General features: G+C 45.4%; 1 long non-coding RNA gene across 2 annotated transcripts; it reads right to left on the bottom strand.

The window, feature by feature from the left end:
* Nucleotides 1-35,570: 35,570 nt before the first annotated feature.
* On the bottom strand, nt 35,571-126,897 carry LOC121282744. 2 transcript variants are annotated; one of them, XR_005944133.1, is made up of 3 exons: nt 126,817-126,897; nt 52,810-52,943; nt 35,571-36,098 (listed from the first exon to the last, which is right to left on the bottom strand). It is a non-coding gene; the product is annotated as an uncharacterized LOC121282744 (long non-coding RNA). The 2 variants fall into 2 exon arrangements; XR_005944135.1 differs by lacking the exon at nt 35,571-36,098 and adding an exon at nt 46,519-46,730.
* Nucleotides 126,898-144,179: the final 17,282 nt, after the last annotated feature.

Raw genomic sequence — 144,179 nt, 5'->3', positions numbered from 1 at the left:
GTTTCTAAACTACCAGCTGAATAATATGGTAGGGTGCTGATAGTGGGTTCCACACCCGGAAGTCAGCAGCATACAGATATCGGGTCCGCCATCAGAGTGCACCTGATAATACATTAATTGCTGCCGATTAATGGCAAGGGTGGGTAATAGGCCTTCATCCCGATGAGTGCTGGAGGATGAGATATCCAGTCTCAGAGGTAGCAGGCCATGGCCCCTGGCATGTCAGAGGACCCAGCAGATGAGCAATCTTGCGGATTCATTGTACAGACAGGAGACTTGTGCAGCTTCCAGTCTTACAAGCTAAGTGCATTTAAATTTTAGTTAATCACTGCAAACCTTGTCACTGTTCGGAGGTGGCATCATTTTTAATTTCTGCAAGTCTCCCACCTTTTGGCTTTGGGGAGTTGTAGATTTGTTGCATGTTTTACATACGTATGAACACATGAATTAGGAGCAGGAGTAGGAGTAGGCCACTTGGCCCTTCAAGCCTGCTCTGCCATTCAATAAAATCATGGCTGATCCGATGTATCCTCCCATCTACCCCTGATAACCCTTTACCCCCTTGTTTATCAACAATTTATCTCCCTCTGCCTTGAAAACATTCAAAGACTCTGCTTCCACTGCCTTTTGGGGAAGAGAGTTCCAAAGACTTCTCATCTGTCGTAAATGGGTGATTAAATAAAGGGACCAATACTGTACACAGTACTCCAGATGTGACCTCACCGGTGTCCTATACAACTGAAGCATAACCTCCCCACTTACATTCAATTCCCCTCGCAGTAAACAATAACATTCTATTAGCTTTCCTAATCACTTGCTGTACTTGCATATTAGCCTTTTGAGATTCATGCACCAAGACACCAGATCTCTCTGAAGCTCAGCTTTGCAATCTCACTATTTAGATAATAAGTTTCTTTTTATTCTTCTTGCCAAAATGGACAATTTCACATTTTCCCAGGTTATATTCCATTTGCCAGATCTTTGCCCACTCAATTAATCTATCTTTGTCCTCTTATAGTCACCTTATTTCCTCTTCACAACCTACTTTCCTAACCATCTTTTGTCATCAGCATGTTTAGCAACCTATCTTTGTGTCATCAGCAAATCCAAGTCATTTATATAAATTGTAAAATGTTGAGGCCCCAGCACTGATCCCTGTGGCACACCACTCATTACATCCCACCAACCAGAAAAAAACCCATTTATGGCTACCCTCTGGTTCCTGTTAGCTAGCCAATCTTCTATCCAGGCCAATATTTTACCCCCTACACCATGAGCTTTTATTTCTGCAATAACCTTTGATGTAGTACCTTTTCTGGGGAAGTGGTGGCATAGTGGTATCGTCCCTGGACTCATATTGCAGAGACCCAGGGTAATTCTTTGGAACTGGGGTTCGAATCCCACCGTGGCAGATGGTGAAATTTGAATTCAATAAAAAATCTGGAATTAAAAGTCTAATGATGACCACAAAACCATTGTCTATTGTCATAAAAATCCATCTGGTTCACTAATGCCCTTTGGGAAGGAAATCTGCCCTCCTCACATGGCCTGGCCTACATGATCCACAGCAATGTTGTGGACTCTTAAATTAGGATGGGCAATAAATGCTGGCCTAGCCAGCGACACCCATATCCCATGAATGAAGAAACCAAATGCCTTCTGGAAATCTAAGTACAATACATCCACTAGTTCCCTTGTATCCACAGCACATCTTCAAAGAACCCTAATAAATTGGGTAAACGTGATTTCCATTTCACAAAAGCCATGCTGACTCTACCTGAGCACCTCGAATATTTCCAAGTGCCCTGCCATAAAATCTTTAATAATAGCTTCTATCATTTTCCCTATGACAGATGTTGAGCTAACTGGCCTGTAGTTTCCTGCTTTCTGTCTCCCTCCCTTTTTGAATAATGTTACATTTGCTGTTTTCTAATCTAATGGCACATTCCCCAAATCCAGGGAATTTTGGAAAATTAAAACCAATGCATCAACTATCTCACTAGCCATTTCTTTTAAGTCCCTAGGATGAAGTCCACCAGGACCTGGGGATTTGTCAGCCTGCAGCTCCAACAGTTTGCGAAGTACTACCTCCCTGGCGATTGTAATTTTCCCTCCCTTCCAGTTCCTAATTTAGATCTATTTTTGGGATGTTATTTGTATCCTCTATAGTGAAGATCAATGTAAAATACCAATTCAAATAATCTGCCATCTCTTTATTTTCCATTATTAATTCCCCAGACTAATTTTCTATAGGACCAACACTTACTTTGTTCACTCTTTTCTTGTTTAAAATTTCTATAGAAAATTATCAGTCTTTATATTTCTAGCTAGCTTTCTCTCGTACACCTAATTTTTCAGTGCTTAGTATTTTTTTGTTATCATTCTTTGCTGTTCTTTATATTCCGTTCAATCTTCTGACCTGCCAGCTCTTTGTGCAATTATACGCTTTTTCTTTAAGATTGCTATTCAACTTTTTTAGTTAACCACCCCTTGGAATTTTTCCTTTCTTCTTGGAATGTATTCATTCTGTGTTTTCTGAAATGTCCCTTTAAGTATTGACCCATCCCTGAACTTCATTTGCCAATTCACTTTAGCTAGCTCTGCTTTCATTACCACATAATTGCCCTTATTTAAGTTTAAAATACTAGCCTTGGAGCTAATCGTATCCCTCAAACTGAATGTAAAATTCAATCATATTGTGATTGTTGCTACCCAGGGACACCTTCACTATAAGATCATCAATTAATCCTATCTCGTTGCACAATACCAGGTCTAGTATAGCCTGCCATCTGGTTGATTCCAGAATGTCCTGTTCTAAGAAACTATCCTGAAAATATTTTATGAATTCCTCACCTAGGATGCTTTTGCCCATCTGATTTTTTTAGTCTATGTAGATTAAAATACCCATGATTATAGCCATACCTTTCTGACAAGCTCTCATTATCACTTCCTTTATACTCTGCCCTACCATTTAGTTACAGTTAGGAGGCCTGTACACCACCTCCACAAGTGACTTCTTTATCATTTCTCATCTCAACCCATACCACTTCTACATCCTGGTTTCCTGAATTTAGGTATCTCTCCCTAATATACTAATGCCATCATTAATTAGCTTCCTGTTCTTCCTGAAAGTCATGTACCCTTCAATATTCAGGTCTCAATCTGTCATGCTGCAGCCATGTCTCTGTAATGACTATCAGATCATATTTATTTCTATTTGCACTATCAGTTCATCTGTTTTGTTTTGAATGCTACATGCATCCAGGGTCAAAACCTGTAGTTTTGTCCTTTTATTATTTTTGTAACCTCTAGCCTTGACTGCTGTTTTACTCTTAGATTTGTATTCTCTATCCCTTCCTGTCACACTCTGTTTATCCTTTCCCATATTAATACCTTTCTCACTTCCCTTATCTTTATTCCCTAGTTTACCAGATCTTCCCAAATTTGATCCCTTGCCCCACTAATTAGTTTAAAATCTTCTCTACTTTCCGAGTTATGCAGTTTGCTAGAACTCCAGTCTCAGCATGGTTCAGGTGTAGACCATCCCAACGATACAGATCCCACTTTCCTCAATACTGGTGCCTGTGCTCATGAACAGGAATCCGCTTCTCCCACACCAGTCTTTGAGCTATGCATTCATTTCTCCAATCTAATTTGCCCTATGCCAATTTGCATGTGGCTCAGGTAATAACCCAGAGAATATTGGCCTCAAGGTTCTGCTTTTCAATTTAGTGCCTAGCTCCTCATACTCTCTGTGCAGAACCTCTTTCCTAGTTTTTGGTAACTACATGGTCCATGACAACTTGATCCTCCCAATGCAAGTTCCCTTCCAACCCTGAGTAAATGTCCTGAACCTGGCACTGGGCAAACACAGACTTCTGGACTTTTGCTCTTTGCTGCAGAGAACAATGTCAATCCCCCTCACTAAATTGTCCCCTATGACCATTATATTCCTTTTTGCTCCCCCCACTTGAATAGCTTCCTGTACCACGGTGCCATGGTCAGTTTGCTCATCCACCCTGCAGCCCCCACCCTCATCCAAACAAACTGAGAGAACTTCAAACCAATTGGACAATTGCAAAGGCTGAGGCTCCTGCACTCCTGCCATCTGGGTCCCCTTACCTGCCTTACTAACAGTCGCACCCTCCTGTCCCTGATGAAATCAGAAGACCCTGTCTTAAATGGTGTTACCGCCTCCTGGTACAAGGCATCCAGGTAACTTTCCTGCTCCCTATGGGGAAAATTTTCCTGTTGGTGTGCGGGGACAGGCCCTGCATGCCGATACATAAAATGACGCATGTGACATTGGGTGTCCGTCCTGATGTCACCGCGTGCCATTATGATATTTCGGAAGGCGGGCACGCTATAAGTTCGGAGGCACGCCCGCCATCAATTAACGGACCAGTTAAGGCCCTTGAGGCAGCAGTTCGATTTTTTGCAGCCCACCTGATCTTCAGGATGTCGCATGGGCGCAGTGGGCAGGCGGGTAGGAGACATTTGTATAAACCTCATTCACGGGTAGTATAAGAAGGGTGAGTGGAGTTGCGAATATGACCTTCCAGGCATTTAAGTGTGAAAGTTACTTAAACTTGCCTGTGTGAGCAGGAAGACTTCAAAACTCATACCAGCTGCTTAGACAAGACTCTACAGTAAAGATCATTTTTGGGGCCTGCAGCTTTCAGGATGCCTTCCCTTAGCCTGGGGATGGAAGTCGTGCTCTCCAATGGAGGCACCTCCTCTGAGGAGGAAGGGAGGGCCAGAAGGGGGAGGAGGCCAGGAGTCCACATTCTGCCTCCAGGGGAGCCACCTTTGGGAGGAGAGGGTCAGGCACAAGCCAACAGGAAGTGCAAGGCAGAAGGGGCCGCAGTAGACGCCAGTATCCCGCTGCCAAGGTATACAGGCAGTGAAGCAGTTACCTCAGTATGTCTATGGCCCAGTGCCAAAGGAGTATCTGCCTCTCAAGGGAAACAGTCACCTCTATCTGTCAGATGATAGGCCTTGAGATCTCCGCAAACTGTGTGGGTGGGCACCCCATGCCAGTGGTTTTAAAGATCACAGCGGCCCTCAACTTCTATGCCTCTGGCTCCTTCCAGGGGTTGGTGGGTGATCTTTGCGGTGTTTCCCAATCAGCTGTCCACACTGTCAAGCAGGTGACAGACGCTTTATTCAGGTGCACATTGACTTTCATCCACTACTGCTAGGATAATGCCAGCCACACAGAACAAACCAGAGGCTTTGCGGCAATTGCTGACTTACCCCCCGTCCAGGGTGCAATAGACTGTACACATGTGGCCATCAAGGTGCCAGCAGGTGAGCCCGGTGCCTTCGTCAACAGGAAGGGCTTCCACTCCATGAACGTGCAGATAGTGTGTGATCACAGGATGCTGATTCTACAAATCTGTGCAAGGCTCCCACGACACCTACACCCTCAGACATTCCCAGGGGCCGGGGCTCTTCATTGCTTCAGCCCGGCTGGATGGATGGCTGCTGGGTGACAAGGGCTATCCCCTCAAAAGGTGGCTGAAGATGCCTCTCCACCATCCAAGAACTGGCTGAGCAGTGGTACAATAGCAGCAATACCTCCACAAGGGCTGTGGTGGAGAGAACCATCTGTCTTCTCAAGATGCACTTCCGATGCCTGGACTGCTCGGGGGCGCATTCCAATATCCGCCAGATCGTGTGTCACTGATAGTGGTTACATGCTGCACTTTCCACAATCTGGGGTTGGAAAGGGGCGACGCAGTTGATGAGGAAGACATAGACTCAGTTGCTCCAGATGCACACGATGAGTCCAGCAGCGAGTCCAAGGATGAGCGTGCACAGGAGAACACTGAGGGGGTAGACGCTGACCTGGCATCCTCGAGGGAGGCAGGGACACCCAAGAGGCTTTAATCCAAAGAAACTTTAGCTAGCCCACCACAGATGGACCTTCAACACACACCATGGCTGCAGGCTCCACACACAATACCTGAGTGCTAAATCAGCTCGGATACTAATATTAACTAAGGCCTTTGTCAATAAAGCTCAATGTCAAGCAACTCACTCATAACATCATGGCTTCCCATCCACTTGCAGAAGTAAGGAAGCTCCCTGAGGTCTGGCAACATGTCAAAATTTATTGAGTGAACAAAGGAAACTTCATAAAGCAAAAAAAATGGTGTTGGACATCACACCAAGTCTTCCAGAAAGTACTATGGGCCAACATAAAAGCACCAGTGAGAAACCTATGGTGTGCCTAAGGTGCCTTAAATTTACGCTTACAGGTACTATGTCTAGGTGCTGTCCCCTCGCTGACACTGGCACCTGAGACAGCCTGCTCACTGTGCTGTCCTGTTGGCCTTAATGACCTTGGTGGACATCTTCTGACCGGTGGAGCTTTTCATGGCCCTGCCTGGGAGGGAGCGGCCAGTTCCACAGCTGGCTTCTCCCCAGTCGCTGCAGCCTCATTGAATGCCACAGTCACTGGCAGAGGTGCGGAGGAGCTGCTGCCCTCAACCAATGCGCCCTGAGAGGAGCCCACAGAGACGACAGGCAGCTTGTGCGTTCACGTGAGGTCGCTTCAGACCTCCCTGCTCATTGTAGGTGGATGGGCATCAAGCTGGGAAACTTGGTGCCGCAACCATCTCCCACACTGGCACTGACAAGCTGAGGTCAATGCCACTGTGAGGGCTTGCAGGTCCGAGCGCAACCCCAGGAGGCCCTGATTGGTCTCCTGGAGGAGCCTCTCCACAAGAGTCACCACTCCATGGAGGAAGCATGGTGCTCAGCCATGAGGCTCATTGCATCGGTGATGCTCCACGTGGACTTCTGAAGCACAGGCACCATGCCATGCATAGACTCATGTATCTCCGCCAGATCCTCCTGCACACCCTGGACAACTCCAGAGGCACATCATCAGCCATCGGCCGAGCATGTACCTGGTCCCCAGCAGTCTTCCAACTGGCAGCGCCCTGGGCACTCTCTGTCTCTGCCTGCACCTCAAGCGAGTATGAAGTGCCCTCACCTCCGTTCCCCGGGACACTAGCCGAATATCTAATTCCCACCAAGGTGCTAGTATCTGCACTGGTGCTTGTCTGGCTGAGATGGTGTGATGCTGGTGAGTGGATTTGTTCTGAGGCTTCAGGGGTGAGAGGTGGGCCCTCTGCCTCCACCTTCCGGCCCTGCTCCAGTGATGCTGAAAGGAAGATAAAGGACATTTGATTAATTATTGTGCAGACAATGTCAACTTGCATGCCGCTCTCCCAGATCATTATGCGCTCATCCTTCTATAATCAATGGTAAACCTGTGTTGCTAACTTCAATCATGGAGCATTCAGCAGTGCCATGGCTTCTGTGACACACATGGTGACCTGAATGCTCACCAAACATACCTCCCCGTGGCACCCCAGCCTCACCACCACCAGTGGACTTGGGGGCATGGTGCCTCTCTAGATCCATGGCCTGCTGCTCGTAAGCTGTTGAGATGGCCAACTGGGCCTGCCTCCGCCAGTCCGCATTTGTTCAGAGGCATTGTGCGCAGTCTTTTCCTGAAAAGGGGAGCGGAGTGTTGATTAGTCCAGCCTGCACCTGAATTCCCATCGCATCCCTGCCACCCCAGCCAGAGTGGGACATTGCAGGACTCCAGTTCTTCGTCACCCTGCAGCTGCCTCACACTCACCCAAACAAGCCAGGGCTGATCCCCACCCCCACCCCCACCCCCACCATTGCCCAAGTGCTGCCTCCTTCACATGTGGCACCACAAGGTGTCACTTTGCTAAGCAAGGAGGCACAAGCACCTGGAGCACAAAGACCAGCAGATGGATTGGTGCCCTGCCAACTGGAAGCTCCCCTCCCAGCATGTTAGCACCCTGACTTTGACATGCTTTGCAGTTCCAGCACTCTGCCTAGGTGCAGATCCTTGCCTTTCAACCCCATTCTATACTCTGGGTGCCAGTGTGACACATGCTGCAGACGCAGAACATATCCTAGCTCAACCCTCTCAGGGGGAACTGGACATGGGAAATATCTGCTGTCACACCCAGTGAGGGATCCATTCCGTGCTGTCATCATACGCAGAGTTGCTGGGGGGCGGGGGGGTGGTGGGGGTGGTGTGGTTTGGGGGGAAAGGGTGACGGCTGCGATAAGTGACTTGAGGCAACAGGGTACTCACCCTTCCCGAGCGCAGGAGATTATTGAACCTTTTGCACTGGACCCATGTGTGCCGCGCCACATCATGGGAGCAAACGCTCTCAGCCACCTCCTACAAGGCATGTTTGGTCAGGTGGGGGGGCCTCCGCCTCCCGTCCCTCAGAAGAAGGACCTCCCGCCACGATGCCACCTCCTCCAGGAAGGCAGCTAGGCACTCGTCGGAGAAGCGAGGACCTACCCTCTGGCCTGGCCTGCCCCAATGGCCTACCTTCTGGACTTGCGTCAGGAACATTGCCCCTCTGGTGTGCTGTTCTCCCAGCCATTGTGAGCAGCCTTGCAAAGGCTATCCACGGGAGTTGTGAACTATGCTGGGCTGGCCTTAATTGGCTCGCCCGCATAAAACGGCAGCGCGGACCCGATCGCGGGCAGTGATCGGGTCCACGTCCGCTCCTGCACGGCCCTCCCAACTTGAGGAAAATTCTCCCCTATGTGTCACAGAATCTTAGCCTCCAGTTCAATGACATGTCAGTTTTGGACTGATGTGAGCAGCTCATGCCAACCTCTGGCAAGAGGAGAAAGCCCACCCAGAAACTGGCTACATGGGACGAGGTGGTCAACAGCATGGGCACTGTGAGAAGGCCTTGATCCTAATGCCAGAAAAGGCTCAATGACCTAATGAGGTCAGCCAGGGTGAGCATAGCCTCAGTCTGAGCAATCTTGGTCCAGTGTGCTACAGGTCTCGCTAGTGAAGCAGGAGGTAATTGAGTCTTGGTGCTCCTCAAAGGCAGCATGATTCTACAAGGACATAGCTGTCCTAGACCAGGCCATTGTGCATTCCATGCAATGGTCTAGTTATATAGCAGCTGATTTGCAAGATGACCTTACGACGCATGAGCATAGGCTCCAGGCTGGTGCACACTGAACTGATAATGGGGTGGAAGCATATTATATGATTGTTTGACATTTTTGATGAATGCTCTGTGTCAAATCTTTTCAGGAGAAATGAGCCCACCATGCCCATGAAAGCACGCATAGGTGGAGGTATTCCAAATCTTGAAGTCCTGACTCCTTTTTAAGAGGAAATACTGGCACTTTTTGGACCTGACTCCTCTAGGAGAATAGGCAGAGGTGAGATTGGAGGAAGGCCTGGGTCTGGTGAGATGGCAAAAGGCTGATTGATTGAAAAGGAGAGATGGCTACTGAAGGTTTAATGGAGGGTAGATATTATCTAATGTGGCTGCTGAATAGAGTTCACACATTGGAACCTTGACAAGCTTCATCATCTGACGCTTCACACCATTGTTGAAGGGTACATTGTGTCAGTAGAGTGTAATCACTCATGTCAGACGGTGAAACGGTAGCTGTGCATCATGTGATAGGGCTGATGTTGCAAGGTTTTTGATACCTGATTACCCCCTTACTGATGTCTCTCTGTTACGGGAGAAGCCTCTTCAACACAAACTGCCAGACGCTATGCAGCAACCTCCCCCCTGAGGATGAGGAGGAACCCTCAGAGGATGCAGTGTCACATCCTCTCACAGCACCCAGCACCATCGCGGATACTGGCACGTTGGTAGGAAAGGTTGCATCGGAAAGCGGTCATGCACACACTAGTAAAGGCACCACATTTGCATATGCAGCTGTCAGAGAGTGTGGTGGAACAGGCCTTGGGCAGTCGGAGGACTGTCCGGGGAGATCTGGAGACTGGTTCTGTGTTGGATGATGAGCCTCTGGAGTCATCCATAAGGCAGCAGATGCTAGATGTCCAGTGCGAGGTCCTTGAATTTTTGGCTGGTACACCAGAAGAGTTGCGTGCTCTGGCCCAAACTGTGGAGGTGTCTGTCCAGGCCATGTGCACTGCGATCACCCACTGTTTGAAGCATCAGGCTTCCTCCATGAACAGACTGGCGACTGTCCTGGGGGAGCAAACCAAGCGCATTGCAGACACAATCGTCAGGATGCATGTCGATCTGCACATTGTCGTCCTGGCTCTGAGCTCACGGGCGCTGAGCCAGGGTGACAGGGGAACTGGGAGCATGGTCGCACACTCACCTGCTGAAACCTCACCAGTTGGCAGGGAGGACCAGCCAGTCATAGTGAGGAAGGGTGAGCAGCAGCTGCCTCTATCTGGAAGTTCCTCTCATGGCACTTCTGATGTGGGCAGCATCTCTTCCATCTATCAGCCATTGACACAGGCCTTGACCATTGCCACGATGACTGAAGACTTGCATGCGTGACAGCAAGAGCCTCCTGGAGTGGCAAGCTGCTCAAGGCCACAGCCACACAAAGCCACACAACGGCCGCTGAGGTCATCCAGGGCAAGGGAGGTGGCAGATCAGCCGCCTCTCTCCAGTGCAGCCGCAAGCAGGGGGCTTACTAAATATCCACATTAGTCACAAAGAGGGGCACGTGGGTGAGCTGATTATTTATTGATTTATTAGCTCGTTGAAGTTTGTGGTTAACTCACATCTCACATACCCTCATGCTGATGTTGTTATTAAGTGCTGTGTAACTGGTGTCTGGAGGTTCAGGGAAGCACTAAAAGGTTGAGGGAGGATGGGAGGAATTTTGTTCTCCTGTATGGTGACGGCTAGTGTGTGGATGTAAGGATGACAGGAGCATGGGAAAAGGAGTGCCAAGATTTCCCCAAACCACTTCTGTTGCAGCGCAAGACATACTATTCAAACCTCTGGCGTATTAAGGCATCCCAGGTGTCACAGCCATCCATGCGATCACAGTCAGGGCCACCAAGAGGAGCATCACCATGGTCCATCAACTCTTTGTCACCCTCGTCCTCAGAGGATTCGCCTCCATCTGGTGTGCCCTCACCCTCCAGGGTATCTCCTCTTTGGATGGCAATGCACAGCAAACCATGACCATCAGGGACACATGAGGGGGAGATCTGTAATGCTCCTCCAGATCTGCCCAAGCATTGAAATCTCATCTTCAGGAGACTAATGGCATGCTCCACAATGTCCCTGGTGGTGCCGTTGCTCTCATTGTACCTCCTTTCCGCCTCAGATCTGGGCATTCTCACAGTGCGTCATGAGCTATCTTTTCAACGGATAGCTCTTGTCACCTATTAGCTATCCCTCCAAGGAATCAGGGCCGGTGAAAAGGCCTGGAACCTGTGAGTTCCAAAGAATGTAGAAGCCGTGCCTGCAGATCTGGTACCTGGTGCACATCTGCATGAGTCGCCGATTATGGTCACACACCAGCTGGATTTGACTGAGTGGAAGCCCTTTCTGTTTATGAAGATGCAAGGCTGTCCCACAGGAGCCTTTATGGCAATATGAGTGCAATCAGTGGCTCTCTGCGCTATGGGGAAACCTGCAATTGCTGCAAATCCTTGGGCTGTATACATTTGACTCTGGACATCCTGTGTGAAGGAGATGTAACTCCCAGCCCTTTGGAACAGTGCATCTGTGAAAACTTTTATCCAGTGGTGTGCAGCAGGCTGTATAATGCCATTAAGGCCTCCAAAGGCTGCCTGAAATAAGCCAGTTGCGAAGAAGTTCAGCATGATAGTGACCTACAATGCGACAGGCATCGGGTGGCCCCCTACGCAGTTGGATGATCTCCCCCCTTGAGCATCTCACAGAGTGATGTTACCATGGCTCTTGAAAGCCTGAGTCTTTGCCTGCATTGAATCTCGGTCAGTTGCATGTAGCTAAATCTCTGCCTATAGACTCTAGAGATTGCATTAAACTGTCTACGCTGCCACAGAGGATCTCTGAGTTCCTTCTGACCCTCAGGGTCGAGCGCTGCTCTGTCCCCTCCATGCAACACCACAGCATCCCGAGCCTCCATGTGTTCTCTTCTTCCTCTCACCCTGCTCCTCCTCTTTATCCTTCTATCCTCCTCACTGGAGACAACCGAGACCACAATGACATTTGTCTCAGAGACTTTATACCTCTGGGAAATGGCTTGGAAAAAAATCAAGCACTGAAGAGCCCTCCAAATCAGAAGAGAGTCCTCCGCTCAAATAATCTCTAATTGGATAATCTGCTCATTCACATGAGCACTCTCTGCAGTCACTGAAGGGTTAACTGCAAAGCGGAGACTCCAGTCTCAGCTGCAGTGTATAAACCCGCCCAAACAAGCTTGGCTATTAAAAAAACAGATTCTCATGTGGCGTGATTCTCACCCTGATGGCGTATTATTGCTCTCAGTTGGGTCATTAACGACCATACACCGAATGACCTAATTTCTGCTCCTATGTCTTATGGTCTCATTAGGTTCTTGATTAGTAAGGGCATCAAAGGTTACAGGGAGAAGGCGGGAGAATGGGGTTGAGAAACTTATCAGCCATGATTGAATGGCGGAGCAGACTCGATGGGCCGAATGGCCTAATTTCTGCTCCTATGTCTTATACTGAATTTCCAAATAAACATTTAAATAATACAGGTGGGTTTACGGCTTTTAGCCCTGCCTGTATTATGTATTATCGCAAATTAACATGATGACATTGGAAAGCCACTCACTGTTCTCACGCCCCGTGTATGTTCAGCGCAGTGGGGAATGATCCCGATCTGGAAGCGCGTTATTCAGGCCTACAACAAGGACTACACTTCAAAAAACATTATTGGCTGTTATGTGCTTTGAGACACCCGATGATCATGAAAGGTGCTATATAAATGCAAGTCTTTCTTTTATTAGTACTTCATGGAGTGGGAGGAAGTGAACTCACCCCCTTCTCCCCTTGCTTACCAATAACTCTTATCATTAATATTTTCCTGCTCATAAAATGGACGATTTTAGCTGAGGCACAAGGACAAAAAGAAGGCAAGGGACTACCAAGAAGATGCCACCTTGACCTGCTAGCTAGCTGCAGTGTGCTGTTGAAACCGGCCTGAGACCAAACTGCTGCCTTGTCTTTTTGGCCTGGGAGGATGTAGATACTTGAAGAGGGAAGGAAATAATGTTAAAAATAGCAGTGGTGCTGGGAACCAGGTGGAATGTTAATATTTTGACACAGGAGAATTTTCTCAGTAAAACAGATTAAATGGTCAATTATCTTATTGCCTTTTGTAGGACCTTGGTCTACCACATTGCCTACAACAGTGACTGCACTTCAAATGACTTTGTTAGCTGTGAAATATTTAGCGACATACCGAAGGTGCGAAAAGTGCTTATAAATGCAAGTCCTTCACTGAATGATAGAACACAGCTTTGCCAGCCTTGGAAGCACCATCACCAGATACTGAGCCGAAAGCAAAGACATTTGCTGGACTAAAAGGAAGGAGAAAATCAGTGAGCAAGTCAGTCTGTCATCCTTTCAGATTCAGATTGGCAGAAGCCTACATGCAAGTCACTTGGCCATGTTTGGGTCAAGGAGTGGTGCAGGGAAACTTAAAATAGAATCAATTACCACCAACAAAATGATCATAGGTCCACCACACACCTTGTAGACCTACTCAAAATAAAAGTTCTTTAACTGTTCATGTTGGTTGCACTACAAACATAAGTTGTTAAATTTTGGATTCATTCATACATGTGTCCTCTGCCCGAAGGCTCGTTGGCCAAGATTTTACAGCCTCGCCACGGCGTGTCTCCCCCCTGGTGGATGTGGCGAGCCATTTAAATGTCTATTCAGTTCAGCGGGACCATAATATCCTGCCGAGTGGGAGGGGCTGTAAAATCCTGGTCACTGTCTGCTGATGTTTCATACTGAGCCACTTTCTAGGCAATTTTTGTCAGTGGTGGTTTGCCATTGCCTTCCACTCTCAGGGGCAGGGTGGGGAGGCAGGCCCCAAGTCTAACTCAGCCAGTATGGAAATAAAATTTGCGCTGTTGCCTTAACTCTGAACCACACACCAGCCATCTAGCCAACTGAGCCAGAGGATGGCACAGGTAGACCAAACAGCCTCAGCAAACAGGCTTGGTTTGAGATTGCCAAGGAGTATAGTGCAGAGGGCGTGGAACAAGTGTCATAAAAGTTTCAATGACCACCTGAGGTCCAGCAATTCTCAGCTGGCAGCCATCACTCTCTCACCTCCTTAACAATCTTCAGCACAGAGATTCACTGAACCTCATGCTTTGCTGCCACACATTCCTTTCTCCCCAGGCTCCTCTTCAAGCCTCCATTTCAACAGGCAACACTAATACTCACCCATAAAATGGTGCCTTTTTGCTCCCCAGCCCACAGTCACCTCAAATGTCTCCCTCCATCCTCAGCAATCACTTACCTGCTCAGATTCCTAACTGTTTGCCTTTCTCATTGCAGAAGGAGAGAGCCCAGAACTATCAGGAAGAACAAAGAAACGTGGGTGGATCTGCATCCATGGGCATCCTGACTGCAATGGAGGAGGAACCCCTAGAGATTGACAGGGCGGCTGCTGTACATGCAGTTGCTGATAGAAAGATGGGGATGGCCCAGAGACTGGGAGACAATATTAGATATCACACTGCTACTCAGCACTGAAGTGTCACTGATTGTTGAATCGATGTCATGATCTACGCTATGGCAAGTTGAAATCCAATTTCACCCACGTGTAGCACTAATGCCTGTCTCTCATTTCCTGGAGGTGCATTGCCAGAGCCACAACAGGAGATGAGGGAGGAGGTAGTGCAGTGCTCAGAGGAGAAGCATCACATGACTTTTCACACCTTCCACCACTGCAGATATAGATCCCTTGGTGGGCCAAGCATCACAGATAGAAAGGGTGGCACAAGGTGAAGAGCACATCATGTGAGCAGGAGCCAATGCTGGAGGCAGAAATAGCAGTGGAGAGGCCCTGCTCAGCTGGACGCAGCTGCTGAGCCTTAGGGATCATATACTAGACATGTTCTTGTGGAGCAGCAATGGGAAATGTGAGGGCATCTGTCAGAATTTCCAGAGGCAGTGCACACCCTCATGCAGAGGATGGAGGATTTTAATGGGGATGGAGCTAAGATAATCAGCAATTTAACATTAATGGTGAGGGACCTTGTAGAGGAGTGTAAACTGTTCAAGCTAGTTATAGCATGGCATACATAATTACAGAAAGCACTCACCTTTATAATGGGATAAGCCATAGATGCACCCTTACAATGGTCCATGTTTTCAGCACATTCAGGTCCTTTGTGTCCTCATTCTGCAACATTTGATGTGGGAACCAGGAGGTAACAGTAGAGAAGAATACCAAGGTGCACAGAATTCTGGGAGTGATAGCTAGCATCAGAGTAGGAAATAGTAAGGCAGTAGGTGAGTTCAAAGTAAGGGGGGAAGTAATAAAGTCTAAATTAAGGTTACTGTACATGTATGTGAATGCACAGTGTGAGGTAAATAAGAATAGTGAATTGCATGCGCAGACAGCCATGTGGAATTACGGTGTTGTGGCCACAACAGAGACCTGGCTCAAAGAAGGACAGGACTGAGTACTAAGTATTCCTGGGTACAAAATGTTCAGGAAAGATAGGAAAGGGAGAGGAGTAACAGTATTGGTTAGGGAGAACATTGCAGTGCTGGAGAGAGAGGATGTTCCAGAGGGATTAAGGAAAGAATCTATTTGGCTAGAGCCAAGGAACAAAAGAGGTGTGATTACATTGCTCAGTGTCGGCCACTGAATGGTGGGAAAGCTGTAGAGGAACAAATTTGCAAGGAAATTACAGAGGTGCACAAGGATTATAAAGTAGTTTTCATGGGGGACCTTTAATTACCTGAATATAGATGAGGATAGTAGTGGTGTAAAGGGCAGAGAGGGGCAAGATTTCCTGGACTGTGTTCAACAGAATTTTCTACAGCTGTGTGTTTCCAATCCAATGAAAAAGAGCACATTGCTAGACCCGGTTCTTGGGAATGAAATGGGACAAGTGGATCAAGTGTCAGAAGGGGAATATTTCGGGGACAGTGATCATTGTACCATAAGATTTAGATTGTCTATGGAAAAGGACAAGGAACAAATGGAGTAAGAATAACTAATTAGAAGAAAGCCAACAACAATGGGGTAAGAATGGATTTGACCCAGATAAATTGGAATCAAAGGTTGGAAGGCAAGAGGCCACCATTAAAGAAGAGATAGTTCAGGCACAGTCAAAGTATATTCCCACGAAGGGGAAAGGTAGGGCAAACAAGTGTTGAACTGCCTGGCTGACAAAAGAGATAGAGATTAAGATGAAACGGAAAAAGTGTGCTTATGACAGATGTCAGGTGGATAATACAACCAAGAACCGGGCTGAATATAGAAGGTTCCAAGGGGAATTGATAAAGCAAATAAGAGAAACAAAGCGAGAGTATGAGAAGAGACTAACAGCAAACATAAAAGGGAATCAAAAAGTCTTCTATAGGCATATATATAGCAAAAGGTTGGTAAGAGGAGGACTAAAAAGGGATTTATGCATGGAGGCAGAAGGCATGGCTGAAGTATTAAATGAATACTTTCCATCTCTCTTTACCAAGGAAGAAGATGCTCTCCAGGTCATGTTGAAAGAAGTAGTTCAGACACTTGAAGGGTTTAAAATTGATAAGGGGGAGGTATTGGACAAGTTGTCTGTACTTAAAGTTGATAAGGTGCCAGGACTGGATGAGATGCATCCAAGGATACTTAGGGCAGTGAGAGTCAAAATTGCAGAGGCACTGGTCATAATTTTCCAATTTTCTTTAGACTCGGGGTGGTGCCAGAGGACTGGAGAATGGTAAATGTTATACCCTTGCACAAAAAAAGGGTGCAAAGCAAAGCACAGCAATGACAATTCGAAAATTTAACCTTGGTAGTAGGGAAGCTTCTAGACATGATAATTCAAGACAAAATGAATAGGCCCTTGGACAAATGCATGTTAATTAAGGAAAAGCCAGGACAAGGACAAATCATGTCAAACTGAATTGCTTGAGTTTTTTGATGTGGTGACAGAGAGGGTTGATGAGTATAATGCTGTCGATGTGATGTACACGGACTTTCAAAAGGCATTTGATAAAATTCTGCACAAAAGCCTTGTGAGAAAAACTAAAGCTCATGGAATAAGAGGGACAATAGCAACGTGAATGCAAAATAGGCTGAGTAACAGGGAACAGAGAGTAGTGGTCAGCTGCTGTTTTTCGGACTGGAGGAAGGTTTATAGTGGAGTTCCCCAGGGGCCGGCATTAGGAACCCCTGCTCTTCCAGATATATATTAATGATCCAAACCCTGGTGTACAGGCACAATTTCAAAACTTGGAGATGATACAAAACTTGGAAGTATTGTTCAAATGGACATGGGCAGGGAGGTGAAATGGGTTGATGAAAAGTTTAATGCAGAGAAGCATGAAGTGATTCATTTTAGTAGGTAAAAGGTAGGAAAACAATATGAAATAAAGGGTACAATTTTAATGTGGGTGCAGATGCAGAGGAATCTGGGTGTATATGTGCATAAGTCAGTGAAGGTGGCAGGACAGGTTGGGAGAGCAGTTAAAGTATAACGGCATCCTGGGCTTTATAAGAACAAAAGAAATAGGAGCAAAAGTAGGTTATTTGGCCTCTTGAGCTTGCACCACCATTCAGTAAGAACATGGCTGATCTAATTGTGGCATTAACTCCATTTGCCTGCATCCCACCACCCACCCCCCGTCCCCAAGCCCTTGACTCCCTTGTCAATTAAAAGTCTGTCTAACTCAGCCTACAGAGACATAGAGTACAAAAGCAAGGAGGTTATATTAAACTTATATAAAACACTGGTTCAGCCTCAACTGGAGTATTGTGTCCTGTTCTGGGCACCACACTGTAGGAAGGATGAGAAGGCATTAGAGAGGATTCAGAAAAGATTCATGAGAATGGTTCTAGGGATGAGTAACTTCAGTTACATTGATACATTGGAGAAGTTGGGACCATTCTCCTTGGAGAAAAGAAGGTTGAGAGGAGATTTGAGGTCTGGACAGTGTAGATAGAGACAAACTATTTCCATTGGTGGGAGTATTGAGAACCAGAGGGCACAGATTTAAGCTAATTGGCAAAAGAAATTATAGCATCATGAGGAAGAGCTTTTCATGCAGTGAGTGATCAGGATCAGGACTGCACTGTCTGAGAGTGTGGTGGAGGCAGGTTTATTCAACGAATTCTAAAGGGAATCAAATTGTTATCCGAAAAGGAAATATGTGCAGGGTTATGGAGAGAAAGCAGGGGAGTGGCACTAGATGAATTGCTTCTTCAGGGAACCAGCGCAGACTTTCTGAATGACTTTCTTCTGTGTTTGTAACCATTCTATGATTCTATATATTGACATCTTCTCAGGTGGAACAACAATAATGCTAATCCCTGAAAGCTACCCCATTTCCAACTGCCCCGTACCGAACAATGGCACTCAGTACCAAGACCTCTTTAAAATAGAAAGAAGAAAATTGGATGTGGGGGAGGAGGGGGTGGGGTGGCGCAATAGGGATTATAAGATCAAAATGATCAATCTGCCCGCAGAGAATTCAGATGTCATATTTACTGGCCATTTGCGCTGTGCACACAGAGTTAGTGCCTAAGGTAATGTTAGAGAAAATCAGGCACTGAGAAAACCACTTTCATGAGTTCTAAGGACACATAAATCTCTCTAACTCAATCAAAGGAAGAATCTGAATAACACTATTACCTCTGAGGATACTTTTATTTTGATACTTGAGCACTATTGATGATTAAGTGTTCTCTGACCTGAGCACTGTAAAATGTTGTTGGGATCACAATAACCTTTCAGTTAACCACACCATATACTCATATTCAGTTAAGTAAGGATGACAAAAAATGTGTGTTCAACATTACAAGTGCATATGGTCCAAATGCAATTGAGTTACAAGGAGCAGCACTGAGTGGAGTCAGGCACCTAGATAAGACAGGAAAGGAGTCGAGGCAACAGTTCCACCTTGGTCCACACTGCAGCACCCAGCATCACCTGGTGAAAGACTGGCATTGGAGGAGTCTGTGAAAAAGCTTAAAATTGCTTGCCCATCTCTCAAGAGTCTAGAAAGCATAAATTGGAAGGCTGTAAATTGTGGGGAGAGAGAGGGCTTGGATCGGGGCATAAGAGTTTGCTTTCCTCTTCTAATACAGTTAAAGAATGGCATTAATTCTGTCAGAGTGGTAATGTGTTACCAGCAGTCAAGTTTCCCGAGTCAATTCATTACCATCTTTATTCATAATCCGGGTGTAGCAAGTAAACAATCACACTACCGTAGGAGAGGAAATACGTATTAAGGGATGGGGACAGTTAAAGGAAAGGGCCACAATGTAAGGACAAATTTTTTGAAAACCTTTAGAGAAATGCAAAAGTATCTCAACCCACTATCAGACTTTGCCAAGGCTGAAGGGTGGCAGACTCAGAATGACACCAACAAATGAAGAGAAAGGAAGCTCCAAGTACACATATTTAGAATGACTGTAGAAATGACATAGATGATGGAAACAGCGATGGGAGGTATAAGAATGGCACTCCTGCATCGTTTAAATATTATAATGAAGCAGGTGCTGCTTTAAGCAAAGAGGGTCAGAATCTTCCCTGGGCTATCAGAAATGGACATCAAACACAAATGGGCCAAAGGAATAGAGCTATAGGTTTCCACCCATTTTTGTATATTTTATTGCCTCATAACGTAGTGCATGTCGGGCATTGGAATGGAGAAAATCATCCCTGCAAATTTGATTAAACCTGTAAAAGCTGCTCCAAATTTAGCAAAGTTTAAGCAATTCCAGAAAACGCAGATTTAATAAGACCACAAGAAATAGGAGCAGGAGTAGTCCATTCGGCCCATCAAGACTGTTCCACCTGTCAATAAGATGGCTGATCTGATTGTGGCTTAATATCACTCCCTTGCCTACCAACCACTATCCCGGCCCCCCTTACTCTTTGATTCCCATGTCAGTCAAAAATATTCTATGACTCATTGTTCTCTGTAGAAGAGGATTCAGTAGACTAACAACTCTCTAAGAGAAGAAATTCCTCATCTCCATCTTAACTGGGAGACCCCTTTTTTTAAAACTGTGACCCCTAGTTCTGGACTCGCCACAAGAGAAAATATCCTCTTCACATCTACCCTGTCAAGCCCCCCAGAATCTTAGATATTTCAGTAAGATCACCTCTCATTCTTTTAAACTGCAATGAGTACAGGCCCAACCTGCTCAACTTTTCCTCATAAGACAACCCCTTCATCCCAAGAATCAGTCCAGTGAACCTTCTCTGAACCGCTTCCAATGTAAATATATCTCTCCAGGTAAGGAGACCAAAACTGTACACAATACTCCAGGTGCGATCTCACCAATGACAAAAGTTGTAGCAAGACTTCCCTACTTTTATACTCCATCCCAATTGCAAAAAAGGTCATTTGCCTTGTTAATTGCTTGCTGCACCTGCATGCTAAATTTTGTGATTACTGTACAAGGAAACCCAGATCCCTCTGTACTGCAGCATTATGTGGTTTCTCTGCATTTAAATAATATTCTGCTTTTCTAGTCTTCCTAACAAAGTGGACAACCAATTTTTTTTCTCCACTCACTTAACATATCTATATTCCATTGCAGATTTTTTGTATCCTCTTCAAAATTTGCTTTCCTACCTATCTTTATATCATCTGCAAATTTGGCTACAGCACAGTTGGTTCCTTCATCCAAGTCAATAATATAGATTATAAATAGTTGAGGCCCCAGCAGTGATCTCTGCGGTATTCCACTAGTTACAGTTTGCCAACCTGAAAATGACCCATTTATTCTGAATCCCTGTTTCTTGTTGGTTAGTCAGTCATCTATCCATGGTAATATCGCCCCAACAACATAAGCTCTTGTGCAGTAACCTTTTATATTGCATTTGATTGAATGCCTTTGGAAATCCAAATACACTACATTTACTGGTTCCCCTTTATCCACCCTGCTTGTTACATTCTCAAAGAACTCTAATAAATTTGTCAAACATGATTTCTGTTTCACAATACCACGTTGATTTTGCCTAATTGCATTCTGATTTTCTAAATGTCCTGCTGCGATTTCCTCTAATGGATTCTAGCATTTTCTCAATGACAGGTGTTAGACTAAGTAGCCTATAGTTTCCTGTTCTCTGTCTCCTTTCTTGAATGGTGAATTTACAAAACAGGAAATGGAAAACTCATGTATAGTACAGCATGCATTTCTTACAATCCCTTAGTAACAATGGGTGGAATTGTCTGGTCCCGTTGGTGGCAGGCAGATGTGAGTGGACAATGTGGCGAGAAGGCCAAAAATCGGTTTCATGCCATCGTGAAACCAGTTTGCAATCATCTGCTCTGCCCATCAATGGTGGGCCACATTTCCCACCATCCAATGTTGGGAACTTAATTTTAATGCATTTGTATCTCATTATTGTGCCCTCATACCAGAATCATCCCCCCATGTCAAATTTACTGCCAATGTCGCTGCGACTTCAGAATGGCGTGCTTCATGACTACCTTTAAAAGGTGTGCATCTAGCGACCTGAACACTTCAAGGTGAACTCTGAGGTCAGTGCACACAACGTTGCGCAGCATTCACAACCATTGCCTGTAGGACATCAAGGACAAGGTGTCACGCATTCAGGGTGGGTACACAGAAGTCACTTTTTCCCAGCTGGCTTTCAGTGTGGTGCTGGGACAAGGGTTCCAGAGCAGTTGAGGCTGTGGGTGGGAGGATGCGGTGGAGGCAAGGCAGCACAGACTGAAGGAAGTACACAAACGTATGCTGCAGAGAAGGAGGTTGAGGGAAATGGTCATGCACTTGGAGAAGCTTGTCAAAAGTGAGCATTCTCCCACAGCTGAGACCATTCAGCAGCAGTTCCATTGACATGCTTGGAGTTGGTTCACTAAAGCTTTTCTGCCCACTCAAGCAATGTGAAAGCATGAAAGTGCCACCAAATGCTCCAGAACTGTTCAGCCCTCAGGTGCAGACTGCAAATTTATGTGCATTTTAGGAGGCAGCAAAACAATTGGCCAACTGGGCAAGTTATAGAATCCCCTTGTGAAAGGTGGCCATGGTGCAGTCACAAATGGAGGAGCTCACACCCCCTTGCAATGTCTTTATTCAGGTTTGGACTAGTATCCTTGATTGTTCAAGCTAACAGTGCAGCCTAGCTGTACGGGTTAGGAGAATGCCTGCGTCTGAGCTGAGAACACAGCATGCAGTTCAGTGGCCGAAGCCGCTGCCAATCGGTCAAGTGGAGTGGGGCGGAGGTGGCTGGGGTTTCAGACAGCCAATGAGCGCACTATACACTGGCCACCCAAGTGGTGGCCAGCACTCTCCTGCATGCATGAAGCAGCCTTCAGACTTAACCAAGAAAGGTTCTTAGGACAAAAGCAGAAAGTGCTGGAAAAACTCAGCAGGTCTGACAGTATCTGTGGAGAGAGAAACAGAGTTGATGTTTCAAGTCCGTATGACTTCTTCAGAGTCACAGAGAGGTAAAAATGCAATGAAATTTATCCTGTTTGAGGGGGATGGAGCAGGTAAGCTGGATAGGAGGCCAGCGATAGGTGGGGCAAAGGAGAGATTGACAAAGATGTCATGAACAAAAGGACAAAGGGAGTGTTAATGATAGTGGTAAGGGCTAAAATGTTGTTGATAATGTCATAAAGGTAAGAAAGCAGAAGGTGATAACAGCAGGACAAGGGTAAGCACTCTGGAAAGAACAACATGAACAAGTAACAGATGGCCCTTGTGGGGGTGGGGTGGGGGGAAAAATGGGATCGAGAATGAGCTAAAAAGGGATTAATAAAGGGGATAAAACAATGAATAAATGAATGAAAATAAAAATGAATAAAAGTAAGTGAATAAAAAATAAAAATTAATTTTGAAAAAAGGGATAAAAAGGTCTGTAGATAGAGGAGAGAGTTCATGATCTGAAGTTGTTGAACTCAATGTTAAGTCTGGAAGGCTGTAAAGTGTCTAATCGGAAGATGAGGTGCTGTTCCTCCAGTTTGCGTTGGGCTTCACTGGAACATTGCTGCAGGCCAAGGACGGACATGTGGGCATGAGAGCAGGATGGTGTGTTGAAATCGCAAGCGACAGGAAGGTCTGGGTCATGCTTGTGGACAAACCGAAGGTGTTCCGCAAAGCGGTCACCCAGTCTGCATTTGGTCTCCCCAGTGTAGAGGAGACCGCATTGCTAGCAGAGAATACAGTAGACCATTTGCCGATACCTTTTTTTCCCCACCACCACCGCCCTTCCCCCATCTCACCCCACAAGTGCCATCTGTTACTTGTTCATGTTGTTCTTTTCAGAGTGCTTACACTTGTCCTGCTATTATCACCTTCTGCTTTCTTACCTTTATGCCACTATCAAAACCTTTTTTAGCCCTTACCACTACCATTAACACTCCCTTTGTCCTTTTGTTCATGACATCTTTGTCAATCTCTCCTTTGCCCACACCCATTGCTGGCTTTCTATCCAGCTTCACCTGCTCTACCCCCCATAAACAGTATAAATTTCATCACATTTCTACTCTATAGTTCTGAAGAAGAGCCAGACGGACTTGAAACATCAACTCTGTTTTTCTCTCCACAGATGCTGACAGACCTGCTGAAATTTTCCAGCATTTTCTGTTTTTCAGATTTCCAGCATCCGCAGTATTTTGCTTTCATCAAAGTTCTTAGGACATATATACTAATCCATGGTCTCTCTCTTTGATCTTGCAGGAGGAGAACATCAGGATCATGGAGCCTGGTGATTTAACGGTTTGCCTCATGGCTTACAGGGAGCAGAGAAGAAAAAGAGTGCGGCAGAGACACCTGGCTCAGCAAAGAGAGGAGCACCTCCCTCAAGATGAAGGGGCAGCAGGGCCTGCTGCGCATACAGCTGAAGATCCACAATGAGCTGTTGCTCATAGGCACCTCACCACCCAGGGACTATAGACGGCACCCGTCATTCCTGCAGGTGACTGAGAACCAGTGTCACCGAAGACTGCGCATGTCTAGGGGAGTGGTCAGTCACATATGCCATCTGCTGCAGGATTTGGTGCCACAGGAAAATGGTGCACATCCACTGCCGGCCATGAAAGTGACAGTGACGCTCAAGTTTTACGCCAGTGGCTCCCTCCAGGTCTCTACAGGTAACCTGTGTGGGATCTCGCAAGCCTCCATGCACAAGTGTACCAACAAGGTCAGATGCATTTAAAGGTTCATGGCTGCGAAAGACACAGAACTTTGTGCATTTCGCCCGAAATCAGGAAAGCCAGGAAACAAGAGGGAAGGGATTTGTGCAGATTTCTAGTTTTCCACAGGTGTAGGGTGCAATTGATTGCACTCATGGGGCACTTAGATCTGCGTGGCTACAAGCAGTCAACTACGCCAACTGCAAGGGCATCACTCGCTGAATGTTCAGTTGGTCTGCGATGACCACAAATGCATCCTACAGGTCTGCAGGATTTCCAGGGACTGTCCATGACTCCTACATCTTTAGCAGGTCTCAGATCCCTGACATCTTCCAGAGTCCAGAGAGGCTGTAGGGTTGGCTCCTCAGGGACAAGGGCTACCCAGGGAGGATGTGGCTGATGACACTCGTGTGGTGGCCTCAGACTGCAGCAGAGCGACGATACAACGAGGCTCATGCTGCGACCTGGACTTTAGTGGAGCAAACGATAGACTTCTTGAAAATGAGGTTCCAGTGCCTCTGTGGGTTTGGTGGAGCACTGCAATATAGTCCTCGGAAGGAATCGCGGATCATTGTAACTTGCTGTGCACAACACAACCTGGCACTGCAACATGGGGAGGACCTGGCTGAGGAGGAGATGGAAGAGCTGCTCGTCTCCTCTGATGAGGAGCACGTGAAAGGGGATGATGGTGATGAGGTCCTCGAAGTTGAGGATAGCCAGACAGAGCAGGCAGGGTCGGGAAGACCCCCTAGCGGCAAGATTTGTGGAGGATGATGACGAAATGCAGTGAGGATAGATCTGACATCCTCACTTTACATCTGTGAACATTTGACTCCTGTGTGGCTGATGACAGCGCACATACCCTCAGTGCTCAGGCTCATGTTATGGAGACGCAGCGGAGGCCCTAATAGTCGCTAGATTCCAGGAGCATGATGACGACACACAGTGAGGATAATCCATAGATCTTCACATAACCTCTGAGAATGTCAGACTCCTCTATGGCCGAGGGCAGCTCCCTTGTGCTCTGTGAACAGGGTCATATCATGGAGACGCAGCCATGAACCTTTAAATGCATCTGATCCTTTGTCAGCCTTCAGCACCTGCACCCGTCACCGGACACAAATGCCGAAGAGATGGGGGGCCCCACTTCCAAGAGCACACAGAGTGAATGATGGAAATATGTGACTCCTGCCCACGACATTCTGGCAGCAATGACAAGCACCATCGAGGTGCAGGCATAGCGATGTGTCCAGTGAGTGTGAAGCCAGACCATCACTTTGCTCTGAATGTTACACACTGCATAGGAAAGAGGACCTGGACTAAGACACCTGCCTTTATCTTGTGCAGGAACCAAGTTTCACATCTGAGTGACATGATCACTGCTCACCAGAACAAGGAGCCATAGGCAAGGAGACATTCTTGGGGGTTCATTTACAATAATGAACATTATGTACAAGTGATTAACAGCTGTTCCCATGCTGTGCAACTATGTCCTCTTAACCTTCCTAACCCTGCTGCCACGTCTTGGTGCTCCCCCTCTATCCATAGCAGAGGCGGAGACAGCCGGCTGACTACAATGGCCTGTCTGTGTTGATTTCGGCGGGTGTCCTCTGGAGGGCTGAGACCTGGAGTGTTCTGGCCTACTTTGGGTGTCCTGCTGTGAGCCAACTGCACCCTCCTCGGCTTGTGGAGCTGCAGCTGCCGGGTCACAGGAAGAGGGGATTTGGATCTGCTGGAGATTCCTGGAGTCACTGGGTGGATGACCCCGGGGTGCCGAGCAATTGGTCCTCTTCCCAATGGGTGCCTGACAGCTCCTGGCTGACTGTTTGAGGAGAAGGGAAAGCTGGAGTGAAATTGAGCTGCCCTGCACCCCTCTTGTGTTGACGCTGTTGGAGGGCAACTGTGGCATTAGCAATGGAGTGCAGCGCACATAGTAGTGCAGGACCAATGTCCTGGGCCAAGGTCTCCATGGCGGTTGTCATCCTGACAGCGTTGACCTTGGCATCGGCATTCAAGTGCTATCACCTCAGATTGAAGGCGGACAGACTTCTCCATCGTCTGTTGCAATCTGAGGAGTGCACCAGACAAGCTTTCCTGATATTTCTGTGATTGTCTTTACAGCTCCGCCAACTGATTGGGGACCAAATCCAGAGTCTCATCATCTAATTTGGACTCAGCAGGTTCCTTGCCTCCAGCAGTCCTCCGAGTACTGGTGACCAAGGCTATCCCTGCCTCCGCCTGCTGTGGAACAGATTGTGCGCTGTGGTCACCAGATTGTGATCCCGAGGCTACTCTACATCTAGGTCCCACCGAGGTGTGTGTCACTGCGCTGGTGGAGGGTGTGGGTGAGCGCCACGACGGGTCTTCAACGGCGCTGCCCTCAGGGTTCTCATCCAAGGTGCTCTTGGCACTGGGATCGCGGTCAAGGTTGCCTGACGGTGACATGTCAAATGTGCCTCAGACAGGAAGTGGAGATTATTAGTGCTTGGCAGCCACATTACACAAAGAATAGTGGACTCAGAGTAGTGTTGAGAAAGAGATGACCTAGTGCAGGATCCTCATGTGGATGCTTGCCGCTAACCTCATCATCACTGCAGGAATGGTCCACGTCCTCTCCGGCCAGCTCCAGTGCGTGGCTCTCGAATGGAATGAGGACTTTGATGTCTGGCACTCTACCCCAGTTTGGAACCTCTCCTGGTGATTGCGCGCAATATTATCCTGCAGAAAGACAGATGGAGAGAGTGTGAGTAAGGCCCATACCAGGCCAAATGAGAAGGATGCCAGACATGTGTGTGTTCTGAGTGGAGCCATGGACAGGCTGAGGAGGTGATCTCCAGAGGAGATGAGACCAGATGGAGGTGTGAAGGTGTGTGTGAGAAAGTGAATGTGATGTGCCTTGAGAAGGCAGTGAGTGAGTGGGTGAGTTCAGGTGATGAGATGGTTCACTCACCCTGGCTGCACAAATGAGATCATTCATCCTTTTTCTGTACTGGATGGCCAGCCTCTTGTGTGCAGTGTTGGCACTGACCAACTCTGCCACCACCTCCCAAGCTGGACTGGTGAGACTGATGGGCCTCCTGAGACCAGAGCAGGGTTAATAGACATTGCGGCCAGCCTCCACTGCATCCAGAGGGCGGCCCAGGGATGTGTCACTGAATTGGGGGGGGGCTTCACTCTTTTTGGCTTTTGGGGCGATGTCTTCACTGGTGCAGTCCCAGGCTGCAAGCATTGAGAAGTGTGTGCGCGGCTGCAGTTTAAATAAGATGGCCATCGTGAGAAAGCAGCAAGGTAATGGCGTGGTGGGGCAGCTGGAGGCTGCCGCCAGTGATCCAGCGTGTTTCTCGTGACTGCATAATTTATGAGGCAGGTAAAACATCTTTTTCACGCCCACTACCGCACTTAGTGCAAATCTGGGGTGATTCTGCCCAGTGCCTCCCTTCATTGCTTCCTCTGGAACATCATTGCCCAAGGAAGAAAATGAGCAGTTCCCTGTCAGTGTTGTTTGTAACCAGCCACTAGGAGGTGTGATAGGAAAGTATTGGAATGAAAATGTTGAGTTCCCTTCTGATTTTCCCTCTCTGGTGGATGTAGAAGGGAGTTAGGCTCCCTCTATTCTGAGGGCTATCTTTTTGGGGAGCTGCAGCTATTGCTACAAACTCATGTTAAACCCACTGTTTGACTCAGCACATTGCTGCACCATGAACAAAGGGGAGGAGTGAAGAGAATGTTCTTCTGAAGTTCGGCATAGGCATGGCATTAAGTTAAGCATACAGGTGGATGCGCTACAGATGCCTCAGACCCTGTTGTTGATCTATTCTGATCTAATCTGGAGGTGCTATGATTCTCAACTCTAGCAAAATGATGATCTATTCTCATTTCCAGTATGGTCATTGCTATACTGAACAATATATAAAACTGTTTATTAACTGTTGTGACCCATTTCTCGAATATATAATGTACTTATTGTGTGGTAGAGACTCATGAAATAGGCTTTGGAAGATATATTTTTCTCCACTCTTTCCTAAAAGCATTGATTCATCTTTCCATGGACACTGATAGCTGTCTTATTTCCCAAGTGGTCATTCTTCATGTTCATGTAGAACAAAGAGTAAAGGGAGATTTTACACATTTGTCACCCTGGCAAGGACACCTCATGTGCCAGGACCAAAGATCAAAAATTTGTTTGTGGGGAGGATGAGTGGGTGACACTGAATATTCTGTCCATAGTGGGCATTAAATCCTATGGAAACCACTATTCTCCCTATTCTAATTCACAATATGCATTCCAAGCACACTGAGTTGGAAGCACAAATCTGTAAAATCTATCTTTAAATCAGGAAACTACTTGACTGTGGGGCAGCAGTTATCACAGTTAAGTTCTTTCCTGACCTCACCCATACTTGCACCTTTTCCATGAGGTATCACTGGATTCCAATCTGGAGCAGGAACTCTGGTTGATTTCATAACACCCCACACACCCCCACTACCTTCACCCCCCGCCCTTGCCCCCCACCAGTTAAAACCCACTAAACATTGGACCAATTGCAGTGCTCCTCCACAAGAGAATAAGAACTAATACAGCCCAGGCCACAAAGACGAAAATTCAGACCCTCTTGGCTTGAATCTGGCTCTTGCTGGATCTGGTTCTAGTGAATGAGGTGGGTCAAGTCAATCAAATGTCAGTCAGGCTTTTAAAGAATATTGATTATAGTATCATAAGGTACAGGTTAGCCATAGTAAACTGAAATCAAAGATTAGTAGGCTAAATTGTAACACAACAGGGGCTGCCTTTAAAGAGGAGATAGTCGAGGTACTTTCCCATGAAGCAGAAAGGAAGGGCAAGCAAAGTCAGAATTCCCTGGATGACAAAAGAGATAGAGATTGAAATGTAGCAGAAGAGGGATGTTTGACAATGTCAGTACAAGTGAGAACCAGGCTGAAAATAGAAAGTTCAGAGAGGAAGTGATAAAGAAAATCAGAGCGGCAAAAAGAGAGTATGGGAAGAGACTGACGGCTAGCCTAAAAGGGAATCTAGAAGTCTTCTATAAGCATTTTAATAGTATAAGGGTAGTAAGAGGAGGGGTGGGCTAAAGATGATCTGCACATGGAGGGCATGGTAGAGGTACTAAATAACCGCTTTGCATCTGTCTTTACCAAGGCAGAAGAGGTTGCCAAAAACATTGTGTGGAAGAGAAGGTAGTTAAGACACTAGATGGGCTAAAAATTGATAAAAGAGGAACTATTGGAAAGGTTATCTGTACTAAAGGTTGACACATCACCAGGACCAGATCACAGACATCCAGGGACACTAGAGGAAGTAAAGGTGGAAATTATGGATTCCAAACTATAATCTTCCAATCCCCCTTAGATACAGGGGTGATGCCAAAGGACTGGAGAATTGCAAATGTTACTCTCTTGTTCAAAACAGGTTTAAGGATAAACCCAGTACTACAGGCTAGTCAACTTAATCTCGATGGTGGGAAAACCTTTAGAGATGTTAATCCAGGACAAAATTAACCGTCTTTTGGATAAGTGCAGACTAATGAGGGAAAGCTCTTATTAAAGGTAAATTGTGATTAACTAACTTGATTGAGTTTTTTTGATGAGGTAACAGTAAGGGTTGATGAGGATAATGCAGTTGATGTGGTGTACATGGGCTTCCAAAAGGCATTTAATAAAATGCCACATAACAGACTTGTCATGGAATAAAGTCATATTGGCAGCATGGATACAAACTTGGCTGAGTGACAGGAAACAGAGAGTGCTTGTGAGCGGTTGTTTTTTGGACTAGAGGAAGGTATACACTGGAGTTCCCCAAGGGTTGTTACTATGCTAGGCCCATTGCTTTTCCTAATGATCTAATTTTGGGTATGCAGAGCATAATTTCAAAATTTGCACATTGCACAAAACTTGAAGTTATAGTGGACTATGAGGAGAATAGTAATAAACTTCAAGAGGACATAGACAGACTGGTGGAATGGGCAGGCACAGGCAAATGAAATATAATGCAAAGATGTGTCAACAGGTACATTTTGGTAGAAAGAATGAGAAAAGGCAATATAAAGCAAAGCTTACAATTCTAAACAGGGTGTAGGAACAGAGAGACCTGGGGGTATATGTGCACAAATTGTTGAAGATTGCAGGGCAGCTTGAGAAAGTGGTGAAAAAGGTTTATGGGATCCTGGGCTTTATAAATAGAGGCATAGAGTACAAAGCGAGGAAGTTATGATGAATCTTTATAAAACTCTGGTTCAGCCTTAACTGGGGTATTACGCCCAATTCTGGGCACTCCACTTTAGAAAGGAAGTGAAGGCTTTAAAGAGGGTGCAGAAAGATATGGGACTGTAACTTCCGACCAGAATTGGAAAGCGCTGGCCCTCAGAAATTAGAAGAAATAACTGCACACTTCCTGGCCTTGAAAATGACACTGACACTTCCATTTGCCAGAGCTGTTTCGGACCTGCATCGAAAGACTCCTGACAGGCCCCAGCGAAGTCCAGCTCCTGCATACTCAAGGAGGCCATGCCCCTTTTGTATAGCACTAGCTGCCGTAAAGCAAGTAAGTTTAAAGGGCCAAAGAAATTGACAGGCCAGGGAGAAGGTAAGTGTCTAAGGTAAGTGGACAGGATTTGGGGGGTGGAGGTGTCCAGAGGTTGGTGTCGGGGGTGGGGGTTCTGGAGGTCAGGAGGGGTTGGGGGGTGGAGGATTGGGGTTCTGGATGTCAGGAGGAGTTGGGGGGTGGAGGGTTGGGATTCTGGAGGTCAGGAGGGGTCGGGGGGGTGAAGGGTTGGGGGTGTCCAGAGATCAGGTTGTGGTGTCCAGAGTTTGCGGGGTTGGGGTGCCCGGAGGTCGGGGTGGGGGGGTGGGGGGGGGTCTGAAGTTGTGGGGGGAGGTTAAGGTTGGTGTGGGGGTGAGGGGTTGTCAGAGGCCAGTGGGGGAAATGGAGGTGTTCGTGGGGTGGGTCTGGGTCTTTACAATAGTTACCCAAAAGTTAGAAGAGGTTTTAATTTTTCTAACTTTTCCTGGGTAACTGTTGGTATAACCCCAGTGGAACCAACCAAAGTTTGCAACTTAAATCACATTTTTGGATGGTTCCCAGCACAGCGCAATTGTCCAGAGGAAGTTAGCACTTCTGGGCAATTGCTGTGCAGATCCTTGCCTGGGAACTTGCCAGAGGGATTCCCCAGTGCATCTTTAGGATATCCCCCAAATCCGACACTGGGGAGCGCAGAGGTTATAGGCCATGAATGGTTACAGGGATAAGGAACTTCAGTTATGTGGATAGACTAAGAAGCTGGGCTTGTTCTCCTTGGAGAAGAGAAGGTTGGGAGGAAATTTGATAGAGTGTTCAAAATCATGATGGATCTAAACAGAGTAGATAGAGAGAAACTGTTCCTATTGGCAGAAAGGTCAAGAACCAGAGCACCCCGATTTAAGGTGATTGGATAAATAACCAACATCGACTTAAGAAAAAACTTAACTTACCAGTGAGTGATTAGAATCTGGAATGCACTGCCTAAACGTGGTGGAGGCAGATACAATCAGGGCTTTCAAAATTAGATAAGCACCTGAAGAGAAAAAGAAAAAATTTCAGGGCCCCGAGGAAAAGGCTGGGCATTGGAAGGGTTGCTCTTGCAGAGAGCCGGCGCCAATACAACAGACCAAATAGCCTCCTTCTGTGCTGTAATCACTCTATGATTCTTTGAATGGCTGAGAACCACATTGGACAGGGAACTGAATATTTGAGTGAGCTAATAGGCTGAATGTTATGCCTAAATTGAATGTTGGCATCCTTTCTGTGTCATCTGCCTCACATTGACTGGGATCAGTGACTCACTGTGAAACTGTCAAATTCATAGTCACAACTGTAAAAGAATTCTGTCATCAGTGCTCCATAATTCCAGTTGGCTATTGAGGAAGAGGTAGCCTTGTGTGATGTATACATTTAGGCAGCTAATTCCTCTCAGGATACCTTGGCCTGAATTTTCAGCTTGGCAGATGGGCACAATCGGCGGGCATGGGATTGGCTGGGAAACGGACCGCTGACCATGATCGGCCCCCCCAACCGCGATTTCACACTGGCTGGCCAAGTAGCGGTCTGCCAGCGTGAAACGCACACTGCAAAGCTCAGCGCTGCCGAGGTGGGGCGGGGAGAGGGCAGGCAATGACGCCAATGTGGGCATGGGCCAGCGCTGAGAGAAAGCTCCCTGAAAGCAGAGAACTGCCTCAGGGAGCTGAAGACATGAAACAGCAAAAGTAAAGGTTTCAAAAATTGAGAAAAAGTGTCCATGCGTCATAATCAATCACCTGAAAATTTAGCTAATGAAAAGGCTGTCCACAAAAATTTATTTATATTTCATCACGGAAATCTCATCCTGCCCATGGATGAGGTTTGATGAAAAATGCAAAGGCCGCCTGGCCGATTTGCCCGTCCGCCAACCGTAAGGTTGGACCGCCTACGTAAAATGACAGACAATTGCACCGTTAATGGGTTTAATTGCCCTCTTCTTCTGACTTTTGCATGCGCCTGCCGACCAAAATATCACGCGAACACGGGATAACATCGGGACGCTGGCCCAATGCCATCTTGTGCGATTTCACACCCAATCAGGTCGGGTGTGTGCCCGCCCGATCAGCATAAAATTCATCTCCTTGATGTTTTTGAAAAAAAAATAGTGATGTCTGATCCATTTAACCAAAAGCATTGCTTTTTTGTCTTTATTTTGTTTAGATATCTTGCCAATAATCCACAGAAGAGTGGGATATTTTGTGGTGCCTTAACTGTTTCAGGCATTTTAAAATAATAAGGTTGGCTTTCCACAAGATTGTTAAGAACTACTTCTTCCTACACAGTACATTGCAAAATAGGGCACAGTGACAAGGGAACAGGCAGAACAATCAAGATTGTTTTCTGCTTTAGTGATACTTAATGTTTTGTCTGGTATCTGCTTTCAGTATACAGCAATCCAAGGTTAGTACAGAACAAACCTTCCTCTGCCCTGTCCCTGCTTCAGAAAAGTACCTACTTCTATTTTTTTTCAATCCTACCCTAGCTCTTGGATTGACATGCCAGAAGATTGTTAACAACTGCTTCTTCCCCTACAGAGCATTGCACTACACATTAAGTGCAGTTTATTTTGTGGCCCCGTGCCCACTACAAATTGAATTTAAAAACTACCAATTGTGACGCATATTGGTGGTGTTATCTAGATAGCTCGGGAGGTTGGGGAGGGTAAGGGGGGGCTGTTGTGGGTGGGAAGTTGCGAAGTAGGTGTGGGTGGGGGGTTGGGGGTGTGGGGGGGATGGTGGGGTGGTGCGGGTGTGGGTGGTGGTGGTGGCTAACCTTAGGTCACTTTCTGCCAACATTCTTTCTCCTTTTATCCTGGTTCTGGAATTCCAACCTTCTAGTGATTTAGCCCACTCTGTTGGCAATGATTCAGTTGGAGATGGCTTGGCAGATTCTAGATATGCCACCAGTTCTGCTTAATTTATGGCTAATGGTAATGGAAGTACTTCTGAACGAAGCGGTTGTTATTGCCATACAATAACTGTAATTGGGGCCCTCAAGGCCACATCTCAATCAATCTGTGAGACATTTGCAGCCAACATTGAACTCCAGAAAAATAAATGGACTTTCAGCCCCTTTGGACAGACCTTGTTGGGCTTGCACAGTGCCATTCTGGAATTTTGGTCCTCTTGTGGGACAGCAGCACTGTAAGATTTGGGATGGGGCATTGCTAGGACAGACCAGGTTCCACGATTCCACACTCACAATGGTGCAACTTCTGACCAGAACATTTTGGGCTAAAATATGCAAACTTATTTCATGTAGGGCATTAACACCAGCAGAGAGAACATTTTCATTCCACCCTGGCTGGATTCAAACCTACACCCTGGATGATGGAAGTTCATGACCTAACTCACTGCACCACCCATTTCCCCCTTCTGGGCCCTTTAAAAAAATCCCTTCTTGTGTATGTGTCTTCTCTGCATAACTTTCCAGTTTGACAGACTGTGACCAGGCTTGACATGCAGAGTACAATAATCCAGTGTAGCTGTGCACAAAGCATCACAAACTGGACAACATATTCTTAAAGATCATTTTTTTTTTCCTCCTATTTCCATTATTTTTAAATATTTTTAAATCTTTTATGCACCCCCCACCCCCACTAGAGCTATACCTTGAGTGCCGTACCATCCATTCTTAATTAGCACATTCGGTTAGATAATATCACCAACTTCGACACTTATGTGTTCTTTTGTTCTGCCACCTGTGACATCTTTTGATGATCTGCTTCTATCACTGCTTTTGCCTACAACCACACCACTCCCCTCCAATTCTCTCCCCCCCCCCCCCCCCCCAACCCCCCGCCACCCCCCCCCCCCCCCCCCCAAACCACCACCACCTTAAACCAGCTTATATTTCAACCCTTCCTGGGATTCACCTAGTTCTGTCGAAGGGTCATGAGGACTCGAAACGTCAACTCTTTTCTTCTCCGCCGATGCTGTCAGACCTGCTGAGTTTTTCCAGGTAATTCTGTTTTTGTTTTGTATTCTTAAACATCTGTTTTGATATCAGCTTACATTATTCAGTTGGAAACCGAAAATCTCTGTTGTTATTTACTCATAGAAATAATCCCAGGTGAGGCCTGTGGTAATGTTGTTACATTAGAAAAAAATGACTACCAGATCAGAATTTTCTATTTTATTTGGTTTGCTATGAAAAAAGGCATTTTTTACATGTGCATCCTTTGCTTTCGTTGAGTTCAGTAAAATTCAGCATGCTGCAGTTTTCCAGTTCAAGCATAAATATCATTGCAAAAATGTAAACCTGGGATCAAAGTTCAGGCATCAGACTTCAGAGGAACATATAATGGCAGTGGTAAATTATATTTTCCACTAGATTAGAGAAACAGTTTGGATTGTTAGTAACGTCTGTCCCACCACTGTAATTTTATAAAGAGGGGGATAGTGTACAAAAGTAAAGAAATGATGAGACATTTCTACAAAACTTTGATTCAGAAACAGTTCAGAGTACTAACTGCATTTTTGGACACCCTTTATAGAAAAGGCATTAAGGGTTAGAGAATGCACAATGTATTCCACCAGGATGATACCAGGAATGGGAAACTATAGTTCTGAGGAGAGATTTGAAATGCTGGGACTACTTCCACCAGAACAGAGTAAGGCTTTACAGAAGATTTAATCGAAGTTTTTAAAAGTTGAAGGGTTTTGATAGAGCATATAGGCAAAAACCATTTCGGTATTTAACAGCCATTCGTTTAACATTATTATACAAGAAACTAAAGAGAGAGCTTAGGAGAATGTTACACAAGAGGGTTGTTGGAGCACAGAATGCTTTCCACAGTGCAAGATTGAGGGAGAGATCATTGCACCATTTAAGGAAAGATTGGATAAATATTTGAAGCAGAGAATGATACGAGGTTATGGTAAGAGAGCAGGGCAGTGTGATTAGTTTAGCATTGTTCCAGCAAAGAGCCAACATAGACAAAATAGTGGGCAAAATATCCCCCTTTTGCAATATTTTGGAATTTAATGATTCCGCACAGATATTATTCAGACTGGGTTTTGGTGAGATTGTCACAGCACAGTGTTATTACCTTTTTGTGTGTTTTATGTTATTTTAAGACTCTTATCACCGATAAAGCAGCCCAATAACAACAAACCCACTTATTTGTTTTTAAAATAGAAAACATTAAAATCAACCCTCAGGAGAATATCTTCAACAACACTTTAGGAAAAGATCTTATTTGTAAAATGTCCAGGTGATTTACCCGCACAGAAGAAGGTGGAACTTTCCATGTCCGCTGGTGTCGAGCGTATTCGGCAGTGTGAGCGGTCAATATGGCGAGAATGCCAAAATTCAGTTTCATGATGTTGCGAAACCAGTTGGTGGTCGTCTGCTCCGTCCATCAATAGCGGGCCGAGTTTCCTGCTGTTGGACATTTGGAACTTCATTGTAATAAATCTGCAGATCATTATGAGCCCAACCCACCAGAATCATCCGTCCGCATGGATTGTCCGAGCACATCAGCATGATTGCACGCTGATGTGTTTGACAAAAGCATATATAAGGTGTGCAATTGGTGGGCTGCACTTTGAGGGGAACTCGGAGGTGAGTGCACAGTAAGGTTGCACAGCACTCGCCAGGATCACCTGTTGGATTTGGGGGCAACAAGGGTTGCACTGCGGTTAGGGCAACTTCTGGGGGGACAAGGGGGGGACAAGGGCTGCCCTGCAATTGAGGTGAGTTGTAGGGGGGAATGGCTGCCTGTGGCTGAGGTGATTTGGTGGGGGGCAAGGGCTAGCCTGCAGTTGAGTTAGTGGGGAGGCAAGGGCTGCCCTATGGCTGAGGCGGGTTGGGGGCTGAGGGGGGAAAAGGCTTCCCTGCAGATGAGACAAGTTGGGGGGTGGTGTGGGGAAAGGTTGCCCTGCAGTTGATGGTAGTGCACAAGCATACGCGGGGTTGGTGGGGAGGGAAGTTGGGGGTGGGGAGGGGGGTGAAGGTGGGGGAGGGAAGCAGCCAGACATCAGGCAAACCTTGTATAAAGTGACCATTCCTCCACAGCTGAGACAGTTCAGATGCAATTACATTTACACACTTGGAGTCAGGCCTCTAGCTTATCTGCCCACTCAAGTAATGCAGAGGCATGAAAGTGCCTCCAAGTGCTCACCCAGGAGCACCAACTGCAAACTAATGAGCAATTTGGTGGACTGCAGAACAGTTGGACGACTGTGCACATTGTACAATCTCCTTTCAAAAGCTAACAGGACGCTTACAGCCCCTTGCAAAGTCATCATTCCAGTTTGGATCAGAGTCTCCCTTGGTTTCAAGCTAACAGTGCAGCCTTGCAGTGTGGGTTAGGAGAATGCCTGCATCTGAGTTGAGGGCACAGCATGCATTCCAGTAGGCAAAGCTGCTGCCAGTCATTCAGGAGGACTGGGGCAGGACGTGTGTGGGGTTTCGGCAGCCATGCAGCGCACTAAACTCCGGCCTTCCAATTGGTGGCCAGTAATCTCTGGGATGCGTTAGGGGGCCTTCGGACTTAACCAAGAGAGGTTCTTAGAGCACCAAAGCTAACCCACACATATCTCTCTTTTATCCTGCAGGAGAGCATGGAGCCTGGTGAACTAGCTGTGTGCATCATGGCTTACATGGATTGGAGACGATGGAGAAGAGACTGACTGAGGCATCTGGCTGGGCAGAGAGAGGAGCAGCAACCTCAGGAAGAAGAGGCGGCTGGGGCACCTGCACTCATTGCTGAAGAGCCACAATGAACCGTCGCTGGTCAGCGCCTAGCTAGACCCACCTTTCTTTCTTGCAGACGACTGAAAACCAGTGTTGCCAAAGACTGCGCATGTCTAGGGAACAGACCGCTCACATCTACCACCTGCTGCAGGATTTGGTGCCACAGGGACATGGAGGGCATCCACTGCCAGTGACCATGAAAGTGATCAACTTTTGCGCCAGTGGCTCCTTTCGGGGTTCCACAGGTGACCTCTGTGGGATATCACAAGCCTTCACCCACAAATGCATCCATGAGGTCATGGTTGCCATCTTCGCAAGGGCATTTCGCCCGGGACCAGGACAGCCAGGTTGCAAGAACGATTGGATTTGTCCAAAACTCAGATTTCCCACATGTGCAACTGCACTCATGTGGCACTCAGATCTCCATCGCAACAGGCGGTCAACTATGTCAACTACAAGGACTTCCATTCACTGAATGTGCAACTGATGTGTGACCACCACAAAAACATCCTGCAGGTCTGTGCTTGGTTTCCAGGGAGTGTCCATGACTCCGACATTCTCACTGACATATATCCCTGACATCTTCCAGGATCCACAGAGGCTGCAGAGATGGCTCCTTGGGGACAACGGCTACCTACAGAGGACGTGGCTGATGACACCTGTGTGGCAGCTTCAGACTGCAGCAGAGGGAAGTTATAATGAGGCTCATGCTGCAACTCGTAACTTGGTGGAGCAAACATCAGGATACTGAGAATGAGGATCCGGTGCCTGGACCAGTCTGGTGGAGCCTGGCAATATAGTCCACAGAGTCACACATCGTCATTGTCTTCTGCACTCTTTATAACCTGGCACCACAACAGTGTGAGGAGCTGGCTGAGGAGGAGGTGGAGGTCTCCTCTGATGAGGAGTCATTAATGGGGGTGGGGATGAGGATGTCCTCGAAGGTGATGATGAAAGTGATGAGGCCATCGCAATGGCCAGGTGAGATAGGCCCTCGGGAGGCCCTCATAGCTGCTAGATTTGTGGAGGATGATGATGAAATGCAGTGAGGAGACACCATAGATCCTCATATTGCATCTGTGAATGTTTGACTCCGTTCTGGCTGACGGCAGCACACATACCCTCTGTGATAAGGGTCCTGTCATGAAGGCGCAGCAGAGGCACTACTAATTGCTCGATTCCAGGAGGATGATGACAGTGCAATGAGGACACTCCATAGATCTTCACATCACCTCTGTGAACGTCTGACTCCTGTCAGAGAGATCATTCATCCTTTTTCGGCACTGAAAAAGTGGCTGTCCTCTTTTGCAGGGCATTGGCATTGACCACTGCTGCCACCGCCTGCCAAGCCGGAATAGTGATGTTGCTAGCCCTCCTGCGGCCAGAGCTGGTTTAGAGTCATCACAGCAAGCCTCCTCGGCATCCAAAAGGCTGAGGGCAACTCTCTTGCGCTTTGTGATCAGGGTCATATCTTGGAGACTCAGCTGTGAGAATCTAAATGCGCCTGATCCTTTGTCAGCCTTCAGCACCTGACCCCTCAGGAGCACAGCGTCACTGGTCACAGATGCTGAAGAGATGGGGTCCAGCCCCACCCCAAAGGTGCTGAGAGCACACAGAGAGAATGACAGTAGTCTGTGACGCTTGCCCACAACTTTCTGGCAGCAATGACAAGCACCATCGAGATGCAGGCATCACTAGTGAGTCCAGGGAGTGTGAGACCGGGCAGTCACTTTGGTCTGAAGGCTGCACAAAGCACAGGGAAGAGGCCTTGAACTGAGACACCTGCCCTTATCTTGTGCAAGAACCAAGGTTTCACACCTGAGTGACACGAACACTTTTCATCAGAAGTGATGAAGCCATAGGCAGGGAAACAATCTTGGGAGTTTATTTAAAATAGTGAACAGTATGTACAAGTGATTAATACCTGTGCCCAGGCTGTATGACTACCTCTTCTTAATGTTCCTAGCCCTGCCACTATGTCTCGGTGCTCCCCGGACATCCACAGTGGAGGTGGAGGCAGCCTGCTCACTGCTACACTCTGCCTGTGATTACCTTGGCATACATCCTCTGGAGGGCCTAGACCTGTAGGGCCCTGGCCTGCTGTGTGGCGGTGGCACCCTCCTCAGCCTGTGGAGCTGAAGCTGTTGGGGTAACATGAAGAGGGGATTCAGATGGGCCAGGCACTTCCAGAGTCACCATGGCCCTGGGCTGTGCACCTACTGATCCTTCTCCCTATGGGTGCTCGAGGGCATTGGCTGACTCCTTGAGGAGAAGGGGCAGCTGGAGTGAGATTGAGCTGCCTCACACCCCTCTCATGTTGACACCGTTGGAGGCCAACTATGGCATCAGCAATGGAGTTCATCCCACACAGCAAGACCAATGTCCTGGACCAAGGTCTCCATGGCGGCAGCCATCCTATCAGTGTTGACCTCGGTGCGTTGGCATGCTGGCGCTGTCACCTCAGACTGAAGGCAGATAGATTCCTCCCTCATGCCTTGCAATCTGAGGAGCGCAGCGGGCATCCCTTCCTGATATTCCCAAGCTTGCCTTTGCTGTTCCAGCAACTGAGGTATGAGTCCAGAGGCTGGTCATCTGATTTGGACTCAGCAGATTTCTGGCTTAGACCATAAGACCATAAGACAAAGGACCATAAATTAGGCCATTTGGCCCATCGAGTCTGTTCCGCATTCAATCCTGGCTGATAAGTTTCTCAACCCCCTTCTCCCACCTTCTCCCCATAAACTTCTAGCTTCTAGCAGCCCTCCAAGTGCTGGAGACCTGGGAAGTCCCTGCCGCTGCCTGCTTTGGATCAGACAGTGTGATGTCCTCACCAGATTGTGATTCCAAGGCTACTCTGAAGCTAGGTCCCACCAAGGTATGTGTCTCGGCACTAGTGGAGGGTGTGGGTGAGCGCTGTGACAGGTCTTCAATGTAGGTGTCTTCAGATTCCTCTTCAGAAGTTTCTTCGGGGCTTGAGCTGAGGACCTGGGTTGTGGACCCCCTCAGCTGTTTCCCAGATGTGTCTGCAAAAGCAAGGAGGGATAATTAGCACATGGCAGCATCCTGTAACATCACTCACAGCATGGTTGTCTAATGGATGTTGCACTGCTGGATCCTCACTTGGTAGAGCAGCGCCAACCTCACTGTCAGCACAGGAACAGTCCAGATCCTCGCCAGCCAGCTGGATGGCTCTGTTTTCAAAGTCCATGAGGACATCGATTTCAGGCATTCCTCCACCAGCCTGTGACCTCTCCCTCTTGCTTTGTGCCAGCTTCTCCTGAATGAATAGAAATGGAGAAAGTAAAAGCAGGACGCCGGCCAGGCCAGATGATAAGAATGCCTGGCACGTGTGGGTGGTCAGTGGTGCCATGGACAGAATGAAGACGATGAAGGTTTGCGTGAGAGAGTGAATGATGATGTCCCTTGAACTGGCAGTGAGTGAGATCCCTGTGGATGTGTGATGGGTTTGTAAGTGTGTGAGTTGCGAGTGATGAGAAGAGTGACTTACCCTGGCAGAACAGAGGAGATCATTCATCCTCTTTTGGCACTGGGTGGCTGTCCTCTTTTGCAGGGCATTGGCACTGACCACTGCTGCCACTGCCTTCCAAGCCAGAATGGTAATGTTGCTGGCCCTCCTGCGGCCAGAGCAGGGGTAAAGGACATCACAGCTGGCCTCCAGGGCATCCAAAAGGCGCTCGAGGGATGCATCACTAAACTGGGGGGGGCAGCAGTCTTCTTGCCTTTCGGGGCCATGTCTTCTGTGCAGCAGTCCTGGGCTGCCAACATTGAAAGGTGAGCATGCTTTAAATTTGGCACACAGCATGAGGAATGGGTGATGTGATGGTATGGCAGGCGAATGAGAACCCACCCACCATGGAAACGGCGTTTTTCCCCAGGAATGCATAATTAATGCGGCAGGTTTGGGACGATACGGCATGAGAAGCTGCCATTGCAGCTGGCAGGTAAAATTTCATTTTTCCCGCCCGCTTCCGCACTTAGTGCAAATCTAGGATGATTCCGCCCAGAGTCTTAATAAACTCAAGCTCTAGTTGGAGTTAAGGATACGACATTGCAGTCACACTAGTTGGAGTTAAGGATATGACACTGCAGTCCCAATTCTATGAACTCTGCTTACATTGAGTGAAGTTCCTTGTCGCACCTTCTGTGTAAAATTGTGCTGTAATTGTTCTTTCTACACACCTGTGTTTATAATGTTGCTAGAAAAACCAAATCCAAGAAATCCAGGAATACCAGCACCACAACTGCCACCTGACCTGAGATCTCTCAACTCTGAACTGATCAAACATTGATATCTTCCTAGTTATGTTTGCTTAAAACTTCTCAACATTAGAACATTTAATAATACAATGTTAATTTCTTAATGAGGAGGGGACTTTGTACCAGGATCAATAAGAGGGGACTTACTTTGATAGTTCAGTAGGTACATGAACTATCTGTGTGATACTGATTTATAAAGACCAGTAATATACCAGGTTTAATTTCTGAACTCTGCAGACAAATATATTGAACCCAAACAATTAAAGCTTTTGTACTGAAAGCAATGTGAATGTGTGCAGCAGTGTGCTGAAAGGTTATGCAAACTGAAGATTACATTGTAAGAAACATGTTACATGTCCTTGTCTGGCTTAATGTATTGAAAGTTAGAAATTATATAAAAAGACCAAAGTATCTTTCATATCTTCAGGTTGCTATACCATTTTGGCTATTTAGGCAGGAGTGGGGTGGGACACTATTCTTGTTAAAGTTAGAGAAATCTAAGTAGTGGAAAACATTAAAACTTTATGAGCAATACTCTATAGTATCCCCTGAATATATTGAAACAAAAATGGGACCTTGTCCAAATAGCAGAAAAGTAGCATTTCTTAATAACCCTACAATTGAGGATTGACCTCATAATTATAACTTCAATAATTGTCAAATGGCTTCTGAGGACTAATTTTTTTTATAGGGGGAATTATTTCTGAACTTCACCACCTGGGCAGTAGTTTGGCAGAATGAATTGTCTGCCCATTGCAGAACCTGGTTAATAATCTTCTTATTAATTAAGAAATGAGTAACAAAGGGGACTGGACCAGCACCCCACAACTTTCAAGACATTAAGCCAGACAAGGACATGTAACGTGTTTCTTACAGTGTAATCTTTAGTCTGCATAACCTTTCAGCACACTGCTGCACATATTCACATTGCTTTCAGTACAAAAGCTTTAATTGTCTGGGTTCAATATATTTGTCTGCAGAATTCAGAAATTAAACCTGGTACATTATTGGTCTGTATAAACCAGTATCACACAGATAGCTCATGTACCTACTGAACTATCAAAGTAAGTCCCCTCAGATTGATCCTGGTACAAGGTCCTCTTCATAGAAAGAGATCAAAATTATATTACATTTTTTAACATTTGAGATGTTTTAAGCAAAAATAGCTAGGATGATATCGATGTTTGACCAATGCATTGGTCCAACCTTTAGTTTAAGTCAAATCTCTACGGCCAATGTCTGATAAATGTGTTGACTGCTGATTACCATCTGGTGATGAAGGTGAAAACAACCCCCAAGATGTTTGGATTTCAACAATCACCCTTACGCTGAAATTTGCATAAGAGTAGATGAAATCATTTAAGGTTTGTGAGGAAGAGGTGATGAGGCATTTAATGGATACATTTCAGTGGTATGATATTGAGAGCAGTCTGGGGATGACCTCATCAACTTGGTAGTGATAAAACTGGAAGACTGGAAGATGTGGCAGAAGGTAATTTATCTAATCAATCAATTAATTCTGCACTAATGCAGCATTAATTCAATGTATACTTGTAAGATAAGCAAATTTCAATTGCTGGTCACTTTCACACCAAATAAAAACACTTCTACATTAGGTTAACATATTGAATAATGAGAGGAAAACACAGGTGATAATTGTGAATTAGAGGTGATCCCATGTTCAATAACAGGTATATTTTGATGAGATTTGAATCATTGAGGGTAATTCTCCCATTCCACCTGCTGAGGGGTTTTGTGGCAAATGGGAGCAGAGAATCCAGCGAGGTAAAAAAATCAGAAATCAGCCATCGTGAAAACAAGTCACAATTCTCCTGTTGGTGTGTTCATGGCATTTTGGTTATCCCGCCAACTGGTTGCGCGAATTCCATTAGCATGTCATGAATACTCATTAAAACAGCTGCTCACCGGAATCTTGCCACCCCTTCCAATCTTCCATCCTGCCAGTGGGAAATTACATCAGTGTCAAACCCTTTTGAAAAGAGTGACTGCACAAGCTGGACCTCAGCTTGCTGGTTACTTCAAGGTGAGTGAAACATATCTGCCATAGCGCTGCGCTGGTCTTGTTGCAATGAATGCCACTCTGTTGGGGCTGTAGGCTTGGACAGCTCCTTCTCTTTGCTTTCATTGTCCCCAGGAACACCATTATGCTGCGGTACTCATGCAGGCCTCCCACTTTCAGAGACTAGCACTTCAACCGGAGGCGAGGGTGGGGCTGATGAACACAAGGAGGGCAATGGGGAGGAAAGGCTGTGGAATGCCAGTGAGAGAGAAGGGTGAACATGAAGGAGTCATTGTGGATTGAAGGCTGTGGAATGGCAGTCAGGGGGAAGGGTGAACATGAGGGGGACAACAGGGAGCGAAGGCTGTGGAATGGAAGTCACATCAAATCTGTGCCACATCAGAGATTGGAGCACAGGGCTGGGTTGGGTCAATCATCTCATTTAAACTTCAGCATCCCATGCAGGGCTCAAGATGTTACATTTCTGCAATGCCATCTTGGTCACCTTGATGTGTGTGCTAGTGTCTCAGGGACAAGGTGGCATCAGCCACCAAGCAAGTAGGGCAGGAAAAGCTATGGACCCTTACAGTCTCCAAATGTATCATCCCCTGAGCTTCACTTTCTTGCCCCTTGAATCATTAATGTCTTCAATGTTTCCTTTCAGAGAGAAGGTAAAAACAGATATGGATCCAGGGCTCAATGCTGCCTTTGTCAGGATCCAAATACCATGGACGAGGCGAAAGAGCAGGAGGCAACTCCACAGGCAGTTCCAGCAGGAGGGACATGGTCAAGCATGAACAAGAGGGTCAGGAGGAGAGACCCAGATAACCAGGGTGATTCACCAGACCTAGGGTTTATCATCCAAGAGTCTCCTATCTACAAATGAGTGAGAGGCAATGGCATGCATGCCTGTGCCTGTCCTGAGATCTGATACATCACATATGGCTTTGAAGATGACCGCTGCACTCAATTTCTTGGCCTCTGGATCTTTCCAAGGTTCAACAGGTGACCTGTGTGGCATCTCTAAGTCCGCAACAAATCGATGCACAAAGGAGGTCACAGATGCCCTTTACAGGAAGGCCCATCATTATGTCAGGTTTGCCCTGGGTGAAGATAGCCAGGCTGTAAGATTCACCTGCTTTGTTACCATCTCAGGCTTCCCAAGAGTACAGGATGCAATAGAATGCACCCATGTGGCTAAATGGGCTCCATGGCAGCAGACCCTAATGTTTATAAACAACAATGGCTATCATTCCATCAATGTACAACTGACATGTGATCTCCGGAAGCACATAATGCATGTTTATGCATGGTAGCCTGGGACTTGCCATGACTCCTACCTCCTGAGTCACTCCTAGATGCCTGAGATTCTCGAGGGGCCATTATGTCTGCAGGGAAGGCTGCTTGGGGATAAGGGGTACCCACTGAAATGCTGGCTGATCACACCAGTGTGTCACCCTCAGAATTGTTCCAAGGAGAGGTACAACACTGCTCACAGTTCCACATGCTCCCTTATAGAGCAGATCATAGGACTTCTGAAGATGCATTTCAGATGCTTGGACTGCTCAGGAGGCTCACTTCGATACACTCCCGACAGGGGTTCCCCGCATCATTGCAGTGTGTTGCGCCCTTCACAATCTGGCAATGCAAAGAGGTGAACCCTTGCCAGAGGAAAACAAAAACAGAATTACCTGGAAAAACTCAGCAGGTCTGGCAGCATTGGCGGAGAAGAAAAGAGTTGACGTTTTGAGTCCTCTTGTGGAGGAGAATGAGAGCTCATCAGAGGATGAAGATCCAGAGGCCCAGGGACATCAGGAGGCTGCTGAGGGTCAGTATGAGCACGATTATGCCATGGAGGAAGGAAGATGTGGGAGACATGCCTGTGATAAGTTAATCGCTGACAAGTTCCAGGAAGAATAAAGTTATGTGAAGGAATATGGCTACGTCTCTCCTAGCCCTCATTTACATTTTCTTTCCAAGTGGGCAGAGATATCCACCCACTTGCAGCGAAAATAAGTCCTGCATTCATGCGCCTAACGAATCACCAGCCCATGATCTGTGGCTTTGGTCCATGGGGCCCTGTAAGTGAGCTCACTCTAGGAAATGAGAGCCCACTTAGGAACAAAATCAATAAGAGAGAAGATTTGAAGGCTTTGCCACCATCTAATGATGCCAACACTGCTGTGACTAAAACAAAAACAGAATTACCTGGAAAAACTCAGCAGGTCTGGCAGCATCGGCAGAGAAGAAAAGAGTTGACACTTTGAGTCCTCATGACCCTTCAACAGAACTGAGTGAATATTAGGAGAGGGGTGAAATATAAGCTGGTTTAAGGTGGGGGGGGGGCGGGTGTGTGGTGGGAGGAGAGAAGTGGGGGTTGGGGGACGTGGTGTGGTTGTATGGACAAGCAAGCATTGATAGGAGCAGATAATCAAAAGATGTCACAGACAGAAGAACAAAGAGGTGTTGAAGGTGGTGATATTATCTAAACGAATGTGCTAATTAGGAATGGTTGGCAGGACACTCAAGATACAGCTCCATTAGGGGTGGGGTGGAAAGGCTAATAGGGCATAAAAGATATAGATTTAAAAATAATGGAAATAGGTGGGAAAAGAAAAATCTATATAAATAATTGGAAAAAACAAAAGGAAGGGGGAAGAAACAGAAAGGGGGTGGGGATGGAGGAGGGAGTTCAAGATCTAAAGTTGTTGAATTCAATATTTAGTCCGGAAGGCTGTAAAGTGCCCAGTCGGCAGTTTACTGCTGTGACTAAGATGTGAACATGCCTAGGGATCTCCGCCTCCCATGCATGTCTTTTCTTCTGCCACTACGACTGAAGTGATGGAGCTGTGATCCATACTAGGCTGGTTGGAAAGGCCAATCTCCCCTTCCCCATAGGAGCGATCCCTGTCATCTCCAGCCAGGTTGGCTCCAGCTTCCTCGAATTCACTGAGGGCGAGGATGTTGAACGTCCTTTCCCTGGTCTACACTCTCTCATACCTATTGGGCACCAGCTTGGCCTGTATGAAGAAGAAAGAAAAGCATGTAATGAGAAGGGATGGAGCAGAGGTTGGATGAGATGCATGTCCCCTGTGTGTGGTGAGCCCTCCCCAGAAGGGCCAGAGGATGGAGTGTGAGCAACATGATAGATAGGATGGTGGTGATGTGAACATCTTGGTGAGAGAACGAATATTGATATGTGTCCTCCGCTAATGGTTGCATGAGACCCCTGTAGAGAGTAGCTGTTTGAGTGCATGATGCCATGATGAGAGTTTTATACTGGAGGGTGTTGATGGATGATTTACCTTGGCAGAGCAGATGAGATCATTCATCCTCTTCCTGCACTCGGTGGCACTTTGGACACGGGTGTCAGCCACACTGACCTGTTTCACTATGGTGTCCCAGTTCTGAGAGATGAGGCTGCTTCAGCCATCCGTGGGGTACAGCACATGCCATTGTTCCTACAGCCTTCTGATCAAGGCTTGGAATGCCTGGTGGGTGAAGTGGGGTGCAAACTTCATCCCGAGGCTCTTGGCCTTTCTCTTATGGGTTGCAGGCATCTCTGGTAGGCTGGAGAGATTAAGATTGTGTGTTGGACTGGTGTATAAATATGTTACCCGGACCTTCAAACCCAGCAGCTGACAGTGAGTGGACGAATCAGCTCCTGACGCACCAGGTGATCTGGACTGAAATGCGCCCCTGCATAATGAATGAGGCTCCAAATGCAGAATCGAGCGCAAGTTGCTGCTATTATGGACAGCGAGCTGGGCATTGTTGAAACCGCCCGCTACCGCACTTAGTTTCATTTTGAGATATTTCATAGATTCATAGACATTTACAGCACAGAAGGAGGCCATTCGGCTCATTGTGTCCACGCCCATTATTTCAAATTACAATTCATGATGTTCTTGTATGAACAATTAATATGCTGGTGCCAAATTCTTCTCTATCCTTTTTTATCATAGTGTTTATTCATTCAATGTAATTACTTGTGAGTACTGTCCTATGCATTACTGGACTCTTGGTTTAAAAATGTACTTCTTTGCACAAACCCCTAGGATAATGACCTGATTATTGCTCTGAAAAACATCCAGTTTTATAGAGGTAATTATTTCTTGCCGTTTTACCCTTTTATGCAAGTAATTTAATTGCATAAAGATCACAGGGTACAATATTAAATTAAAGGAATATGGTGAGGGTTATGTAAGATATTAATAATGTAATCTAAACATTAGATAGATTATTTTCATCGTCTGATAAATTAAAGACAAGTGACCACAAACCCTAGATCAGTTTAAATAGCAATTAAAATAAAATTGCATGCATTTGGAATGGGGAATGTCACAAGTAGTGATTGATGCTAAATAAATTACAGCACTTAAACACACTGATTAATTACTTAAAGAAGAATACAAAAGGGCACTGGAGATAAATGGGATTGGTACAAAACCAATACAGATATGAAGAACAAAACGACCTGTTTCTGTGCTAAAAATGTCATTGGTTTATTGTTCATTATGATAGGCCTCACAAATTGACTGGGTTCTCCAAATGCCCTGAGAACAAATCATTGTTTTCCTTGGTCCTTAGAGCAAGTGCACTTGGCAAGGAATTGTATACTGTCTTCAACTAAATATTAATACAAATTTAACAAAAATAATTTTATGTGTTGGATTATTTATGAGATTAAATACACAGGATGGTGTTTTAGTATGTCTCTAACTGGGTACACCCATAATCTGTAAACATCACCAGACAGGTTATGATGTCATCTGTCACGTGACAGAGTTGGAATGTGTTAGTTGACCAAGCAAGACGTACTAGTAAGAGCTCTCCAGCAACATATATATATTATTGTCATCTTCAAATAAAGATCTCACAATATAGTTTATTAGATTTATCTGAGTGACTGGTGAGTTTGTGTTTGGGGGATAGAAGGAAACACAACAGATGGGATTCTCTAAAGGTGACAAATAGTTACAGTGTATACCATCATATTTATTATCTGACAGCTTGTACTGAGCACTGAGATCTGTCAGCAAAAGTTCAACCTGTTTTGTTTCAATACATAATAGTAAATGATGCCAAAGCCTCAATAGAAAAGTTTCTTCTGTGTCCAATATCCAGTCCAAATACTGTTTATTTTTTGTTCTAGTTTTCTAAATGAGGGCTATAGGGTCTAACAATCAAGATTACAGCTGGGACGATGCCCCAGTAAAGGGAGGTGGGCTTCTAGCCTGCCGGTTAATTACTTAAAGGAGAATATAAGAAGGCACTGGAGATAAATGGGATTGGTACAAAATCAATGCAGACAAAAATAACCAAATGAGGTGAGAGTGACTGCCCTTGACATCAAGGCCGCACCTGACAGAGTGTGACTTCAGGAGCCCGGGCATAACTGGAGTCAGTGGGAATCGGGGGAAAACTGTCTGCTGGTTCGAGTCTTACCTAGCACAAAGGAAGATGGTTATGGTTGTTGGAGGTCAGTCATCTCAACTCCAGGACATCACTGCAGGCGTTCCTCAGGTTAGTGTCCTAGGCCCAACCATCTTCAGCTGCCTCATCAATGACCTTCCTTCCATCATAAGGTCAGAAGTAGGTATGTTCACTGATGATTGCACGATGTTCAGCATCATTTGCAAATCCTCAGATACTGAAGCAGTACATGCCGAAATGCAGCAAGACCTGGACAATATCCAGGCTTAGGCTGACAAGTGGCAGTAACATTCGCGCCACACAAGTGCCAGGCAATGACCATCTCCAACAAGAGAAAATCTAACCATCGCCCCTTGACGTTCAATGGCATTACTATCACTGAATCCCCCATTATCAACTTCCTGGGGGTCACGATTCACCAGAAGCTGAACTGGACTAGCCATATAAATATTGCGGCTGCAAGAGCAGGCCAGAGGCTAGGAATCCTGTGATGAGTAACTCACCTCGCATCACATCCACAAACATTCACTCCCTCCACCACCAACACACAGTAGCAGCAGTGTGTACCATCAACAAGACGCAAAGCAGGAATTCACCAAGGCTCCTTAGACAGCACCATCCAAACCCATGACCACTACCATCTAGAAGGGCAAGGGCAGCAGATAGATGGGAACACCACCACCTGGAAGTTCCCCTCCAAATCACTCACCATCCTGACTTGGAAGTATATCGCCGTTTCTTCACTGTCGCTGGGTCAAAATCCTGGAACTCCCTTCCTAACAGCACTGTGGGTGTACCCACAGCACATGGAGTGCAGCAGTTCAAGAAGGCAGCTCACCACCACCTTTTCAAGGGCAACTAGGGATGGGCAATAAATGCTGACCCAGCCAGTGAAGCCCATATGCCATAAATGGATAAAAAAAAATCCAGCATCATCCATTGCCACCTCGGGCCTGCCTTCAGAGGCAGTGAGCCCAATGCCATTCTGCCCCTGCCTCCTGGAACAAAGACATGGTGGGCGGGGGCCTTATTAACAGAGACGGGTTTGCAGAATCAAGAACGGTCCCAAATCCTGCTTCCTGTCTCCTTCAGGAAAATCTGGCCCATAGACAAGGTCCACTCGGGTGAAATACCAGGATGGAACAAGGAATTGGCCATTCAGCCTCTCAAACTGGTTTCGCCATTCGATGAGATCCTGGCTGATTTGTATCCTAACTCCATACCTCCATGTTGGCTCCATACCCCTTAACAACCATGATGAACAAAAATCCTTCAATCTCAGACAAAATTATTAATTCACTTAGCAGCTGCAGATTTTTGTGGGAGACAGTTCCACATTTCTTCCACATTTTGGGCAGAATTTTATGCTTACCATTGCTCCAGCTCCTGCAGAAAACGGGCATCATGACGTCAGGTCTGCTCCCTGATGCTTTGACGCCCGACTGCAATAATACGGAAGGCAAGTGGGGCACAAGCTCAGAAGCCCGCCTGCTTTCAGATAAAGGTCAATTAAATGATATTTGAGGCAAATAAATTGCCAATACAACATCCTCTGATTTTTCTCTCTATGAGCAATTTTATGTTGGTCGCATGGGCTGCATGGTAGATAGGAAAACACAGCAGGGTTGACCCAGCAGCACAAAGACAGGATTCTAAGGGCCGATGAGAGTCTCACAATGAGCAGTTGGAGGCTGCAATTGAGACTGCATGAGAGGTGAGAGAATTGTACTTAGTTAACTTCGAGCATACTTTTGAAGGGAAGCCGCTGAAGGTTTCACCTGAATGGAGTCATATTGAAGAGGGGCTGCAGCCATGGAGGGCCCACTACAGGGCAGGCTGATGCAGAGGAATCAAAGGGAACTTGGGCTGATTACTGTGTGTCTGAGGGAGGGGAGAGGGGCTGATTATTGTATGTGGGGAGGAGAACGGAGAGGGGCTGATTACTATGTGTGGGGGAGCCGGGGGTGAGGAAGAGGGGCTTCACTGAGTCTTCTGTCACTGGAGAATATGGAGAGTTTGGCTGAAACCTACATGAGTACATAAAATAATAACATTTGAACCAAGTACTATAAAAAAGACTTTAATATTTATATGATGTATTATTATATGTTGATCTATAAATGCAAACTTTAATAGTTGTATACTGAATGTTACTCTGTTGCAGTTTGTTTTTGCTGTCATGTGGGGTCACTTTAATTTTCAAGTGTTAAAATGGGGTGACTTTGGAAAATAGTTTGGGAAACACTGGAATATGCTGCCAGCATTCTAAAGGCCTGCATCCAACATGTTCCTCTTCGAGAGAGCATCTGACACCCATCAAAAGCGGCCATGGGCTTGCTGCTGTTATCACTATCATGTAGCCATAAGCCCCCTCACAAAGGTGACACCATCATAATAGGGGACAATCATTTAATAGTGTGCATCAGAACAACTTAATACTCAGCCTAACACATTGAATGAGCACATGTGATGCCCATGTGTATCTACTGTGATTTCTTTATTTGCTTACTTGTCCTGCACTGTCGTGCTCCCCTTTCACTGCCAGCCATGCTGGAGGCTGACTGCTCGCCTTGATGCGCTATTGTGCTGGATGACCTTGGCAGGCATCCTCTGACCTGAGACAGCGAGGACCCTGGTATTGTAAGCAAATCCTGCCCAGTGGCAGAAGTCTCCTCTGTCATCACGGCACCCTGAGGTGCTGGTGTCACTGGCAGAGAGTGGAGGAGTTGCTTCACTATCAGGAGCGCATGAGAGAAGCCCGCAGATGCAGACAGCTGCTGTCGCGAGATCTTTGCTTACCTGAGAAGGACGAGGACCTTCTGGACACTCTAGGCACCTCATCCCCACACTTGCATTGCAGCCTGCTTGAGCTTACTGATAATGCAGTGGCTTGCAGGTCTGCATATATACGCCAGCATACCCTGAATGTGCTAATGGTTCTGGCTCTCCATGAGAGTTACTAATCTCTCGATGGAGGAAGCCACACGTACAGATGAGAGGGTGATAGCAGCTCTCATGACCAGGATGGATTCCTCCACTATCCTTGCCAGAGCGTGTATACCCTCTGGAACCACTGCCAGAGCTTCATGTACCTCCCATTGAACATCCTTCATCTGCTGCCTCACTGACAGTGGCTTGTCATCTGCCTGGAGCTAAGCATTGAGCTGCACTCCCACACTCCTCCAAGAAGCAAAGGCCGGGAATGTCACAGCTTCCGACAGCTGGTCCAGTGCTGAAAGGGGGAGATGGTGGCGTAATGGTAATGTAACTGGACTTGTAACCCGGGGCCCTGACGAGTTCAAATCCCACCATGACAGCTGGTAAATTCAAATTCAATTAATAAATCCGGAATATAAAGCTAGTTTCTGTAATGGTAATCATGACAATGATAATTGATTCTTGTAAAAACCCATCTGGCTCACTAATGTCCTGTAGGAAGGAATTCTGTGGTCCTTACCTGAACACGTGTACATGTGACTCCAGATGCGCAGCAATGTAGTTGACTCTGAGCTGCCCACTGAAATAGTCTAGTAAACCACTTGTTCAAAGGCAATTAGGGATGGACAACAAATGTTGGCCTTGCCAGTGATGCCCATATCTCATGACAGAATTAAGGAAAAAAACAGTTGCTGTTGTCAGTCTAGCCAACACACACATACCCACCAAGGTGTAAGTATCTGAACAGATGAAAGAAGCAGAGCAAGGACAGGATGGCGCACCCTCTGAGGTCCCCTCTTCTCCCTCAGAGCTCAACGCTTGTCCCTTGGGGCTGGTAGCTGCTGGGGCTGATGACTGACCTGTTGAAGAAAGCACAATTATGAGCACCACTCAACAGTGCAGATGAGGACTGAGCCAAGATCACTGCACCTCAGACAAACACCCTCCACAAATCACACACATCACAGAGGTGTGCATATCAAACCAATGACACTCACATAACCATCCTTCCCCAGTCCCAGTCACATTTCCTCACCACCCACCCCCCAATACAGTGCCTAGAAAGAATCTGTCGGATGTAAGACATAGGAGCAGAAATTAGGCCATTCAGGCCATCGAGTCTGCTCCTCCATTCAATCATGGCTGATAAGTTTCTCAACCACCTTCTCCCTGTAACCTTTGATCTCCTTACCAATCAAGAACCTATCTATCTCAGTCTTAAATACACTCAATGACCTGGCCTCCACAGCCTTCTGTGGCAATGAATTCCAAAGATTCATCACTCTCTGGCTAAAGAAGCTTCTCCTCATCTCTGTTCTAAAAGTTCTTCCCTTTACTCTGAGGCTGTGCCCTCGGGTCCTAGTCTCTCCTACTAATGGAACATCTTCCCATGTCCACTCTATCCAGGCCTTTACTATTCTGTAAGGTTCAATCAGATCCCCCCCCCACCCCCTCATCCTTCTAAACTCAATCGAGTATAGACCCAGAGTCCTCAAACGTTCCTCATATGTTAAGCCTTTCATTCCTGGGATCGTTCTCGTGAACCTTCTCTGGACCCTCTCCAAGGCCAGCACATCTTTCCTGAGATACGGGGCCCAAAATTGCTCACAATATTCTAAATGTGGTCTGACCAGAGCCTTATAAAGCCTGAGCTTTTATATTCCCTGTTTTTATATTCTATTTCTCTTGAAATAAATGCCAACATTGCATTTGCCTTCCTAAACACCGACTCAACCTGCAAGTTAACCTTAAGAGAATCCTGGACTAGGACTCCCAAGTCCCTTTGCACTCCAGATTTCTGAATTCTCTCCCCATTTATAAAATAGTCTATGCCTCTATTCTTCCTACCAAAGTGCATGACCTCACACTTCCGCACGTTGTATTCCATCTGCCACTTCTTTGCCCGTTCTCCTAACCTGTCCAAATCCTTCTGCAGTCTCCCCATCTCCTCAATACTACCTGTCCCTCCACCTATCTTTGTATCATCTGCAAACTTAGCCAGAATGCCCTCAGTTCCTTCATCTAGATCATTAATGTGTAAAGTGAAAAGTTGTGGTCCCAACACTGACCCCTGTGGAACTCCACTAATCACCGGCCGCCACCCTGAGGAGGACCCCCTTATCCCCACTCTCTATCTCCTGTCAGGGACCCAATCTTCTTTCCATGCTAGTACCTTGCCTCTAACACCATGGGCTCTTATCTTACTGAGCAGCCTCCTGTGTGGCACCTTGTCAAAGGCCTACTGGAAGTCCAAGTAGATAACATCCATTGGCTCTCCTTTGTCTAACCTGCTCATTACCTCCTCAAAGAATTCTAACAGATTTGTCAGGCATGACCTCCCCTTGATGAAACCATACTGATTTTGCCTTATTTTACCATGCACTTCCAAGTATTCTGAAATCTCATCCTTAATAATGGACTCTAAAATCTTACCAATGACCGAGGTCAGGCTAATCAGCCTGTAATTTCCAGTCATTTGCTTCACTCCCTTCTTAAACAGGGGGATTACATTAGCGATTTTCCAGTCCTCTGGGCCCATCCCTGACTCTAGTGATTCCTGAAAGATCACCACTAATGCCTCCACTATCTCTTCAGCTATCTCCTTCAGAACTTTGGGGTGTAATCCATCTGGTCCAGTTGATTTATTCACCTTCAGACCTTTCAGTTTTCCTAGCACCTTCTCCTTGGTAATGGCCACCATACTCACTTCTGCCCCCCCGACTCTCTTGAACTTTGGGGATGTTACTCATGTCTTCCATCGTGAAGATTGATGCAAAGTACCTATTCAGTTCCTCCGCCACTAACACTTCTCTGGTGTAATTTTCCAGCCGCCCAATGTGCACTTTTGCCTCTCTCTTACCCTTTATATATCTCAAAAACTCTTGCAATCTTCTTTTATATTATTGGCTAGTTTCCCCTCATATTTAATCTTCTCCCTCCTTATTTCTTTTTTAGTTGTCCTCTGTTGGTCTTTGTAGGCTTCCCGATCCCCTGGCTTCCCACTGCTCTTCACCACATTGTATGCTTTCTCTTTAGCTTTTACGCTGTCCCTGACTTCCCTTGTCAGCCATGGTTGCCTCGTCCTCCCTTTAGTATGTTTCTTCTTCCTAGGGATGAATTTTTGCTGTGTCTCCAAATTACTCCCAGAAACTCCTGCCATTGCTGTTCCACTGTCTTTCCTGCTAGGTTCATCTCCTAGTCAATTCTGGCTAGCTCCTCCCTCATGCCTCTGTAGTTGCCTTTATTCAACTGTAATACCGTTGCATCTGATTACAGCTTTTTCCTCTCAAATTGCAGGCTAAATTCTATCATATTATGGTCACTTCCTCCTAAGGGTTCCTTCACCTTAAGCTCCCTTATCAAACCTGCCTCATTACACATCACTAAACCTAGAAGTGCCTGTTCCCTAGTGGGCTCCACCATAAGCTGCTCCAAAAAGCCATCTCATAGACATTCCACAAATTCCTTTTCTTGGGATCCACTACCAACCTGATTTTCCCAGTCTACCTACCTATTGAAATCCCTATGATCACTGTAACCTTGCCTTTCTTATACAACTTTTCTATCTCCTGGTGTATCTTGTGCCCCACATCCTGACTACTGTTCAGAGGCCTGTACATAACTCCCATTATGTTTTTTTACCTTTGTGGTTCCTCAACTCTACCCACACTGATTTGACATCATCTGACCCTACATCGTTTCTTTCTATTAATTTAATTTAATTTCTTACTAACAAAGCAACCCCACCACCTCTGCCAACCTCCCTATCTTTTCGAAAGGATGTATATCCTTGGATATTTAGCTCCCAGTCCTGATCCCCTTGCAGCCATGTCTCCGTGATGCACACCACATCATATCTGCCAATTTCAATCTGCACCACAAGCTCATTTACCTTATTTCATATACTGCGTGCATTCAGATACAACACCTTCAGTCGTATGTCCCCCTTCTCATTGTTGTTCCTTTATCCGATGTGCTTGAAATTAGATTCCTAGCCCTTTCCAAACACCCTGTCCTATTTTGTGTTCTGGTGGCACAGGAGGCCATTCAAGAGCGGGGAGCAAAAAGACAAGTGGTAGTTGTAGGGGTTTCTATAATTAGGGGAATTGATAGCATCCTTTGTAAGCAAGATCGAGAGTTCCGCATGGTATGTTGCCTGCCCGGTGCCAGGGTGAGGGACATCTCTGACTGGCTTGAAAGGATATTGGAGAGGGAGGGGGAGGATGCAGTTGTTGTGGTCCACGTTGGGACAAATAACATAGGTAAGACTAGGAAAGAGGACCTGTTTGGGGATTATCAGGAACTAGGAACTAAATTAACGAACAGGTCCTCAAGGGTTATAATCTCCGGATTACTACCCGAACCACGTGCAAATTGGCATAGGGACGTGAAAATAAGGGAAGTAAACACATGGCTAAAGGAGTGGTGCAGGAGAGAGGGGTTCCATTTCGTGGGGCACGAAATCACAATGGGGCCATGGGAATGGGTGGGAGTGGGCACGCCATATACTCCTGCTTACACCGCCATCACCCCACCGCATAGTGTGAGGTTCCGGCATTTATATGAAGAAAGGTTTTATAACTACCCTCCTGAATAGCCTGTCTCTGATTTTAAGTTTATGTCTCCTTTCCTAGACTCCTCCACCAGCAGAAAATGTTCCTGTCTAATTACCCCATCATTTCCTTCCAAACTCCTAAAACTCTCAACCAAATCATTCTTTAACCTTCAATGTTCTAGGATATATAAGCCTAGTTTACGTAATCTCTCCTCATAATTTAGCCCCTAGAGCCCTGGTAACATTCTAAAGAATCTGCTCTATACTCCTTTCAGGGCCAATATATCCTTTCTAAGGTATAATGCCCAGTACTGTACACAATACCATGGATATGGTCTAACCAGAGTAGCAGGTGGTAAGAGAACGAACATGATGGCAAAATTACTTGAGTTCATCCTCACGACTCTGCTGTCACACATGCATATATTCATGCCTATACTGGTAGGAGTGGCCCCCCAAAGTCCTTGTGAAGATGAAGACCAAACTTCACACTGAAACCACCCTCCATTGCACCATGCTAAATGGGATCAATTCAAAACAGGTCTTGCAGCTCAAAACTGGGCATCCATGAGCAGCAGAAGTTTTTTCTATCACAATCTGTAACCTCATGGCTCAGCATATCCAGCACTACACCATTATCATTAAGCCAAGAGGCCAATCCTGGTTCAATGAGTGTAGGAGAGTGTGTCAAGAGCTAGACAAGGAATACCTAAAAATGAGCCACCAACCTGATGCAGCTGCAACACAGGACTGCTTTTATGCTATATTGCAGAAGCAGCATGCGATAGACAGACCTAAGCGATTCCACACTAACTGATCAGATCAAAGTTCTGCAGTCCTGTCAATGCATGGTTGTGGACAATTAAACAACCAAAGGGAGGAGGAAGCTTCACAAACATCCCCATCCTCAATGATGGCAGAATCAGTGCAAAAGACAAGGCTAAAGTATTTGCAACAATCTTCAGCCAGATGTGCCAAGTGGATGGTCCATCTTGGCCTCCTCTGGAGGGCCCCAACATGGATGCTAGTCTTTAGCCAATTCGATTCAGTCCATGTGATATCAAAAAACAGCTGAGCTCAATGGATAAGGCAAAGGCTCAGGGCAATGACAAAATCCTGACTGTAGCACGGAAGACTTGTGCTTCAGAACTAGCCATGCCCCTAGCCAAGCTGTTCCAGTACAGATGCAATGCAGGCATCTATATAATCATGTGAAAAGTTGCCCAGGTATCATGCCCTGTCTACAAAAACAGGTTAAATCCAATCCGAACAATTACTGCCCTATCAGTTTATTCTCAATCATCAGCAAAGTGATGGATGGTGTCGTCGACAATACAATCAAGTGGCACTTGCTCAGCAAACACCTGTTCACCTTGATCAGTTTGGGCTCTGCCAGGGCCACTCGGCTCCAGACCTCATTACAGCCTTGGTCCAAACATGGACGAAACAGATGGATCCCAGAGATGAAGTGAGAGTGCCCTTGACATCAAGGCAGCATTTGACTAAGTGTAGCATCAAGGGGCCCTGGTAAAATTGAAGTCAATTTTAAAATTGAATTCGGGAAAACTCTCCACAAGTTGGAGTCATACCAGCACAAAGGAAGGTGATTGTGGTTGTTGGGGGTCAATCATCTCAGCCAGAGAACTTCGTTGTAGGTGTTCCTCTGGGTAGCGTCTTAGGTCCAACCATCTTCAGCTGCTTCATCAAAGAGCTTCCTTCCATCATCAGACCAGAAGTGGAGATACTTACTGATGATTATGCAGCGTAAAAATGTCAGTTAACTGAGACTTTAATTACCTTAACAGGCCTTTTAATTGTCGGCGGGTGTGCTCCTGATTCCTGCACACGGCCGCTTGCTCGACGTCAACATGCGACATTTCATGCTCGATTGAGTCGGGCGCGTGCCCGCCCTCCCGGGTAAAAATTTTGCCCAAGAATACTTTGGTCAAAAGAGAAGAAGAGCTGAATGTTTTTTTAAAAAGGACTTGGGTCTGCTCGTAGAAGGAACACAGAAAGTTAACATACAGGTAGAGCAAGCAATTAGGAAGACAAATGGCGTGAAAGAAATAGGAGCATATAGCTCATTGAGCCTGCTCCACCATTCAGTATGATCATGGCTGATCTTGGGCTTCACCTCCATTTCCCTGCCCACTCTCCAAACCCATTAATCCTCTGAGAGACCAAAAATCTGTCTATCCCAGTCTTAAATGTATTCAATGATGGAGCATCCACAACCGTCTGGGACAGCGAATTCCAAAGATTCACAACCCTTTGAATGAAGTAATTTCCCTTCATCTCAGTTCTAAATGATCGGCCCCTTATCCTAAGACTGTACATCCGTGTTTTAGATTCTCCAGCCAGCAGAAACAATCTCTCAGCATCTGCTCTACAAGCCCCTTCAAAATCTCATACATTTCAGTGAGATCACCTCTCATTCTTCTAAGCTCTGGAGAAAATTGACCCAATTTGCTCCGCTTCCCATCATAGGACAACCCCCTCCAATGTACCACCTCCAATGCATGTATATCTCTTCTTAAATATGGAGATCAAAATTGCACTCAGTATTCCAGATGTTATCTCACCAAAACCCTGTACAAATCTAGCAAGACTTTTCTATTCCTATACTCCAATCTCCTTGCAATAAAGGCCAACATGCCATTTGCCTTCCTAATTGCTTGCTGTGCCTGTAAGTTAACTTTTTGTGTTCCTTCTTCAAGCACACCCAAGTTTTTTTGAACATCAACACTTACACAAGTTTCTCATATTTAAAAAAATAGTCTGCTTTTCCATTCTTTCGACCAAAGTGAATAACTTCACATTTCCCTACATTATAATCCATCTGCCATCTTGTTGCCCACTCGCTTAACCTGTCAACTTCTCTTTGCAGCCTCTCTGTGTCCTTTCCAAAGCTTACCTTACCACCTAGCTTTGTATCATCAGCAAACTTAGATATGTTAATCTCTGTCCCTTCATCTAAGTAATTAATATATATTGTAAATAGGTGAGGTCCCAGCACTGACCCTTTTGGTACAGTAAGTTTTTGATAATAGTACAAATTTTTAGGGTTTTATGTTGGTCTGAAGTAACATCTATGGATTCTTTTCAATCACTTATTAAATAGTTCAGGGTGAATTTCTGTTAGTGGAAAACTTTACAGTTAAGGATGGGAATAAGAAGGCAGTTACTTGTGAGAAACTACACTTAATGAATTTTATTACTCTGAATGTGCAAGTAAGAGCTTTTATGTCAGCTTTGAAGAAATGACTAAAAAGTAGCTTGAACTTAGGATGACGCCTCATCTTTAAACAAGACCATATATTGGTTTAATTGATTAGCCATATCTGTAGGGTAAAACATCTGTATCACAGGAAAACCTTTCTTTTCTGACTTTGTAGTAGGATGTGTTATTACCATTTGTTTTTAATGGTTTTAGTATCCAAGGGACTTGGGTTAAAATATGTGAATGTGTACAAATGTTTGGACTATTTCCAAGTAAAGGATGAGAAGTAGGGATAAAAGTTGGAAAATCAAAGTCTGCGTTGGCTCAGTTTTACCATGGTTTCTGTGATATAATTCTTCTGAGACATGTTTCAATGTAATTGTCATTTCAGAGACAGATGAAAAAAAGGCATTGTCTGTGCTGGCAGCACTTGAAGAATCCTTTAGGACCTTGAGTGATAAGAAAGTTTCACATTGTTTTCATTGTATTTTGTTAAGTATATGTAAAATCTTACTTAATAAATTCTACTTGATTCCTAAATACTAGTTATTGGTACCTTGTTAGGTCAGACACAACTGAGGACCCCATTGTTAGAAATTAAAATTAGGTGTTTAGAGATTTTAATTAAAAGGGTTTTATACCTCAAACCCCTAAACTTATAATACTCCACTACTCACTACCTGCCAACTTGAAAAAGTCCCATTTATGCCCATTTTCTGCTCCCTAACTGTTAACTAATACTCTAGCCATGCTACTATATGTTGTGTGTGCCTGCATGCCATTGTAATGTAAAGGTGCTCAGCAGAGCAAGAGTTAACGTGGGACTGGAGAATAGCACCACCCATGGTATGACATATAGAGTCACATGGTAAAAGACCAGAGAACAATTTAGAAGGAACCAGCCTGCATGGGAGCAGCACCATGCATGGCAGTAACTGGGATCTATACATAGATAAGGATTACCAATAAATAGTTCATGTTTAGACATACAAATCTCAAGATCTCATCAATGAGACACGAAATGAACCCATAACACAAAATGGTGATCAACAGTGGCATGAAAGGTGGCATTCAAATGATGAACTCAGAACAGAATCCCAAGAAATGAAAAAATAAAAGTAGCTGAAGCCTGACCAGAGAGATGTGCACCCAGGAAGAAACATTGAAGAAACAGTTGAAGAAGCTTCCCTACAGAGTTGCAAGTTAAGGAATCCACCAGAGTGAGTGGTGGCCCACTGAGTCAAGCAGTGAGGAACCTGGTCAGGTCACAAGATATGTGAGAAAAATTACAAAAAAGAGACCCTGAGAGATACAGAGTGAAGGAGCCTAATCAGATCACGGGACAAGTGTGCAAAATTACAAAAATATCTGTACTTACATTGTTGAATACGTGGCAGTTCCAGGGGCTCAGCATCCAGAGGGCAGCTGAAAGAGAGCTGCAGAAGGTGCCTAGAGCCGGCACCATAACACGTATTGGATGTACTGCTCTGAAGTGAATTTTTTAAAATAAGAACCTGCAGAGTTTAAGTAAGAAGAATCGCCCTGAAATTGGTTTTACAGCTCTGAGGAGCAAATTGCTACAGTTTTAAAAGTTTTAAAAAAAGGAAATGGCCTATGATGATGAAGGAGCCTGCCAAACCTGAATCGGTGTGGGAAACTCACAAAGAGAAAACCTACAGCCTGAGGGAATAAAACAGATAGCCTTATAGATGCAGTGGCATTTAAAGCTGCAACCAGTACAAAAAGAAACAGCCAAGGACAGAAAATTAGGAGAGCCAGACCCATTTTGGAAAAGGAAATTACTAAACCAGACCCAAGAGTGGGAGTCTTCGAGAAGGGAATTTTTTGTTTACAGGAGAATTACAGGATTAAATAAGGAATCAACAGAAGTACAAATTGATGAGTTTTTATTCGTTTTTGTTTCATTTGCAGTGAAGTACTCCACAGCCAACATATAGATCAATACGCGATTACATTTGGTGAGATATTGAAAATCTTTGACGGATATTATAAACTCCAAAACAAAAACAGAATTACCTGGAAAAACTCAGCAGGTCTGGCAGCATCGGCGGAGAAGAAAAGAGTTGACGTTTCGAGTCCTCATGACCCTTCGACAGAACTTGCGTTCGAGTCCAAGAAAGAGTTGAAATGTAAGCTGGTTTAAGGTGTGTGTGTGGGGGGCGGAGAGATAGAGAGTCAAAGAGGTGGAGGGGGGGTGGTGTGTGATTGTAGGGACAAACAAACAGTGATAGAAGCAGATCATCAAAAGATGTCAACGACAATAGTACAATAGAACACATTGGTGTTAAAATTAAAGTTGGTGATATTATCTAAACAAATGTGCTAATTAAGAATGGATGGTAGGGTACTCAAGGTATAGCTCTAGTGGGTTTTTTTTTATATAATGGAAATAGGTGGGAAAAGGAAAATCTTTATAATTTATTGGAAAAAAAAAGGGAAGGGGGAAACAGAAAGGGGGTGGGGATGGGGGAGGGAGCTTACGACCTAAAGTTGTTGAATTCAATATTCAGTCCGGAAGGCTGTAAAGTCCCTAGTCGGAAGATGAGGTGCTGTTCCTCCAGTTTGCGTTGGGCTTCACTGGAACAATGCAGCAAGCCAAGGACAGACATGTGGGCAAGAGAGCAGGGTGGAGTGTTGAAATGGCAAGCGACAGGGAGGCTTGGGTCATTCTTGCGGACAGACCGCAGGTGTTCTGCAAAGCGGTCGCCCAGTTTACGTTTGGTCTCTCCAATGTAGAGGAGACCGCATTGGGAGCAACGAATGCAGTAGACTAAGTTGGGGGAAATGCAAGTGAAATGCTGCTTCACTTGAAAGGAGTGTTTGGGTCCTTGGACGGTGAGGAGAGAGGAAGTGAAGGGGCAGGTGTTGCATCTTTTGCGTGGGCATGGGGTGGTGCCATAGGAGGGGGTTGAGGAGTAGGGGGTGATGGAGGAGTGGACCAGGGTGTCCCGGAGGGAGCGATCCCTACGGAATGCCGATAAGGGGGGTGAAGGGAAGATGTGTTTGGTGGTGGCATCATGCTGGAGTTGGCGGAAATGGCGGAGGATGATCCTTTGAATGCGGAGGCTGGTGGGGTGATAAGTGAGGACAAGGGGGACCCTATCATGTTTCTGGGAGGGAGGAGAAGGCGTGAGGGCGGATGCGCGGGAGATGGGCCGGACACGGTTGAGGGCCCTGTCAACAACCGTGGGTGGAAAACCTCGGTTAAGGAAGAAGGAGGACATGTCAGAGGAACTGTTTTTGAAGGTAGCATCATCGGAACAGATGCGACGGAGGCGAAGGAACTGAGAGAATGGGATGGAGTCCTTACAGGAAGCGGGGTGTGAGGAGCTGTAGTCGAGATAGCTGTGGGAGTCGGTGGGTTTGTAATGGATATTGGTGGACAGTCTATCACCAGAGATTGAGACAGAGAGGTCAAGGAAGGGAAGGGAAGTGTCAGAGATGGACCACGTGAAAATGATGGAGGGGTGGAGATTGGAAGCAAAATTAATAAATTTTTCCAAGTCCTGTCGAGAGCATGAAGCGGCACCGAAGTAATCATCGATGTACCGGAGAAAGAGTTGTGGAAGGGGGCCGGAATAGGACTGCAACAAGGAATGTTCCACATACCCCATAAAGAATCAAGCATAGCTGGGGCCCATGCGGGTACCCATAGCCACATCTTTTATTTGGAGGAAGTGAGAGGAGTTGAAGGAGAAATTGTTCAGCGTGAGAACAAGTTCAGCCAGACGGAGGAGAGTAGTGGTGGATGGGGATTGTTCGGGCCTCTGTTCGAGGAAGAAGCTAAGGGCCCTCAGACCCTTTAAGGTGTGTGTAAACCTTAAACCAGCTTATATTTCAACTCTTTCTTGGACTCGAACTCAAGTTCTTTCGAAGGGTCATGAGGACTCGAAACGTCAACTCTTTTCTTCTCCGCCGATGCTGCCAGACCTGCTGAGTTTTTCCAGGTAATTCTGTTTTTGTTTTTGTTTTGGATTTCCAGCATCCGCAGTTTTTTTGTTTTTATCTCTGTGTTTAATTGACTGCCACTGCTCTTCAAGAAATGCCTACCTCCTTGAAGAAGTTCTGTTCCTCTCTGCGACAAGATTTCCGTATCTGTCTGTTGTCTTGCTCACCACCCTTGCTTTCCATTTCCCTCCTAGTGTTTGACAAGGTGTTTACTAAAACCCGCTTTCATAGCCATATCTCCTTTCTCAGTGACTGTCTCCGTCTCCGACTTACCCCACGTGGATTTCGACTGAAATTCCACCCCTCATGTTTCGAACCCACCCAGGATTACAGGTATCTCCGGGACATAAAACGTTTCTCGGACTGCTGTTCCCGTCACATTCTGAAATCCACACTCAGTGCCATGCGCCGCCATATGAACACACTCGACCTCTCCCTCCAGCAGCACCGCTGTACCCTGTTTCAAAGCTGCGCGTGCCCCCAGTTTCATTTTATCCTTCGGCTCATCCGACGCCTCAACAAGAAACTTTTTCTCTTTCTCTCAAGTGCTAAGGAACGCAAGCTGTAACAACTCATCGACACCAACACCCATCTAGGACCCTCCACCCCTGCCTGTTCCTCCGTCCCCACCCTTTCTTCCAATCCCAACCCCAGCCGTGTATTCACTATACCCCCTGACCTTCCCCTCTCCGATGCTGAACGTTCAGTGCTCAGCAAAGGACTTAGTTTCATACCCTTATGCCCTCACCTCAATGAATTTCGGGCTCGGCATGATACTGAACTCTTCTTCCGCCGTCTTCGTCTCCGGGCTCACTTCTTTGGGCAGGAGTCCTCTCCCAGTTCAACAGATCCTTTTACCCATCTCCAATATTCTCCCTCCACCTGGACCCCTCCCTCTGGATTCTTACCTTCTCTCGATCTTTTCATTGAGAACTGTCGGCGCGACATTAGTCGTCTCAATTTCTCTGCTCCTCTCACCCATTCTAACCTGTCTCTCTCTGAACTTACTGCACTCCATTCTCTCAGGTCCAACCCTGACACTGTCATCAAACCCGCTGACAAGGGTGGTGCTGTTGTTGTCTGGCGCACTGACCTCTACCTCGCGGAGGCTGAGCGTCAACTCGCAGACACTTCCTCCTACCTCTCCCTGGACCATGACCCCACCACTGAACATCAAGCCATTGTTTCCAGGACTGTCAGTGACCTCATCTCCTCTGGGGATCTCCCTCCCACAGCTTCCAACCTGATAGTCGCCCAACCTCGGACGGCCCGCTTCTATCTCCTACCCAAAATCCACAAACAGAACTGCCCCGGTAGACCGATCGTCTCAGCTTGCTCCTGCCCCACAGAACTCATTTCTCGTTATCTTGACTCCCTTCTCTCTCCCCTTGTCCAGTCCCTTCCCACCTACATCCGTGATTCCTCTGACACCTTACGTCACATCAATAATTTCCAGTTCCCTGGCCCCAACCGCTTACTCTTCACCATGGACGTCCAATCCCTCTACACCTCCATCCCCCACCAGGATGGTCTGAGGGCCCTTAGCTTCTTCCTCGAACAGAGGCCCGAACAATCCCCATCCACCACTACTCTCCTCCGTCTGGCTGAACTTGTTCTCACGCTGAACAATTTCTCCTTCAACTCCTCTCACTTCCTCCAAATAAAAGATGTGGCTATGGGTACCCGCATGGGCCCCAGCTATGCCTGATTCTTTATGGGGTATGTGGAACATTCCTTGTTGCAGTCCTATTCCGGCCCCCTTCCACAACTCTTTCTCCGGTACATCGATGATTACTTCGGTGCCGCTTCATGCTCTCGACAGGACTTGGAAAAATTTATTAATTTTGCTTCCAATCTCCACCCCTCCATCATTTTCACGTGGTCCATCTCTGACACTTCCCTTCCCTTCCTTGACCTCTCTGTCTCAATCTCTGGTGATAGACTGTCCACCAATATCCATTACAAACCCACCGACTCCCACAGCTATCTCGACTACAGCTCCTCACACCCCGCTTCCTGTAAGGACTCCATCCCATTCTCTCAGTTCCTTCGCCTCCGTCGCATCTGTTCCGATGATGCTACCTTCAAAAACAGTTCCTCTGACATGTCCTCCTTCTTCCTTAACCGAGGTTTTCCACCCACGGTTGTTGACAGGGCCCTCAACCGTGTCCGGCCCATCTCCCGCGCATCCGCCCTCACGCCTTCTCCTCCCTCCCAGAAACATGATAGGGTCCCCCTTGTCCTCACTTATCACCCCACCAGCCTCCGCATTCAAAGAATCATCCTCCGCCATTTCCGCCAACTCCAGCATGATGCCACCACCAAACACATCTTCCCTTCACCCCCCTTATCGGCATTCCGTAGGGATCGCTCCCTCCGGGACACCCTGGTCCACTCCTCCATCACCCCCTACTCCTCAACCCCCTCCTATGGCACCACCCCATGCCCACGTAAAAGATGCAACACCTGCCCCTTCACTTCCTCTCTCCTCACCGTCCAAGGACCCAAACACTCCTTTCAAGTGAAGCAGCATTTCACTTGCATTTCCCCCAACTTAGTCTACTGCATTCGTTGCTCCCAATGTGGTCTCCTCTACATTGGAGAGACCAAACGTAAACTGGGCGACCGCTTTGCAGAACACCTGCGGTCTGTCCGCAAGAATGACCCAAGCCTCCCTGTCGCTTGCCATTTCAACACTCCACCCTGCTCTCTTGCCCACATGTCTGTCCTTGGCTTGCTGCATTGTTCCAGTGAAGCCCAACGCAAACTGGAGGAACAGCAACTCATCTTCCGACTAGGGACTTTACAGCCTTCCGGACTGAATATTGAATTCAACAACTTTAGGTCGTAAGCTCCCTCCCCCATCCCCACCCCCTTTCTGTTTCCCCCTTCCCTTTTTTTTTCCAATAAATTATAAAGATTTTCCTTTTCCCACCTATTTCCATTATATAAAAAAAAAACCCACTAGAGCTATACCTTGAGTACCCTACCATCCATTCTTAATTAGCACATTTGTTTAGATAATATCACCAACTTTAATTTTAACACCTATGTGTTCTATTGTACTATTGTCGTTGACATCTTTTGATGATCTGCTTCTATCACTGCTTGTTTGTCCCTACAATCACACCACCCCCCCTCCACCTCTTTGTCTCTCTATCTCTCCGCCCCCCACACACACACCTTAAACCAGCTTATATTTCAACTCTTTCTTGGGCTCGAACGCAAGTTCTGTCGAAGGGTCATGAGGACTCGAAACGTCAACTCTTTTCTTCTCCGCCGATGCTGCCAGACCTGCTGAGTTTTTCCAGGTAATTCTGTTTTTGTTTTGGATTTCCAGCATCCGCAGTTTTTTTGTTATTATAAACTCCAAGTTGTGGAGAGCGCAGAACCTAGAAGAAGGTCTAGCATAACACCCAACAAAGTGCCAAGTGCAACAAAAGACCCTTAGTGAGGTCAACAGAAGAACCTAGAGCAGGGGAAACAAAAGACCCCAGAGTGAGGGAGACATAAGACCCCAGAGCGAGGGAGACAATGTTCAAGTATACCACAGGATGGTTGCCGACCATGTCAATACAATGAAATGCATGAACTGAAGTGTTAGTGCAGAAGAAAGAAATGGCTAAGAAACAGCCAAAAGGATTAAAAATAGAGCATTTTGAAAATACTGACACAGTAAACAAACTACAACAGGAGATTGTATTGCCTAGTGAGCAGATGGCTATGAATGAAGGAAAACTACCTGAGGTAACGCAAAAGAAGCAAAACACGTAAAAAGTAAATTAAGCTTTTCTACAGGTAAACATTCACATCAGAGCTGAACTGGAAGATTTGAAGTGCAAGATTCAAGCTTAGAAAATGCACGATAAACTGAAATCTTCAATGAACTAAGTTGTTCAAGATCTGAACAAACAAATTTCAATAACGACACAAAGGATGTAAATGCATTGGAGGCAGCTCAAAGGAGGTTTACTAGGTAGATACCTGGAATAAGTGGGTTGTCTTATGAGGAAAGGTTGGACAGACTGGGCTTGTTTCCACTGGAGTTAAGGAAAGTGAGGAGTGATTTGATTGAAGTATACAAGATCCTGAACGGCCTTGGTAAGGTGGATGTGGAAAGGATGTTTCCTCTTGTGGCTGAGTCCAGAACTAGGGGGCACTATTTTAGAATTAGAGATCACCCTTTTAGGACAGAGATGAGGAGAAATTTTCTCTCTCAGAGGGTTGTGCCACTTTGGAATTCTCTGTCTCAGAAGGTGATGGAGGCAGGACCTTTGAATATTTTTAAGACAGAGGTAGATAGATTCTTGTTAGGCAAGGTAGTCAAAGATTATCAGGGTTAGATGGGAATATGGAAATTGAAACACAAGAAGATCAGCCATGATCTTATTGAATGGCTGAGCAGGCTCAAGGGGCCAAATAGCCGACTCTTGTTCCTATTTCTTATGTTCTAAAGTTATCAGCAGGAAATAATGACCCTCAATTACACTGTTGGCAAATCAAAGCAGGAGTTGGGAAAACTCAAACCAGATGTACAGCCAGGCAAATCATCAGGTAGAAAAGTCACGCAAAGAAGTTGCAACCCTGAAAGATTCCTTGAAGAATCAATATGTAGCCATGGAAAAACATGAGGAGTGAAAAAGGACATTGAATATTACTTCAGAAAAACCTGCATTGGAACTATCAGTTGCAATAAAACAATACACTGAAGCCCAGGGTGAATTGGGAAGAGGTCAACAAGAAAATAAACAGTTGAAAGAACAGTTAATTGTCCATCAAGATCAAATGCAAAAGAAGTGCATAACCATTCAGCAACATGAAGAAATGAAGACTGTCTTAAACAGCAGCATGGAAGAACAGCAGAATAAACTCAAGGAGGCTCCACTGAATTGCAGGAAAACTCAAGATGAGCCAAGTGAGCTTTACAAAGAATAGAAAAGCCTGTTGAGAGACCTTCACATGCTACAAGGATCCCTCAGGTCAAAGATTGTATTGTAAATAGCTATACTCCTTTAGAAGGGAGGAAAGTTTTCCTTTGAGAAGAAAGGGGATGCTGTGTTTTTTAAATTCATTTTATGGGATGTGGGCATCGCTGGCTAGGCCAACATTTATTGCCCATCCCTAGCTGCCCTTGAGAAGGTGGTGGTGAGCTGCTTTCTTGAACTGCTGCAGTCCATGTGGTGTAGGTAAACACATAGTGCTGTTAGGGAGGGAGTTCCAGGATTTTGACAGTGACAGTGAAGGAACGGTGATATATTTCCAAGTCAGCACAGTGAAAAAAACCACAACATCCCCCTTTTTCTGAAAAGAAAACTTTCCTGCCTTCTAACGTAGTGTGGGCCTGCATACTATTGTCATGTAAAGGTGCTCAGCAGATCAGGGGTTAACATGGGACTGGAGATGAGCACCACCCACAGTATGCAGAGTAAGCCACACTCACGCTGGCTGAGCTAAAAATTCTGCCCATAAGCTCAGGATAGATAGTAATTGCAAAAAAGAGCCCTGAGAAATTGTGAGAAAATAAGTGAAACAAATTAATAGATGAACAGGGATCGTTGGTTGCAGGAAAGGGAAGAGTGGATGCAGCTGCTCCAGAGCCATATTTTATCAATACCCAGGCTTTGGCTTCAGCTCCAGTTGATGTGGGCTTGGGTTGGTGTCAATCTGGGGGCCCAGAATTGCCCTACGAAGGAGTAATCTAAAAGCAGCTTTCGAGCATTTATTTTTCTACAAAATCACTTTTCCCAAAAAATAATATTTTTTTTTGTGTTTTCTTTTTAATTCTTTGAGTCACCCTTTAAAATGCTTTTGAAAATATAATATTAATATGGTTACAATTGTTTAAATCCAGTTGAAATCCACATTCTCTGCAGTCTCCCAGGGTCAAGTACAGTAAGCTTGTCATATCTGTCCCCCCTACGGTGTGTTGCCATGGAAACAGGGTCAGGTTGTGAAGAGGGGAGGTAGAAACATACTACTGCTGTTCCATTAGGCAATCCAAACAATAGTGCTGGATGGGAGCAATAGCACTCCTTCATTTTTAGTTGTTGGAAACTTAATTTCTTTTTTAATACATAATTGGTGAACTGAGTAATGTAATTTACAATCTTCACCAGTTTTGGTGGGCACATTGGTGTTAACGTAATTTGCCGGCCATGCAGGGTGAATGGTAAAGCCGAACAGCTAAGTACCCAACCTATTTTTAAAAAAGAGAAATCTCACTAAGAAACCGTCCCTCCAAATTTTTAGTTGTTGCACCCAGAATCACAGAGGTAATCACACTTCGATAAGCTGCGAGCAGCTGACAGAAACTGCTCAAGACCCGGCATTGTCTGAAATCAGTGCAGCCTTTTGGATAAGTAACTACTCATTGAACTGCACAAAATAACCAGCACACGTAATGTGGTGTGGCCACATAATTTGGCTTTGCAGTACTGGTGGTTTTGGTGCTAAACCATTTGAGGTAAAAAATCGTGGGGTTGCCTGTGTAAGGGTGGCCAAGCTGCTCCTATTGTTGGTAGAGTTGATCAGCAGACACTCCTTGGGTGGAAACATTAAGTTTACTTACAATGTACTCAGCAGCAACTACACGTTTGCTTTCAACTCCAACTCTATCTCTGCACTGACTGCTCAGGTAGCTCATACTACTCTCCTATTGGTTACTACAGATCACGTGATCTTCCCTAACAAGTATTATTCTTAAAGGTACATTACTCACTAAATAAAACCATAATTACTACATTCCTCCCCATTCAACAGATTATATTTACAAGTACATATTTTTCAAGACCAAATAATATTTACACTGGGTGAGGATTTTACAATTTCAGTCTTTCAGGTGGTTTCCTGGTATGTGTGGAACATCGCAGTTCCACAACTTCAGATTCTTTGTCACGAACCTCCTTTTCTGGAGTTGCCTGAACATCAGGTGCTTCGGTGAGTACTTGTAGTTCTATATCCTCAACTCTTACTGGAACATCAGACTTGTCTGTCCTGGGTCGAGTATCCTCAACAGGAAATGCAGACCCAGTCATGATCACTGGTGGAACTAAATCTTGGTGATTTGTCTCTCCCTTCCTTAAATGGTCCACAGGTTTACGGATGATCCAGCCTCACACCTCCACGTGGTAAGATAGAGGTCCAGTCACTGCACTTATTTCACCTGGTAACCACTTTGGTCCTTCCCTGAAGTTTTTCACGTATGCCGGCTCTCCCATGGTAAATTTCCTCTGGCGACTATGTCAGTTGTGTCTAGTTTTCTGGCTTCCCTGACTCCTTTCCACCTTCCCTTCTAAATTCAGCATTATTAAGCTCAATTTCATCCTGAGATGGCGTTTCAACAATAACTCCGCAGGTGTGACACCTGTTGTTGTTTGAGGGGTAGTCCTGTAATGAAAAAGAAAGCCTGCTAGCTTGGTTGCCAAGGAATCGCCAGTTAGCTTTTTCATGCCTTCCTTGAGCGTTTGAACTGCCCTTTCGACCAGTCAGTTTGAGAAAGCGTGGTACGGTGCAGTTTTTACATGAGTGATACCGTTGAGGCTGATAAACCATTGAAGCTCAGCACTTAGAAATGCTGTGCCGTTGGCGGAAACAGCTACTTCTGGTAGTCAGGGAATAGCAAAACTTTGACATAGTTTGTCAATTGACTTCACCTCATATACGTCCAACCATTTCAAATGGGCATCGACAATGAGCACAAACATTGTTCCCAGGAAAGGTCCAACAGAGTCGATGTGTAACCACACCCAGGGTCTACCTGGCCACTCCCATGGATGTAACAGAGCTGTCACTGGCAACTCTTGCAGTTGTTGACATTGCATACAGCGCTTTGCTAAACTCTCTAATTCGCCATCCATCCCAGGCCACCATGGATAGCTGCGTGCTATGGTCTTCATTCAGGAAATTCCTGGATGGAGACTCTGTAGTTCAATTAAAAGTGGCTCCCTTCCCTTTGGAGGAACTATCACTCGTGCTCTCCACAATAAGATGCCATCCTGGCTATTTCATTTCATCAGATACGGGCTCCTGTGACCAACCACACAGCACTTGTTCTCGCACTTGAGATAGGATTGGGCCCCGACTTATTCAATCTCTGATCTGTCGAGCACATTCTGGCAAGGAATCTAAGGAATTTAACAGTGAAACAAGTTCCTGTGGAACTGAGACACACTCATCATTTTCTTGTGAAGGCAAACGACTAAGATCATCAGCATTTACGATTTGATTGCCAGGCCTATGTACGAAAGTGTATTCATATGCTGCCAGAATTAAAGCCCTGTTAGTATCTCTGTATCTTCTTTCCACGTGACCTTCTTCTTTCTAGCACAGACTTTAATCTCGGCCATCTTTTTGACTTCACCAATGGCCAGACTTCACTCAGATGCAAGCTCCACTTCTCTGAGCTTTATTTTTTATTCGTTCATGGGGTGAAGGCATCGCTGGCTAGGCCAGCATTTATTGCCCATTTGTTCAGAGGGCATTTTAAGAGTCAACCACATTGCTGTGGATCTGGAGTCACATGTAGGCCAGACCAAGTAAGGACAGCAGATTTCCTTCCCTAAAAGGCATTAGTGAATCAGATGGGTTTTTACAACAAGTGGCAATGGTTTTGTGGTCATCATTAGGCTTTTAATTCCAGGTTTTTTATTGAATTCAAATTTCACCATCTGTCGTGGTGGGATTTGAACTCAGGTCCCCAGATCACTACCCTGGGTCTCTAGAATACCAGTCCAGTGACAATACCACTATGCACTGCCTCCCCCAGCTCAGTGGCTGAGTCTCCCAAAATTTAATTACCTGTCTGCTTCTTGGAAAATTCTGCAGCTTTTGCTTCCAAAGCCTTTTTGGCTTCATTTAGCTGATTCTTCAGTTCTTCTGCTCTTTTTTGTATTTGTTTGCTGCCTCCTGGAAAATAGAACATTGTTGTGTCTTCTGGATCTGCACTTAAAGTGCTGTAAGCTACAGGGCTATGGGCCGGGTGCAGGAAGGTGGGATTAGAAAAGGTGTCCTTGGGCTGGCATGGACAAGATAGGCTGAATGGCTTCCTTCTGTGCTGTAACTTTTCTATGGTTCTATGGTTCTCTGCCAACTCATTCTTCAGCTCGTTTGGTGAAGTGCTGAATTCTTTCTGTTTCTTTTCATACTTTTCCAGAGGTACAAACTTTGACCTGAGGGAATCTTGCTGTCTGTGCTGGTCTTTAAACAAGTTCTGTTTTTCCCTGTGAATGTTGCTCACCTTGTCTCAATCTCTGTCATCAAGCAGGGTCTCTTTGAGTTTCTTCTGCTGTTCTTCCAGGTTTTCACTTAAGACATCCTGCATTTCTTCAGGTTGTTGAATTCTTACACATTCCTTTTTCAAAACAGGAGCACTTCTAGCTTCCTTTTGGAATCTCAGTGGCCAATTAAGGTTGTTTTCCCTTAACCAATTTCACCCTAGAAGGCTTGGTCCTCTGCCTTTCAATACTAACACTGGTAGCTTTGCCAATTGGCTTCCATAATGTGAGTTACTCTGCTTATGCCTTTTACTTGAATGTCTTTACCCATATAGGTTTTTAGTTTGGCAGCAGCTTCTTCTAAATTTAATTCATGTTCGCCATTTTTCAGATATCTGAAGGTATGTTCCCCAATTACAGTAGTGGAAGCTCTCATGTCCACTTCCATTCTAACAAGTTTGCCATTTACTTTCACTGTGACAAATATTGGTTCTGTCTTTCCAACTTTCAGGTTAAACAATGAGTAAATGTCTGAATTTGTTGCTTCAGGCTCTTCTACATTGTAGATTTTATTGGGTTTCTTCTTTTGTTTACAAGCCTCTTGAATCTTTCCTTACACTGTCTCATTACATGTCCATTTCTATGACAATAGTAGCACTCGATTATTTTAAACTGCCAATCGTTAAAAGACTGATTGCTTCTGCCTCTATTAAAATTATCCTTCGATTTCGCTGCTAAGTTATTTTTCTTTATTCTTCGGCTAGCATGTTTCCCACTTCTCGGCAGAGTTTTACATTTTCACATTTTTTTGGCTGGGGTTTCCTGCCTGATGTGGAGGACGGTGCCATTTTGCTTTTGAATCTCTTACTGCACCTTCCATGGCCAGTGCTATCTCTACCACCTTCTTGATACCCAGATTCACTTCAGAAAATAATCTTTTCTGAATAGTGTCTTCTTTCATGCCACAAACTAAACGATCTCTGAGCATGTCATTTAGAGTCGTACTGAAATAACGATGTTCCATTAGCTGCTTTAAGTATGCCACGTAGCATGCAATTGTCTCAACCGGGGCTCTATTTCACAAATTAAACCTGAACATCTGCTTCGTGACTGAGGGCTTTGGTTGAAAAAGACCCTTCACCAGGTCCACCAATTCACCAAAATACTTTGGAATCTGGGGCACTAGGTACCGTCAAACTTTGAATCAGACTGTAAATTTTGCTCCCAAAAGCACTTAAGAGGATTGCTTTCCTCTTCTCTTCTCCCGTAATCTCGTCTGCTTGAAAAAAGAACATGAGGCATTCTATGTAATGAGGCCAATCGTCTATAGCTGTTTCAAAAGGATCAATTCTCCCAAATTGTGGCATTTTGAGAGGGGATTATTTCCTTGATTCTAAAGGAGCTTGCTATTTACAATCACTGGGCGAGGTGCAGTGCCAATTTCTTTCTAACTTGATTTCTTGTGTCTAATCCTGTTTTATCCTCCTTATTGTAAGGTTGGCTAAGTTGCTACTATTGTTGATAGAGCTGATCAGCAGACACTTCTTGGGTGGAAACATTGAGTTTATTTACAATGTATAATTGTACGTGTGCTTTCAAATCCAATTCTATCTCAACACTGATTGCTCAAGTAGCCCACATTACTCTCCTATTGGTTACTACAGATCATGTGATTTTCTCTAACGAGTATCATTCCTAAAGGTACATTACACACTAAATAAAACCAAAATTACTCCATTGCCACACCCACCAACTTCCTCTGCGGTCTGCGCCGATTGACATGCTGTGTAGGACAATAGTACAGGCTCCTTGTGCATATGTGGGAAGAATGCAGAGTGAATGGATTGTCAGTCAGTGCCTTGGTGGCCAATCTGACGTTTTCAATCCTGTTGTTTCTGTTAATTCCCTGGCTTAAACATGGTAAGGTGAACATGCATTCAGCTGCACAGGCCGTCACCACCAACACCACCCCCCCTCCACCCCTTCCTCCAAAAGGTATTGCCCAACAATTTGCAAGTGAGGCACTGTTATCTACTTGCTTTTGCAAAGTTAGTGGAAATTCTATGTTATTGGAAGAGTTGTGAGAAGTTGTTGGATCAGAAGATAGTGGTGCTGGGAAATTAAGAAAGAGTTGTGTATTTTTGAAAGGCTACTGAGTTCACCACTTCTTTGCAGTCATGGAGGCTATAGTTAAAGTTCCCCTTCGGCTGCAGCGTCAGAGAGAGATGGAGGCAACAGAGACAACAAGCTACTCACAGAGAGTGTAGGAAGAGGGCCCTGAGCAGAAAACCTTACCCACCTCAGGTCTTCTGTGAGCACTTATTCCACCTGTACCTGGACCAGAAGGCAGTATGTTCAGCAGCTGCTCTTCACCAAAGAAAAGGTCACAGAACTGTACCATTTCTTACCAACAGATGCGTAGCCACAAAACAGGGTGAGAACAGCACTGCCAGCGGCACTGACCGACCAGGTGACTGTGGTCTCAATTTTTACATCAGCAATTCCTTCCAGGCTGGAACAGGTAACATTGTCAATATATCACAGTTTACCTTCAATCGCTGTATCTGAGAAGTCACGAAGGCCCTGGACAACAGGAGAAGAAACACCAGTGTCTTTTCTCTAAACAGAGAGAACAAGGAGGAATGGGCATGAGGCTTTGCCAAGACAGCAGGCTTCCCCATGGTGCAGGGAGCTATTCACTGCATACATGTGGCCCTGTGGGTGCCATATCCCAATGGGGAAATGTACCTAAACCACAAAGTGTAGATGGTATGCAACCATGACCAGAGCATCATGTTGGTGAATGTTCACTATCCTGGCAGCAGCCATGATGCTTTCATCCTGTGCCATTCAGCCTTCCCGCCACCTTTGATCCACCACATCAAACCAAAGGGTGGCTGCTGTGCGACACGGGCCGACTGCTGTTGAAGTGACTGATGACTCACTTTTGCAACCCCATCACACTTGACAAGCACTCCTATAATGACTGGTAGAATGCAGCAGGGAACGTTGTAGAAAAAAACCACCCTGAAGTAATGGTTTTGATGCCTGGGCCACCTGGGGGGATCCCTTTAGTACTCAGTGGAGCATCTCTCACAATTCGTAGTAGCCTTCTGCATCCTCCACAATCTTGCCATCATGAGTTTGCAGTCCTTGCCATCAGTGCTTCCTCGTTCACCGCAGGAGGAAGAGGGGGAAGGGAGGAGACAGCCATGAGCATATCATCAGACTTTGGCTCCCCTGAATGAAACCCCAGATCATTTCTGCTCAACACTTCCCCACCTTATCTTCCCTCTGTTACAACCATCCCAGAGGCCTCTTGGCCACAATCCTGAAATAAAAGGTACCACAAACTAACTATTCCATACCAACTTTATCCAACAATACTTCAAATACTCCAGTAATACTCAACTTATCATCCTTATGCATTCCCTTATTGTCTGTCTTCCATGTGCCCCTACCTAGCCTAGTACTCCTACACAGTGCCACCCTTGTGGCAACAGCTCAGCTGGTGGGAGACTGATGATTTTGAATGGGGGAAATACAGATGGCCTTGCAGGATGTTTACAAGCCTCGAGGGCCCAGCTTCAGACTGCATCAGCTTGTCACAGGCAGCAACCACCTGGGCTGGTTGACTGACAAGTCAGGCAATAGCAAGGGCATTGGCTAAGTGGCAGTGATGGAGCAGAAATGCTGAGAGAAGAGGGCAGATTTGTGCACCACGGAGTCATTGCCACTCCCTCTGCAATCCTAGTAATCTGCTGAACCACAGGTTGCTGGACTGATGTGGGATTTTGCGTGTCCCTTTGAGCACTGATCTCTGCAACCATTATGCTGTAGTCTGAATTTACCTGACACCAAGCTGGCCTCACTCTGAGCTTCCACTGCAGCTCTTGGATGCTGCATAGATTCTACATCTGCTGCAATGGAAACTAAGACATCGGCCACATGCTGCAAAATGCCTGGGTCCTCAAGAGTTCTCATGGAGATGGCCACCACTTTCACACGGAAAAGGATGGGCTTCAAGCTCTATGTAAGCCCTGTAGGACATGGATTCCTCTATGTTCCTTTAGAGTGACAAGCAGCTCTCTGGCAGGTCTGCCAATGCACCAAGCACTTCTATTTGCAGCCCATCAGCTTTTTTTTGAGCACTGTCTTATCAAATTCCCATTTGAGTCTTCTGCAACAGGACTTGTCCACAACCTTGCCCTCCAGTGACCTTGCATGTACACTGCCCTTTCCTGGCTACAGCCCACACATGCCCAGTGACTCACCATGTGCAGATCCTGTCCATATACTACCCTTTAAGGTACACACAGTGCTAGTAACTGAGTGATGGCTGCAAGTGGATCATAAAGTGATGGAGTTTCTTCCTCCGAGGCCTGCTCTTCCTCTGAATCTTCATCTGCAGGTACCAGTGGCTGGCCAGGAGGTAGCTCTTGGTGATAAATTGGGAAATGTTGATGTACAAAGGGATCTGAAATCACTGAAAGCAAGCATGGAGGTGCAGCAAGCAGTTAAGAAGGCAAATGGTATGTTGGCCTTCATTGCAAGAGTACTTGAGTACAGGAGCAAGGATGTCTTACTGCCGCTGTACAGAGCCTTAGTGAGACCACATCTGAAGCATTGTGTGCAGTTTTGGTCTCCTTACCTAAGAAAGGATATACTTGCCATTGAGGGAGTGTAGCAAGGTTTACCAGACTGATTCCTAGGATGGTAGGATTGTTGTATGAGGAGAGATTGGGTCGACTAGGCCTCTATTCACTGGAGTTTAGAAGAATGAGAAGAGATTTCATTGAAACATAAAAAATTCTGACAGGGATGGACAAACTGGATGCAAGGATGATATTTCCTCTGGCTGGGGGTTCTAGAACAAGGGGCCACAGTCTCAGGATATGGGGTAGGCCATTGAGGGCTGAGATGAGGAGAAACTTCTTCACTCAGAGGGTGGTGAATCTGTGGAATTCTCTACCACAGAAGGCTGTGGAGGCCAAGTCACTAAATATATTTAAGAAGGAAATATTCCTGGACTCTAAAGGCATCAAGGGGTATGGGGAGAGAGTGGGAGTATGATGTCGAGATAGAGGATCAGCCATGATCATATTGAATGGCAAATCAGGCACAAAGGGCTGAATGACCTAATCCTGCTCCTATTTTGAATGTTTCTATAAATGCAGAAGAGGGGAGGTAGTGAAAGAGAAGAGGGGCTGGCACGCAAACAAGAGGTGTTTGGTTATATCATTTGCAGCCAGCACTTCATACCAGATTCTAGAATGAGGGCAAAATGGGATTTGAGAAGCTGCATAAGGTAGGAACATACAGTTATTCTGGATGGTTCCAGTGCTGCCTCTTCCCACAACTCAGTGATGGCCATGCCAATAATGTGGAGCACTGTCTTCTCCAGGGGGATGAGGAAATGCAGCTGTGCTGCTGCCCCGCTGGTTTGTTGCTGGTCTCTCCTATTCTGAGTCATCTTGTCCAGCAAGAAAGAAGAGTGTCAATGGGTTGCAATGTTTGAGGGTGATGTGCCTGTCATAGCTGAAGACCTGGAGATGTGTGTGTGAGGCTTGCAGCAGTGGTAAGTGCAAGGGTAAGATGGAACATATATATGTTGGGCATGAGTCTTGATTGCTATAAACTGCTGATGGATGAATGATGTTTCTTTTATTATTAATTGTTCATGGGATGTGGGCTTTGCTGGCTGGGCCAGCATTTATTGCCCATCCCTAATTGCCCTTGAGAAGGTGGTGGTGAGCTGCCATCTTGAACCACTGCAGTTCCTGTGGTGTAGGTATACCCACTGTGCTATTAGGGAGGGAGTTCCAGGATTTTGATCCAGTGACAGTGAAGGAACATTGATATATTTCCAAGTCAGGATGGTGAGTGGCTTGGAGGGGAGCTTGCAGGTGGTGGTGTTCCCATCTATCTGCTTTGATTGTCCTTCTAGATAGTAGAGGTCGCAAGTTTGGAAGGTTCTGTCTAAGGAGACTTGGTGAGTTCCTGCAGTGCATCTTGTAGATGGTACACACTGCTGTTACAGTACATCGGTGGTGGAGGGAGTGAATGTTTGTGGATGGGTGTCAATCAAGCGGGCTGCCTTGTCCTTGATGGTGTCAAACTTCTTGGAACTGCACTCATCCAGCAAGTGGGGAGTATTCCATCACACTCCTGTCTTGTGTCTTGTAGATGGTGGACAAGTTTGGGGATTCCTAGCCTCTGACCTGCTCTGACCACTGTATTTATTTGACTAGTCCAGTTCAGTCTCTGGTCAATGGTAATCCCCAGGATGTTCACAGTGGGAGATTCAGCAATGGTAATGCTATTGAATGTCAAGGGATGATGGTTAGATTCTCTCTTGTTGGAGATGGTCATTGCCTGACACTTATGTGGCATGAATGTTACTTGCCACTTGTCAGCCCAAGTTGGATATTCTCCAGGTCCTGCTGCATTTGGACATGAACCGCCTCAGTATCTGAGGAGTCACAAATGGCACTGAGCATTGTGCAATCATCAGCGAACACCTTACTTCTGACCTTATGATGGAAGGAAGGTCATTGATGAAGCAGCTGAAGATGGTTGGGCCTTGGATACTACCCTGAGGAACCCCTGCAGTGATGTCCTGAAACTGAGATGATTGACCTCCAATAACCACAGCCACCTTCTTTTGAGGTAGTTATGGCTCCAACCAGCAGAGAGTTTTCCCCTGATTCCCATTGACTCCAGTTTTGCTAGGGATCCTTGATGCCACACTCAATCAAATGCTGCCTTGATGTCAAGGGCAGTCACTCTCACCTCACCTCTGGAGTCCAGCTGTCTTGTCCATGTTTGAACCATATGCATTAAGCACCATTTGGTGGTGCAATTGCAAGGATATGGCATCTGAAGATGCAGTCACCAACCTTGACCGTAAGTAAGGTAATTGAACGTCTTCCAACACTGTGTCTGGGTCTTTGGGGCCAGACTCCTGGCATTGCAATGTAATAAAATGGTTTGCTCTAGTAAACACTGCATGTTACTGCTTGATGCCTCTTGTGCAGGAGATTGACTGCTGATGCTAATGTCCTCTGTGGCTCTAGTTTTAACTCAAATGAATTGGAACAAGCCGGAGATGTAAAAGTTCAGCTGAAGCAACTTTGATGTCCATTATGGCAGTGATGTGCCTGCAATGGAGCTTAGCCCTAGGCCAGATGCCGAATAAATCACAACTCTTTGACAGTCTCTCTTGTGATGGTGCAGTCTACAACAGGTAATCTGTCTCTGCCTGTGTATCCAGGTTTTGGGGTGACCATGAGTGCAGGCACTCTGCCCTGGTTTTAACTTAAATACCTGGATACCTTGAGCACAAATTTTACTATCTAACATTTAACGACCAAGTATAATAGCTGGATATGAGTGGAGAATGGCACTGACTTATTTTAGGAGGTGGAAAAAGCTTTGTTGCATATAGAAAAATTGCCAATTTTATTAACTAAGTGGAAAGCAGCTCTAAATTCAGGGATTTCTCAGAATACGTAATAGGCAAGTCTGTGTACTATCTTGATGTTTTTGTAACTAAGTACATCCGAAAGGTGAAACCATGGACTTAATGTCCTGGAACATTTTATTCCTTGATAATAAAGTCTTTCTTCTGGAGGTCAAAACGTTTTCATTAACCAGAACAATCGTCTGATGCAGATATAATGCATTATGATAACAAGTACTTACTTGAAAAAAGGAATACATTTATTCGCTATCTTACACAATAATTTACACTTATTTTCAGATAAAGGCATACTTCGTAGCATCTTATAAGGGGCTGTTGTGATTACCAAGCAGTGGACTCCAAGGCATGGTTGAAGAGATATATTTTAAAGAAACTAAAACAAGGAATTTTAGCAGAGTTCCAGAAGGCAGGGCTATAATAGCTGAACAGATCAATTTTGAATGACCAATGGAATATGCATTCGTCATATGTAAAAAGGCAATGTCTTAATGAAAAAATGACACTCTCAAGCTGGGTGTTTGCCATTGACCAGAAACTAAAATAGACCAGGCGTAAGAATGTTGTGGCTACAAAAGAAGGTCAGACCCTGGAAATTCTGTGGAGTGTAACTCACCTCCTGACTTCCCAAAGCCTGTCCATCACCTACAACACACAAGTCAGGAGCATGATAGAATACTCTCCTCTTGCCTGTATAAGTACAGCTCCAACAACTCTTAAGAAGCTCGACACCTTCCCAGATAAAGCCGCCTGCTTGATTGGCACCCTTTCCCCACTTTGAACATTCACTCCCTCCACCACTGACGCACAATGACTGCAGTGTGTACCATCTACAAGATTCATTGTGGCAACTCACCAAGGCTCCTTTGATAGTACCTTCCAACCCCATGACCTCTACCACCTAGAAGAACAAAGGCAGCAGATGCATGGGAACACCACCACCTGCAAGTTCCCCTTCAAATCACACACCATCCTGACCTGGAACTATATCCCCATTCCTTCACTGTCGCTGGGCCAAAATCCTGGAACTCCCTCCCGAACAGCACTGTGGGTTTATCTACACTACAAGGACTGCAGCAGCTCAAAAAGGCAGCTGACCAACTCCTCAAGGGCAATTAATGGTGGGCAACAAATGCTGGCCTAGTCAGCAATGCCCACACCCTGTGAACAAATAAGATAAAGAAAAGCCAGCTAATCTTTTGTGTGTTTAAGCACATGTTTTCTCTGAAGACTAGCACAAGCACATGAGACGCCGAAGAAGCAAGAGCCCTGTGTGGGTCTCTCTCTCCCTCTCTCTCCAACCAACTTGCAAGTTTCAAACCCAGTTGCTGTTTTTTGTTGCTCCATGTGCTGCAGATAGAGATTTTTAAAAAGAACTCGACCTCGCAGCGCTATCTTCAGAAGAAAAATAAATTGTTCATCTACATCTTTAAGGCACGTCAACATTGACCCAGCAGGACCACTGAGTTCAGCCTGAAGCCAGTGAAGTCACCACCTTCAAGAACCAAATACCCCTTTAACTTTACTAGATTTTAAATTCCTTAATCCATCTTCCCACTAGTAAATGTGTGTGTGTGTGGTGTGTATTTGTGTGTGGTGTGTGTTTGTGTGTTTGTGTGTGGTGTGTGTGTGTGTCTCTAACTTTTCATTATTTTTTTCTTAGACTGGGATAATTACAATAGATATTATTTTCTTTTCTTTTTTAAAACTCAGGGAAACCTGTCTGTTTCTGTCTTTTATAGTTACAGCACATAAACAGTAAAACATTCACTGAACTGGTAAGCATATCCTTTTTTAACAAAATCTAGTTGCGGTCAAACAAAGAGTGGGAAAACAGCGGAGACATTTGATCCCTCTTCACCAGGTTAATTTAATATATTTGCAAAGCTAAATCCAACAATAGTCTTCATCCTACTGGACAGCATATATGTCTTCACAGATGTTGCAAAGAAAAGTGGATAAATTTCCCTCCCCTACACACCCACACATACTTGTACTGCCAAGGATAAGGTAGAGAAACAACTCTACAGCTCGGACTAATTAACCATCTCATAAGCCAAAACACATCCTCCATAGAATCCTAGATTAAACCTCTCTTTCTTCACCATCATAGGAAGTCAAATGCCACCAAGAATTGGAGCCAACTAGAAAAATGTACATGTACTCCACTAATAAATTAGGAGCAATTTAACAGTCCTACTTGTTTCACTGCCAAGTAAACTAGGCTGACAGAACTGAGAACTCTTGTCATAAAGCTTCATGACAATGTTATGTGTCTGGTTTGTTCAGTTGCTTGTAAGACAGAAGGCCATAAGTTCAAGCTCTTAACCTTGAGCACAAAATCTGGGTAGAACTGAGGGAGTGCTCTATTGTTGCACGTGTTGTGTTCTGAATGAGATGTTTGACTGAGGCCCCACTTGTCAGTCTTATGGATGTAAAACATTCCATGGCAATACCCAAAGAAGAACAGGAAATTTTCCCAGTGTCCTGACCGGAGCCAGCAAAAAAATGGGTAATTCATCCCATTTGTCATTTGTGGAAAATTATGAATTGCTGTTATGTTTATAAGACCGTAAGTCATAGGAGCAGAAATTAGCCCATTCGGTCCATCGAGTCTGCACCGCCATTCAATCATGGCTGATAAGTTTCTCAACCCCATTCTCCTGCCTTCTCCCCGTAACCTTTGATCTCCTTAGCAATCACAAACCTATCTATCTCAGTCTTAAATACACTCAATGACCTGGCCTCCACAGCCTTCTGTGGCAATGAATTCCATAGATTCACCACTCTGGCTAATGAAGTTTGTCCTCATCTCTGTTCTAAAAGTTCTTCCCTTTACTCTGAGTCTGTGCCCTCGGGTCCTAGTTTCTCCTACTAATTAAACATCTTCCCCACGTCCACTCTATCCAGGCCTTTCAGTATTCTGTAGGTTTCAATCAGATCCCCCCTCATCCTTCTAAACTCCATCGAGTATAGACCCAGAGTCCTCATATGTTCCTCATATGTTAAGCCTTTCATTCCTGGGATCGTTCTTGTGAATTTCCTCTGGACCGTCTCCAGGGCCAGAACATCCTTCCTGAGATACGGGGCCCAAAATTGCTCACAATATTCTACATGTGGTCTGACCAGAGCCTTATAAAGCCTCAGCAGCACATCCCTGCTTTTATATTCTAGTCCTCTCAAAATAAATGCCAACATTGCATTTGCCTTCCTAACTACCGACTCAACCTGCTAGTTAATCTTAAGAGAATCCTGGACTAGGACTCCCAAGTCCCTTTGCACTCCAGATTTCTGAATTCTCTCCCCATTTATAAAATAGTCTATGCCTCTATTCTTCCTACCAAAGTGCATGACCTCACACTTCCCCACGTTGTATTCCATCTGCCTCTTCTTTGCCCATTCTCCTAACCTATCTTTGTATCATCTGCAAACTTAGCCAGGATGCCCTCAGTTCCTTCATCTAGATCATTAATGTATAAAGTGAGAAATTGTGGTCCCAACACTGACCCCTGCGGAACTCCAGCAGTCACCGGCTGCCATCCTGAGAAGGACCCCCTTATCCCCACTCTCTGCCTCCTGCCAGACAGCCAATCTTCTATCCATTCTAATACCTGGCCTCTAACATCATGGGCCCTTATCTTACTGAGCAGCCTCCTGTGCAGCACCTTGTCAAAGGCCTTCTGGAAGTCCAAGTAGATAATATCCATTGGCTCTCCTTTGTCTAACCTACTTGTTACCTCCTCAAAGAATTCTAACAGATTTGTCAGGCATGACCTCCCCTTGATGAAACAATGCTGACTTTGCCTTATTTTACCATGCACTTCCAAGTATTCTGAAATCTCATCCTTAATAGTGGACTCTAAAAGCTTACCAATGACTGAGGTCAGGCTAATTGGCCTGTAATTTCCCATCTTTTGCCTCACTCCATTCTTAAACAGGAGGGTTACATTAGTGATTTACCAGTCCTCTGGGACCATCCCTGACTCCAGTGATTCCTGAAAGATCGCCACTAACGCCTCCACTATCTCTTCAGCTATCTCCTTCAGAACTCTGGGGTTTAATCCATCTGGTCCAGTTGATTTATCTACCTTCAGACCTTTCAGTTTTCTTAGCACCTTCTCCTTGGTAATGGCCACCATACTCACCTCTGCCCCCCCGACTCTCTTGAACTTTGGGGATGTTACTCGTGTCTTCCACCGTGAAGACTGATGCAAAGTACCTATTCAGTTCCTCCACCACTACTACTTCTCTGGTGTCATTTTCCAGCAGCCCAATGTCCACTTTTGCCTCTCTCTTACCCTTTATATATCTCAAAAACTCTTGCAATCTTCTTTTATATTACTGGCTAGTTTACCCTCATATTTAATCTTCTCCCTCCTTATTTCTTTTTTAGTTGTCCTCTTTGTAGGCTTCCCAATCTGCTGGTTTCCCACCGCTCTTCTCTATACATTAGTGACTGCACTTCATAAGTAATGTGTGCGCAACCAACCTAGGAGCACGTGGAAGCTCAGGTAGAATCTGCAGCAGAATATCAGAGAACTTAAGGCAGCTCTAGCTTTTGGCATGGCAGCTGCATCACTGACCATTAATTCTTTAAACACCAGGGGTGCAGAAAGTTTTCTCTTCAGTTATGTGGTTGGTACATTTCAATTTGCCTTCCTCACGTTGTAGGACCAGCGCCCAGTACTGGCTGGAAAGCAGTTACATTCATAATGGTACTGTCCCTCATGACAGACCCACCTGTGTGCCTTCCCTCCAAGTTCCTCAGATGCCTGTGCATGTGGGAGAAAACAGCCAGGATCAGGTTGATCTCACACCAGAATGGGAGAATTGGTCTGTAGAAGGTCCCTCTGGAACATTGGCTGTCTGGGCTGAGGGTCACCTTAAATCCTCTAAGGCTGCTATTAGACAGCATCAGTTTGACACCTCAGAAACTCCTGCCACTGTAGCAGCAATGACATAGAGCAGGAGGCCAAGTTCAAAAGGACACACAATCATGTGTACTAATGGGAGATAGAGTGATAGGAAATAACACACGTATTTTGTCAGTTAAGGAATTGTTTGTATTAACAAAAAGTACAGATTGATCTGTAGTTGAATAGATGTGAACTGATAACATTGGTAGTTGTGTAATAGAAAGGAGCTTCAAGTGTATTAATAATTAGGTGTGCATTCATAAAGATAGTAGGCACAGATGAAGGACCCTTGTGAACTCTGCCTATGGATGTCTGGGAGCTGGGAAACAATTCTCTTGTGAACTCTTTACCAGTCAAGGCCTTTGCTACCTGCTGGCCTTGACTATCCTTTTCTTGAAGATGAATCATTAGTCTTTGTAGGTGGTAAAATACAGCTGACCGAAACAACGCAAAAAATATCTAAGAGGACTCTACAGAGTGTGGCCCAGATCTGTTCAGATACCTGAAGTATGTTTCAGAATTCTTACTGTCTGTTCAATGGCAATCCTGGTGGCACCATTGTCCAGGTGGTCCTCAGGTGGGATTACATACTGTCTAGTGGCAGATCTTTGGAAAACATGGATTCACTTGTATTATGAGGTGGCTTACATTGCACACGGCACCTTGAGAGAATGGTACGCTATCCTGTTGTGTTCTTGAAAGGGACTGGTAAGGTGACGTGCACCTTGCACCTGGCTAAATCCTGCCATTCTGTAAAATGGAGCAGCCTCTCACAGGAAAGGATATGAATTTAGCCGCTTGCACGAACAATACAATGGTGACTTGATCTACACAACAGCGGACAGGCCATTTGCTGATATTGCAAATGTTGCTTAATGCCACCCAAAGGAAACAAGTAGCATAGAGATTCATTACCGCATTGCCTTTTGCTGTCACTGGCAGCAGGGTTTACTGCAGGTCTATGGAGAGAAGGCATCATTACTCAGATAGTGCTTCACAAAGAAAATGCATCTTCTCAAGCACTGCAAAGATGATACGTGTAGACATGGATGCGTAGATGGCTCTGCCTATGTGCCTGGCTTCCCTACATTGTTCCTGTCGATTCTCTTCTTCTTCCTCTTCATAGTAAAGAGAAAATGGAAATGCCTAAAGAAAATACCATTGTTTCCTGAAGTACTAAAGTCACAAGTTTTATTTTAAAACAGCAACAACGTTGAATTATCAGGAAGTGGGAAATGGCAGAAATGGAAATAAGTCTACCAAATGAGTCCACAAATCAGTAAACTGTAAAGCTACTTTCCTCTGTCTGCTATTGCCTAAGAACCCCGAAAGCTTCTTTTATGCAAGTGTTCATTTTGGGGAGGGGGAAGCACAATAGTTAACAGAGGAATTGGAGCATTGCATTGTAGTGAGTTATTTACTTACAGCAGGCTGGAGTGTGCGGGTTCTATGGGTACGGTCACCATTCAGAAGTTAAAACCAGGACACGTTGTGAAGTCCCAGGAAGGCAGGGCTCTATGATGATATACATGTTGGATAGCCAATAGCAGAAGTCTGGGGGAGGGTGAGTTGAAGATAGGAGGTCATGTGATGACATTTCCCAGAATACGCCCAAACAAAGTTGGCAACCCCAAAGACATCCAATTATCAAAGACAGCAGTTACGAACTAGACTTTTGGTTCAACATCATCTCTGCCTCATTTTCTTAAAGACTGAACCAAGGCTTAATTTGTCACAATCTAGAATGGAAAAGCTGTAACATTTGGGAAATGAATGGTACTAGTCCGAACTAGTCTTATATACCTTAAAAGAGAATTCCAATTCTAACCAGTACCAGTCATTTCCAAGTTTTACTGGTTTTTCCTTTGGGGAAGATCCCAGAATCCTCTTTTTCACTCTCCACTCTAACTTTCCCATTCAATGCACAATGGGTTCTAACAATAGACATTTTCAGCCAGAAGCTGCCTTTTAAACTAACAAACTAACCTCAAGTATGGAAGATTTTTGTTGCTGCAAACGGGAAAGCTCATGATCTTTCAATGAAAGATTTGGTTGAATGTCCCACAACTCAACCAAACTTGCCTGCCACCTTCCTCAGCTCTGACTGGTGGTGGTTTACTGATGGGTGCAATGCTGTCATCCAACAAGGGCATCACAGCTTCAGGCTCAGTTTATGGGCCCTACCCTAACCCCCAAACAACCCTCACACCAGCCAAATAAGCTTATCAACAACTCCCACTTTCACACGTTCATTTGTAAAGTGAATTGATGGGGATAAACAGGCTGAGCTAGTAGGATTGTGCACCAGCAATGATCATGGCAGCAAGAGTCATGCCAGCAAAAGGGCAGACTGGCACAGTCAGCAGAAAACTGGAAGGGGAGATTACTATAAACAGTTAGTGAATTCCTGTTCTGGGAAAGAAGTGTGTGTGAGATGAAATGTGTCATGTAGAGAAAATATCCCCAGTATTGAGGAGTTATTGATATTGAAACTTAGCAGGGGGAACCCAGTACAATCAGTTAGTTGTGCGCATGTTTGGGTTTTTCTTTGCTTGTCCTTCTGTGGTGGGTAAACTGACACCAAGCTAAAAATAAAGTCCTGCTGTTTTCCCAGTATAAAACACAAATCCTTTTCACTGATCAGCAATGGTATTGTTACAATCTCTGTAGAGATTGATAACTTTTAAAAATAAATTTGAACTTCCAGTTAATAGCTGAAAGGATGGCATGACAAGATTTCACATTTTATATCTTTTACTGTGACAGAAGATTAAAAGCAATACGACTAAACATATCTTTGTAAGCAGCTTATACGTTAAAACAGAACATTCCTCTTTTTCTTTTAACACAACCAAAAACACACTTCACAGTTATACTTTAAACTGTCCTTTAAGTAGGCATTCAATTCTCCCTGAACTTGTCCAAGGTGATTCTTACCTCCTGAGGGTTTACTTCTGTTCTTTTCCTTTCTTATCCTGGGAACTTTTAATCTCAGGACTGTCTTTCACAGCGGATTTTTTTTTCCACGGAGATTACTCCTCTAGCACAAGCTAGGCAAATCTTCCAGCCTTGTTTTAAGCCCTCATGAATTTGGTTTTTTCAATCTGAGCACAAGCTCCCACTTACATTCCTGCCTGGTGAACCATAGCATTTTGCTGCCCTTGGCTGATCTCCCTCTCCCAGATTCTGACAGACTGACATTGTCTGTGAGTTTTCAGGGATCTCTTAAACCCTACTCCTCTCAAAGTCCATCTTCATGACAATCTGAATCACATGGGCCTTGTATCCAGGTTGAAATGCTGATTAGCCAAACTTGAGACCGCAACTGTCTTTTATCTTGAAAGTAAATACACAGTTAATAGCACAACCAAATATTCTTGACACTTTTCTGGGACTTTGGAGACTCACATCCTATCCACTGTTATCACACTGGCTGCTGTCATTGTCTCCAAGTGTAAACACCTTGCACCTGCTTCTCAGTAAAATAATCAGGGCTCCCTTACTCTCCAACAATCAAAAAACCCAGGTTTGCTGTCAGGCAGACTTCAAAACAGGTCACATGACCCCCTTTATTTTGACTTAAATCAAAGCCACAGTCCCAAAACATAATAACCTTATAAATCTCATTATTGTAACTGTATTAACAGAGAGGGATTCGCACTACAATATCTTCCCAACCTATTGTTCTGGTGATCCTGAATCTCCCACAAAATGGATTGGACATATGAAGAACACCCTACCTGAATTCCATTGTCTAAGTGCCAATTAATATCTGTTCCAGCTTTTGGTAATACTTATTTTTTATTTTGTTTCTCTATTGCTAATCACTGAACTCCCTCTGAATGGAACAGAATTTTCTTCTTTGGTGTATGGCTATAATGCATTACTGAGCAGTGTGCACAGAGGAAAATCAGTTAGGAAAGGTCAAACGCCCATAACATAGTCTGCCAGATTTTTCATTCATTAAGTTATAACAACAACTTATATTGGCAATATAAATGGAAGGGAAACCAGATGGCTCTGCTAAAGGTGTACAAATATTTTTGCACATTTTTTTCTGAATGTTCTTTGTCTTGATGCTGCTTTATACCCAAGTTCTAAAGAGGAAGACCTAGTGCTTGGCAGAGAGAAGGGCAGGAAACTGATCCAGCCTGTCACATGATTAGAGGCTCAGCTGACTAGGAATGCCGACTAAATTTAAAGGAATGTGGCCACTTAAAGATAAGGGGCTGATTATGGAGTAACCATTTTGTTAACCATTATAAAAGGTGTAGATATTTGAATACCAATGCACAACACATTAGTCCTTTGATTAACAAATTTGTGAACAGCTTATAAAAACACAAGAAGTAGGAGCAGGAATAGACGGTATGGACTGTTGAGCCTGCTCCAGGATTCACTTCGATCATGGCTGATCTTTGGCTTCAACTTCACTTTCCTGCCTGTTCCCCATATCCATTGATTCTCAGAGAGACCAAAAACTATCTATCTCAGTCTTAATATATTCAGCAATGGAGCCATCCACAATTCTCTAGGATAGAGAATTCCAAAGGTTCACAATATTTTGAGTAAAGACATTTCTCCTCATCTCAGTAAATGATTGGCCCTTTATCCCAAATTTTATGTGTTCTAGGTCCCCCAGCCAAGAGAAACAACCTCTCAGTGTCTACCCTGTCAAGCCCTTTCAGAATCACGTATGTTTTAATGAGATTACCTCTCATCTTCTAAATGCCAGACAATATAGACCCAATTTACTCAGCATCTCATCATTGGAAAACGTTTTATCCCAGGGACCAGTCTAGTGAACTTTCATTGTACTACTTCCAATGTAAATATATCCTTCCTTAGCTATAGTGCTGGGTATGGGGCTGTAGAAGCTTACCAAAGCTCTTTCAACAGTACCTTCCAAACCCACAACCACTACCACCTAGAAGGACAAGGGCAGCACACACACGGGAACATCACCACCTGGACCAAAAACAGAAAATGCTGGAAAAACCCAGCAGGTCTGACAGCATCTGTGGAGAGAGAAACAAGGCTGATGTTTTGAGTCTGTATGACCATTCTTCAGAGCTGGACGTTCCCCTCCAAGCCAATCACCATCCTGACGGAAACATATTGCCGTTCCTACACTGTCACTGAGTCAAAATCCTGGAACTTCCTTCCTAACAGCAATGTGGGTGTACCTACAGCACATGAACTGCAGCAGTTCAAAAAGACAGCTCACCACCACCTAGAAAGGCTCTTAAGGATGGGCGATAAATGCTGACTTAGCCAGCGATGCCCACATCCCATGAATGAATAAAAAAATAAAGGATTTTACGGCCCCCAGCTGGCATGCTTTTGGTAGAGGGGCAGGTAAAATATGACGGGTGGCTAGCCCACCTCCTTCGCCCTCATTGCCGACCCTGTCCTCATAATATGGTAGGGGGGAGGCTGCCAAAATCGACATCCCAACTGCCATTTTTAAATAAATAATTAATGGGCAAATGAGCTTGTTACCAAGCCAATTGACCCAAATTTTCTGCCAGTGGTGTGGCAGGCAGGCAAGTGTGGGTAGGCCATTTTTTTAAGGAAGCTGCTTAAAAGACTGGAAGGAAGAGGGGGTATGTCCTTTGGGAGGTGCCCTATGAGCATCGGGAGGAGCTCCCAAGATGTTACCCCCCTACTCTGTTCCTCCCTGCCTGGCCTCCAAAACCCACCCTCCAATCCCCCTCAAACCCCTCCCCCCTCCTCCAACCCCCATCCGACTTCCCAATCCTTCTATGTCCAATACTCCCGACTTATTTCACTCCAGGATCCATGTCTTCTTCATCCCAGGGCCCATTTGCAGTCCCAGCGGTGCCCACTACTGAGCTCTAGCACTACTGGGACTGCTAGTTCTGCCAGGCAATCTGACTGGCTGGCAGCTCTCAAGGGTGGGACATCCTCCCACTGAGGTGCAGAAGTCCCACTCTCACCTCATTTATGCCAGTGCTTTATTGCTGCAGGATTGCCTTGGTTGGAGCAGCACTGACTTTCGTTTTGGGTGTGGGGGAGGAGTGAACAATACAGTGCCCCCACCGCCTGCCCTGCCCCTGGTAAAATTCAGCCCATGGAGACAAAACTGCGCAGATTACTCCAGGTGAGGCCTCATCAAAGCCCTGTACAATTTTAGCAAGATATCTTCAGTCTTGTACTCCTCTTGAAATAAAGGCCAACATGCCACATGCCTTCCTAATTACTATGGTTTCCTCCTACTCCACCACAACTGGGTTGCCAATACTCACAGACTGCCCTGGGGGCTCTAGGAATTATAGGTTCATCCCCAGGACACTGCTGTGAGCAACTGGGGAGAAAAATCATAATGGAGTTAAAAATTGCGTGTTTTTGTTTATTCATTGTGAAAATATTGAAGAAGTATTTTTTAAAAAGGCTTTTGAATTGGGCGGGGCAGCTGGAGCTGGAAAGTCTTGAGATGAAACCTTCAGGAATATTTCCAACCAGAGTTGGCAACACAGTTGTCTCTTTCCATAATGACTCCCAACATTGACATTTTAAAAAATGTTTGTATATGCAATTAATATTTAATGTGCTCCCATAAGCAAGGTGCTCCTGATAGCTCCACAACACTAATGTGCACCAATCCCAGCCCATTCTCAGCCCTCCAGCATCTCACTCCTTCATGTATTGAAACTTGTGATGTAAAATCAGGGGTGGTATTTAGCGCTCATGACAGGAGTTTTGCCCGCGGTCTGGGGAGCTGGCAAGAGCCCCGTGTCACCTCCTTTGGGCACTTAAGTGGCCAGTGGCAGGTCTTCCCCAGGATCAAGGACTTAAAGGTCTCAATTAGCAGTGGAGCAGGAATGCCGTTCATGAGCCTTCTCACCCACACACATAATTGGAAAAAGGCAGGAAGGCGGCGGAGTCTGCCCTGTCTGATTAAATGCCCTCACCTCTAAACTCAGCTGGGGGGTGGGCATTAAATCCCATCCACATTGTACAATTCCCCCCCAACACAGTGCATTTACTCCATCTCCATCTCCTTGTTCTCCATTCACCCACCCAATGGTAATTATAATATCTTTGCAGGACAAAAGATATTGCATGCCACATGGAAGTCAAGTACCCAACTAAAACTAGTTTAACCCGGTTTTGGTTTATATGCAAATGGCCACAAGAGAATGCTATAATCTTTCAGCATTTACCTAGAGTAAAGTTCTGAGCCTCCACTCATCCCACCATTGGCAGTTCCTCCCTCAGAGTTGCTCCTATACAACATGTCACTGCTGCTGTTCTTGGCTCTGCAGGAAATGCTAGGCCCCATGCCACCCCACTGCACATCCTGAGCTCTCTTTCCCCTCTGTCCAACAAGCCAAAATCAACCTGACATTGAGTCCCAATTTTTCTGCCCCGAGTCTCCAACTCCGATCCCCCTCCTCGTAGCCCCTGCCACCTCTCTCTGACCCCACCAGTTCTCAAATACTCTCAGCCCTGATCTCCTGACTGTGTTTTGATTGTCAATGGGTTCCGGTGGGAAGTGGGGAAGTTTTTGATGGTATCCATTTGAAATTCATGCTTGGTGGCACTGCTGATTCAGGACAGTGGGAGAAATGAATAGTGTGGAACATTCATTGACAGGATCCCATTTAATCATTTCTTCTAAAATGTGCCAGTGGTTATCTCTCATGAATGCCCTGAATTGGGACACCAAAGACATTCAATTAATGAAACCAATACTTTAAACAGAAAACGATAGTCCCTCAAATGTCCTGATACAGATATGGATATAGGTTTAATTATTATTTTTTTATTTCATTCCCTCCCTGACTGACTCCTGGTGGTGACTATGCAGAATGGTGCTTCTGTGCAAAATTTAACAGTTCTGTTCCCCTCGGCTGTTGGAAGCAGCACACCTGTTATTTGAAAAGGCTGCACTTCATTTCAGTCCCGTGCTTCTGATTTTCAGCAACCTGGTGCAGGGGAGGGGCCTCCTCGGGGTCTGCTACCAGGCCTAACCAGGTAGCCATCCAGAAATCCAGATTTGAAGGAGCCAATGGAGGAGTTTGGTCTGACTGCCTGCCTTTCTGCAATGGCTATTCCTACACCAGGATAGTTCTGGAGAAGGAGCAGGCAGTGTCCGCCAGTCCACTTGAGGTCTTCTGCAGGCATCAGAGGGGCTGGAGTGTTCAGATGACACAGATGATAGAGTACGTATTTAATTTAACCAGTGTTCATTAGTTTTTAATGATTTAATTTTCTATTGGATGTACTTATTTAAAAAGGGTAACTTTGCAGATTATTGTCTAATTTGTTTGATGACACTGGGGCAGCCCCATGTCATTTTTCATCTTTCAGTGCAGAGCTTTCTACTGGGAGTGCACATCAGGAGCCCTGGTGTATGTTGAAATGTGTGATGCACACTCTCAAATCTTTGTGGATAAAGACTTACTTCAACAAAGCTGAGTCTGTGCCCTGTGCTCCCACCTAGTGAGGTTCCATGGTCAGTCTATCATCTTGCACAATTATCCCTGTAAGCAGAATCGTCCCAGATTTGCACTAAGTGCGGTAGCGGCCGAGAAAAAGGATGTTTTACCCACTGGCTGCAATAGCGGATTTTCATGCTGTGTCGTCCCATTCCCAGTGCCTCATTCATAATGCATTCATGGGAAACATGCCGGATCGCTGGCAGGCAGGCTCGGATTTCCGCACCCCACCAAAACCTCAGCACTTCCTTGCTCCTAGAGTCATATTTTAAGTGTACCAGAGCACAGACTACTCTACAGACCAGGACTATTCCAGACAACATATGACCCCAAAAGCAAAGAAGACGGCAGCCCCCAAATTTAGTGACGCTTCACATCAGCAGGGAGAGGTCCCAGACTGGGGATGGAGTGGTCCACATTAGGATCCTCACTCACTTTGAGGAGTGTGTCATCGCACTGACTGATGAGGATGTGGACTGTACCTGCTGGATGCAGTGGAAGGCTGCCGCAATGTCCTTTATCCCCACTCTGGCTGCAGAAGGTTCTCCAGAGTCACCAATCCAGCCTGGGAGGCGGTGGCAGTGGTGGTCAGTGCCACTGGAGCACAGAGGAGGTTAGCCATCCGGTGCAGGAAAAAGATGAATGGTCTCATCTGTTCTGCCAGGGTAAGTCAACCACCTCATCACTCGCAACTCACATACTCACTAACCAATCACATCCACAGAGATCTCACACATCAAGGGAAAACACCACTAATTCTCACACACACCCTCACATCTCCATCAGGCTCATACCCTCTCAAGCTCGCGTCCTCATCCCATCCATGGCTCTGCTCACCACACAAACATTCCACACAGTGCCATGTGTCCTGCTCACACTCTCTCCATCTGTTTTTATGCAGGAGAAGCATGCTCACATCAGCAGGGAGAGGTCCCAGACTGGGGATGGAGTGACCCACATTAGGACCCTCACTCACTTTGAGGAGTGTGTCATCGCGGTGACTGATAAGGATGTGGACTGTACCTGCGGTGAAGTTGAGGTTGGTGGCGAACACTTATGTGAGGACCCTGCAGCATATCATCCCTCTCTCATTGCAACTGTGTGCTCTCTCTTCTGTTTTTGACTCTGCTGCCATGCACTAATTCTCTCTACTTTGGTTCACAGGGAGCTCTGCCAAGCGACTGACACCCTCATCAGCCAGTCCCCCAACTCCATCCACATCCTCACCTCCAGCCAAGAAGACATCTCCTCCATTGGAGAGCTGGCACAGTGCTTTACCCACACCTTCCACCAGCGCAGAGACGCACATCTCGGTGGGACCCAAATGTAAACCAGGCTCAGGTTCACATTCTGGTGGTCACCGCATGGACATGTGTCCGCAGCAGGAGGAAGCAGGTTCAGCCTGGCACTCCATTACTCCTAGCACTTCCCTAGCACTCCAAAGGCTGCTCGGAAAGAGTCAACTGTGATGTCTGAGTCAGATGACGAGCTTCTGGATTTGGCCTTCCAACTCATCCTGAAGAGTCATCAGAAGGCGGGGGAACATCATGCAGAGCTGGTGGAGGCCCTCAACAGAGTGGCACGTGAATCGGAGGACTGCGTCTGCCTGCTCTCTGATGAAGTAGTGCCCACATGTGAGCGTATGGAGGTCTCCATTGGGAGGATGGTGGACGCCATGGAGACCTTGGTCCACCAGAATGTGTAGATGTGCACAGGCTCCATTGCGGTAGCCACTGGTGAGTTCTAACAGTGGCAACGCACGTGGGAAAAGGGGCACGTTGACGTCCCTCCAGGTGCTCCTTCTTCGCAAGGAGCCAGGCCGAGGCCCTCAGGCACCCGGAGGGAGGACACCCCTGGGTCATCCACTCAGGAATCTCAGAGGCTGTCCTCTTTGTCTGTGACTCACTCAACCTTGTTCTCTCTCACTGCAGAGGGAGTAACTGGCCCACAAGAGGACAGTCAAAGCAAGCCGGGGCCCTCAAGACCACAGCTCTCCAGAGGATCCACATTAAAGTCATCAGAGGCAGCAGGGCCAACCATTGCACAGGTTGTCTCCATCCCTGCTGCAGATATCAGGGCAGCACCAAGAAGAAATGGTAGGCCTAGAAAAGTTAAGAAATTTTGATAACAAGTGGTTGCATGGGTGAACATAGTTTGTCATTTTATAATCTACAAATATGTTTGCTTTCACTGCATAATGTGTAATGGTGATTTTCAGCTTCATTTACAGGATTCGTGGGCCCTCCCACTGCTCCCTACTAACAGTTCAGCTGCACATAGCCAGACCACGAGTGATTCTGGAGGGAGAAGTGTGTGTATGGCAGGGCCTTTCGGAGCCTCATGCAAACACTCTCCCACACACACAGAGCCTTCATCCATTACATTCATCTCAATGTCCTGAGCATTTTGAATGCTGCCTGCTGGGGTTCTCTTTCAGTTGTCCATCTGAACTGACCTGCATCTCCGCGCACCCACTGATCACACTCCCATGCAGCACCTGTGCCCGTCCAACATGAGGCTCCGCTCACTTTCGATTTTGACAGTCATGATAGCTGTTAAGTTTCTGATCAGTTCCCCACCGGTCCTTTTCCCTCCCAGGCATCACCTTCCATCTCCCCACCGTCATCTACCAACCCAAACCCTTTTCTTTCCAGGAAGTCCAGCTGGATGTGCACATTCCCTATCTTCCTGAGAATCCCACCCCTATCCACATTGGCCTCCCAAACCTCCTCCTTCCCACCCCCAGGGCCCGTGTCTGCCTCCGAGTACCCGCCAACCACTCTAGCCGTCCCTTCTACTGCTACTGTCGCACCGTCACCCTCCTACCCTTCCGCTCACTCTGCTGCCTCTCAGACTCACTATTCTCTCCTATCATGCCCACCCTCAATTCGCTCCTAAGAAGGAAGTCATTGACTCCACAGAACCCTCCCTTGCATGCTCACATGGACATCTCCTCCACCCTTACTCCCTCCTCCCCCTCAGCCACCTTCCTCTCCCCAGATTCCTTCCCCCTCCGACCTCCTTCCCCCTCCAAACTCCTTCCCCCTCCAAACTCCTTCCCCTCCAAACTCCTTCCTTTACACCTTCCTTCCCACCTTACATCTTCCTCCCATTTGCCACACTCTTCCCATTACATCCCCCATCCATACTCCCACCTCCCCCCTCCCAACCCTCACCCCCCCAACACCTTCGTTCACCACTGCAACCTCACCACACCCCCCAGTGCACCTTTCGCTCCAATCAAACCTAGACCCTCCTCTCCCACGCACACCCCCCTCCGCCTCCCCCCACCCCACCCCCCCCCACTCCCCCATACACCTTCTTCTCCAACACACAGCTAGATCATCCTCTCCCCACCATCCCTGCCACCGACGATCCGTAGCAGCCCATGGCCAAGACCATGATGTTCCAAAGCAGACCCGAGACATCAACGGAAACCTCCCACCTTCCATGAGCTGCTTCGTGGCGGATCCATACCCATGAGAATCCACCCAGCATGTGATGCATGAATTCTTCCTAGGGTCCAGTAGCTATAGGGCTCTAGCATCTTCTGTTCCTTGGATGTCCGTGATCTGAACAAGCCCTAAAAGTAAGTCCCGACTTCTGCACGTCACGCTTGTCCAGCCTGCTTTCCCGCCAGTAATGGTAAATCTGGTGTCGGGGGACGATTCCGATCGGGCCTTTAGCCCGACACAGTTACTTTGCACCATTAGCAGGGTGCAAAGCAGGTTCATGCTGGTCTCCAGTGGGATTGGCATTCCACCATAGCGGACACCATTGGATGATCCCGTTGTGCTTTCACAACGGTGTGAAGTCAATTTTTGGCCTTCTCACCATATTGTGCCCACCATGACGCCCAACTCCAACCGGACCAGAAAATTCTGGCCTATGTGTTTTTGTTGTGAAGGGTTTGGTGTATTTTTCTGGTAACTTTTAATAGAAATTCTTAAAACAGTGTTGAAATAGCTCGAGTGAAACAGGCCCTCTAGTTCTCCAGTCACCTTATTTTTCTTTAAACATGCCTGTGGTTTAAATATTTGTTTTCAACCCAACCTTAAACTACATTACAAACATGATGATCTCATACCCAGGCATCTTGCCTAATGGTTGACGTCTTCAGGTGCGTCATTGCCACAAGGTTTAGCAAGTAATATTTTTCACATTAATTGAGGTGGTGCTATGAATCTTCACTGAGTAATGATTTAGCAACCAGCTAGAAGTGCCATTCACGTGCCTAAAGTCAGAACTGAAATAATGAGTAACTGTGTCAGACTTAGCATGCTCGTAAACTGAGGTCAGGCAAAGCTATCAGATTTTATCTTCAAATTTACATTGACCATATTAAGAGCTCAACAAACATTTTGCACTTTTTGGAGTTGCAATAGTTAAGGATTGGTTGACAGGAGTTACAATATGGAACTATAATTTTGTGCCCTATGATGAGTGAGTTCCTGAGAGCGGATAGGCGCGGACATGGGTAGGAAAGTCATCAATCCAAGACAGATCCGCAGGCTTCTTGCAATTGGTTTCAGAGTAGCCTCAGCAAAGTTAGTGCAGAGGTTTATCCGTCTCTGTCCTAGCTAATTCAGGTGTGTGGGATTAGGAGAATTAAATGAGGCAAAGATAAATACATATATCTAAAGACTGCTATCCGTTTTCTGAATATGAGTCATTTGCATTTTAATGTTAAAGTTTGTAGAAATGGAATTGTGTTTCACCTGCCAATTGGTGGATGTTTGTACTAGATTCAATGGGATGAATATCAGGTAGGTTGTACAATGCCTGGGTGATGCCAAACTACCAGCCTGGCAGTGAAGGTAAAAATGACCCCCAATGTCTGGTGGAGAGGAAGGGGGAAGAGAAAAGCCAGTAGAGAAAAAATAGTGGGAAAACTAAAACAATGATTCAAAATTATGATTTATAAAATACCTATGATGATTGACAGACTTATTTTGGACATTACCCAGAAAATCCAGGGATCGGAAGTGAAAGCAAAACTGCAAAAATGTTTCATCAGTTTAACCAGATTGGTGGTTTTATTAAAATAGAAAAGCATTTATGAAATGTAAAATCTAACCTTAATCATCATTCATAGAATTCTTTTTTAAAAACACACCTTCCTGCAGCCTTTGTGTTACTTCAAAGCAAAGAGCAATACATACCACAAATTATAGTGTGAGTCCATATTTTAAAGATGTTGCATCATCCAATGTTACAACGTAACATATCACATTGGAAATTTAATATTCTTGTTGTAACTGCTGTCCTTCAATTTCTGTTGAGCCATACTGTACCAGTAACTAGCTACAGAAATTCCTCAATCAGTTGAAATATAACTTGTATCTGGCGTCAGAAAGTAGTTCTGTTTTCTGTGATTTTCATGTATTTCGGTCATTTATAATTTAGGGAGAAGCAGGGAGATTCCACACCTGAATGAGTCATGTTGGTGCAAGAAGAGTTTTTTGCCCTTCCCGTGACTGTGATCAGCTGTTGTTATTCCAAATAGCTTAGTTATTATAGCAGATTGCCTTAAGGGGAATTCCACTTTCTGGAAGTTGATGCTATTTTTAGTAATAGTTCTTCAAAAAGGGTAAGACCTAGAATTTTCTCAAAATTACGTTTAAAAAATTTGCAACCACTGAAGATGGTTACACGCAAGCTTTTCCCCATCTGCTCATTTGCAGTCCCACTGGTGTAAAATGGACATGAGCAAGTGACCTACCTGGAAAATTTTATGAAGCCTGACCTTTTCACTCATAAAACACTTCACTGCAGAATTACCAGAATTTTTATTGCACTTGTGCAGTTATAATCAGACAAGCATTATCTAGATCCAGATGACAGCAGTGCATGGCACTGAGCCATAGAGGAAGGAGAACTCATTCAGATCGCCAAGTCTTAATTCCTGGAAGGTGAGTGGGGTTGGGGTATCGAAGAAACAACAGACTCCTTAATGTGGGTGTCATTCAAACTACCTGGACTGAGGTGGCACTGGCACTAACTGCCAGCACGCTAATTTCTAAGACTGCGGAACAATGCCACAAGTTCCACATCCTCAGCAAGGCAGGCAAGCTAACACACTGTATACCTTTCACTTCTCTTTGTCCACCATAGACACCAACACACACATCATTTTCGTAAAATAACACATTCATAAGCAACCTATCACAGTGCTGTCTCATTAAGGAAGTCTCCAACTTGTCATGCTGCACTTTACCCAATCTCCACATGGCAACTGCTTACATGTACAACCTTAAAACCCCTCCTCCACTTTAAATACCTTTTATCCCCATAATTCTTATTTCAGTTCTTCCATGCCACTTGGCCCATTCTCCAAATGCTATCCTTATCCACATTCATTCGATCTTCTTGCAGAAAAAACTGGTGCACAGTTACTACCCGGTCACTGGATGGGATCTCCAGCCTTACTTATCTCAGCTCTTTGAGGAGGCAACCATTGAGCTTGTGAGGAGGCACACAGCTGTTAACCAGTGCTGACACCAAGGCTGGCAACATTTTGGTGGTGGCAGAATACTGCCTGATCATGTACACTGTCACCCTTCCATCTTTGTGAAGCACCAAATAGATGCAACCTTTTACCCCTTTCCTGCCTCCTTTATCCCAAGGGGTGATGCTCATTCATTCATGGTTTCTATCCTGATTTTCTGCAGATTCACCATAGCTACAGGAACAGAAAAATAATGATAATGGGGAAAAGAATGATGATGACCAAGACACTCATTGGTTGCAAACTCAGGGCGAATGTACATCAGGTTTCCAGCCATTCTCCTTATAGGTTAAACCAATGAAAAATGGGAGGTGACACTCAGCTACCACGAGTCAGGGGTTTTCTCAGTCCCATGAGCCTCCTGCAGATCATGAGCAGCTAAGTACTTTATGCAATCCTGGCTCTCAGGTGACACCTGGAAGAAGCAAAAGCATAGACTAAAAGAAGACATGTCTAGGCACCCCAGCGTTAGGAAAGCGTAAAGTGATGGTGCGCACTTAGAAATTTACTGTCATAAATAAATAACTGACAAAAGCACTGGCCTCGACTTTTGTTATTGATGGAGATTGGAGTCAGATAAGAAATGAGACATTAGTGTGGTACTGATGTCCTCACCAAGGTGATGGTGATTGTCACACTTGTGTAGGGGCCAAAAGGGCTGACATATTATCATGTGGTAGGACAGATAGTGGGTTGAGGGAATGTTCCTATATTTGAAAGTGGGCAGAAGGAAGTTGATGCGCTTCCACAAAAGAGAAGACTTCAGTGATGAGATGTGCTATGATGCCTCTTGCAACAAATACTACCTGAGTATGCTTTCCTCAATCCTGTGGTGCTTATTCCCACCATAGAATCATAGAATGGTTACAGCACAGAGGGAGGTCATTTGGCCTGCCTTGTCCATGCTGGTCCTCGCAGGAGCAATTCAACTAGTGCCATTCTCCCACCTTTTACCCATAGCCTGGCACAATTTTCCTTTTCAGATAATGATCCAATTCCCTTTTGAATGCTTTAATTGAACGTGCCTCCACCACATTATCAGGCAGTGCGTTCCAGATCCTAACCACTCACTGCATAAAAAAGCTTTTCCTCATGTTGCCATTGCTTCTCTTGCCAATTACTTTAAATCTGTGCCCTCTCATTCTCAGTCCTTTCATCATTGGGAACAGTTTTCCCCTATCTACTCTGTCCAGACCCTTCATGATTTTGAATACCTCTATCAAATCTCCTCTCAATTCTTCTCCAAGGAGAACAGTCCCAACTTCTCCAAGTTATCTACGTACCTGAAGTCCCTCATTCCTGGAGCAATTCTTGTGAATCTTTTCTGCACTTTCTGTAATGCCTTTATAACGTTCCTAAAGTATAGTGCCCAGAACCAGATGCAATGCTCCGGTTGAGATCAAACCAATGTTTTATACATGTTTAATGGGGCTTCCTTGCATTTGTACTCTATGCCTCTATTAATAAAGCCCAGGATGCTGTGTGCTCTAATAACCGCTCTCTCAACCTGCCCTTCCACCTTCAACGATTTATGCAGATACACACAGGTCCCTCTGCTCCTGCCCTTTTGGAATTGCACCCTTTATTTTGTATTGTCTCTCTGCAGTTTTCCTACCAAAATGAAACACTTCACACTTCTCTACATTAAATTTCACCTGCCACATGTCTGCCCATTCCATCAATTTGCCTATGTCCTTTTGTAGTCCCACACTATCCTCCTCATAGTTAACAATACTTCCAAGTTCCACCAAGGTTTGGGCCCTTAATGTATATCAGGAAGAGTAGGGGCCCTAACACAACTCCAAGGGAACTCCACTACAAGCCTCCCCACAGGTGTTCAGGAGAATTTTCTACAGCATTATGTTTCCAGTTCAAAGACAAAGGAAGCATTGCTGGACCTTGTCCTAGGGAATGAGTGGGCCAAGTGGATCTAATGTCAGTGTGGGTTTCATTTAGGGAATAGTGATCATTGTATCATAAGGTTTATGTTGGCTATGGAAAAGGACAAGGAACAATCCAGAGTAAGGATAGTTAACTGGGAGAAAGTCAACTTCATTGGGGCAAGAATGGATCTGGCTCAGATAAATTGAAATTAAAGGTTATCAGGCAAAACTGTAACTGATCAATTGACTGCCTTTAGAGAAGAGGTAGTTTGGGTAAGTCAGGACATAAATCCATGAAGGGGAAAGGTTGGGCAAACAAATCCAGAGCTCTAAGGATGATGAAAAAATTAGAGATTAAGATGAAGCAGCAAAGTGTACTTATGACAGATGTCAGCTGACATACAAATGAGAACAAGGCTGAATATTGAAGATTCCCAGGGCAACTGATAGAGTAAATAAGAGAAGCAAAGAGAGAGTATGAGAAGAGACTGGCATAAATGGGCGTCCAAAAGTCTTCCATAGGCTGTTACTAACAGGAGAGGGATTAATTTAAACCTCACCAATTACCCCTCTCACTACGCATCCATAAACAGAAAAGTGTTCTAATTTGCTTCACTCCTTTAAAAGTGGTGATGTATTTCCCAACCCCTCAGTTTTGGTGTGATCCAATTTCTATTAATAACCCCACGGCAAACTTGTGATAGGATGAACTCAAAGGGTTAGTTTAGTTACACAGGGGTCCTCTAAACAGGGGAGCGGGCTTGCAACATATCCCCCTTGCATTCGTACAATAAAAGTGGGATAGAGAAAAGAAATGTTTACAGTACAGAGACCACAGAGAAAAGAATTATTGTTTCACATGGGTCCAAAGTCCAGAAGCAAAGTTCAATGAGGTCTTCCTTCACAGAGATTGGCAGGTTGAAAACTGATTCACTTTTCTATTCGAGTTGACTTCCACAATTGGGTAGGCAAGGGGAGATGAATCAGTCTTTGAGGTGATGGTACAGAAGTTCCAGCAGAAGCAGTGTAGATGGGGCCAAGTATTTGTCTTGGGCAGAGCTCCTTTTCAGTGTTGCTGCTAGTTGGATGTTAAAATGTCAGACTGAGCTTACGCAGTGCAGCAAAGCAATATTACTGATTACACAAGCTACAGGTAAATGTCACATGACTCCCACCTCTTCAAAGTGTCTTTGACGAAGAGTGTCTCTGAGATGGCTAAATGTTCCAACCAATAAGACTTGAAAGTGAGGTTGTGGAGTCCTCAGACTCCGGTTGGTCAATGGGTCCCTATGCAGCTTCCAGGGTAGGGACCTGTGGGAGAAGAGGTGCAGGCACAATGGACATAGGGCCAGCAGGAAGTCCAAGGCAGAAGGGGCCACAGCACTATCCTGCTGCCAGTGTTTACAAGGGGCGATGCAGCTACCTCAATATGTCTGTGTTGCAATGTCGAAGGAGGCTCCACCTCTCAAGGGAGACCGTGACCTCCATTTGCCAGATGATTGGGCCTGAGATCAGCTCCGACTGTGTGGGTGGATACCCCATGCCAGTGGCTCTGAAGGTCACAGTGGCCCTCAACTTCTATACCTCTAGTTCATTCCAAGGCTCAGTGGGGGACCTTTCTGGAGTCTCTCAATCAGCTGTCCACAGTTGTGTCAAGCTGGTGACAGAAGTTATTTTCAGGTGGATACTGACCTTTATTCTTTACCCTATGGACGAGGTCACCCAGACAGAGCGAGCCAGAGGCTTCAAGGCGATTGCTGGCTTCCCCCATATCCAGCGTGCAATAGACTGCACACATATGGCCACCAAGGGGCCAGCAGGTCAGCCGGGTGCCTTTGTCAACAGGAAGGGATTCCATTCCATGAACGTGCAGATAGTGTGTGACCATAGGACGCAGATTCTGCAAGTCTGTGCAAGGTACCCAGACTGCTCCCATGATGCTTACACCCTGAGACACTCCCAGGTGCCGAGGCTATTCAATGCTGGAAGGATGGCTGCTGGGTGACAAGAGCTATCCATTGAAGAGATGGCTCATGACGCCTCTCCGCCACCTAAGAACAGAGGCAGAGAAGCATTACAATACAAATCATGCCTCCACAGGAAAAATGGTAGAGAGGACCATAGGTCTTCTCAAGATGTGCTTCCTATGCCTGGAGCATTCAGGGGGAGTCCCCCAGAGCAAGTGTCACTAGTAGTGGCTACATGCTGCGTTCTCCACAATCTGGCAATGGCAAAGGGGGACCCACTGGAGGAAGAGGATCTTGACGCAGCTGCGCAAGCCACAGATAATGAATCCAGTAGTGAGTCTGAAGAGGAGCACAGTGAGGAGAACAATGAGGGCGTGAAGGCAGACTCCTGTAACCTCCAGGGAGGCAGAGACACCAGGGACACCTTGATCCAATGCTCTTTCAGCTAAACTGCCAAAGATCAGCTTCACCCGCATGCCAGGGCTGCTGACTCCATCCTGGATGTCTGAAAGGACCTTTTCATTTGAACACAAAGAACAACCATTGCTGCCTTGGAACTCGTGACCCCAACGTTTTGTCTTGCAACCCCATTAGGGGTTGCGACTTGCAGTTTGGGAAGCCCTGGTTTAAAACCTCCCAAAAGGCACAAGCAAATTGCCCTGTAAGGAAATTGGTCCCAACTCCGTTCAGGTGCAAACCATCTAGCCTGTACAGGTCCCATCTCCCCAGAATTGATCCAATGTCACAGGAATCTAAAGCCCTCCCTCCCGAACCATCTTTCCAGCTATGCATTTATCTGCTTTATTCTCCTATTTCTATACTCACCTACATGTGTCACTGGGTATAAGCCGGGGATTACTACCTTTGAGGTCCTGCTTGCTAAATAACTACCTAGCTCCCTAAATTCTGACTGCAGGACCACTTCCTTCTTTCTATGTATGTTATTGGTGCTGATGTGGACCACTGGATGTTTACCTCCTCCCTCAGAGTGTTATGCAGCCGCTCTGTGACATGCTTGACCCTGGTACTATGGAGGCAACATACTATCCTGGATTCATGTGGATGCAGAAATGCTTGCTTATTCCTCTAACTAACAAATTGCTCTTCCATTCTTCTTCCTGCCCCCTGTACAGCTGTGCTAGCCGTGGTGCCATGGACTTGGCTCTGTCTGCTCTTCTCAAATGAACCACCTTTTTCATCAGTACTCAGAACTGAATAATAGTTGAGAATGAGTTGCACTCAGGGATTCTCCTGCATCACCTGCCTGGTCCTTCTTGACTGCCTGGTGGTCACCTATTCCCTCTGTCCCTGCAGGGTATAAATGTGCTAAACATAAAGCTCTCCACTCCACAGATGTGCCACAATGATGCCAGTTGCTGATCAAACTCCAAAACCCAGAGCATGAGCTGCTGCAACTAACGACACCTCCTGCACATATGGTTATCCAGGACATAGCAGCATCTTGGAGTTCCCACATGGAACAGGATGTGCATTCCAGGGGTTCAGAACTGCCCTGCCATTCCTTTATCTCTTAGATAATAAAACATACTGCTTAAAAAAACTAAAGTCTCACCTGCTACTCACTTCTCTTCTGCTGATGCCAGTTAAATATAGGGAGGCTAACTGAAATGCTTTACTTACACCTTATTAGCCAAATAAAAAGATTTTTTAAATTTCCCAGTTCCTTAGACTAACTCCCTAACTTTGGAAAAAGAAAAACAAAACTATAATACTCACCAGCCAATCAACTCAGAGCTTTCCTGTGATGTTACTCTTTGATTCCCCTGCCACCTCACTTCAGTGATCCCAATCTGCTTCACAGTGATCCCAGTCTGCTTCCAGAGTGATCTGACCATGGGCCAGGGTTTCCCAGTTGGCGAGCTGGGGGTGGGGCTCACCAACACATAAAATATTGCGGGATGACATCAGGTGGAATTCCCGACATCACCCCGAATCATTTCAATTTTCAGGTCGTATCAGCTGTGCTCCCGCCAACCTGTCAATGGCCTATTGAGGCCATTTACAAAGTAATTAAAGTAATTAGTAGACCTTCCCGTCCAATCTTAACATTGGTGGGCAGGCCAGGAGTCCTGGTGGGCATTTGAAAAAGCATGAAGCCTCATACACAGGTGGGATGAGGTTTCATGTAGGTTATTAAAAGTTTAATTAAAGTGTATTTAAAAGTGATGGACATGTCCTAACTCATGTGACAATGTCACATGAAGGGACATGTCAGCAAATTTTTTTTCTGTTTTTAAGATTTGTTATTGTGGAAGCGATCTCCCTGAGGCAGCATTTAGCCTCAGGGAGATGAGTGCGCTCTTTCATGCGCACGTGCGAAAGAGCACACTCTCGGCTCAGGGAATTCCGCACCCCCCCACACACAGGGAATGCACAGTGCTTCCTTGCAGACGTCACATTAGGCGGGCCTTAACTGGCCCACCCACGTAAAATGGCAGCGCACCCCTGATCGGGGGCGCCGATCAGAGGTACTTCCGCTCCTGAACTTCCCCCCCAATGGGGGGAATGCTCTGCCCATGATAATGATATACAAGCGAATGTTCATAGGGGATATCATGTCTTCTACTAGGAAGTGCAGGCCAGGAGTAGGCATTGGCGGAGTGGATGGTGCAGCAGCAGGGCAGGACTGTTGGTATGGACAGAAAAGTCTGAAAATTGACCAGTGTTTTGAGAAGCAGCCAGAGATATGTGCAGGTGACTATCGGCAGAATAGCAAAACATAACACTTTTAAACGTACTTCCCAGCTGCAGAAATCTGTATTCAAAGATATCCGGACACTTCTGCAACAGGAAATCCAAACAGCTGGATCTACTGCAGCTTGATGTGGCTCAGTTGTTTTACCAAGTGCGGCAGCAGTGAAAACTCAGGAAATATAGACCTGCTTTACCACAGGTTCTCACCCTGCATATGGAAATAAGGCCAGTGGCAACTCAGCAAAGGGATTGCAGGAGGGTTCCAGAAATGCAAGGGAGCTCAGGGAAAACCTTTTTTAAGCAAGAAAAGCCTCCCACCTGAACTGTCTCACTAAAAAAAAGATTTCCTACACCAGAAATAATGAGGAAACTCATTCATTAGCGTACTCATTTTTCAAAGTCCCAATTTTTATGGCAGTTTATTTGCAAGTTCCACTTATATTATTGGAGTATTACAGGTTTATATATCTTTGTTAGTTCCAAAGATTCTGTTTATATACTTTTAACCTTTGCTCCTTTCTATAATTATCACATGTAAAATAATGTGTTTTACCATTTTACAACGTAATTGCCTAGATTTTGATCGATGTAGATATATGTGAAAATTTCCTTGCAGTCCCTGGAATACATGCCCAACTTGTTTTTGTATATTGATACCTAATTTGAGAATGGTATATTATATCTCACTTGCAAACGAGATTCATAAACATTCCTACTGCCAGTGCAAATTGGGGAAATGTCTATGTGGAAGATAGCTTCTGTAGATCAGCCTGCAGTGTTTTCTTTTTTCAAATATGTGCCCCATTCCACCATTCCATGTGCTAATATTAGACTTTCTTTCAAGTGAAGTCAGGAGATGATGACTGAATTGCGAATTTGTTTTTGGCGGGAGGGCGAGGTGGATCGACCATTAGATGCAAACAGGTAAAAGCAAAATACTGCAGATGCTGGAAATCTGAAACAAAAACAGGAAATGCTGGAAAAACTCAGCAGGGCTAACAGCATCTGTGGAAAGAAAAACAGAGTTAATGTTTCAAGTCCAAATGACTCTTCTTCAGAGCTAAAGAGAAGTAAAAATGTGATGAAATTTATACTGTTTAAATGGGGTGGAGCAGGTGAAGCTGGATAGAAGGCCAGCCATAGGTGGGGGCAAAGGAGGGATTGACAAAGATGTCATGAACAAAAGGACAAAGGGGTGTTAATGGTAGCGGTACTGGCTAAAGGAGGTGCTGATGATGGCATAAAGGTAAGAAAGCAGAATATGATAATAGCAGGACAAGGGTAAATACTCTGGAAAAAACAACTTGAAGAAGTGACAGATGGCCCTAGTGGGGATGGGATGGGGGGGAGGGGACAATGGTGGGAAAAAAGATAGAAAATAGGATAAAAGATAGGGATGAAACAATGAATAAAAATGAAAGTGAATAAAAATAAAACTAAGTGGATTAAAAAATAAAAATAAAAAAATAAAAATGAATATTAGAAAAAGGGGATAAAAACGCAGTGAGGATGGAGGACAGAGTTCATGGTCTGAATGCACCCTATGTTCAAGGATAGCAACATTGTAGATATTCTTCATCCTGTTCCAGCAAACATGTCTTTCAACTGCAGCCATGGTAGTTTTTTAAAATCTTGGTCCAATTTTAAAGCCGCAGTCCAAGAAAAATAAAAAATAGGTTCTTTATATTATTAATTAATAATATGGCGTTCTTCTCTTTTCTCTGAAGTTTCCAATAAAATAATCCTGGACTTCAATCCTGGATAGCATGCTTAGAGAGGTGGTCAGACCACAGCTAAGAAGTATACAGGCAGAGAGGGAATGGGTGACTGCCAGAGTATCTAAGAGAAACAGGCAGGTAGTGCAGGAATCCCCTGAGGTTATCTCACTCTCTAGCTGCTTTTCCATTTTGGACACTGGTGAGCGAGATGGTTCCTCAGAGGACTGTAGCAAGGGCCAAGTCCATGGCACCACTGGTGGCTCAACTGCACAGGAGGGGAGGAGAAAGAGTGGAACTGCTCTAGCATTCCATAGTTAGGGAAGCAGACAGGCATTTCTGCAGCCATAGACGTGACTGCAGGATGATATGTTGCCTCGCTGGTACCAGGGTTAATGATGTCACAGAACAGCTGCAGGTCTTTCTTTTGGGGGACGGTGAACAGCCAGAAGTCCACACTGGGACCAATGACATAGGTGGGAAAAGGGATGACGTCCTGAAAACAGATTTTTGGGAGTTGGGAAGGGAATTAAAAAGCAGAATCTCAAGAGCAATAATCTCAGGTTTACTCCCAGTGCCACGTGCTAGTGAGCATAAGAAAAGGAATACTGAACATAAAAAAAGGAAGATTGAGCAGTTCAACACATGGCTGGAGAAATGAGGGAGGGCTGTACAAGAAGGACGGGTTATACCTTAACAGGACTGGGTCTAGTTCTGTTGGGGAGGGCTTAAACTAGATTGGCAGGGGGTGGGAACCTATGGGGAACTTAAGAGTGGAGAGGAGAAAAACTGGCAGTGGAATGTAGTGAATTATCAATTCATAACGATGATATATCAGAGTAATATCATGGTAGATAGAATTCTCAGAGAGTTTGATAGAATTAGAGTGAGCAATAGTAAGTCATTAGAAGGGGTCAGAATAAGAGGGAAAGTAAAAATGCCTAAATCAGGGCTAAAGTACATGTATGTGAATGCACTGAGTATGGTTAATAAGACTGGTGAACCGCAGGCACAGGTTGACAAATGGAATTATGATATTATTGCTATAACAGAGACCTGGCTCAAAGAAGGGCAGGACTGGGTGTTAAATATTTCTGGGTACAGGGTGTTTAGGAGAGGCAGGAAAGGAAGAAAAGGCAGCGGAATGGCAATATTGATTAATGATGGCATTACAGCACTGGAGAGAGAGGATGTTCAAGAGGGGTCAAGGATGGAATCTCTGTGACTAGAAGTAAGAAATTTAAAAGGTGCAATAACATTGATCGGTGTAGAACATAGACCACCAACTAGTAGCAGGGATGTGGAGAAACAAATTTTCAAAGAAATTACAGAAAGGCGCAAGGAATATAGATTAAGCATAATGGGGGTCTTCAATTATCCAAATATAGACTGGGATAGGAATCATACAAAGGAACAAGAGGGGCGTGAGTTCCTGGAATGTGTTCAAGATCATTTTCTGCAGCAGTATGTTTCAGTCCAATGAGAGGACATGCACTTTTGGACCTGGTTCTGGGGAATGAGGTTACAGACTGTGTTCAAGAACAATTCTGCTGCTGCTGATGGCCCACTGCGCCTCGTGGATGCCCAATCTTGAGTTGCTAGATCGGTTCAAAATCTATCTCATTTTGCATAGTGGTAGTGCCACACGACATGATGGAGGGTATCCTTAATATGAAGACGGGACTTCATATCCACGATGACCATGTGGTGGTCACTCCTACCACTATTGTCATGGACAGCTGTGGCAGGCAGGTTGGTGAGGATGAGGTCAAGTATGTATTTCCCTCTTATTGTGACCACCTGCCACAAACCCAGTCTAGCAGCTATGTCCTTTAGCACTCGGCCAGCTCGGTCAGTAGTGGTGCTACCGAGTCACTCTTGGTGATGGACGTTGAAGTCCCCCACCCATAATACATTCTATGTCTTTGCTACCCTCAGTGCTTCCTCCAAGTGGTGTTCAACATGGAAGAGTACTTGATTTTTCAGCTGAGGTTTGGGGGGTGGTGCTGTACATTGTAATCAGCAGAAGGTTTCCTTGCCAATGTTTGACCTGATGCCATGAGACATCATGAGGTCTGGACTCAATGTTGAGGGCTCCCAGGGCACCTCCTTTCTGACTGCATACCACTGTGCCGCCAACCTTGCTGGGTCTGTCCTGTCGGTGGGATAGGACATACCCAGGGATGTTGATGGTAGTGTCTGGGACATGATTTGTAAGGCATGATTGCATAAGGATGACTATGTCAGGCTGTTGCTTGACTAGTCTATGAGACAGCTCTCCCAATTTTGGTACTAGTCCCCAGATGTGAGTAAGGAGGACTTTGCAGGGTCGACAGGGCTGGGTTTGCCATTGTCGTTTCCGGTGCCTAGGTTGATGCCGGGTGGTCCGTCCGGTTTCATTCCTTTTTATTGACTTTGTAGTGATTTGATACAACTGATTGGCTTGATGGGCCATTTCAGAGGGCATTTAAGAGTCAACCACATTGCTGTGGGTCTGGAGTCACATATAGGCCAGACCATGCAAGGAAAGCAGATTTCCTTCCCTAAAGGACATTAGTAAACCAAATAGATTTTTTTGACAATTGGCAATGGTTTCATTAGGCTTTTAATTCCAGATATGTATTGCTTTCAAATTCCCCCATGTGTCGTGGTGAGATTCAAACCCGGGTCCACAGAGCATTACCCTGGGTCTCTGGATTACCACTACCACCATGCCACTGCCTCACTCACATTAACAGGCCTCACTTTGGAACCTTTCAGAGAAACTGGAACGAGGGGAAGGTCAATGATGAGAAGAGGTAAGATCCTGCTGAAAAATCAGCTCCTATGTTGGCAAGGCCTTAAGGTAAATGAATGGTCGACTAGGATTTTCTTTTTAATCCATTTATGGGATGTGTGTGTTGCTGGCTACACCAGCATTTATTGCCCAACCCTAACTGCCCTTGAGAAGGTGGTGGTGAGCTGCCTTCTTGAACCATTGCAGTCCAGATGGTGTAGGTGCACTCATAGTGCTTTAGGAAGGAAGTTCCAGGATTTTGACCCAGTGAGATTGGAGGAACTGCGATATATTTCCAGGTCAGGGTGAGTGACCTGGAGGAGAACTTCCAGGCAGTGGTGTTACCATCTGTCTGCTGCCCTTGTACTTCTAGATGGTAGAGGTCGTGGGTTTGGAAGGTGCTGCCTAAGGAGCTTTGGTGAGTTTTTGCAGTGCGTCTTGTAGATGGTACACACTGCTGCTACTGTGCACGGTGGTAGAGGGAGTGAATATTTGTGGAAGGGCTGCCAATCAAGCAGGCTGCTTTGTCCTGGATGGTGTGAAGCTTCTTGAGTGGTGTGAAAGCTGCACTCATCCAGCCAAGTGGGGAGTATTCCATCACATTACTGACTTGTGTCTTGTAGATGGCGGATAGGCTTTGCAGAGTCAGGAGGTGAGTTACTCGCCACAGGATTCCTAGCCTCTGACCTGCTCTTGTAGTCTCAGTATTTATATGGCTAGTCCAGTTCAATCTCTGGTCAATGATAACCCCCAGGATATTGATAGTGGGGGATTCAGTGATGGTAATGCCATTGAATGTCAAGGGGCGATTGTTAGATTCTGTCTTGTTGGAGATGGTCCTTGCCTGGCACTTGTGTGGCGCAAATGTTACTTACCACTTGTCAGCCCAAGCCTGGATATTGTCCAGGTCTTGCTGGGTTTGGACATGGACTACTGGGTTTGGACTGCTTCATTATCTGAGGAGTCAAGAATGGTGCTGAACATTGTACAATCATCAGTGAACATCCCTACTTCTGACCTTATGGTGGAAGGAAGGTCGTTGATGAAGCAGCTGAAGATGGTTGGGCCTTAGACACTGCCCTGAGGAACTCCTGCAGTAATGCCCTGGAACTGAAATGATTGACCTCCAACAACCTTAACCAGCTCCAAAAAAGGGTCATACAGACTCGAAACATTAACTCTCTCTCTCCACAGATGTTGTCAAACCTGCTGAGTTTTTCCAGCATTTTCTGTTTTTATTTCAGATTTCCAGCATTTGCAATATTTTGCTATTACCACAAGCATCTTCCTTTTGCTAGGTATGACTCAATCATGACTCGAGGCTAGATGCTGGGCAGGATAGCTGAGAGCAGATAGAACATGGGACATGTTGGTGGACAATCTAAGGCTTGAGGTGAATGGATGAGCATTGTGTAGCAAGCTGTGTAGGAGTGGGAAGAATAGTGCAACAGTCAGACTAGTTGGAGGTGGCACCCAGATCCAAAGTCCGAATGGTCAGGTGAGCCATATCCAGCGTATGTGGCTGGTCCTTCTAGTGAAAGTTAAGAGGGTGGATTTGTTGAGCATAATGCCACTGGGGTTCATTGACCAAACATCCAACCTGCAAGTGCTGGGAGCATAGCCCATTATTTGAAAGGATGATGAAATTCACAGTATTGGTCCTGAATTTCTGTGGGGTTTTCCTGATTTTCGGTCCTTCCTCCTGAGGAGCAGCCAATCTCCCACCACATATAGGTTGCATATATGGGCAAAGTTACATTTTCTCAAAGAATCAAGATTATTGCTAATTTGCCATATTCCACTTGTTATGGCAAAGCCGATGATAAATGCTGAGCTGTTCAAATCCCAAAGGGAAACTAGAAACAACTGCCACAACTTGTTCTGTAATTTGTATAAATTTTGAGATGCGTGTCCTGAATTCAGTGGTAATAAGAACACCAAGTCTTATAGGCTTTTACAAAATTAGATTAAACATTTATTAAAAGAAAAAATGACTTTAAATACATACATAGACCTATAAATTACAACAATGATAATTTCTAAATCACTTATTCAATCTAACTCCCAGTTACACTTTCGTTAAGACAATAGTAAGACACATAGATTTTAAAAGTTCCAGGCAAAGGAACATGATACAAAAACAAAAATACCTGGAAAAATTCAGCAGGTCTGACAGCATCTGTGGAGAGGGATACAGTTAACGTTTCGAGTCCGAATGACTCTTCATCTAGATTTTCAGCATCCGCAGTATCTTGCTTTTATCTAAAGGAACATGATACCCTGAACTAGTCGACTTCCAAGTGAGTTTTCTTAACTTCAGTCCTTTGAAGACAGTAGTGTGACGCATAGACGCTGAAGGCTTTGCACACATTTGTAAGATCTTAAAAATGCCTTCCCTTACACATAGCCCTTGCTTCTTCTTTACACGTATCTTTCTCTTTGAATGCAAATACCCATTGTTTCACTATGTTTTTGGACTTTATTTCCCTGATAATAAAACCCTCTCATAGCACTGTTTTACCAGTAATCTTTGGGAAAAATAAACACACCATTTCTAAACTTCACCTGGCTAGGTGACACATTTCACCCCTCCTTTGAAAACAATTTAGTCTGGTCTATTTCAAAATGCAAATGTTCCCTTGACTCCTGTGTTTCCCCATGTTTACCTAATTAACATTTCAAACCTAACCTCTCTTCTTAGATCAAAGCACCCAGACTAGCTGCCTCTAATTTAGTTAAATTTCACACACACACAGACACATGTAGACACAGACACATCCCACTATTACTCTATTTTACAATAAATTCTAATAATATTATGAGAATTATTATATCTTCTTGACACACTTCAAAAATTTATTCCTGCTATCTTTATCCTTCAGTCATTTTTGATCATATCTTTGCAAAAATGTACCAATACATAGAGCAGTTAACCAGTGTTAGTGTTCATCTTTTGATTTTCTCTGTTACCTGTCCTTCCCATTGTCAAGTCCATAAACAGCAACATTCCAAAATAAAATTTGTGAATGATTGAATCAATTTATTGTACTTTCAAAATTCCAATCCACATTTAAGGTAAAGGAGAGATGGGGGGGGGACGGGGGCTGGTGGTGGGGTGGGTGGGGACGCGAAAATGAGTGCATTTTCTCCTTAAATTACTACAAGTTTAGTTCCTATTTTGCAAGTTTCTTGTGTGTCAAGAAGCATGTTATTATGAGGTTGAATTCATCATTAATCAGGGTAATGTGAAAACAATGTAGCTTAGCAATGATGTCTACATGCAACATGTAAATAGTACACTCCTTTGTATTCATATCACCATGTATCTCCAAACATAACTCCAAAACGTTATTCACAAATAAAATATTTATGATCTTTTCCCAGTGCAGTGTAACAGCATAATTAAAATCCAAATACCTTACTTTCAAAAGGCCTTATTTTTCATTATATAAGAGAACAATGTAGACAGGATTGCACAGTGTTCTTTGTTTGAAAACAGGGCTGTGAGGTTCAGGATGATTGACTAACAAGAGTTCTGGTTAATTCCTATCTGGAACCTGAAACAATCCATACCACAGAAATTAGTGGCATGGAATCTCCATCCTTTTTTGAGGGTGGTAATCCAGAATAGAGGAAATGAGGTACAAGGAGTTAGGGCAGAATGTAATACTTCCTCTCTCAAGTATTTGGGTTCTTATCTTTATCGCTCCCTCTGTTCTGTTTCTTTTTAAATGTTGCTCCTGATCATGCAGTCATGTGGTTCTCTATGTTCAGTATAAAATAGCCAAAATTATGTATTAAACATTGTGACATCTTTATCATTGAAAGGCCTTTTACAATACTATCTATAGCAGGATTTCTCAACTTTTTATGGTTTGAGGTTCTCCTCCAGTGTTATAAAAATTCTAGAGATAATATAAGTAATTTTTCCTGTACAAAAATAAGTTACACAATTAAGCATACATATTTATTTTTACCTTTCTTACAGATGCTGAGCTACACTTCTGACATGACATGGAGGTCCTTCGGCGAGCAGATGCACATGACATGGTTAATCATCCTGGCTCGGCATTTTGCTTTTATTGATGACATTCTTGAAAATCCAACTCTGCATAAGCAGGATGTACTGAATTGGACCAACACTTTCAGTGCTGCAGAGGCAGCAGTGCTGAATTCACTGCAACATCCATGCCAAAATGTCTCCAGTGGCATTTCACTGAACTTGTTCCTGAGGGAACTGGCTGGTAAAATGTCGCTGAGCTCTTCTATATCATTGATGGGACAGAGGGTGGCAGTTTAGCTTCAAGATTGTCACTAAAGGGGTTTGTAGCCCACAGGTCTTTGAATAAGTATTACATTTATTGCAGAGACCAGAAAGAGGCACTTTGACTTGACTATGTCAAAATCAACATTTTTTTCTTGAATGAATGTAAGTGCTCCAGTGGCAAGGATTTTCCAGACTTGCAGTTACCTTTTGAAGAAGATTCTTCTCCCAATCTCCCCACCCCACGACCAACCTACCCACCCACCACCCCCTGACAATATGTAAAAAATGGTGGCTTTTATTTTTGGCACATTACAGGAATGCTTTCCAGTCATTGCTCCAGCCACATCATTCCAGATGCCAGTGCAATTTGTCCAGCTGATTTCTGCTAAAATTATGAAATTATCAAACGTTTCGGAAACATGGGATTAGATTTTCACCATGACAGAGAGGCCACGAATGATCGAAAATTCTAAATCCAGCCCCCAGGCACTGCATGTTCCATTTTTGCATGGGCAGGAGTTGAGTCAGACCTGGGTTCACACGTGGGGTTTACAGAGGCAGCTGTCCATTTAAATCGCCAGCTTCCTCCACTGAAGTGGGATTTTGGGAGGCCAAGAATGTGAAACCCGCAGTGTGCAAATTATACTTGATAAGAGGATGTCTGAACTTGGTGGGTTCATCTGGATAGCCCTTTGGAGAAGTAAGGTACCCCTTTGGATATGGTCTCAGGACACCTTTGGGAGAGGTAAGGCACCTTTTGGGATTGTTAAAAGTGAACATGATTATGCGCTTTTTACTCACAAGCCCATTTGTACTGTCACGCTGTCAAAGAACTATCAAGCTGCCAAAGAACTTTCTGAGAACTGTCTCACTGCCAAGGAACTGTCAAAGCTGTCAAGGAACTGTCAAAGGATACTAGCTGATTGGCATGGACGGGGTAAGGGCAAAAGGTTGTAGATGGGGGTATGGGTCAGCATGGGGTAATAAAGGGACATGGGGGTTTTGAGGCATGGGGGCATGAGGAGCCATGGGTGGTCAGAGTGCCATGGGTTGGCATAGGGGAAATGAGGGGCTGTTTGGATTGTGGGGGCATGAGGTGGCATGGGTTAGCATGGATGGGGTATGGGAGTGTTTGGGGAAGGTGAGGGTGCTGAGGGCTGGAGGGCTGTTTTTTTGTTTAATTCTTTTATTTATTTATTCCAATAAAGTGCCAGTGCACAGAGGCAGACCTTCAGCCCAACCTGCCTCTCCACTTGTTCCAGGAGCAGCGGGCCCAAATCCAGCCTGTCCCCCCAGAATGAAAATCTGACCTGCAGGCAGCCATTTTTAAAGGTCTGGTTCACAGAGCCGGGAAACCTCCCATCTCTGCGCACCCGATCCGTGAACGAAAATCTGAGCCATGGTTTGAATTTGTTGTTGTTCTGAACTTTTTGTCAAACAAAAAGTCTCCTTTTAATTCCTTATTCCATACATGACAAACCGGTGAGAAACTGGGACATTTTATAAAAGTCTGTGGATTCATCAAGTTATGTAGCCATGTCATTGTATAACTGAAGAGAAATGAATGCAAAACTATGTTTTCTGACATTATCAATCTATCGTTTGACAGGTTCATTATGATATTGGTCTTTGTTCCAGTTCCTTTGCTTTCTGCTCTCCAAGGATTTCCCTGATGATTAAAATGGCACTCTGCATTATCAACTACCGCCTTAGTCAGCAAGCTTACACAATTTTGTTTTGCTTTAGCAGGTTTCTGCGCTGCTAAGTAGAATGAGACTACAAGCTTTTTATTAGCAGTCATTAGTGGATTTCATTATTGTTTAGTACTGACTAGTTTCTTTGCATTCACACAAAAATGAATATGTTTGTCCTTGCAAATTTCATGATTAGTAATTAAATATCCCAGCAATTTGGAGAGTTTTAAAGAGTCACCAGGCAGTACTTGTACACAAATTACACAATGTGATTGAGCAATAACTCTACTTCCATGACAAATAAAACCTAAATTCAAGTAGTTATCTTTTTGTTTCCATAATTTTGCAGAGTTAATGGAGGCTTTATGTTTTTTTTAACTTTCATTTCTATTTCTCAATGTTCTTCTACTCTCACTCTTGAACTGATGACATAGTTTGTGTATTATGCATTATGGGTTAAGCTGAAAGTCATATTAAAAATTTCGATACTAAACCCCAACCACAGGTAGGTTATGGTTTTGCCACAGGTTGAGACTGGAAAGTCTCTTTGTTTCCATTCCTTTTTCTCCCCTCCAAAGCTGCATGGTGTGTGCACTCTCTACATTAATTGGTGTCCACTTCCGGTCCCAAACACCAGTTTAATCAGGGAAAATAATAATCATTTTTCAAACGTATGAGTAGATCCCAATCAACACAGGACAAGGCCCTTTGAGGGGAACAAAAAGGGTTGAAAGGAAGTCTTGTGCTCCGTTGGCCTATAAACACAGGACTAACTCATAGATCTTCCAACCCCCAACTCAGGCTTTAATCTTCTGGGAGTAAAGTTTTAACTCCCACTGTTTGATAGCGAAAAGCAGTGACAGGATTATGAACATGGTAGTGAATAGAACGGGATGAAAAAAAAATCTTACTGACACAAATACTGCTGTAGAAATCAGTGATGTGTCTAAGGCAAATGGTGTCCAACAGCAATAATTTGAATTAATTGCAGATGCGTAGTCTTTGTATTGTTGGGACCATTGCACTCGCACCAACATACAGGGGAGATTACTGATAGGATAAGCTAACTGGTGGACACCTGAAACCTTCTCACGGACCCCGAGAGGGCTGTAGACCTCTGGTTGAGAACCCCCACAATCTATAGGATTAACTGTACTGCTGATACTCATGAGTTTTCAATGAATCACATATCTCTAGGTTTGCTAACTCCACTTGGAGGCATTCCTTGAGGTTTGATCATGTGACATTCTGATAGCATGATATCTAACCATTTGATGATGCCTGATCATGCAACATTCAATCACATGACATCTACAAATGTTATTGCATTAACCTTGTGAAGATTGGGTCCCCGTAGTTAAGCATTTTTGCTCCTCATTTCGCACCAGCAGCTATTGTGCAGCACGTTCTAAGGAGGCCTCTGGTGAGCAGGTGAAACTGAAAGACCCTCCCAATTCCAGAGACCCCGCATTTTACAATACAACCCCTCAACTGCTGAGATTCCTTAATTGACAACACCATGATTCCCAAGCCCTCCCGATTCCTGTCTCTCTGGCCCCTTGTCAACAATGCTTCACATGGTCGTGGCTCCCTATGAGTGATGTCATCAAGCCTGAGGCCTATCGAACACCAGCCAGTGACATCTCGATGGGAGGTCTGGGGCAGAGGCTTGATATCTCGGAGAGGGGTTTGGGGCAGGCACTTGATATCTCTGATGGGGGTCTGGGGCAGGGGTTTGATATTTCGGAGAGGGGTCTGGGACTGGGACTTGGGGGTGCTCTGCAATGAGAAATTTTCATTGCTATACCTGCCGGGCTGCTGTGGCAGCACTTGGGGAAGGGACTGTTGGTTCTGTGAAACTTGCATATCCCACATACCAAGCGTAGCATACAATAGATGTAGGTAAACATTGAGTCCGTTTTGAGCACAGACAGATCCTGAAAATGGCAACAGGATAAGTAAAAACTGTGTCTGTTTTTGGTAACATTGTTTAAAAAAGGAATATTGATTAGGACACCAGGAGGACATCATGCTCTTCTTTCAAATCATGGTATGGGGTCTTTGACAATCGAAACAGACAGACAGGTCCACAGTGTATTATCTTCTCCAAAGGACGTCATCTTCTTTATTGTGCTTAATTCAATGGTGTCAGCCTAGCTTATGTATTCAAACACTGAAACCAGGCTTGAATCAACATGTCAAAACAAAAACAGAATTACCTGGAAAAAATCAGCAGGTCTGGCAGCATCGGCGGAGAAGAAAAGAGTTGACGTTTTGAGTCCTTAAACACTGAGTCTTCTCCGCCGATGCTGCCAGACCTGCTGAGTTTTTCCAGGTAATTCTGTTTTTGTTTTGGATTTCCAGCATCCGGAGTTTTTTTTTATTTTTGAATCAACATGTCTCTGAGTCATGGCATGAGTGTTCTAACTGAGCAAACCTGACCTTAGTGATTTCAACTTGTAGCTATTGCTTTAATTGCTAATTGTAAGTGTTAGATTGATTCATATACTGATAGGACACTCCAGTACCTGAGCACGTAATCCATGTCAGCCATCAGACTCAGACATGGATGTGGACTACTAGTGAATGATGTAAAGGAGTTGGCCTTATGTTCTTGCGCATGAGCAGCTTTGGTGTGCCTGAACAGCACCAGCTCTGCCTGTGGCCCATTGGCCTCAGTAAATAGACAATTAAAATAAAAGTTTATGAATATTAATTTCTGTCACATATAACGCAATCTAAAACAATCCAACTTTATTGAGTCTAATAAGAAGGTGCTACCTTGAGTCTGCTCAAGGTTAGATGCAGATTATGTGTTCAGTATTTTGTACTTCAGCAAATGTTTGTGAAGAAAGGACAGCTATTGCAGTGTATAAGTCCTTAAAATGTTACTCATTAATAAAATTAAAAGAAGATTTTGTAATTCAGACAATATTCAAAATGACTTTTGTTCTACAAAGTGACAATGTTATTGCTAAAAGAGCGAAAACTGGTGGACTGCTTTCATTGTTGTATTCAGCCAGCCTGAGACTTCCAGAAACATTCATTATTTTGCATTATTTGGAAAGACAACACCCAGTGGCTCAGCTGCTCAATTCGGAGCTTGCGGACCCCAGTGAGTGTAACAGTGAAGTTGGGGTGGACAGTGTTCTTGGGCTGGGGAAATTGGGTAGAGTTTCTACCTTGAACATAATTGATGATCTGGGTGCAAATTGTACCCAAAATTCCCCTGTTTTGAGGGGAACCAATAAATGCAGTGCATTTGGGTTTTGAAAAGGCATTTGATAAAGTGCCATATAAAAGGTTACTACTCGGGATAAGAGCGTATGGTGTTGGAGGTGATATATTAGCATGGCTGGAGGACTGGCTAACTCTCAGGAAACAGAGAGTCAGGATAAATTGGTCATTTTCAGATTGGCAAACTGTAACTAGTGGAGTGCCACAGGGATCACTGCTGAGGCCTCAATTATTTACAATTTAAGGGACCGACTGTATTGTAGCTAAATTTGCTGATGATACAAAGATAGGCAGGAAAGCAAGTTGTGAGAAGGATACAAAGGGAGGAATCATCCCAGATTTGCACCAAGTGCAGTAGTGGACATTTTATCCTCCAGCCACAATAGTGGTTTTTCACGCCATATCATCCCATACCCGCCGCATTAATTATGCATTCCCGGGAAACACGTCATTTCCATGGCGGGCAGGCTTTCATTCGCCTGCCACGCCATCACCTCAGTGCTTCATCACACCAGGCACCATAGTTAAAGTTCAGCCGTGTGCACACCTCTCAATGCTTCCAGCCCACAACTACTGCATGGAAGACAGGATGGCCTTGAAAGGCAAAAAGACTGCAGTCCCCAGGTTAAGTGATGCATCCCTCGCGTGATTTTTGAATGCTGTGGAGGCCCAGGCTCTATCCACAGGATGGGCAGCTGCATCACCAATCCAGCATGGCAGCAGTGGCAGTGGTGGTCAACACCAATGCCCTGCAAAAGAGGACAGCCACCCAGTGCCACTACAGGATGAATGGTCTCATTTGTTCTGCCAGGGTAACTCACTCTTCTCATCATTCTGAACTCACACACTCACAAACCCATCAAACTTCCACAGGGATCTCACGCCTCAAGGGACAACATCACTAATTCTCACACACGCCCTCACATCTCCATCGGGCTTGTATCATCTGGAGCTCACATCCTCATCCCGTCAATGGCTCTGGTCACCACACAAACACCCCACGCAGTGCCATGTGTCCTGCTCCATCTGTTTTCATGCAGGAGAAGCTAGCTCACATCAGCAGGGAGAGGTCCCAGAGCAGGGGAGGGGTGGCCCACATTAGGCCCCTCACTCACTTTGAGGACCGTACCATCGCGCTGACTGGTGAGAACATGGGCTGTGCCTGTGGTGATGGTGAGGTCAGAGGTGAACACCCACCTGAGGATCCTGCACCACGTCATCCCTCTCTCAGCACAACTGTGAGTGCTCTCTCTCCTGCTTTTGACTCTGCTGTCATGCGCTAATGATCTCTACTTCGGTTCACAGGGAGCTCTGCCAAGTGACCGACACCCTCAGTCAGCCAGTCCCTCAACTCCATCCAGGTCCTCAACTCCAGGCAAGAGGACACCTCCTCCGTTAAAGAGATGGAAATAAACAACCTGGACGACCCATCACAATGTTTACCCACACATTCTGCCAGCGCAGAAACACAGACCTTGGTGGGACCTAGAACTAGAGCAGGCTCAGATGCACAATCTGATGGTCACTGCATGGACACTGCATGTCCATAGCAGCAGGATGCAGGTTCAGCTGAGCTCCCCGGCACTCAAAGGACTGATGGGGGAGAGGCATTTGTGAGGTCTGAGTCAGATGACGAGCCTCTGGATTCAGCCTTCCAACTCATCCTGGGGAGTCATCAGAAGGTGAGTGGAAATCACACAGAGCTATTGGAAGACCTCAGCAGAGTGTCACGTGAGTCGGAGGAGTGCATCCGCCTGCTCTCTGATGAAGTGGTGCCCATATGTGCGTGTATGGGGGTCTCATGGGGAGGATGGCAGATGCCATAGAGACCCTGGCCCAGCAGAACATGGAGATGTGTGCAGACCTGCACACCTTCACGGGAGCCATGGGTGAGTTCCTGTAGTGGCAACGCGAGAGGAAAACAGGCACCTCAACGTCCCTCCACGTGCTCCTTCCCTCAATGAGTCAGGCTGGGGCCCTCGGGCACCTGAAGGGACGAGAAGCTGGACACCCCTGGGTCATCCACTCAGGAATCTCAGAGGCTGTCCACTCCCTGTAATGTCCCTTTGCCTGTGAGCCCCTCAACCTCATCCTCTGTCACTGCAGAGGGAGCAGCCAACCCATGAGTTGGTTCTGGAGGAAGATGTGTGTGCATGTGTGAGTGTGTGTATGTGTACGCCTTATGAAGCCTGCTGCAAGCATTCTCCACATCCGGATCCCTTCCCCCATCCGGACCCCTTCCCCACCGTTTAGTCCTTCCACCTCTCCCCAGACTCCCCTGCCGCTTAGTCCCTGCCCATTCCTTACTCCCTTAGACATCCTTACTTCTTCTGCTAACCTTTTTCCTTCCCTCCTCCCAACTCCTTACCTCTTCCTCCAGCCTCACTTCTCCAGACTACTCCTTCCCCATTCCTGACTCCCTCAGAGACCCTCACTCCTTCCTCCACCCTTACTTCTTCCTCCATTCTTACTCCGTCCACTCTCCACACTCCTTCCACCCCCCGGACTCTGATGGGCTCCAGCATCTTCTGCTCCTCAGGTGTCCGTGATGTGAGCGAGGCCCTGGCGGTAAGTCCTGACTTCTGCACGTCATATTTGGCAAGACATGTTCTGCACCAGTGTGTATGCCTGCCGACATGGGTAGACTATCCAGCATGGGGGTGGTGGGGGGATGGGGGGGTGCGATTCCGGCGGGCTGACTTTATAAGGGTAAGCTAATGTATTGTAATGAGATTCCTGATGTCCAATGGTGGGGAATGCAGCCCGCCATTGACAGGCTAAGTGGACAATTGTAAACTGGTTTCACAATGTCATGAAACCGATTTTTTGCCTTCTCGCCATATTGTCCGCTCACAGCGCCGAATACGCCCGATGCCAGTGGGCACAGACGATTCTGCCCAAAGAGTCTGCAAATTAATATTGGCAGGTTAAGAGAGTGGGCAGAATAGTATTTAAATGGAGAGAGACTGCAGAATGCTGCGGTACAGCGGGATCGGGGTGTCTTTGTGTCCAGTACTGTTGCTGATAATTTATGGGGTACAACTCGTTTGCAATAAACCCTCACTTGTGAGTTATCTAATAAATCATTTGGTTCGTACTACTTAACATCAGGCAAGACTGAAAACTTCAGATGGTAAATTCAAAAAATGTATTGACAATTAAAAGCTAGAAGGTAACAAGTTAAAAGGATAGAAGACAAATTTTCAATTAATAGTAAAAGGAAACAGCTTAACTTAACAACTGAACAAACTTCTCACAGTTTCCTCATTAATCAAGCCGAAGGCATGGAGTGATGATAACCCTCTGATCCGTAGGGACACAGTACATGGAGTGATGATAACCCTCTGATCCGTGGGGACACTCCGTACATGAAGTGATGATAACCCTCTGATCCGTAGAGACACTCAGTACATGGAGTGATGATAACCCTCTGATCCGTAGGGACACTCAGTACATGGATAACATGCTAACAAAATGGCTTCTCAAAACCTTCATTTTATACCCTCAACTCATAGTTTCTTATCTCAAGTCCGCATGACCTTTCTTCTTCTCTGAAGAAGAGTCGCACAGATTTGAAACCTTTTCTCTGTGTCTCTCTCCACAGATGCTGTCAGACCTGCTGAGCTTTTCCAGCGTTTTCTGTTTTTATTTCAGATTTCCAGCATCCAGTTTTTTGCTTTTTTCTTTTCTTGAATTAGTCTAACTGTCAAACAATAATTGGTTAACTTAACTGTCTACTAATTTATAATTGGTTCTTAACACACATGAGCATTTTCCCATACAATAATACAATGGGTATGTTTCCGTATCTGATTTTTGTATAATGCCTTATTCTTAATGTAATTTCCCAAGGTCATGAAGGCTTTGACTTTAGCACTTCTTATCTTTCTGGACTGGCTTGAGCACTATCATTTTATAATATACTCTCATAGTATTCAATTAGTACACTTAGAATTAAAATCATGAGTTAAATTATGTGTTATTATAAAACATAAAATATTACAGACTTGGGGAAGAACTTTCCCCCCGTTGGGGGGATTGTGTTGGGGCGGGCGCAAACCCGATCAGCACCCCCAATTAAGGCCCACCCAGCATGACACTGTCACATGAGCTGGGACATGTCAAAGAATTATTTTTAAAATTTTTATTGAATTTTAAAACACTTCATGAAACCTCATCCTGCCCATGGATGAAGTTTCATGAAAAATGTGAAGGCTGCCTGGGCCTTCAGGTTGGAAGGGCAGCTCAGTTAATTGCTTAACTTAGTTTTTAACAGGCTTTAATAGGCCTTTGACAGTTCGGCGGGCGTGCAGCCAATTTGGCTGTGCGCCCGTCGAACTGGAAATCTAAATGACGCACGGTGACATCGAGACGCCCACCCAACGTCACTGCGCGTCATTTTACGTGCAGTCGAGCGGGCCCTGCCTCCACTCACCAACCGGAGAATTCAGCCCTTGGTGTTACAGGTTATATTACCAACCTTTACCAATACATTTATTGATTAATTACTTATCCTTCAACTGTCTCACAACTGAGGCTCACCACTTCGTTCAATTCCTGGCTGGTTTCCAATCATGCAGGAACTGGTTAGTTTTAAAACGTGTCCTGGATTAGTTCAAATGGTTTCTGACCATAGCTTACTATATTAAATAATGTATCAAATCAGACTACAAAATGATCGTCACACTAAAATTATTGATTTTAAAACTGCTAACAACATGAATCATAAAATGTTAGCAGGTACAGCAGATAATTAGGAAGGCAAATGGAGTGTTGACCTTCATGGCAAGGGAGGATGGAGTAGGGAAGTTTTGCTACAATTATAAAGGGTATTGGTGAGATTGCAGCTGGACCACTGTATGCAGTTTTTGTCACCTTACTTAAGGAAGGCTATACTTGCATTGATAGCAGTTCAGAGAAGGTTCATTAGGCTGATTCCTGGAATGAAGGGGTTGTCTTATGAGGAAAGGTTGATTAGGTTGGGCCTGTACTCATTGAAGTTTAGAAGAATGAGAGGTGATCTCATTGAAATGCTAAAGATTTGGAGAGGTTTTGACCGAGTAAATTCTGAGAGGATGTTTCCCCTCGTGAGGGAATCTAGAACTAGGGGGCGCAGTTTCGAAATAAGGGAACTCACATTTACATTGGAGGTGAGGAGGAGTTTCTTTTCTCAGAGGGTTGTTAATGTTTGGAATTTTTTTCCCCCAGTGAGCAATGGAGGCTGGGTCATTGAATATATTCAAGGCTTGAGTTAAACAGATTTTTGATTGACAAGGGAGTCAAGGGTTTTGAGGGACAGGGAGGAAAGTGGAGTCAAAGCTACATTAGATCAGCCATGATCTTATTGACTGGCAGAGGAGGCTTCAGGGCTGAATGACCGCTCCTATTCCTGCACTTATTTCTTATGTTCTCATAAGTTTTCTTTCCCCTCGAGTTTCCACCTTCAACTATAATTTCCCTTTGCCTCTTTCTTCTCTCTGCCCTTTCTTCTCCTCCTCTCACATATCTCTTTATCCTCTACTCTTCGCCCCTTCTACCAGTCTGCATCTCTCCCCTCTCTTCTCTCTCCTCTCATCTCTCCTCCACCCCCCCCTTCTCCTTCCTCTCTCTCCCTCTCTCCCATCCCCCTCAATGACCCTGTCCCCTCTCTCCTCTTGGTCCTCACTGCCTGTTTCCCCTCTCCTCCTCCCCTCCTTCTTCCCACCCCTCTGTTTTCCTGTCTCCCCTTCTCCTCTCCTCTCCCCATTATCCCCATTCCCTCTCTCTCACCTCATCCTCTCTGCAGCTCCCTTTCTTTCCCTATATTCTCTGCCCCTCACTCCACTTCCCATCACCTCTCTACCCTCCTCTTCTCAGCCCCTCTCTCCCCTCCCCCCACCTCATCCCATCCCACAGTTAGACAGCCTGTCAATATTTAGTGTAAAAGCGCACACATAAATTATGGCAATTTGTGTTCCCATGGAAACATGTTTCACCAAGAATTTGTGAAGTTCAGCAGAAAAGTGGAGATGGAAAAGAAGTGTGAAGAGAAGGAACAGAAAGATTTGCTGGTGAGTTTATTGACAAGTTTGCAAACTTGATTGCCCTGCACAGTCACAATAAGGCACACTTGAAAAGAAACATTACAATTTTAAATGGAAGTTTTGTACAGTACCTGGTATCTGCTGATTTTTAGCATTGTAGCACTTAATCTCTGGTTTCTGCAAGGCCTTCCCAGCTGACTATGGTTACAGCTGAGGCTGCCACCCACACTAACTTTCCATTACATAACTGGACCGGACATTGCTAGAGATCATGTGATATTTATTTGTTTCAATTCTCTCGCGTCCCAGAGACTGTACCATCAACTCTTCAGTAAAAACATTGCTAAATTAGAATCTATGCATTTTAAGACATTACCGTTCATGGGAGAGTACTCCTTTTGGCTTATATTTCTTCCAAAAATTATTTATAGTAAATATATAACTAAGTATAGAGCACACTTCCTTAACATATTATGGCTTAGGCTCCTGTAATGGTTGCTGTGGTTTCTAAAGATGCTGAACTCAAACTCCTTGGGCCCGATGCTATACTGAGGGCAGAAATCCTCACTCAATAGAGTCCATGAGAATGAAAATTCAAGCAGGAAGTTGAAATGGTCAATATTTTATGCATTTCAACTTGCTTTGAGCACAAAACGTTTGCCACAATCTGCTGTGAAAAAGCAGAAGTGGGAGTTAGTGCTCTCTAAACAACTGGTTCCTCATTTTGATCAGAAGCATTAATTGAAAGTGAGGTATTTTCCCACAGAAAGAAATGATCTATCTCAGGTCCACACAGAGGCCTGAGAACAAGTAGTCCATCAGCCCTCTTGACTGAGGAATTGTGCACATAAGAAATCTAAAACTGGCAGAAATGTTGCTGATAAAAGTGGAAAATAGAATTTAAAATTAATATAACAGTCTCTGTAACAATGTGGATACACAACCACAGCTGTGCAAACAGTGAATTGTTGATTTCAACTCTGTCAGTACAGGAGGATTCTGAGCTGAAGTCAAACGTTCCTCCATAAGCATTAAACAGTCAGGCACCCCTAGGCTGTTTCAGCACAACTTCCAGCCAACTGTGCAGCACTAATGACAGAGATTGACTGGGAGCAAGTCCTCAGTCTGCCCTTCCAGCTGGCCAGGCAGTGCAATGATGAAGAATAAAAATGGGTTCAACATCTGGCGACTGCAAACAGAAATGCCAGAGTGCAGCATGTTTAAAGTAAAAATGTACGTACAATAATCATCAAGGCCCATTCTTAACCAAGATACATTTATGGCTATTTTGATAATTGACTTTGATTTTGTTTTTCATATAATGTGCCTCCTTAGGTTTTTTCTGAGTTTGATGAATTTATTTAATTGTAGCATCTTTTGTAATAATCATAATTTTTATGTTTATTGTTGCTTTCAGTTTGGTTATACAATGACTTTGTATAATATAAATTTGATTTTATTTATAGATATACAGATTAATAAACAATAGAATATAGGAAGGATGTAATTGCACTAGCGAGAGTGCAGAGAGAATGTTGCCTGGGCTGGAGAGTTTTAGTTATGAGGAGAGATTGGATAGACTGGGGTTATTTTCCCTGGAGCAAATGAGATTGAGGGGGAACATGATTGAGGTGTATAAAATTATGAGGGGCATAGATAGGGTAGACAGAAAGGAACTTTTCCCTTTGGTGGAGGGATCAATAACCGGGGGCATAGATTTAAGGTAAGGGGCAGAAGGTTTAGAAGGGATGTGAGGAAGAATTTTTTTCACCCAGAGGGTGGTGGGAATCTGGAACTCACTACCTGAAAGGGTGGTAGAGGAAAAAACCCTCATAACATTTAAGAATCTTTGGATGTGCACTTGCGATGCCATGGCATAGAAGGCTATGGGCCTAGTGCTGGAAAATGGAATTAAAATAGTTAGGTACTTGTTTGACCGGTGCAGACTCATTTTTCTGTGCTGTAGCCTCTATGACACTATGGGCAGAATTTTCAGTTGACGTGCAGGAGGCGTAAAATGATGTGCGGTGACATCGAGCAAGTGTCCCAACATCGCCGCACGCCATCGCAATGTTTCACTGGGTGGGCGCATGATGAAGTTCGATGTGTGCTCGCCATTAATTAATGGGCCAGTTAAGGCCATGTAGTCTTCAATCAATGCTAATTTTTAGGCACCCATGCGATCTTCAGGTCAGTGCATGGGCGCAACGGGCAGGCGGCTAAGAGACTTTTTTATGAACCTCATCCACGGGTGGAATAAGAGAACTCAGTGGGGTCATCAATCTGCTTTGTGGAGTATTTATTGGAGAAAGTATTTTGAACTTGCCTGTGTGATCTGCAGTAGCTCAGAACGCATTCCAGCAGCTTTCTGTGTACTTTGAACCTTTAGGTCAGCACTCTGCAGTCATTAATCTTTTGCGGGTCTGTAGCTTTCAGGAAGCCTCCTCTTAGCTTGGGTATGGGATCTGAAATGTCCACTGGGGGCAGCTCTTCTGAGGAGGAAGGGAGGGCTAAAATGAGGAGGAGGCCAGGAGTGCACATTCAACCTTCAGGGAAGCCACCTTTGGGAGGACAGGCACAGGCACAAGGGGCGCAGGGCCAAGAGGTAGTCCAAGGTGGAAGGGGCTGCAGAAGATTCCACTATCCTGCTGCCAGGGTATACAGGTGGAGAAGCAGCTACCTCAATATGTCTGAGGTCCAGTGCCAAAGGAGGCTCCGTCTCTCAAGGGAGACAATTACCTCCATCTGTCAGATGATTGGGCCTGAGATCTCGGCAAACAGTGTGAATGGACACCCCATGCCAGTGGCTCTAAAGATCACAGCTGCCCTCCACTTCAATGCCTCTGGCTCCTTTCAGGGCTCGGCGGGTGATCTTTGCGGTGTCTCCCAGTCAGCTGTCCACACTTGTGTCAAGCAGGTTACAGACGCTCTGTTCAGACGGGCATTAACCTTCATCCGTTTCCGTTGGAACTAGGCAATCCAGACACAGCGAGCCAGAGGCTTCGTGGCCATTGCTGGCTTCCCCCGCGTCCAGGGTGCCATAGACAGCACACATGTGGTCAGCAGGTGAGCCCGGTGCCTTCATCAACAGGAAGGGCCTCTGCCCCATGAACGTGCAGATAGTGTGTGATCACAGGATGCTGATTCTACAAGTCTTTGCACAGTACCCAGGCAGCTCCCACAACGCCTACATCCTCAGACACTCCCAGGTGCCGGGGCTCTTCAGTGCTCTGGCCCAGCTTTATGGATGGCTGCTGGGTGACAAGGGCTATCCCCTCAGAAGATAGCTCATGATGCCTCTCCGCCATCCAAGAACAGAAACTGAGCAGCGGTATAATAGGAGCCACACCTCCACAAGGGCTGTGGTGGAGAGAACCATTGGTCTTCTCAAAATGCGAATCTGATGCCTGGACCGTTCAGGGGGTGCACTCCAGTACCCCCCAGATCGTGTCTCGGTGATAGTGGTTGCATGCTGCATTCTCCACAATCTTGCGCTGGAAAGGGGCGACGCTGTAGACAATGATAATGTTGACATAGTGGCTGCAGCTGGACATGATGAGTCCAGCAGTGAGTTTGAGGATGAGGAAGCACAGAAGAAAGCTGAGGGGGTAGACGCTGACCCGGTACTTCACCAAGGAGGCAGGGACACCCAGGAGGCTTTAATCCAATGAACTTTCAGCTAGCACAACACAGATGGATCAGGAGGACCAGCCTTGCCCGGTGCATCCATACTCGATACCTCGTTGCAAAATCTGCCAGGTCATCAGCTGGAATTAAGGGCCTTGTACAAAAATTTGAATGTGCAAGCAAACACTCATGACATTTAGCTTAAACATACACAGCAGAACAAACGAGCCACCCTCACCCATGGTCACACATCTGAATCTTAATTTTCAAATCAGATGTTCTGCCAATTGTAAAACAATACTGTAATCAAGCAAAAAGAAATTCTAAGGACCTAACCTCGGGCCAACACAAAAGCACCAGTGAGAAACCCTTGGTGTGCCTAATGTGCCTTACATTTCTGTTTCCGGGTGCTACGTCTTGGTGCTGCCCCATTGCTTGGACTGGCATCTAAGACAGCCTGCTGACTCTGCTGTACTGTTGGCCTCGATGACCTTAGTGGTCGTCCTCTGGCCCGTGGAGCCTGTGCTGGGCCTGGCTGGGAGGGAGCTGCCAGTTCCACAGCTGGCATCTCCCCAATCATCGCAACCTCACCAGATGAAGCGGTCACTGAGAGAGGGGCAGAACAGCTGGTGCCCTCACCTGGAGCATCGTGAGAGGAGCCCACAGATACGATAGGCAGCTGCTGCACTGACGTGAGGTCACCTCGGACCTCCCTGCTCACCGTGGATGGATGGGCAACGAGCTGGGAAGCTTGAAGCCCACACCATCTCCCACATTGGCACTGACCAGCTGTGGCCACTGGCACTATGAGGTCTTGCAGGTCCGAACGCAACCCCAGGAGGACCTGATTGTTCTCCTGGAGGAGCCTCTCCACGAGAGTCGCCACTCTCTCCATGGAAGAAGCATGATGCTCGGCCATGAGGCTTATTGCATCAGTGATGATCCGCATGGACTCCTCCACCATGGACACCAAGCAAAGCACAGTCTCATGTATCCCTCCCAGATGCTCCCAGACACCCGGCCGCATTTTCTGCAGCTGCTGCGTCGTGGACGATTCCAGAGGCACATCATCAGGCACCGACTGAGCATGTGCCTGGTCCCTGACTGAGCATGTGCCTGGTCCCTTCAGTCCTCCGACTGCTGTCCCCATTGGCACTCTCTGTCTCTGCCAGCTCCTCCAGCGATTGTGAAGTGCCCTCACTGCTGTGCCCTGGGACATCAGCCGATGTTCCAATGCCCACTGAGGTGCTAGTATCTGCGCTGGTGCCTGCTTCGCAGAAGTGGTGTGACGCAGGTGACACTTGAGGGCCCTCAGGTGTGAGAGGGGGCATCTGCAACTCCTCCTGCCGGCCATGCTCTGATGCTGAAGTGAACAACAAGGATAGTGGATCAGTTAGCGTGCACACAGTGACAAACTTCATCCCTTTCCCCCTGGCTCATAGTGTTCTCATCCTTTCAGAACCAATGAGCACGAACATTGGTTAGGTGGTAAATAGTGAGGAGGATAGCCTTACATTACAGGTGAATATAGACGGGCTGGTCAGATGGGCTGATGAGTGCCAAATGGAATTTAATGTGGATAAGTGATGCACTTGGGCAGGACAAACAAGGCACGGGAATACACGACGAATGGTAGGACCGTGGGAAGTAACAAGGATCAGAGGGACATTGGTGTGCCTGTGCATTGGTCCCTTAAGGTAGCAGGAGAGGTACATAAGATGTTTAAGAAGGCATATGGCATACTTACATTTATTAGCCGAGGAATAGAATATAGGAGCAGGAAGGTAATGTTCGAACTGCAGAAAATGCTGCTTAGGCCACAGCTACAGTGCTGCGTGCAGTTCTGAAATGTGCTTTATAGGAGGGATGTGATTGGAGTGGAGAGAGTGCAGAGGACGTTTACCAGGATGTTGACTGGCCTGGAGAGTTTCACTTATCAGGAGAGATAGCATAGACTGGGGTTATTGTCCCTGGAGCAGAGGAGATTGAGGAGGGACATGAATGAGGTGTATAAACTTATGAGGACCATAGATAGGGTAGACATAAAGGAGCTTTTCCCCTTGGTGGAGGGATCAGTAACCAGGGGATTTAAGGTAAGGGGCAGAAGGTTTATAGGGGATGTGATGAGCAACTTTTGCACACAGAGGGTGGTGGGAATCTGGAAGACACTGCCTGAAAGGGTGGTAGACGTAGAAACCCTCCTAACATGTAAAAGATATTTGGATGTGCACTTGCAATGCCATCACATACAAGACTATGGACCTAGTGCTGGAATATGAGATTAGAATACTTAGGTACGTGTTTGACACCAGCATTCTTGATGGGCCGAAGGGTCCATTTCTGTGCTGCACACCTCTGACTCTATCACTCCCTGACTGAGCAATGTTGCAACAATAACAAATGTAACAAACATCAGTGCTATGGATGTTGGGAGGACATTGCGGATCTCACTGTTGGCCTCAAGTACCTGGCCATTCCACCCCAGCCTCACCGACACCAGTTAACCTGGGTGCATGGCGCCTCTCCAGCTCAAGGGCCTCCTGCTCGAATCTGCTTAAGACTAGGAGCTGTGCCTGGCCGCTTCCAGTCCTCGAACGCTCCAACAATTATGAGCATTCTTCTTCTGAGAAAGAGAGAACACCATTCATTATGGCAAATTGCACATGACTCTGCATGCGCACGTCGCACCCCAACCACAGTGGGCCATATCAGGCCTCCAGTGCCTCCTCTCCCTGCTACTGCTGATCACTCACACAAAGATAGTGCACCTGCTCCCAACCACCCCCTCCAACGGCCCCTTAGACACATGCTGCGTACATCACTTTGGGACCCGCATGGTATTTCCTCCCATAGCAAGGATGTGCAACTATGTGTAGTGTTGAGGGCAGCAGGTGGTTCTTGGCCATGACATCTTGAGGCTCCTCTTCCACCATCTCATCACCATGAATCGGACATGTGCTGGAATTCTAAGTATGCGCCTAGCTGCGTCTCCTGCAGGTTGCCCCCAGACTAGTCATGTGCGACTAAGAAAAACACATGGTGCGGGGGAGAACTCATCTCCTCATGAACCACTCAGGCTGATCTAAGCATGGGCACTATCTGCTTGCCCACCCAGCGGAGGAAAAATGCCCAACATGATTCAATGCAGTCGCGACAGTAAGACTTGGCAGGGGGACCCTCAAAGGCTTAGACTACCTGCTGGGTTAAATGCCCATTGCCAACATGGTACTCACCCTGCCAGGGTGCAACAAATCGTTGAAGTGCTTGTGTCACTGGATCCAGGTGCGCCGCACCACATCCCAGGAGCTCACAACTTCCGCCACCTCCTCCCAGGCACGTTTGGTCGTGTGGGGGGGCCTTCTCCTCCCATCCTGGGGGACCAACACCTCCCGCCATGCTGCCAGCTCCTCAAGGAAGGCAGTAAGGTGTTCATTTGAAAAACGAGGGGCACATTTGCCCCCCCCGGCCCGACCCTCCTGCCTGGCCTGCTCAGCCGACCCCATGTGGTGCGCCCTCAAACTGGCCATTGTCACCAGCCTACAGGAAGCTGTCAGGCCTTCTTTTAAACAGACTGCCGGGTCCCCATTGGACCCGGCGGCCTGTGCACGCCCACCACCCCCCTGCACACTCCTGCTATCTATGGGAGTCAGCAAATTCGCTGGGTGGGCCTTAACTGGTAAAATGGCAGCGCGGACCCGATCACGGGCGGCATTCGGGTCTGTGCCCCTCCCGCTGTCCCCCGCCTACAATGGAAAATTCTGCCCTATGACTCTATGAGAGGGAGTTATAAGGGTTTAATCCAAATAAGGAGGATGGAGACATGCTGCAGGTAAGTCTAGTTCAGCATGGCTTGGATTGGTTACTTATAAAATCATTAATTCTATCAGGAAATAGAGGATTGCTTCTGTTAATTGGAAAATATTGATTTCTAGATGTAATATAGCACTGAATTTGGTACTAGATGTGACAGGATTATAGATAAGATCAGTTCTGATTGGGTGAAACAATGATGTGAAGCTTCGGCCATTAACCAGCAGTAAAACCATGCACAAAGTGAATAACATTTCCAACAATTTTTTTTCCAATTAAACCTTATTAGCCTTGAAATTATTGTTTGCAGCGTTTAAGCTGTTAGTGGATTTTGTATGACATGCTTCCCACTGCTATTTTAAAAACAGCACTAACTGTTTAAAATAAATGGCAGGAATAAGTGAGGAGACTGGCACCTGGGTGTCAGTGAAAGCCTCTGCCATCCTGAGATGGACTAAAAAATGAGATAAAAACAAAAAACTGCAGATGCTGGAAATCCAAAACAAAAACAGAAATAGCTGGAAAAACTCAACAGGTCTGGCAGCATCGGCGGAGAAGAGCAAAGTTGACATTTCGAGTCCTCAAGACAAGGGTCATAAGGACTCGAAACGTCAACTTTGCTCTTCTCCGCCGATGCTGCCAGACCTGCTGAGTTTTTCCAGGTATTTCTGTTTTTGTTTTGGACTAAAATCTGGTTCTGTCAAACTGATCACACACCATCTGTCATTTGAGAAGAATTGAGTGGCAGATGTGGTATTGCCCTTAGAGAAGGACCATGCATATTCTTGACAAACCCTTTGGCAATGTGCCCATTGATCTGCAAGGGAACACATTCTGGGGGGAAAAATGTAGGGTGGCTCAGTTATTTAAGGATGTCATTAATGGTTGTAATGATAGTTATGTAATGTAGTATGTATGTATGTATATATGTATGTAGATAGAATGTAGATAAAAGATAGAATGTAATGGTTGTAATAAAGTAATGACCTTGGTTCGAAAGAGCAAGATGTAGAATCAGTTTGGGTAGAGATAGAAATAGTAAAGGTAAGAGGTCACTTGTGGGAATGGTTTATAGGCCTCTTAACAGTAGTTACACAGTAGGACAGGGTATACAGGAAAAAATAAAAGGGGCATGTAAGAAAGGTACCAGAATAATCATGGGTGACTTTAATCTACATGTAGATTGGACGAATAAGATTGGCAAAGGTAGCCTGGAATATGAGTTCATAGGGTACATTTGAGACAATTTTTTAGACCAGCACGTTCTAGAGCCAACCAAGGAGCACGTCAGCCTCTACCTGGTAATGAACAATGAGACAGGACTAATCAACAACCTCATGGTAAAGGGCGACAGTGATAATAACATGATAGAATTTCCCAAATTTCCTGAACAGTGTCGATGCTAGTGCATTGATGCTGCCCACCAAGATTTCTGCCACCCCACCCTTTTACAATTTTTCAGCCGTATCTTCCAATCTTCCAAAGCATTGAAAGGTCAGGACAGCTAGCTTTGCAAAAGATCATTGGGTGCAAGAAAAGGGATGACATGCCCCCTTTTCATAACAGTAGCTTCTGTATTCAGGTAAGTTGTTAATGATCTAAGTCTTTTAGCGAGTGAATAAGTTAGTGAATGGGTGAGTGGGTGAGAGAGTGAGTGGGTGAGGTGGGTAGGTGGGTGAATGTGTGAGGTTGATAGGTGGGTGAAGTGTGTGAGGTGGGTAGGTGGGTGAGTGGGTGAGGTGGGTAGGTGGGTGAGGTGGGTAGGCGGGTCAGTTGGTGAGGTGGATAGGTGGGTGAGTGGGTGAGGTGAATAGGTTGTTGAAGTGTGTGAGGTGGGTAGGTGGGTGGTGGGTGAGGTGGGTAGGTGGGTGAAGTAGGTGAGGTGGGTAGATGGGTGAGTGGGTGAGGTGGTTGGGGCAGTAGTTGGGTGATCAGGGAATGTTGAGGGGTAGTCAGGTGGTTGGTCTAGTCAAGTCGAGTCAGAGGGGTGATTGGGAGGGTTGGTTGCGATGCTTAGTTGAGCTGCGTTGACTAACCACTGATTTAGACCAGGTACTAAACCGTGCAACATTTCCAGGGTAAGTATGAAGATCAGTCTCGCACATCTGGCCCAAGCATCCACCCCGAGCTCCGAGTGAGAGACATTCATGGATGGTCCCAGGCAGCATAGATCAGCCCATCAGCCCAGGCAAAATTCCTGTGTTTGTGAGTACATCAGAACTTCCGCAGGGTCCTGACGCGCATCTCCAATATACGTCCCATCTCTGATGATCCAGAGACCAGAAGATTTTAGCCGATATCTTAAGAACCACCATGCTGTTGCTCAAATGCCAATAGTAATGAAAAACAGGACGCAGACATATTTCTTCTTTGTGGCCATTTCAACCACTAATTATATCAATTCATTTTAAGTTAAATTCAAACACTAGTCACTTTAAAATATGTCTGTCAACCTTAAAGCCTGCACAGTACTATTGATGAATATCACAAACTTTTGTTACTCCTGTAATAAATTAAAGTTTTTGTTGAGAAACAGCCTCAAAGAGCCATAGTTAGTTCCTTTATTGATGTATGCGCCTACAATCTGCAAGTGACTCGCATGATCAGCTAGCAGGCAATACGTAAGTCATTAAAGCCATGGCAAATTATACCATTTTGCTTGGCAAAACTGCACAACTGCAACTAATGACTTTTGATCCAAGCAAGTTTTCAATAGAATTTGACATTTTTGTGATTGAATATTTCACAAGTTCTAAATATTATCTTTTAAAATATCCATTGCCAAGGAGATTTTTAACTATCTGATATTCTTTTTAAGTTAGAAACACATTTGGATAACTATTTTCTAAAAACTGATAATGGGAAAAAATGGATTCAATTGATCAAGGTCGGCAGCCATATGTATCCTTAATGAGCAACATAATCATTAGTGATACTGATGGCAAAGTCTCTCACATGATGATTGATTACTTATGCCAATTACCAGAAGACCACCAACTCCTGCCATACTTTAACCCAGAATATGCCAACAAACTCAAGACAGAAAGGGGGAGAATTAGAGGGACACTTTCAAGAAAGAAAAGTAACATATTTTGAGTGATGTTCATGAATTGAGTGAGAATCAAGTGTCATACAAGATGTGCTGCACATTGTAAGAAAAGCATTAAATGCATTCAACTAATCATGCTGAAACAGCTAAAGTTGAATCTGAGAAAGAAATGTTGAACAAATGTAGAGCAGCAAACAATGAAACAAATCAAAAGAAGTAAAATTAGGAAGGACGTCAAGTTCTTAGAGAGGCTACAGGAGAGGTTTACTAGAATCCTATCAGGATGCTGGTCTTCAGTTACTTGGGGCAGAATTTTCAGGTCAGCGAGTGGGAGCTGGGCCTGCTTGCCGATGCATAAAATGACGCGCGGTGACATGCGTCCCAACGTCACCACACATCATTTAGATAGTCAGTTCGGTGGGCGTGCAGCCAATGCAACAGCACGCCCGCCAAATTGTCAAAGGCCTATTAAGGCCAGTAAGAAAGTAATTAAAGTTGTTAAGAATGCTGCCCATCCAACATTAAGGTTGGCGGGCAGGCATAGAGCCCAGGCGGCCTTCGCATTTTTCATGAAACCTCATCCGCGGGCGGGATGAGGTTTCATGAAGGGTTTATTAATTAAGTTAAAAATTTTGTAAAAATTAATAGACATGTCCCAGCTCATGTGACATGGAGGGACATGTCCTTAAAATTTTTTTTCCCTTTATTAAATTTTTCAGAACATAAACTAATCTCCCTGAGGCACCTCCATGCCTCAGGGAGATTTCTGCTATCTTTCGTGCGTGCATACGTGAAAGAGCACAGGCCCCGACTCAAGGAATCCAACCCCCCCGCCCGCACAGGAAGTGCTCAGCGCTTCTGGATGCATGTCACACTGGGCAGGCCTTAATTGGCCCACCCACATAACCCCCCATAGGTGAAAATTGAGCCCCTGGAGAAGCTGAACCTACTCTTAAAGCACAGAATTTTAAGAGGATGTTTAATAGAGATGTTGAAAATCATGCAGAGTTTGATAGTACAAATGATAAAACTGTCTGCAGTGACCGCAAGTTCAGTAACCAGAGGACATAGATTTAAGATGATCAGCTAAAGAACCCGGGGTGAGATGAGTGGAATTCTTTTTACACAACGAGTTGTTACTGCATTGCCTTGAAGGGCAATAGAAGCAGATTCAACAGAAACTTTCAAAGAAGGATTGGATAAATACTTGAAGGGAAAAAATTGCAGAACTATGAAGAAAAGATATGGGAGTGGGACTAATTGGATAACACTTTCAAAAGGCTGGCAAAGGCATGATGGGGTGAATAGCTTTCTTCTGTGCCAAACTGTAACATACTGTGATTCTATAACAAAAACAATGTTGAACTATACAGCTGAAACAAGAATGAGTCAGTAGTGTGATGGAAAACTTGCCTGGATGGCTGCAGCTGCTGTGGCACTCAAGAAGTGGGTGGATGCCAAAAACAGGACCCTTAAATGTGTAAATTAGCAGCTTAACACATGTTAAAGCACCCTTTTCAATATTTATTGGTGATGAGTGTGGCAGGCTTGTGTATATAACTTTTTTGACATCTATTTGCCCTATGTATATCTTCATTTCCTTTCCTGGGTTACTTACATCCTGAATGAAGTAATATCAATATTCATGAGGAAATTGAACATTTTTTTCTGCAAAACCAAAAATTTTTTGATGTAACCTTGTTATAAATCTGTCCTTGACATCAAGTCAGCATTTGATTGAGTGTGGCATCAAGGAAACCTAACAAAATTGAAGTCAATGGGATTCAGGGGTTATCTCTCCGCTGGTTGGAGTCATGCCCAGCACAAGGGAAGATAATTGTAGTTGTTTGAAGTCAAACATGTCAGCTTCAGGATATCACTGCAGGAGTTGCTGCTATCTGTTAATGGTCGGCTAATTATTAAGGTTAAGGATATACAAGTGGAGGCCATTGATTGATTAATTTAGTACCTTGAGCAGAGACTTACCACCAGAAATGTCATTTTAATTTGATAAGTTTCCTTTAAAGATTTTATTTTTGTTAGAGTAACATAAAATTGCCCATTTCAAAGCGGTTGATCATTTATTTTTTTAGGTTTCTCAAAGGTTTCACAAAAGAGTTATAATGAGGGACTCCTCCCTTGGCTAGGTGTCAGGTGTCACGGTGGGCAGGCGTGGACAATATGGTGAGAAGGCCAAAAATTGGTTTCATGCCATCGTGAAAGGAGTTTGTGATTGTCCACTCCACCCGTCAATGGCAGGCCACATTTCCTGCCATTGCGCATTGGGAACGTCATCTTAATACATTTGCATCTCATTATAAGCCCAACTTGCCAGAAGCATTCCCCCACGCTGGATCATCCAGGAATGACACTCAATGTGTTTCACAACTGTACATAAGCGACGTGGATCAGCAGAGCTGCACTTCACTCAAGACTTTGTGGTTTGTTTGCCTACCTTGCTTTGGACAACACTTGCGGTCATCAGCGCCAGGCTTCGCAGGCAGGACCATATCATATTTAGTTGGGCTTCCGGGCAGGTGTCTACATACCAGACCAGCCATAACATGGGGGTGGCTTTTCAATGACTGCATGGCTAGAGCTTGCTTGGGGAAAGGGGAGAAGAGGCCTCAGGCAAGGGAGGAGGCTGCAGGGTGAGGGCTGTACTGGGGAAGGAGTGTCCCAGGATATGTGTGGGGGCACATGTTGTTCTGTGCAAGTCACCTCAAGATGGTGAGGGCTGAGGAGGCAGTCTCCAGAGGAGATGAGGCTAGATGGACATGTGATGGTGTGTGAGAGAGTGAGTGGTGATGTCCCTTGAGCTGGCAGTGAGTGAGATGCCAGTGAAGGTGTGATGGTCTTGTGAGTGTGTGAGTTTAGAGTGATGAGATGGTTGCCCTCCCCTAGCGGCACGGATGAGATCATTCATCCATTTCCAGCTGATCTCTTGTGTGCCACATTGACACTGCCCACCTCTGCCACCGCCTCACAAGCCAGAGTGGTGCGTCTGATGGGCCTCCTGCAGCCAGAATGGGGACAGAGTTCATCACATGGACCTTTACGATGTCCAGAAGGCGTCCCAGGGATGTGTCACTAAATCGGGGGTGGTGGTGGGGGTGTGGTGGGTGGTGCTGCACTTTTCTTGGCGTTTGGGGCTTCACTGGTGCCCTCCTGGGCTGCAAGCATTGAGGAGTGTGCACGCAGCTGCAATTTAAGTATGGTGCCTGGCATGAGGAAGCAGCAAGGTAACAGCATGACAGACAAATCAGAGGCCGCCCACCAGTGAGATGGCGTGTTTCCTGTGCTTGCATAATTAATGAGGCGGGAATGGGATGATATGGCACCAAAGCCCACCATTGCAGCCATTTGTAATGTTGCATTCTGTAAATAAATCTAGTTTTAAGTAAAAGAATGGTGTCTAGTTTCCTATTTCGTCATCCAGCTTCAGAATAAGTTAACATTGTAGCAGAGGATGGCTGCTAAAGTTGAAGATTGGAAACTAAGACATTTTTTTTCAGACAGAAGATTGTAATCTGACATTTCTTTGTGAGGAATGAGTGAAAGCCAATGTAAATTCTCAGGGTATGATTAACTACTGATATTCTCTGACTCCGACCCTTATGACCAATGGAAAAATGAAGTGTACATGTGGACGCAGGTTACATCCTTACCGAAGAGAAAACAAGGTAAGGCCTTGGCAATGTCACTTCCTCACAAAAGTAAAATCAGAAGTAAAGTATTTTATGAGCGAAATTAAAAACAGAAACAGAAATACCTCGAAAAACTCAGCAGGTGCTCAAAACGTCAACTGTGCTCTTCTCCGCCGATGCTGCCAGACCTGCTGAGTTTTTCCAGGTATTTCTGTTTCTGTTTTTTGTTTTTGTTTTGGATTTCCAGCATCCGCAGTTTTTTGCTTTTATTTTGTGAGCAGGATGCCCATCAGTTGGATACTGATAAAGGTTTAGATATTCTATTAAGCTTCATGGGTGAAATTTACGATAAAGATGATCTATTGGATGCCTATGAGGCATGGTCAGACTTTAATAGTTTTCAAAAGACAGACAGTCATCTCATAGAGGAATATATCATGGACTTTAACAGAGTGTATAAAAGATTGTGGAAATTAAATCTGGAGATTCTTTATTCACTGCTCATTTATAAATTGCTGGATCATGCTAAGTTGTGTATAGGCTCCTGGTCTTAAAGGCATCCTGTTCTTAGAAAAAGACACCCTTTTGGATCAAATGTCTGCTGCTTTAAAAAAAATTTCCTGGGGAAGCAGTCATTTCCAGCAGCCTTGATGGCGCAGATGGGATATCCTGCGGTGTCACAAAGGATGGCAGACTGAATGGTCAGTTCTACAGAAGAGTTACAGGTAAAATGAATGAGGATGAAGTTCTAGCAGACGACAGGATTGGTGTAGCAATAATAGACAAATGAACCCCAGGAATACCTGGTTAACAGGTGCTTCAGATGTGACTCAAAATATGATTACACAGTGAACTGCCCAAAGCAGAACAGCAGGGTTTTCAAAGTGAGGCATGACACAGAGTATTCCAAAGTTGAAGATGAAGACAAGGTACCATCAAGGGAATTGTACTAGTCACAAGAAGCTTTTGTTGGTAATGTGTGCATTAGTCACAGATTAATTTAAGTGTGCCATTTTACATAGTTGTTGTACCTTGATAGTTTGTGGAACAGATTGGTTAAAATGTCATTTAAATTCACTCAGCAGTATGGACCAAAGTAAGGTCAGAAAATATGAAAGTTCCAGTTGTTTCAGGTTTAGGAATGACAACACATTGAGGTCACTGAAAAGACTGGTGATTCCATGCAAAATAGTTGGAGTAGGCCACTTTATTAGCACTGATGCAGTCTCTAATGAAATGCCCTTGCTGCTGAGCAAGCTTCCCATGAAAAAGGCACAAATGAAAGAGAACATGGAACATGATAAAATTACTATTTTTGGTAAGTCAGTATATCTGTAGTTTACCCAATTAGGGCATTATTGCACCTCCTTAACAAAACCTGGCATTTCTCATCAGAAGATTAAAGAAGTGTTAATGGCATCAGGTGGTAAGAATGAGAGAAAAAAAGCAAATTGTCATAAAATTTACAGTTTGCTCACCCTTCTTGTCATAGTTTAAGAATATTACTAAAGGACGCGGATGTGCTAGATGATAAGTATACAAAGCTCATCAAAGGTAGTACTGAAAATGTGTCATATATAAAAAGCATTGGAGGATGCTGCCACATCCCACTGCAAGTCTTCCATTGGCATAAGACTTTAATGAAGTAGTAGCCATGGATTTAAATGTATGGGACAAAGACAGAAACATTTTCATTTTACATTTTACAGACGTGGCAACCAGACTGAGTCTTTCAACAGTAATACATGGTAAGGGCAAAAAGGGTGATAGTAGATATTGAAGCAGCCCATGTCCAAATGCAGCAAGACCTGGACAATATATAGATTTGGACTGACAAGTGGCAAGTAGCATTCATGCCACACAAGTGCCAGACAATGACCATCTCCAACAAGAGAGAATCTAACCATCACCCCTTGATAGTCAATGGCATTACGATCGCTGAATCTCCCACTGTCAACATCCTGGGGATAACCATTGACCAGAAACTGAACTGGGCTAGCTACATAAATGCTGTGGGCAGAATTTTGCCCTTGATGGGCGGGCGGGCCCCACCAGCTCGGCTGCAGACGGGCAGCCGATCGCCGCCGCTGAAACAGGCCCCACCACCATTTTGAGTGGGTGGGCCAATTAAAGCCCGCCCAGCGGGCCACTCGAAGGGAAGCGCTATGCCCTCCCTGTGCTGGGGAGAAGGGATTCCCCAACTGTCAGAGTGCGCGCGAAGGCGCAACACATCTCCCTGAGACTAAGTGCTGTCTCAGGGAGATCGGTGAAATGTTTGTAAACTTCAAAAGTAGAAAAATAAAAAAATTATTAACATGTCCTCCTCATGCGACAATGTCACACGAGATTCTCACATGTCGGTGCAGACTTGATGGGCCGAAGGGCCTTTTCTGCACTGTGATTCTGTGTGATTCTGTGAGATGGGACATGTTAATAAAAAGCACAGAAACTTTATTAAACTTTTTGAAATCAGACATGAAACCTCATCCCCCCAGTGGATGAGGTTTCATGTTTTTTCAGAAGTCTGCTGGGGCTCCTGGCCTGCCCGCCAGCCTTAAGAGTAGGGCCTTTAATTGGCTTAATTATCCTGTCAATGGCCTCAATTGGCCATTGACAGGTCAGCGGGCGGACAGCTGATTTCGATGTCCACCCGCCTTCCTCAATATTTAAATGGGGCGGGATGATGTCGGGAGTTTCCCCCTCAACGTCATCCCATGTCATTTTCGTGTTGGCGAGTGGGCCCCGCCCAACTCACCGACAGAAATCTTCTGGCCTGTGGCTACAAGACCAGGTCAGAAGCTAAAAATCCCGTGACAAGTAACTCACTTCCTGACTCTCCAAAGCCTGTCCACCATCTACAAGACACAAGTCAGGAGTGTGATGAAGTACTCCCCACATACCTGGATAATTGCAGCTCCCACAACACTCAAGAAACTTGACACCATCCAGGACAAAGCAGCCTGCTTAACTGGCACCCCATTCACAAACATTCACTCCCTCCACCACTGATGCATATTGGCAGCAGTGTGTACCATCTACAAGATGCACTGCAGGAACTCACCAAGCCTCCTTAGGCACCACCCTTCAAACCCACAAATGCTAACATCTTGAAGGACAAGGGCAGCAGACACATGGGAACACCACCACCAGGAAGTTCCCCTCCAAGTCACACACCATCCTGATTTGGAACTATATCAATATTCCTTCACTGTTGCTGGGTCAAAATCCTGGAAATCCCTCCCTAACAGCACTATGGTTGTACCTACTGCAGCAGTTCAAGAAGGCAGCTCACCACAACCTTCTCAAGGGCAGTTAAGGGTGGGCAATAAATGCTGGCCTAGCCAGTGATGCCCACATCCCA

The sequence above is a fragment of the Carcharodon carcharias genome, chromosome 1, assembly GCF_017639515.1.
Source record: "Carcharodon carcharias isolate sCarCar2 chromosome 1, sCarCar2.pri, whole genome shotgun sequence".
NCBI classification, from domain to species: domain Eukaryota; kingdom Metazoa; phylum Chordata; class Chondrichthyes; order Lamniformes; family Lamnidae; genus Carcharodon; species Carcharodon carcharias.
This window is presented reverse-complemented; position numbering and strand designations above follow the sequence as displayed.